Source organism: Malaclemys terrapin, chromosome 2 (genome assembly GCF_027887155.1).
Source record: "Malaclemys terrapin pileata isolate rMalTer1 chromosome 2, rMalTer1.hap1, whole genome shotgun sequence".
Classification (NCBI taxonomy): Eukaryota; Metazoa; Chordata; order Testudines; family Emydidae; genus Malaclemys; species Malaclemys terrapin.
Genome location: NC_071506.1, coordinates 267137373 through 267281551, shown reverse-complemented (window position 1 = coordinate 267281551; position 144179 = coordinate 267137373). Strand labels below are relative to the sequence as shown.

Sequence of the window (144179 nt, the reverse complement as noted above, 5' to 3'; positions counted from 1 at the left end):
GCTCTGCCATATCTATGCAAAGTTTATCTAAATGAATATCCAACTATATCTATATGTGCTATTCACTACACAACACGGAAGTCCTTCCGGGCATCAGAGCCCACTCGACAAGAGCTTTATCTACCTCCATAGCATTCCTCCACAATGTGCCCATTCTAGACATCTGCAGGGCAGCCACCTGCGCCTCCGAACACACATTCACGAACCACTACGCAATTACTCTCGGTTCAAGCTCAGACACAAGACTAGGCCTCACTGTACTAGCCTCAGCAACGAACTCAACTACAAAGTCCCTTCTGTCCTCATGAAAGCACTGTTCTACATTCACCTGAAGTGGAGCACCCACAGGAACAGCACTCAAAGAAGAAGAGATTACTCACCTTGTGCAGTAACTGAGGTTCTTCGAGATGTGTCCCCTTGTGGGTGCTCCACTACTCACCCTTCTCCCCTCTACTTCAGAGTACAAGCTAAACACTCCATGGTAGAGAAGGAACTGAAGGGGTTGGGGCGTGCGCGTGCTAGATGAGGCACCAGTAGTGCCACAAGACTGCTACTGCGCACCCCCAACCAGACACTGCTACCGAAAATCTCCAATCAACGGCGCCAGGACGCACTTCACACCACAAGGGGAAACCTCTCGAAGAACCTCATTAATCGCACAAGGTGAGTAACCTTCTCTTTTCAATATGATGAAAAATTATGGGCCTGTTTTTTTAGAGATGCGGAGCATCCACAACTCCCATTCACTTAGGTTGGAATTGTGGATGCTCAGCATCTCTGAAAAATCAGGCCCATAATTTTTCATCACTTCACAATTTTGATATAAGCCTGATGTAGAGAAATGTTGAGCACCCACAACTCCCATTCACTTAGGTTAGAGTTGTGGGTGCTCAACATCTCTCTAAATCAGGCCTATATCAAAATCGTTACTTTTGGCCAGCAGGAATTGGGATTTCCTTATTGTAATGTGATGTTGCAGAATGCACTAGTACCAGTGTTCTCTTTACCAAACAGTTAAGCTAGAACAGCACAGTCCAGCCAAACTGAGCCTTTTTAACTGCTTCCTGAGGGGAACTCTGAGATTCATACACTTGTGCAAGCTACTCCTGTTCCTAGGGATAAATATCCATGGTGAAAGCCTCGCCCCACTGAAGTCAATGGCAAAGCTCCCATGAACTTTAACAGGCTCAGGATTTTGCCACCAGTCTCTAGCTCAATGGTTCTCAAACCGTGGGTCGGGACCCCAAAGTGGGTCACGACCCCATTTTAATGGGATCACCAGGAGTGGCTTAGATTTGCTGGGGCCCAGGGACGAAGCTGAAGCCCGAGCCCCACCACCTGAGGCCAAAGCCTGAGGGTTTGAGCCCTGTGTATTGGGACTCAGGTTACAGGCCTCCCGCCTGGGGTTGAAGCACTTGGGCTTCAGCTTTGCCTCCTTCCCTTCCCCCCCCCCCCCTTGGGGTAGTGGGGCTCGGGCAGGCTCAGGCTTTGGTCTTGAGGGTCATGTAGTAATTTTTATTGTCAGAGGGGTGTCGCGGTGCAATGAAGTTTGAGAACCACTGCTCTAGCTGATTCATAATACTCTATTTAGTATTTTACACCTACATTCTTCTTAGAAGTGGAGTTTCTGACACCTCCCAGCCCCAATTACTTTATGGTAATTAGGCACAGGTGTGTATATATGTATGTATACCCAGTTTTACACAAGTACAACTGGAGGTCAGGGGCTGAAAAATCAGGTCCTGTGATACCTCATATCTTATACCACAATTTGTACTCCTATATATATATATATATATATGTAGTAATACAGCCTCATGATATTCTTTTCTCCAATTTCAATGATTTTATAATATGTTTGTTATTTTCAAGTATGTAAGTCATGTCCTTGAGTTTTCTGTGGCTCATTTTTGGAAGCATAAGTTTTCCATTTACGTGCAATATATAGAATTAGTGTTTACCAGGATTATGAACAAATACATATTTTTATGTTTACAGGTGGTTGAACTGAAGCCAGGTGGAAAGGATATTCCTGTCACCAGTGCAAACAGAATAGCCTACATCCATCTTGTAGCAGACTACAGACTAAACAAACAGATTAGACAACATTGCCTTGCATTTCGACAGGGTCTTGCCAATGTTGTTAACCTCGAATGTCTTAGGATGTTTGATCAGCAAGAAATACAGGTACTTCTATTTAGCTATGTTGGAGAAGTGTTTGCTTAATAATGATTTCAAAACTGAAAAAATTGTTCAATTTCTACTTCAAATCTAATCATCTAATTTTCACCACATGCAGGTTTTGATTTCTGGTGCCCAGGTTCCCATTAGTCTGGATGACCTTAAATCCTTCACAAACTATTCAGGCAAGTATATCACAACTACACAAATGAGCTATCATGGCTGATTCACAAATAAAGAATTAAAAAAAAAATTCTCTACGTTTTCATCCTAAAGCATCATCTTAGAAGAGGAGCTAGAGCCCAATCTTGCCCTTTTGATGTCAGTGGCAAGGCTCTCAAAATGAGAGGCCTTTGGATTCCTTGAATTTAAGAGGGTTGGAAAAAATAAGATCAGATTTAGCAAATGTGGGTAACTAGAGTTACACAGATAAACCCATGTTTAGGTACCTAGGTATAAATAAGTGAGCACTGCAGTTTTCATTGACTTCAATAGGAGTTGGGAGGCTCAACAGCTCTGACAATAAGGACCCAAGTGACTTTAGATTTCTGTTTCAACCAACGCGTTCAGATACTTACCGTTGAAGGAGTCAAGAAGGGATAATTCTTCCGCCCTTAATCTGCGAGCTACCCATTGAAAACACTAGTCCTCAGTGAAAGGCTTTGCTCAGGGTTGCAGAATTGGACAATACATAAATGTCAATGCACATTTTAAAAACTGATTTTGTCTGTATTATATTCACCCTTTCCTGGGTATATTGATTTATAGGAAATATACAGTCATACTCACCCACTCCCATTACTCTTTCTGTCCTACCTCTTTATAATAATTATTGCGTAATCAGTTGTGAAAATGACTCAACAAATTTGGTTCAAACCCATTTATCATGCTCATTTGTCTCATACCCATCTCAGAAAAGATGTCTTGAATTAATATTTTAAGTCCGCTAAAAGTATTTTATTTCTGAGTAATTCTTTGAATCTCCATTTTAATCATAAAGAAATGCTTTCCTCAGTATTCTGCACAGCGAAGTTTTCTTGCATATTATGATTTTACCCAAGTCCAGGAATGTATTTTGTGCAGTGAAATGTTCTTCCATTATAAAAAGACAAATTAAATCACACATTGCATGGCAATTCTGTGCATTGTCAATTCATTAGTACCAAAGTACAATCAATCTTTTTTCTTTCTACCAATGAATATTCAATTATAGCCATATAAAAGCATATTATGATTGTATAAATGGCTACCTTTGAATATCCTAGCTATTGCTGTCAGTAGGCTTTCAATATTATCATTTTTCATTTTTTTCAATTATTTTTACTTTCCTTTAAAAGAATTGTTACTAGTAGTGTTACTGCAAAGGGAGCCAGAATTTTTTTTAAAATGAGATTCATCCTGGAAAAGTGCAATTAATAGGACTGGAAGAAAATGATGCAAAACACAGATACTAAGGGAGGGAGAAGTTTGTGAAACTAATGTCCAAAGAGTCCTGCAGGTGATAGTGAACAGCAAATCAGATGAATTGGCATGATGCTTTTAATTTCTTTCAACCTGACTAGAACTGATAGGATAGTCTCTAAAATGATAAATTAAAAATAGTTTGTCTACTTGCGTATTGTATAAAACTGATTTTTCTTTTAAAATGTTTTACAATTGTATTATAGGTGGATACACTGCAGACCATCCTGTAATTAAAATATTTTGGAGAGTTGTGGAAAGCTTCACTGATGAAGAGAAACGCAAACTACTCAAGTTTGTAACAAGCTGTTCTCGACCTCCTCTGTTGGGTTTTAAGGTACACACCTTGCTGAATTTTGATTAAAATTAATTACATGGTTTTGATTAGAGTGCTTGTCCAGACTACTAGTAGTATCCAATTATCACAGAAACAAACTGGCTGGTTTAAAATATGGACATTTATATCTTTGGGAATTAAGAAAACGCAAGAAAAAAGTCTGTTTATAACCACAATTGCTACTTAAACATTTGCAAATGTGCAAAATGAGTATAGTTAATCATATAGCTTACAAATATTTTTGTGAAACATTATTTCAGATTCATGCATTCTGACTGGAGAGTTCCTTTAGGTGGGTAGTGGGACTTTAACATCATTAAAAATGTTTGTACTTTGCTGTGAAGGATGTTTGCTGCACTACTTTTACTGCATCTCATCTCGATTAATAGTGTACATAAAGCAGCATTGCCATCAGTTTCAGGGAACAGATTGATTTTAGCTTGAATGTGTTCAGAAATAGACAGAAGAGGATTTAGGATATATCAATATTCACTAAAACCCATCAGCATTTGAATCCAGGAACATATTTCTCATGTTTCCTTTTGAATATCATTTATCTGCTTATACTTGATTACCCATCATCCAAATATTGTGCTAACAAGTAGCTTTTCTTAGACTGCTATTTGCAATAGAGTCTGAATGTGGAGAAAATTTTTATCTGCCACTTGTAAATATTAGTGATGGGTCTGTGCAGATCTCAATCTTAAAATGTCTTCAGGGATGTTCAGACCAGTGGTTTTGGTTTGCTCTGTTGTAATAGAAGCAATTCTGACCTAAATCTGGCTTTGGATTCCAATTCCTCTAGAAGTTTGGGAATGTTCAGTGCTTGTCTTTAGTGAATATATTGTAAAGAATAGACGGTTGAATGTCAACGCAGTAGTACAGTAATAGTAAATATGTTGTCAAGCACTATAGTACTGTTCTGTCTAACAAATTATACAAATCTGTGCCTATCTGGAATGTATAGACAGTCATCAGTGCAGACAATCACTTTCAAATAACACTTTGATATATTGCTCTCTTTCGCTCTTATCTTAGATGTATTGCTGAATTAACTTACTCTTAGGCTATACAATTAATAACATTTCACATTATAAGGCAATTTGAGGTTATATTTAACTAGCAATGGAGTGGTAAGTCATTTTTCATGTTTACTGGATAAATATAGGCATATGTACTAACGGCAGATGAATGCAAGTTCTGTGTCAAGTATTGCAGTTCTTATCACTATTAGATTACAAAACATCTGTACTTATTTCTATTTAGGGTTGTGAGTGAGATAATTTTCTCGCTAAATAAATATTTCTAGAGCAGTTTTTAACATTATTTTAAATAAGAATATTATGCAGTTCAGATGAGTGCAACAGCATGGAGATGAGGAAAATATATTTGGAGTTCTGCACACTTTCACCATACATGATATATTAAAATTAGATCTAAAAAACCTATGGTAAAAGAACTGTATGGTTTCAAAGTCAAGCACTAAGAAGTTAGGAAGTGCCAGAATTGAGGTTGCCTGTGCAACTTTAATTCAGTCCTCTTGTGTGTATGCATTATGATACGGGCTTTTATTACATGATCACATACTATTTTTTCCCCAGGACTTCTGCCCCACTCAGTGAATGAGTAATTATTTAATATTTCTTTTGATCACCATTCAGTGTGTGGCTCCAGGCACTCCATACAAGCCCCATCTTAGAAATGTCCACAAGGAAGTGAATAATTCTAATGAATATAGAATTATTCATTTCCTCGTGGACATTTTTTCTGTGATGCTCTCACTGTAGTATCTGAGTGCTTCACAAATATTAATACATTTATTCTCCAAACACTTCTATGAGATTTGATGGTGCTGTTGGTTTCCCCATTTTGCAGCTGGGGAACTGAGACACTAAGAGAGAGAGGCCAAAATTTTCCATTAATTTTGAGAGTTTTGTCACAGAGTGATACTAGCCCTTTAAGAGGGAGCAGGGCCAGTGCACCTGTGACTGGCCACCTGACCCCAGCTGAGCTGTAAAAGAGGGCACCTAGGTATAGAGAGGGCGGGCCTGGGTGAGTCAAGCTGTGAGCCAGTCAGGAAAGGGGCAGAGAGAGTGGAAAAGGGGCCCTCACTGCCTGCTCTCTGGGACTAGGGAACCTGGAGCAGCAGGATTGCCAGAGTTCCCTGAAGGGGAAGCAGAAGGAACCTGAGAACTAAAAGGGTGAAAACCTCTGAGAGCTGTAGCCTGGGGTAAGTTGAGGAACTGTATGTTAGTTGATTTGACATTGTTTGGACAGTAAAACTGCATAAAAGGGACTGTGGTCATGGCAGTGAGTCCTTAAGCTGGGGAGAAGCCCTTGTTACAGTGCTCAACTTGGGACACCTAGCACTTGGTTTTTTCAAACGACTTCACATTTTTATAGCACTTTGTGTGTTCAAAGCACAGCTCCAGTCAATTTTTAGTTGCAGCTGTAAGTACTCAGCACTTCTGCAGATCTGGCACCAGGTGTTTCACATTGGAAACCTGAGGAACTCACAATTAGTGACCAACTGTGAAAAGTTTGTTTTAAGGGACTTGTCCAGGTAAGGAATCTACTTCTCTAGGGTAGCATTCAATTTCTTTAATCATGAAATCATGAGGATTTCCTTAATCCTGTAATCGGTTGCCTCATTCACTATACAACCCTGCGCACTGAATGAGGCCAGGATCCTGTGGAAAACTTATGTGATCATGTAATTAAAGAAAAACAACGAGGAGTCCTCGTTGTTTTTGCTGATACAGACAAACACAGCTACCACTCTGAAACCTGTAATTAAAGACCGTATCATGATGCACAAAGGGTTAAATTAAGGTTGAACAAGCAGCCTTAATTCTGGGATTTCCTAACTTTTGTGTGTTTGGCTTTGCAACCTAACATGGGTTTTTTTTTTTATGTTATTTCCTAATTTTAAAACATCTGGAAAAAACACATTCCATATGTAGAGTCATATTGACTCCTAACTTGGGTCATCAGCAGTGTTCAGATGCTTCGATCCACAGCATATACCTCTTACACTTGAAGTAATCAAGTTAACTGATAACAGTAGTAAGTTGTCATCTGCTATGTGGATCCAGTCACTAGAGGCGGAGGTGGGAGACACTTTGCCAATGGGTTTCACAGCTTTTTGCTGACAGCAGAATAATGTGAAAACTGAGGACCGCTGTTTTCGGTTCCATATTCTGCAGGGAAGTGTTCTCAAATGGCTATATAGACCCTTCTTCCGCTGTGCCCTTCATCTGTCCTTCACTGCTTCTATCAACCCATCCCCACTTCAGCTCCTCCACCTCTTTCCTTATCCAACATCTACTGGCTCTGCTTCCCCTGACCTCTCTGCATGGGTTTGTGACTGCGTTCTCCTCCTCACTTGCCTGAGTGCCAGTAGCAGGGGAGCATTGAGAGTGCAGGAGAGTCTCCCTGTTCCCAATTCCAGAGCCAGATGTGGCTAGAACAAGGGTGGGCAAACTGTTTGGCTTGAGGTCCACATTGGGGTTCCGAAACTGTATGGAGGGCCAGGTAGGGAAAGCTGTGCCTCCCCAAACAGCCTGGCCCCCGCCCCCTCCCACTTCCCACCCGCTGACTGCCCCCCCGAACCCTAACCCATCCAACCCCCCCCCTCCCCCCCTGGCTCCTTGTCCCGACCACTCCCTCCCGGGACCCCCAGTCCCTAACTGCCCCCCCCCCGGGACCCTAACCCCTATCCAACCCCCCCTACTCCCTGTCCCCTGACTGCCCCAACCCCTATCCACATCCCTGCCCCCTGACAGGCCCCCGGGACTCCCATGCCTATTCAACTGTCCCCTGACTGCCCCCCAGGACTCCCTGCCCCCTTACCATGCTGCTCAGAGCACCAGTACTGGCAGCTGCGCCACCCGGCCGGAGCCAGCCACGCCACTACGCAGTCTAGAGCACCGGAGCAAGCCGGCGGTTCTCGTAGCCACATTGCCCGGTAGGAGCTCGCAGCCCCGCCACCCAGAGCGCTGGCAACATGGCGAGCTGAGGCTGCGGGGGAGGAGGGACAGCAGGGGAGGGGCCAGGGGCTAGCCTCCCCGGCCGGGAGCTCAAGGACCAGGCAGGACGGTCCGGCCCGGGGGCCGTAGTTTGCCCACCTCTGGGCTAGAAGGAGCAATTGCAGGAAAAGTTTTGCTCAGTCCTGGGCTGTAGCATGCTCAGTGCAGACGGTATCTTGAAAGAATTGATCTGCCAAACTTAAGTCTCTACTGAACATGTGAAAACTGATTTTTCAGAGGCTTGTAACTGCCCAGATTCTGGCATATTTTCATGGAGAAAGCAAAAAGCACATCACTGATACCAGGGCAACTACTCTGCTAAATGTTAAGGGCTTTCTCTAAGGCATGGTGATACTAGAACACCTTAACAAAATGGTTGTAAGAATTTTTTAACAACATAATTTTCCCTGGCCTCGTTCTCAGCAATGGCTGAACCATTGTGGCTGAAACGCTCCAAAACGTTCAGCCTGAGATAGATACAGTCTGCCTGTGGAACTCGTTGCCAGAAGATGTTGTGAAGGCCAAGACTATAACAGGGTTCAAAAAAGAACTAGATACATTCATGGAAGATAGGTCCAACAATGGCTATTAGCCAGGATGGGCAGGGATGCTGTCCCTAGTCTGTTTGCCAGAAGCTGGGAATGGGCAACAGGGGATGGATCACTTGATGATTGCCTGCTCTGTTCATTCCCTCTGGGGCACCTGGCATTGGCCATTGTCGGAACACAGGATACTGGGCTAGATGGACCTTTGTTCTGACCCAGTATGGCCGTTCTTATGTTATACACAGCATGTAAAATTTCTGCCAAACTAACCATTTATGCTAAATTATAAGTAACTGAAGCAGGGTCGTATAGTGGGAAGTGTTGGGAAACTGTAAGGAGAAGCAGCATTACTAGCTGCACTTACAAAATGTTTATTTTACTTTATTTTTACCCATACATGTGGCATATACTACACAGTATGTGATAATGACAATGTGTGATCATTTGAAACTCATATCATGCGTGGTCTTGGGCTGTCCCCCTCATCTGTTGTATTCAGATCTGGGCTCAAGCACACCAGGATGATAGCAAGTTATCCAGTGAGACTCCTCATATATGGTCAGTTATTTGAAAAGCCCTCAAACACTGCTGTCAATATCCCCAATTGTATGCACCTATGGATGGGAAATTAGTTGCTACATTATTCTAGTCTCAAGACCACTCCAGATGGTGCCAGTGAAAGCAGAGATTAGACTCACAGGAGATGAGACCTATGGTGTAGAGGACAGGACACAATTAAAACTGGCCATACACCAAAGGAAGAAACATAATAAGAGAGAGAGAGAAATGCACCAAATTGCCACTTGCCTTTCTAACAAAGGGGAGGGAGGGAGACCAGTCAGCAAAAGCAGGAGGTACAGAATGGCCAAGCACTGAAGCAGCCTATGAGATGTAAGAAAAGATGTGAATCCAAAGAGGTCAGTGCTCAAGGAGAGGCTTTAGAACCCATGTGTAACTGGGTCACGTGTGAAAGGCAGGAGAGCAGCTCGGGGGCTGTGCTGTGCCAGAGGAGAATGGGCAGGCTAGAATAGCTATGTCAAGGGCATCATGATCAAACACATCAGCAAGGAGTTGGAGTTAATTATAGAACTGAACTACAAGCCACGCCCCACTCAGCTACTCTGGCAGTAGGAAGTACAGCAAAAAATATTGCTTTTTTTATGTGGCCAGCACTGAGCACCAGCCAGTTCCAGCACTTGAGGGGTGCATGGATTGGCTAGCAGTAGCCCCCTACCAAGTAGGGTATGCCATTGGCATCATGGGGCTCACCAGCCACCCAAGAGAAGTTGGGCTGCTCATAACTGTGCCCCAGCAATCTAGTGCTAGCTGCTAAGGCCCTTATAGGTGCCCTCAAGTTGTAAATGAATACCGGAAAAGGGAATAGGCAATGTCTATTGGCATGAGTGTTCATATAGTGGTAGCCTATGATTAATGTTTTTACAGTGCTCTCAAGATGAAAAGCACTATGTACTGTAAGTGCTAAGTGTTATTAGCAGTCAAATAAGTCAAATGAGTATGAGAGTTTGTTATAAAAAAAAAGCTTGCAATATGTTGAGGGTTGAAATTAATGCAAAATGTCCTCAGTAATTAATTGTTCTATAGTTGTATTAAAATAGATATTAAATTTTGCTATTAAGAACACAATCATTAGCGCTCAGACTCTAAAATCTTGTACGTACTGCTTTGTGGAACCTTCACCTTTGCTATAGTTCATATTTATTTAAGAGAAGGGATCGTTTCAGAGTTCATAGCTTATAAATAGCACAGTCTGGGTTTACAGCATTTAAAAATTATTAGAACTCTTAGTGCCAGATTATCGGACTCAGAGTAACATTTGCTAAAGCTAATTAAAGTTTAATAAGTTTAATAAATGTGATTGTTACAGACAAAAAAATCATTAAAGTGCGGTTGAAAATTGTTAAGTTCCAATCAGGTCACATAATAAATTGATGATACTTCTTACTTCCAAACTGTTGCAGCTTCCCGTTGTAGAGTATTTAATTATGCAACAAATGGTGCCCTTGGCGTGACATTTCAATATAGAACTTCATTTTTTACATTTTTAAAGCTTAAAGTAGGAAAATTCAATTAGCATTTTGAAAAGAACCCTAAAATTGCAGCATTTTAGCTGTGAAACACATTTTAAGGCCTCCATTTAAACAATAATTTAACTTAAAATCTCATTGACCTCCTGCTTTAGGGTGGCTTTTTTACAGTTTCTAAAACCAGATGATCTATTTTAGCTCAGCCAAGCATTTGTTGAAATTAATATTCCCTTGCCAATGAAAGCAGAGCATTAGGTGTAACAAATAAATGTCCTCTGCATCCCCATTTGTCTTGGTGAGATAAACTTGATTTCTTAAAGAAATTAGAAAACTATACATGAAATAAAACCTCAGATACTTGCTCAGTATATCAGAAGACCAACCCAAATTTGGCTAGTTTCTACCTTATTAGACTCCTTATTGGCTTTATTTGTAGGTACATTAGAACTACATGATTCTGTGGTATATTATTGGTACTCTGCATCTTAAAAAGCACAGAAGTGTATAGTCTTTAAAATAAAATATTATGCGTCTTGTCTGGAAAATATAATGTCTCATTAATAGACAATTTTAGGTCCCAGTCCTGCAGAAATGTACATATGTGCTTAATTTTACATATGCACATACTGCCATTGACCTTATTAGGACAACTCATGTTTATGTGCATTCAGTTAAGTACATGCAAAAAGATCAGGACCTTAGACTGCAAAGTCTTTGGGTCCAGGACTACCTTTAATGTGTGTCTTGGAGAGCATTAGACACACTGTCAGAATTTAGCAAAGAAAATAATATTTACATGCCCTGACTTGTAATGTGCAGTAGGAATATTAAGTTGTTTGGTAATGTGCTTGGTATGTGCTTTCTGGCCATATTTATTTTACCTATTCTAACTGTACTAAAAAATAACCTGAGGACCAAGGAGGAGGCGGTTGACCATTGTTTTTTGTATGAAATTCAGGTTGTAGTCCGAGACAGATGGTCACATGATAATATATCATTTAACCAATCTTTATTTGTGGCATGGCTACTCCTTAATCCAGCCTTGGCTTGATACGATGTGGGTAACATATTAATGTGAATGTAGAGAGAATTGAATTTGAAAGAAAAAGTTTATTTTAGATGTATATACAAATTCTAACTTGTAAGACTTGATTAACTAAACTCTATAGAAAATCCATTTGACTGGTAGCAAGGGAAGAAGGGACTTTTATTTTTGTTAGAGATCTTCATCTATATAAGGGTATCAAGGAAAAACATGAAGCAATAAGGAAAATAACAGAAAAGTGTAATTCAAAGAAGAAATCTTGTACTTCATGCAATGCAAAGTGGGCTGAACAGGCCCAAGGACCCAGCCCATTATACTTGCCCCCACTACTGCTGGTGGTCTTTAGCTTCCAATCAGAGCTGAGTAAATAATGGATTTTTTGGTTCAGGAAGTGGGCAAGGAGAGAGGCAGGCAAACTGAAAATACAAAAAGATTCCTGTTCAGTTTGGACCAAATCCTTTTCCCCAAAAAGTTTTTGTTGAAACAAAAACTTAAAACAGTTTCATTTTGAAATGATTTGAAACAGGGATTGGATTTCTTTTGAGTTTTCTTTTCGAATTGGTGGTTTCAGATGTTTTTCATCTTTTATTGGTGTGTGTGTTTTTTTTGTTTTGTTTTTTAAGTGGCCAAAGATCCATTTAAAATACCATTTCAAATTGAAAAGTTTAAACAAAACATTTCAAAATAGTCTAAATGAAACTTTTCAATTCTTTCAAAAACTTTTTGTTGTTGTTGTTGTTGAGGTCATCTGAAACCCTTTGCCGAAATCTATTTGAATAGATTTTAGGACCCAAGAAATGCTTTTATCTATGGAAAACTATTAGTAAAAAAAAAATATTTTAAAAAATCGCTCAGCTCTGCTCCCAATGCTTAACACTGGTGCATTTTCAGTAGGTATACGAGTGTCATGAAATTCCAGTGCCCAGCTCCAAGTCTACGAATTCTAGTGATGGGGAAATGACCGGAATTGTGCATGCTTGGAAGACTTTGTAAGGCGAGCCTATACTTAATTGTACCTAAGATTTCTGCAAATAATTTCTTAGTTGCAAATAAATCAAAGACCTCTTTCTGCATGCTACTATATTTTAAATTTTCCTGTTTCACTGTTTCTGTGGAACCAGATATTTGCAGAATACAGCACGTGAACGATAACCTAGCTAGCTGTTCACCTTAAGACCTTATGTTTTCTACAATATGGCCATGAATTTTTTTTTGCCATACCTATTTGGGCATGCTTTTAGGGCAACCAAGGGAACATAAAAACAGCCATACTGGGTCATATCAGTGGTCCCAGTAGCCTGTCTCTGATAGTGGCCAGTGTCATATGCATCTGAGGGAATGAACAGAACTGGGCAATTTCAAGGGATCTATCCTCTGTCGTCCCGTCTCAGCTTCTGGCAGCTGGAGTTTGAGAGACAGCTGGAGCATGGGGTTGCGTCTCTGACTGTCTTGGCTCGTAGCCATTAATGGACCTTTCCTCCATGAACGTATCTAATTCTTTTTTGAACCCAGTTCTACTTTTGGCCTTCACAACATTCCATGGCAACAATTTTCACAGGTTGACTATGTGTTGTATGAAGAAGTACTTCCTTTTGTTTGTTTTAAATCTGCCTATTAATTTCATTGGGTGACCCCTGATTCTTGTGTTATGTGAAGGGATAAATAACACTTCCTTATTCGCTTTCTCCATATCATTCATGTTTTACAGACCTCTGTCATATCCCTCACCTCCAGTCGTCTCTTTTTTTAAGCTGAATATTCCCGTCTTTTTAATCTCTCCTCATATTGAAGCTGTTCTATACCCCTTCTCTGCATCTTTTCCTGTTCTCATATATCTTTTTTGAGACGAGGTGACCAGAACTCCACGCAGTATTCCAGGTGTGGGTGTACCATGGATTTATAAAGTGGCATTATGATAGTTACTATCTGATTACCGATCCCTTTCTTAACATTCCTGACATTCTGTTATCTTTTCTGAGTGCCACTGCACATTTAGCAGATGTTTTTAGAGAATTGTCCACAGTGTCTCCAAGATTTCTTCCTTGAGTGGTTAAATTAACAGTTAATTTAGACCCCATCATTTTGTATGTATAGTTGGGATTATTTTTCCAGTGTGCATTACTTTGCTTTAATCAATATTGAATTTCATCTGCCATGTAGTCGCCCAGGTTAGTGAGATCAGTCAGCTTTGGACTTAACCGTCCTGAGTAAATTTGTACCATCTGCAAATTGTCACCTCACTGTTCATCCCCTTTTCTGGATCATTTATGAATAGGTTGAACAGCACAGATCCCAGTACAGATCCTGGGGGAACCCTGCTTTTTACCTCTCTTCATTGTGAAAACTGACCATTTGTTCCTACCCTTTCTTTCCTATCTTTTAACCACTTGTCCATGAGAAGACCTTTCTTTTTATCCCATGACTGCTTAGTTTGCTTAAGAGCCCTTGGTGAGAGACCTTCTCAAAGGGTTTCTGAAAGTCCAAGCATGCTATATCAACTGGATCACCCTTGTCCACATACTTCTTGACTCCTTCAGAGAATTATAATAGATTGGTGAGGCATGATTTCACTATACAAAAGCCATGTTGACTCTTCCCAACATATCATGTTTATCTATGTATCTGATAATTTTGTTTTTTACTATAGTTTCAACCAGTTTACCTGGTACTAAAGTTAGGTTTACCTGCCTGTAATTGCCAGGATCACCTCTGGAGTCTTTTTGAACAATAGACCTTGCATTAACTATCTGCCAGTCATCTGGTACAGAGGCTGATTTAAGTGATAAGTTACATACCACAGTTAGTAGTTCTGCAATTTCATATTGGAGTTCCTTCAGAACTCTTGGGTGAGTACCATCTGGTCCTGGTGACTTATTACTGTTTAATTTATCAGTTTATTCCAAAACCTCTGCTAGTGATACAGTAACTCCTCATTTAACGTCATCCCAGTTAACGTCGTTTCGTTGTTACGTCGCTGATCTATTAGAGAACATGCTCGTTTAAAGTTGTGCAATGCTCCCTTATAACTTTGTTTGGCAGCCACCTGCTTTGTCCTCTGCTTGCAGGAAGAGCAGACCGTTGGAGCTCGGTGGTGGGGGCTTGGAACCAGGGTGGGCCAGCAGTCCCCCATCAGCTCACTTAGTTTCCTGTGCGACAGCTGCCCAGCAGGCTAACAATTGCCGGGCAGTTCAGATGTCCTTCCCCTCACTGCCGTGTGCTGCTCCTGCCCTCTGCATTGGAGCTGCTCCCGGGAGCCTCCTGCTTGCTGTGCAGGGGTTGGGGGAGGAAGAGGAGTGCTGATGTCAGGGTGTCCCCCTCCCCCCACTCCTGTACCCCATCTCCACAGAGAAGAGGGGGACATGACAGGGCTCAGGACGGAGGGAGCTTGCTGGCAGCAGCTGCTGTCTCAACTTGCTTATCTACTTTAAAAAGCAGTGTAATTAGAGTGGGGTCAGCGTACTTAAAGGGCCAATGTGTGTGTGTCTCTCTGTCTCACACAAACGGTGTGTGTGGCGCTCGCGCGCGCTCTCTCTCTCTCTCTCTCTCTCACACACACACACACACACACACACACACACACACACACACACACACACACACACACATCATCACTGTTCAATTTCCGCAGGGAGTGTTTGCAGCCACTGTCATGTGTCTATTGTGTCTCCTCACTCCATTTGTGCTGTCTTGTAGAGCGTGAGGCTACATCAGTGGCTCTCAAACTTCTTTACTGGTGACCCCTGTCACATAGCAAGCCTCTGAGTGCGACCCATCCCCCCTTATAAATTAAAAACACTTTTTAATATATTTAACACCATTATAAATGCTGGAGCAAAGCGGGGTTTGGGGTGGAGGTTGACAGCTCGTGACCCACCCACCCCTCGTAAGAACCTCGTGACCCCCTGAGGGGTCCCAACCCCCAGTTTGAGAACCCCGGGCTACATTAACAACAATGTATTACCCTTGAGGTCTCAGCCGAGTGCTAGTTCATCATTTAACAACAAGGCATTCCCTGAGAAATATCCCACCGTCTTCCACCCTCTAACTTCACCACCTCAGCCAAGCTTCACAATCATCATTGCTGTGTACAGTATTAAATTGTTTGCTTAAAACTTATACTGTGTGTGTGTGTGTATATATATATATACAGTATAAAACTTATACTCTGTGTATGTATGTGTGTGTGTGTGTGTGTATATATATATATATATATATATATATATATATATATATATATATATATATATATATCAATCAATGTCTTTTGTCTGGCAAAAAAAAAATTCCCTAGAACCTAACTCCCCCCTATTTACATTAATTCTTATGGGGAAATTGGATTCGCTTAACATCATTACACTTAAAGTATAATTTTTCAGGAACATAACTACAAGGTTAAGCGAGGAGTTACTGTACCTCAATGTAGGCCAGTTCCTCAGATTTGTCACCTACAAAATATGGTTCTGGTGTGAGAATCTCCTCCATATCCTCTAGAGCAGGGGTGGCCAACCTGAGCCTGAGAAGGAGCCAGATTTTACCAATGTACATTGCCGAAGAGCCACAGTAATATGTCAGCAGTCCCCCATCAGCCCCCCAGCGCCTCCCACCCACCGGCAGCCCCTCCGATCAGCACCTCCCCTTCCCTCCCCGCACCTCCTGATCAGCTGTTTCGTGGCGTGCAGGAGGCTCTGGCAGGGAGGGGAAGGAGTGAGGGCACTGCAGGCTCAGGGGAGGGGGCGGGAAGGGGTGGAGTGGGAGCAGGGCCTGTGGCAGAGCCAGGGGCTGAGCAGTGAGCACCCCCTGACCCATTGGAAAGTTGGCACCTGTAGCTCCAGTCCCGAAGTTGGTGCCTATACAAGGAGCCGCAGATTAACTTCAGAAGAGCCGCATGTGGCTCCGGAGCCACAGGTTGGCCACTCTTGCTCTAGAGTGAAGACCAGTTCAAAGAATTCAGTTAGCTTCTTCGCAAGAGCCTTGTCTTCCTTGAGTGTTCCTTTAGCACCTCGATCATCTAGTGGCCCCACTGACTGTTTGGCAGGCTTCCTGCTTCTGATGTAATTTAAAAAAAAATAAAAAAAAGTTGCTGTTAGTTTTTGTGTCCTTAGCATTTGCTTTTCAAATTCTTTTTTGGCCTGTCTAATTATACTTTTACTCTTGCGAGAGTTTATTTCTGTTTTCCTCACTAGGATTTGACTTCCAGTTTTTAAAGGATGCGTTTTTGCCCCTAACCTCCTCTTTAACTCTGTTGTTTAGCCATGATGGCATTTTTAAGTATTATTTGGGGGTTACATTTAATGTAAACATCTGTTATGGTGTTTTAAACAAGTTTCCGTGTAGCTTACAGGTATTTCACTCTTGTGACTGTTCCTTTTAATTTCCATTTAACTAACTTCCTCATTTTTGTGTAGTTCCCCTTTTAGAAGTTAAATGCTACTATGGTGGGTTTCTTTGGCATTTTCCCCCCTACACGTGTGTTAAATTTAATTACATTATGGTCATTATTATGAGCGGTTCAGTGATATTCATCTCTTGGACCAGATCCTGTGCACCACTTAGGACTAAATCAAGAATTGCCTCCCCCCTTGTGGGTTCCAGGACTAGCTGCTCCAAGAAGTAGTCATTTAATGAGTCTGAAAATTTTATTTCTACATCCTTTCCTGACGTGACATTGTACCCCGTCAATATGAGGATAATTGAAATCCCCCATTATTATTGCGTTTTCTGCCTTTATAGCCTCTCTAATCTCCCTGAGCATTTCACAGTCACCAGTACTAGCCTGCTCAGGTGGTTGATAGAATATTCTTACTGCTATACTCTTATTGTTCAAATATGGAATTTCTATCCATACAGATTCCATGGTACAGTTTTATTTATTAAAGATTTTTACTTTATTTGACTCTACTTTTTCACCTACAGGGCTTCTCTCCCCACAAATGCAACCTATTCTGTCATCCCTATATATTTTATACCCTTACCATATCTCATTGACTATTCTCATTCCACCAAGTTTTTGTGATCCCTAGTATATCAATATCTTTATTTAATGCCAAACACTCTAGTTCACCCACCTTCGTATTTAGACTTCTAATATTTATATATAAGAACTTATACATGTTGTCAATATTTAGTTGCTTGCCTTCATGTTATATTTAAATAGGACTTTTTTTACATTTGACTGACCTCACAGCTCCTACCTGTACTTTATCAACTTCATTCCAACCCTCTTTATTAGGATATAGAGTTCCCCCTTTAATAAATTCATCCCTAATGGATGTCACTGCCTAAACCTTGTGCTCCTCCGTATCTGTTGGCTTTCCCCCAGCCCTTTGTTTAAAAAATCCTCTGACCTTTTTAAACCTTTGCAAATGCCATTGAAACAGACTTAAATTCTAATTGCTCCTTGCCTAGACGTTTATGTGGATTGTAATGGAATTATTTTTTAGCCTGTGTGTATCTATCTTAATTTTTTCCTATTTTTGTATTTTCAGGAGTTGTATCCTGCATTTTGCATTCACAATGGAGGATCTGACCTAGACAGGCTACCCACTGCCAGTACCTGCATGAACTTGCTGAAGCTTCCTGAGTTTTATGATGAAAACCTTATGCGGAGCAAACTTCTTTACGCCATTGAATGTGCTGCTGGATTTGAGCTGAGCTGAGCTGAACTGAGGTTTAAACAGAAGCTCTGCAGAGGAACTAACCAGTGCCTATTCCATAAGCAGCACCCATACACAAGCAGATGAAGGGAACTCAGTCTAGGTTTCTGCAGCTCTCATTTCTTATCAGATACCCTCAAATAGGTTTCATTTTTAAATACATGATTTGTTAGTTAAGTGTCATTAAACTTACATTGGCACTGCTTTATTCTGACTCAAAATAATGAATGCTGTGTGCAGTGTGGTTGGGGTTTGTGTTTATGCCAAGCAAGAGCACATTTAACGAACAGTGACATCTCAGTGAAATTAACCAAAGATGAAGCTTTGGCTTTGTGCTGTTCAAATATAAATAATTCTACAAGCTGGCAATAAAGTTGTGTGTAGTGCAGCATGTTGGGATAAGAGAGGTCTTAACATCCTGTTCTAAATCTTCAGAGGGAAGTAGATGTTTGCAGATATCCCAGAACTGAGAGATTGAAAACGCTTGTTACTGATAACCCCACATCTTTTCTCATGTGGTAGAATTGTTTACAAAACTTAGTTGTTGCAATTAAAACAGAATGGATTTGTTTTAAACTACCATCTCTTGAGATGGCAGGCACTGAGATATAACATTGATATTTTATTTGTGCTTTCTGAAATATCTTCAAGAAATTGGATTTGCATGATTATTTTTAAGTTCTACGTTTGGCCGTGTCATGATCAGCTGGACATTGTCGTAAACAGATATGACTATCCATGCTTTTCTCTGTTCTGTTTCTGTCTCTCCTTTGTGCCTGTAAAGATTTTTTTTTAATGTATCAAACTCCTATGGCATACACAGTACATACAGTAGTCATGACTTTGGAAAAAATATACTTGTAACAACTATTAAAAGTATTTCAACCAAAGCATCAGGCTTTATCTTTTATATCTGAAGCCTGCAGTGTTCACATTCCTTCTCCCTATCAGTTCTCTTCATCTTAAATACCATGTATGTGCTGTAGAAACTTATCTTAATTCATTATTTTTGTGACAAAGCAGCTTTTGCATCCATCTGGCTCTTAGCAGTTCTGCTCAGACAAGTAGGTGGGAACATGTTGCTTAACATAATTTGATTGCCAAGGGAAAAATTGGATTCATATGAAAGGAATCAGTTCTCTAATAATAGGTACATCACTGAGTCAAGATTTGTGTTCACATTTAATTTGCATTCAATTAAAAAAAATAATTACAAGTCAAACTATAAGATGCGTAAACGTGCATCCTTTCTGGTTTTTAATAACTAATAACAAATCAGAATTTACAGACATTATGCTATTACTATTTCGCTGTCACTGGAAGCTCTGTTGGGTTTCGTATTTAATAAGCAGTAACCAGCAATATACTTTTAAATGTGGAGAAACTGAGTGGTTTTAAGGTGTTTACTAGTATCAGTATAAAATGTATAATTTCCTAATTTGGGTAATAAATGAAGTGTTAAAATACTATTTGTAGTCTTGATGTACAGAAATAAAATAATTGTTTTCTTTTTGGTTTTGCTTTAGGCTGTTTTATTTGTTAAATGTTACAAACCCAACATATTCTTTACCTAAAAATTGGTTTCTTGTATATTTTTCTACATAAATTATGGAACAGAAGACTGAAAAGAGGTCAGTGATAGTATTACTGCCCCTCTTAAAAGCAAAACCTGAGCATTTCCTTTAGATAACATTATTTATTTTCCAACACATTACTTAAAATATTTTGAAAATATTTTTCAATTGAATTCATTTGCTACAATTTGATAGTGTCATGTTTGTATGTTGTAAAATGCAAATTAATTTTTTTTCTATTAAATATTCACATTTCCAAGATTGTGTTGGAGTCATGCCACATAACAATGGTTGGTAATATGTACATTTTGTTACTTTATAAAGAGACCTAACACACACCCATTCCTAGACATAGACACAAGTACTGGTGGAACAGAGACAGGGGTAGGCATGAGATTACAGGAAGAGGAACAGTATACTTTATAGACGTGACTATATGAATATAAATATAAAAATATTGTTGCAGGAGAATGTGATTACAAGCTTTGTAGACCATTAAAAATATTCCACATAATCAGTTTCTTCTGTAGATTTGGTATTTAATCCTCAATCATTTTGTTTTTTATACTTTTCTATGCATGAAGGGGGAAATCCTGAACCTGCTCCAAACTTTCCTTAGGGTTAAAATTTGCTTAAATGGGAGCAAAATTTGGTCCTTGCTCCCATTTATCTCAATGGGAATTTCACCATTGATTTCAGTTGGATCAAAATTTGACCAGCGTCTGTATGTAAAAAGGGAGAATACATCCACATTCCTGTTAGGGGTATCCCATGTAACTCTTCTGTCAGTTGGAGTCGGCAGCGACAAGGGCCAGGTTCAATATCTAGGGGTTCCTTTTCAACAATACAACACAGAACCAGCTCAAACCCCTACCCAGTAACCTGGGGAAATTACACATCACCCCCTAGATGCCTCTGAGATGCAATACTACCCCACTCGCAAGCAGAGTCCAAGGGTAGAAAAGAAACTTTGAATAAAAGGAGGGAAGTAACCTGGCATTAATTTGGGAAGATGTCACAAGCAGGATTCATAAACATAAAACCATAAGCAAACAACCCACCGCAGAATATGTTGAGCAGTGTCCTTTTGCCTCAGGTTCTTAAGTCCAGCAACCAAAGGCTCCTTTTTCATGCCCCTCCCTCCACCGCATCCCACTCACAGTTGTCCTTGGTCAGTGAAGACCCAGAGTTCAGAGGTGCATCTGCATGAGCTCTCAGGAGGGGACATCTTGGTTGCCCCGCTGTCTGGGCACTTGCTCTGGCATCAGCTGCCCTGCTGGCCACTCACCTCCACGCTCCACATTCTCAGGGATGTCGTAAGATCCCACCACTTAACAGCTCTCAGAGTAATTGTAGCACTGTGATTTCAGCTGTTAGTGGGGAAGCCTCACTGCTAGTGCAGACTGGGCAGTCTCTTGCATCACAGACACTGTCCCAAAGGAGGCCTAATGCTTAGACTGGGTTATCCATGATTTCAGCTCTATTGGTGTGCAACAAGACTCTCAACTGAGTCTTAATCAGCTCTGTTATTACACAAGGGAGAGAGGAAGAGTCAAATAAGGCAAACGCCACCAGGTACAAGTACTTGTCCCCACCCTCTCTCAACTCCCCTGGGCTTTGGCATCCATGTCCCCTGCCTACCAAGTGCAATTTAGTTGAGGGCGAGTCCCTCAATCAGGGTATGCCAAGCACAGTTCAGATGCCCTTGATTCACACAACAAAGATACCAACCCGTTAGTACCTTTGACCCAACACCAGCCAAAAGTGATCATTTGGGCAAAACAGCCCCATCACGCTGAGCACCTCGGCAGGGTGGGCGTGCCCATGCAAACAAGGTCAGCTCCTTCCTCAGCTCATCATTAGATGTCAGGGGAGAGCTCATTCAGACCCTGCTTACACCCATCATTAAAATAAAATTAGTTTACTGGTGCTGTTGGCAGTGGTCTGGACAATTTTTCAGCATCTCTTAAAGCAAATCTAATAACTTCCTAATCTGAACCACAAAAGGGTTTGGAATTCACAGTGAGCATTTGGGGAAGTACAATGAGCTAATGCTGAACTTCCATCTGTTTAAACCAAAAACTATTTGTAAAATGTTAGTGGGCAGCTGTGATCTTTTCCTACAGGGTGAAAAATGACACAACACTCAGACAAAACAGGAACATTGTTTTTCTTGGGTCATTTTTGGGAGAAGTGAAATAATGTTTGTTCTGTATTTATTTATAATTATACAAAATAAATGTAGGTGTATACCTAAATCTGTGTGAATAATAGCCCTGATGTAAAAGCTTGTGTTAATATTTTTCTGTTTTCTATGACAATTTGCCTCTAATTGAAGGAGAGGAAGAAATTAATATGATGTGTAGACAGAGCAGGATATCTATATTTTGATTTACCGTAGATTTTGAGAATAAAGTAATTTTGACTTTTCTTGAAAGTTTTCAGCAACATTCTCTTTTGTTTTTGGAGTAAATCTGGTCACTTTCAGAACACATGAAATTTTTCAAGCTAAGGTTATATGAGACTAAAACAGAGCTTCATAATGTGGAAGTTAGTTGTACCCTATAATGAGGTAGAGGCTGCTACATGATTCTCTGAGCCTGTGACAAAATTGCACACATCTAGCATAAAGCCTGTAACCTTATTCTCAAGTTCAAAACTTCCCAAGTACACCATCAGCCAAACTGTGCCTTGTAGGCTTCGTTTTGTGTGCTTATCTTTGAAAAAAACAGCCTAAACATCAATGATCCCCTTTTCAAACAGCTTATCCTACACCATTGGGAAGAACAAAACCCTCCTTCAGTGAATGGAAGCATGAGAGAGAGAGAACGCTCATTGTAGAGAATGTTACCCTTTGAAGAAGCAAGCACAGGAATGAATTCTCACAGAACTTCAAGAAGTTCCATTTTAGCTCTTAAGAAGATATGCCTTTGGAGTGTACGTTTTCCTGCCTGTTTCTTTTCCTTCATGCTCTTCTCTTAACTTAGAACCCACTGCTTCACAATATTAATAGGTTCCATGTGGTATGCTAGTTAGAGAATGGTTTTCAAGAGCTCGTCAAATTTGTTTTGGTTTTTTTATCCTGCAGAGGCCATCGCCTGCCAGCAAAAATGTAGCTAGCTGCAAGAGTTTTCAAGACTTGATCTTGAGCCGTTTCAGAACTTAGCTGAAATTAGTGTGTGTCAGGGACATAGAGCCATGAACCCACAAACTCTTATATGCATGCTTAACACTCCGCTAGCTGAGTAGCCCCATTAAAGCCAGTGAGACTACTCCCATGCGTAGTGATAAGTATGTGTGTATTCGCAGTATCTGTAATCTCATGACAGAGCCAGCATAAGCTTGAATTTTAAGGTTTCGGAGTAGCAGCCGTGTTAGTCTGTATCCACAAAAAGAACAGGAGTACTTGTGGCACCTTAGAGACTAACAAATTTATTAGAGCATAAGCTTTCGTGGGCTACAGCCCACTTCTTCGGATGCATATAGAGTAGAACATATATTGAGGAGATATATATACACACATACAGAGAGCATGAACAGGTGGGAGTTGTCTTACCAACTCTGAGAGGCCAATTAAGTAAGAGGAAAAAAAACTTTTGAAGTGATAATCAAGATAGCCCAGTACAGACAGTTTGATAAGAAGTGTGAGAATACTTACAAAGGGAGATAGATTCAATGTTTGTAATGGCTCAGCCATTTCCAGTCTCTATTTAAAACTAAATTGATTGTATCTATTTTGCATATCAATTCAAGCTCAGCAGTTTCTCATTGGAGTCTGTTTTTGAAGCTTTTTTGTTGCAAAATTGCCACCCGCAGGTCTGTCATTGAATGAGCAGATAGGTTGAAGTGTTCTACTGGTTTTTGAATGTTCTGATTCCTGATGTCAGATTTGTGTCCATTAATTCTTTTGCGTAGAGACTGTCTAGTTTGGCCAATGTACATGGCAGAGGGGCATTGCTGGCACATGATGGCATATATCACATTGGTAGATGTACAGGTGAACGAGCCCCTGATGGCATGGCTGATGTGATTAAGTCCTATGATGATGTCACTTGAATAGATATGTGGGCAGAGTTGGCATCGGGCTTTGTTGCAAGGGTAGGTTCCTGGGTCAGTGTTTTTGTTCAGTGATGTGTGGTTGCTGGTAAGTATTTGCTTCAGGTTGGGGGGATGTCTGTAAGCGAGGACAGGTCTGTCTCCCAAGATCTGTGAGAGTGAGGGGATCATCTTTCAGGATAGGTTGTAGATCTTTGATGATGCACTGGAGAGGTTTTAGTTGGGGGCTGAAGGTGACAGCTAGTGGTGTTCTTACTTAATTGGCCTCTCAGAATTGGTGAGACAACTCCCACCATTTCATGCTCTCTGTATGTGTATATATATCTCCTCAATATATGTTCCATTCTATGCATCCGAAGAAGTGGGCTGTAGCCCACGAAAGCTTATGCTCTAATAAATTTGTTACGCTTGAATTTTAAGCCAGGGCTTCCCTGTGGCTCTTCAATCACTGCTTCCTGGATTATTGTATGAACCACTGGGGCAGAGATGGGGAGTGTTGTATTTAAACTATCATGTGATGTTGGAAGTTTAGATTTCCTATTAAGTCAAATTCAATCCTGGTGTGAATTCTGTGACTCAACTGTCCCTTGTAGCTGGTGTCAGGACTGCCCGTTATAACATCTGGGGGTAAAAAAAAGAGAGCTGTTTTAGAGGAAATATTTAGGTGAGCCATTGAACAAATTGTAGCAACATTACAGGGTCATATGGGAACTTGATCACTGGCCACATTGTGGAAGTAGTAAGGGCAGTTGAAGACATTCAGAGGATTAGCTAAAAAAAATGTAAAGCAATTATTTTTTCAGTTTCAAAACTTCCTGCCCTATGCAGGGCCAACGAGGGTGGGGGGGTGGGGGAACCGGTACAAATTATCAGGGCCCAGCGATCCAGAAGGGGGCCCGGGGCCCGGCTTCCCTGGCTCTCCCCTCCCCTGCCATCAGCCCTGTTTAGCCGGTCCGCCCTTGCTGGGGGGCCCGAAAAAATTCTGGGCCCAGCTTCCCCCCCCCCCGTCTCATTGGCCCTGTTTAGCCAGTCCCCCCCTTGCTGGGGGGCCCAAAAATTTTTTTTCACCAGGGCCCGAACCCGCTCTCAGCAGCCCTGACCCTATGTTCGGTTGCTATAAAATGTGTTTATGATTTTTTCCTTATTTTTGCCATGATTCAATAGCTGTTTCCATTTTTATCAGATCTAATCGGTATCCCTTGGTGCCATTCCCCCAATTGCTTAAGACAAAATTATCTTACATTATCTCAGTGAAATGTCACCTGCAACACTAGTAACTTCCCTGTCAGAGTCACACATTACTTGTGGAAATCTCTTCAAACAATAAATCTGCTGTCTCTACGGCATAGAGGGAAAAAGTAGATAATTTGCATAAGAATACGAGGAGGCATTTCACTGGCTGGCATCCATTCCACCCATCTGAATGAGGCCTTCTGTTGGTTATTTATTTAGCAGGACATAAAGAATTCACTGAAACTTAAACTATTTGGGCCTTCACAGATGTTTTGCACAAATGCTTTAACTAAACTGAATGTGTATCATATTTGATCTTGGCTCCTATGCAGATTATACATGGAAACTTGAAAAAGCAGTATTCCTAGCATAGTAGGGCCCCAATATTTGATTGGGGATTTTTAGGACTATAATAAAAACAAACCATCCTCATGAATTATGGGGCTGTGATGGAAAACAAAATGGTGTAAATACCCTACACAGCACAGTTTCAGCTACTGGCGAGGCTCTAGCCTCAAATCATAGAATCATAGAATATCAGGGTTGGAAGGGGCCTCAGGAGGTCATCTAGTCCAACCCCCTGCTCAAAGCAGGACCAATTCCCACCTAAATCATCCCAGCCAGGACTTTGTCAAGCCGGGCCTTAAAAACCTCCAAGGAAGGAGATGCCACCACCTCCCTAGGTAATGCATTCCAGTGTAAATCCTTTTCCCTACATTTTATTATGGCAGACATCTGTGGAACAGGAAACCTGTTTATTTTGGGTCTCTTAATCCTTGTACCTTTAAGGATAACTACAGTGATCACCTTTTCTTGTTCATGCAAAACTGTATACTTAAAAAAAAAAAAAAAGAAATCTCTCCGAAATTTTCTAAAAACTTTTTAGAATTACCTGCATCTCTTTTAGTATCTCCTGTGTGATTGTGAATGGTGCTGGTATTTCACAGAGACGTGCCATTTTGTTGTTGTTTCCTAGGATAGTATATGGACAAATGACTGGAGGAGAATTGTGTGGGTTTCTAGGATGGGATTTTTTTGTAATATCCATACAGGGCAGAGATCCAGTACTTTTAGTACTTTCAGTTAAACTGCAGTGAAACACGAATATCCTGCCCATTTAAAGGAAAAGGGAAGAGCAGGACAGGAACCAATGGGAGCCCAGTCATGAATTGAGAGCACCGCTGTGCTACTGAAACTCCACTCTTAACTAGACCAGCTCCTTCCAATAGAGACTACTATTCTTTCCGACCTGTCACAGGTCAGGTAACCTAACCACCACTTCCATAACAAATAACTGAACATAAGAACAGCCATACTGGGTCTAATTTTTTTTCCCTAAATTAATGGAGAGATCCTGTCTCCTAGAACTGGAAGGGACCTTGAAAGGTCATCGAGTCCAGACCCCTGCCTTCACTAGCAGGACCAAGTACTGATTTTGCCCCAAATCCCTAAGTGGCCCCCTCAAGGATTGAATTCACAACCCTGGGTCAGACCAAAGGTCCATCTAGCCCAGTATCCTGTCTTCCAACAGTGGCCAATGCCAGGTGCCCCAGAGGGAGTGAACAGAACAGGTAATCATCTAGTGATCCATCCCCTGTTGCCCATTCCCAGCTTCTGGCAAACGGAGGCTAGGGACACCGTCCCTGCTCATCCTCGCTAATAGCCATTGATGGACCTATCCTCCATGAAATTATCTAGTTCCTTTTTGAATCGTGTTATAGTCTTGGCCTTCACAACATCCTCTGGCAAGGAGTTCCACAGGTTGACTGTGTGTTGTGTGAAAAAATGCTTCCATTTGTTTGTTTTAAACCTGCTGCTTACTAATTTAATTTGGTGACTCCTAGTTCTTGTGTTATGAGGAGTAAATAACACTTCCTTATTTACTTTCTCCACACCAGTCATGATTTTATAGACCTCTATCATATCCCCCCCACCCCCCAGTCGTCTCTTTTCCAATCTGAAAAGTCCCAGTCTTATTAATCACTCTTCATATGGAAGCCATTCCAAACCCCTAATAATTTTTTATTGCCCTTTTTTGAACCTTTTCCAATTCCAATATACCTTTTTTGAGATGGGGGTGACCACATCTGCACACAGTATTCAAGATGTGGGTGTACCATGGATTTATATAGAGGCAATATGATATTTTATGTCTTCTTATCTCTCCCTTTCTTAATGATTCCCAACATTCTGTTTGCTTTTTTGACTGCCACTGCACATTGAGTGGATGTTTTCAGAGAACTATCCACAATGACTCCAAGATCTTTCTTGAGTGGTAACAGCTAATTTAGACCCCATCATTTTATATGTATAGTTGGGATTATGTTTTCTAATGTGCATTACTTTGCATTCATCAACATTGAAGTTCATCTGCCATTTTGTTGCCCAGTCACCCAGTTTTATGAGATCCTTTTGTACCTCTTTGCAGTCTGCTTGGGATTTAACTATCTTGAGTAGTTTTGTATCATCTGCAAATTTCACCACCTCACTGTTTACCCCTTTTTCCAGATCATTTATGAATATGTTGAACAGGACTGTCCCAGAACAGACCCCTGGGGGACACCACTATTTACCGCTCTCCATTCTGAAAACTGACATTATTCCTACCATTTGTTTCCTATTTTTTAACCAATTAATCCATGAGAGGACCTTCCCCCTTATCCCATACCAGCTTACTTTGCTTAAGAGTCTTTGGTGAGGGATCTTGTCAAAGGCTTTCTGAAAATCTAAATACACTATATCCACTGGATCCCTCTTGTCCACATACTTGTTGACCCCCCTCAAAGAATTCTAGTAGATTGGTGAGGCATGATTTCCCTTTACAAAAACCGTGTTGACTCTTCCCCAACAAATTATGTCCATCTATGTGTCTGACAATTTTGTTCTTTACTGAAACCAAAAATGTTCTAAAAATACAGGGCTAGTTCCTCAGTTGCTCTAACTGGACATCATTGGTGGAGCTCTGTCCATTTACACAAGCTGAGGATCTGACCCTCTGAGTGAGAACAAATGTGAGACTAAGGGATAACCATGGTGATTTGACTAATCTCTTACCAGAGGAGAATCCTGGTCATTTTCAAGCCTTGCTAGGGCTCAGGATTGATGAAGGAGGCAAAGTGCTGCAGAGACAGTTTGTAAATACTTCATGTAATACTACCAATTGATCAAAAACTATACAGAATTAATTAATATCTGGTGTGGGCCTATGGATAAGAAAGCAAATCATAGATCAAGTTAATGAAAGTGGAATGTTCAGCATAATTGCTGATGAAGCTCTGCATGCAACTAATAGAGAACCGCTGCCAGATCTGTGGATTAATCCACAGCAGCTATTCTCAAACTGGTCCACAGATGAGGTATGATCAGTGAAGTCCCTGCTGGTACTCCATGGAAAACTCCCAGGGCACACGGAGTTGGCTGTTCTTGCTTGAGTTGCATCAACAAACATCCATTCAATCTAGGCTCTTAGGCCCAGACCCTCCAAGGTATTTAAATTCCTAACTTCCATTGATTTCACTATGCATTGTTGTAGCAATGGAAATTAGGAGCCCAAATACCTTTGAGGATCTGGGCCTGAATTACAAAGAGGAGTCTGGATGTACGTAAATGCAGCTGGATTCAAGAGACTTGGCTGGGCAGCACGTATTAATAGAATTCTGATGAAAAATTGTAGAGATGCTCAGGAGACTAGCATGAAAGCTGGTTATGTCTTTTCCTTTTTGTGCTTTAAATATTTCTGTTACGAGTCTGTTTGGATTCTGAAATGTTCAGTGTACCACCAATATTTCAGACCTAATTGTTTCTGATAAGCTATCAACAAGAAGTTAATGGTAGTGTTTAATTAAATGATACTTTCCAGAACTGCTTTGCTGGTTGTACTATATTTAACTTTAAGAACAGTCTTTGATGCATCTCCTAGCCTTTTGCTAATTCCAAAAATAACTGCTATCTGTAAATAGAAAAACTAGCTACATTAAGCAGCATGCAAGAAAGGCCATAATCATTACTATGTCAGGAGTACTATATTAATATGTCTCTAATGTAGCCTTTTCCCAACATTTCTTCAATTCTGTTGGGTTTATCCATATCTGACCTTCATATATCATAAAAATTAATCCAGAAAGCTGGGGACTATGTGAGTGGCTTATACCTCATGGAATGATGCCACATTATTTTCATGATATAGCAACACCCGTCATTTTAAGTGCTGACATCAGGTGAAAAAGTTAAAGACCCGAGTACCAAAATGTTTTATCCTACAGTAATAGGGATTTATTTCTTATGACTAAAGGCTATTTTCACCTGATGCATGAAGGAGTAACTTCTCTCAAAAGGATGCTCCTTTGTTGTGACTGTCATAGGTACCAGCTGAGTACCCCCACCCCAGCCCTCACTAGACTGTTGTTAAAGAACCCAGCCACTGGGTCCCCAAGTGTTTTAAGAGTCCACAGCTTTAATGGAGTCCAGCGACTGCCTCAGTCTTGGGGTCCTTAGGCGCACAGCCAGGATGCAGATCCTCTGTCTGGCACCCCCTCCTCAGAGTTGGAACTCACCCTTCCCTTTGGAGTCCTTGGGGACCATCTGTGTTCAGGGAAGGAAGCAGTGCTCCCCGGCCTCCCACCGTCTCAACTGCCAGTGGCACCTACCTGCTGGCTTGCTTCTCCCGTCTCTTGAGCTGAAGAAAAACGGCCCCTAAAAAGAGCAGCTCCTGCTCTTTTATAACTTTCAGTATCTTCTGTCAGCAGATTAGAGACCCCTGCCAGCTGATTTCGTGCCCCTGAAAGTTCTCCTGGTTGGGAGTCAGTTTACTGTTTAGAGCTATTCCCTTTTAGTGGGACATATGGTGACCAGACAGCAAATGTGAAAAATTGGGACAGGGGGTGGGGGATAATAGGAGCCTATATAAGAAAAAGACCCAAAAATCGGGACTGTCCCGATAAACTCAGGACATCTAGTCACCCTAATGGGACAGCACTTTGTCAACAACCATCTTTTGTTATTCTTTTGCCACCAGCCTTTGGAATTTCGGTCCAAAATGGAGGCAAATAGTTAGCCGAGAAGACAGAGGCATATTTGGCTGATAATATTCTTTGGGGGTGCTAAGCCCTGCCCCCACTCCTGAAGCAGTGGCTCCTGTCCCAGGGGGCTGGATCAGGTGCCCTATTCCGACCAGCTAACTCTCACCCATCTCAGATTTGAAGAAGCCAATGACAGTATCATTTATGCATGTCCACACACAGATGAGCCCCCCCCCCAGCCCCAACAATCCCTCTTCCTGTCCCCAGCACCGTTGGCGGTGGGGCTTTGCCTGGTGAGCTTGATGCATCAAGTACTTTCCTGTTCTATCCTACCAGGTTTACTAATCCCCAAAGTGAGCCATCCCAAAAGTCTACGGTTCTCCCATCTGCCAACAAGCCTGAGAGAGTCTCCCCATCTCAGACATCTGGACCAACAGCTGGACCCATGGAGCACTTCAATGCAACTGGCTGTGGTGACTTGGAAGACTCCAAAACGCACAGACACTAGTGACAAACAGAAGCCTAGAATGCCTACAGTGGGTTGGGCATCCATTTGAAGGGGAAAGTGCTAGGCAAGGAGAAACTGTGTGCTCCAGTTTCAAGAGCCTCTCTAGTTTCTGAATACCAATGGCTCCCTCTTCGCCACTGCATCAAACACAAACTTCATGATTTTTGCCTATAAATCTTTCCATAGCTTAGTCCTGCCTCACATATCACCTCTTATATGGTGTTAAACTGTTGATGCCAGCCTCTTCTCTGCCAAGTATGCCAGTCTTCCCGTTAGGGCAATTTTCCCTGCAGTGTTTTTGTGCTTTTTTTGCCCATGCTGCCCTCTGTGCTTGGGGGCAGCTACTTGTACAAATCTGTGAAGCCATACTTTGTACTCTTTCAGATGCTTCTCTGCTGTGATGCTTGCAATGGTTAGGCAGAAGGGTGTGCTGCTACTGCTTCTTATTAAGTTAACCAGGATTGTTTCACAGTTTCCCTCCCCCAACTCCTTCCCTGTTTAGTTGTTTTATCCACTTGGCATTGCATCATACCTAGAGAATTGAGGGTTTGGGGGCAGGGATTGTCTTGCTATTATGTGTGTGTACAGTGCCTAGCCCCAATCTCCTCTCAGGGTCTCTAGGTGCTATTGTTACACTGTGATGCTGGCAGACCAGGGGCCACTCAAGTCATGGTCCCCATGTCTCAGCTGGACACTGACAGATCCATAGCTGGAATCTATTTTGGTCCCTGGTGGGTTAATATTGATAAAATAGGTAATAGAAGTATAAGAAAGTGTTTGGACTCTATTGAATGATTGTGATTTGCTGCATTAATCTTGCTTGTAATATCTGTGTTCCGTATAGTAATGCAGGATTTGAGTGGATGTATTGTGAGCCTCTGTGACCGCATGAATCACCATACAGGAGCAGGATGTTAATTAGTGTGAAGAGTTGCTTTTCTACAGAAATTGTTATGCCTCTTCTAAAAGAGGAGACCCATTGATACCTGATGAGCTAGGTTTGGATCTTACAACTGGAAACTCCTTACATCTGGATTGAGACACCATCAACAAAAAGACTAAAGACTCTTATTGTAGTTCTGCTTTCATCCTCATGAAGATGACTCATGCAAGTGGACTCCACCCATCAGCTGAGTTTGCAGCTCAGAGCACATGGCAGGAGGGGGATTAAAAACCCCAAACAAAAGGAACTAGGCATTTCTATACTGCTTGGACTCAGGGTGGGAGGGGCAGGGGAAGTGATTCTAGGCATAAGCAAGAGATCCCCAGCTGCATAGTCTGGGTTTGCCCTAAAGGTCAAATAGCGCTTGCTGACTATAGAAGTCTATATTACCTTTTGAAACCTAAGACTGTAACTCATTCATGTGTCTACTTGCTTGCTTTAATCTTGTAAATAACTCTCTCTTTAATAAAGCTTCATATAATTTATTACAGGATTGGCTACGAGCATTGTCTTTAGTGTGAGTCTTTAAAAAGTACAATTGACATGGGGTAAGTGACTGATCCTTTGGGATCAGGAGTTACCTGAATATTGCTGAGATTCTTGGTGTAAGGGGCCATTGATTACAGAGATACACTTACGTGTGTAGTAGTAGGATTTTATGTTTATATTTTATATAATTTAGATTGAAGGATAAAGATTGTAGCATGTATTAAATGTATTGATGTATGATTTGACCATATCCTGCCAGCCACCCTTTTGGAATAGCAGAAAGGAATGGTCTAATGTGCCATTGGTAGAAATACAACAGCCAGAATCTGTGTCTGAGCTGATTTCAAGACAGTAACAGACCTTTCAAGGTCACCACTTTGTTGTAGGTTTTGCATTTTAAAATAAGTAAAAGAATGCAACGATTGCTTTTCTTTTGCATTGCAACTTGATGTTCCTGTTCAAAATGTTCTGTGTAAATTAGTTCTGTTCTGTGTGTGAATGAGGAATGTGTGTGTTAAGAGATAAGTGTGAAGGCCATCACCGAACCAGATGTTCTAGGGAGGAACCGAAGACAGACGCAAGGGCGCCAGGAGGCTGCAACACGCCCCTATTGAAATGTCAGAGAAGGGCAGATTGACAACTCAAAAGATGAGACAGGAAGCTATCAATGGGGACAAGATAGCTGTGATCAAAACCAGCATGGGATAATTCCCTGAGTGACTTGATGAAAGAACAAGATAAAGGATGAGAAGGACAATTTAAGAAAACGAGCACTCTTCAAGCAACAATTGATTACAGCATGATGGTGAAAAACTCATTGGTCCCAATGAAGGAAAAATCACTGTATAAACAGGGTGCCTTGCCATGAAACTTTGGGTTCGTCCTGCCAAGACTTCCCTGGAGCATCGTGTCGCGACCCACAGAACCCGGCTCCTACCTACCCAGGATCAACCTAGCTGGCCACTAGATTGATCTGGACTCTAGACTGCTAACTATAAGAGAGAGAGAGAGTGTGTGTGTGTGTGTTTGTGCACGCGCGCTAATTGTTGTATCTTCAATAAACGAGGCTTATTGCTTTTTCCCCTGAAAAAGATCCTGTGTGCTTCTTATAAGCATAACTCATGGGCGGCAAGAAAGATCAGAGTACCCAAGGAAACTGTCTGTGTCACCGGGTTAAGGCTGCTAAAGTGCCTGAGGAGTTTGCACTTGGTGCAGTTGGTTAGTGAAATCTAAGTTTAGAGTTCACAACCAATTAGAGTTTGTGCCCTGATTTTTAACAGTCTGCCCTGAGGTTGACATTCACACTCTTGCATCACTGTCGGGAGGATTACAAATATAAATAAACATTAATATTTAATTATAAAGAAAGGGGGACAAGGAGAGATCTTAGGGTTCATAACTCAGTTCAGACACCCTTAATTTACAGGGGGCTTTTCTCCAATTTTCAACATCAAGGAGTGTCATTCCTAAGAAAAAAATTGATTCAAACTAGGAAAAAGACTCTGCGTTGGAAAACTCTGTCTCAGCAAATTGAGAGATTGCTGATTCTGCATATGCCACACTGTAAATGCTAAATTACTTAAAGCTGGAGAAAAAACAGAGGAAAATTCTCTTTTCTATAGGTTTTTATACAACGCTTCTCACCATAAGCAACATGACTAACATTGGTCACATGGCATTTGTTCGCTCATCCTCTCCCCAAAAGGAGAAGTGTGTGCAGTGGTTTTATTATAGTACAGTTTGATTTTTATTGTTATTAAATAAATATACCTGTTCACGGTGACAATCAGAATTTTCCTAAAGAGGGAGCCTAGTGAGAGGACCCATTTTCAGTAGGGCGCCTGTCCCAGAGTGAAGATGGTGGAGCACAGCTTGGCTTGCTGTACGATTTGCAGAGGGCAGAGCCAGCCACAGGCAGGTCTGCAGGCACAGAAGGAAGTGCTGGGATATGCTGAGCCTGAGTCCCCCATGCCAGGGCAGGTTGTAGTGTGGAAAGCACAAGGGAAGGTATCGTGTAGCCCCATGGGCCCTCAAGCACCCCCACTCTTCATGGAAAGCCCTGGTATCTGGGCTGTAGCCCCATACCTGCTGCTACTCACCCCAGGGCAGGGAGCTCAGGGAGCTGGGGACTCCCCTCCCAGCCTACAGCACTGGGAGTGTGGCAGAGGGTCCCCACTGGGCAGGGATGTGAGTGCCCCAGCCTGTTATCTCCTGTGCAGGCAGTGGAATCTGGCCACAGGGCTGCCCTGTGTTGCTGTCTCAGGCATGACCAGGAGGGGAGGTGCTGACTGCTGGGTCTCTGCACAGAGCCAGACTAGAGCAATGTAATATACCCAGGGCATGAAACCTTAAGTATTTAGGGAAACTCCAACCAGTACATAACCTGATGCTCCCCTGTGCTGTTGCTACATGTTAGAGAAGGCAAATCAAAGAAATGCACTTTGTGCTTGAAGCAGAAAGTGGTGAGGTTTGTGATGGCCCTTAGTTCTTGGGGGAGCTCATGCCAAGTCTCAGACCAACCCCAGAGAAAGTTCTGTCTCCTGCACAGACATGCTTTACTCTTATTGTTGAGAGTTCGATTGTGCCAGAGGAACAAACTTGTCAACCATGTTCTTTGTTCTGGAGCATCAGGTATCCTAGACCCAGGCCATGGAGCCCTTTGAAGATAAGGACTGAGACCCTGAGCTTGATCTAAAATTCTATAAAAAGCCATTGGAGAGAATGGAGGACAAGAGTGATGTGCTCATGGTAGCCTGTGTTGCTGAGAAGAGGCACTGTACTAGTTGGGTTTCCGAAGTGCTTAAGATTTCATGCCCTGGTATATTACACTGCTGTAGTCCAGTTGATGATGGCATGAATAACGAAAGCCATGTCTTCATCTGCCAGGATGGGAGAGCATTTCCTAGACAGGGATGGTAAAAAGCATTATGTGCAGCCACTGTAATGTGAGAGCTCAGCATCAGCAAGGAATCCAAGAGTACTCCTAGACTATGGATTGAACTGATCAATTGTGGATGTGAACCATCAATCAAAGGAGACTGTATCATAGCTGCAAACACCTCAAAATATTCTCCTCTGCCCATCAGTTTCATCTCCTTTTGCTCGGGTTAAGCTTCAGCGCGCTGTTCTGCATCCATGAGCTGATCTCATCCAAGCACTGGCCAGCTTGGTGGTAATGGTGTGGTTGTATGTAGTGAAGGATCGTTACAGCTGTGTACCATCTGCGTATTGCTGGCTCTTGAGTCCATGTCATCTGACCAGTTCACCTAGTGGTTGCTTGTGATGTTGAAAAGGACTGGAGAGAGAATTAATTCTTGTGGGGGCCTCTTTCTGGTTGTCTCTACACAAATAATGAAGTTACCACAGGAACACTGATTGCATGAAATTACTGGTTGCCTTGACAGTCCTGGTGGCAGTTCAGGCCACCCACATAGAAAAGCTTATGCTGAAGGAGCCATATTTACACTGTCATGCAACCCATCTTCCAAATATACCAGCACATAATGAGACTGTTGACTAACCTCACTCATAGTGCTCAGCACTTCTTGCTTGGAGTGAAAAATCTGGCGGCCTCCAAAATGTCAGGCATACTTCCTGCTAAAGCTTTAAATATCATGTCCCCATTTTATAAAGGAGAAAAAACACCCATCAGGGTATGTATTGGCTGTGGCCCAGCATGGGTCATGCGGGAGTCATTTTCCTTACTTGCTGTATGCCTGATGTGTGATGATCTCATAACCATGTACCCTGTTGTGTGGTAATACTACACATAGAGCCAATGTATATTTCAACAGTTTCAATATTGAAGCAAAAAGTACATAACTCAGAAGAATCTATATTTCATTTTACTTTCATTGGGCAAATCTTGCCTAAGGAGACAAATAGGTTAGAAACGCCATGAGTCCATTGACTAAGAAATGGACAGCAGGCAATAGTGACCATGGGACCAATTCCATGAAGGTGGGATTGTGGGTGAGCTGGCGTGGGGTATTTACATAGCCCTACTATCCCCAAACACCACAAGTTGGGGACTGTGGGTCAGGTGTCTTACTCCTATCTCACACACTGGAGTAAACACTGTAGCCCAGGTATGTGCTAGCTGCTACAGAATGGAACTGAGGATTTCAATTCTTCAGCCTTGTGCCTTTTGAAGGCCTTTGTAAGAACGGAGAGCTCACTTCCTCAGGCTGGACGTGCTTTGACATGGCACTTACCAGCACACAGCATCACCTTTTTCCTGCTTTTCATAAAAAATATGGTGTTTCTGTATCGACTTCTGTCAAGGTTGAATCCCCACTCTGTCACTGTGAGTGCAGGAAGTAGGGCCCTGCAAGGATTTTAAAAATTAATACTTGCCCCTTCAGGCTTGTATTAAACTCCCAAGGTTACAGCTTCTCTCTGACCTTGGCTTGGTAAACGCTGCCACCACCCAAATGCAAAAAAACCCCACCCTTTGAACCCAGGAAGGAACACTTGGAAATTCTCCCTGTGGGGATAAAACGGAGAATATCTTATTGCCCTTATATAAATCCATGGTACACTCACATCTTGAATACTGCGTACAGATGTGGTCTCCTCATCTCAAAAAAGATATACTGGCATTAGAAAAGGCATTAGAGACGGGCAACTAAAATGATTAGGGGTTTGGAACGGGTCCCATATGAGGAGAGATTAAAGAGGCTAGGACTTTTCAGCTTGGAAAAGAGGAGACTAAGGGGGATATGATAGAGGTATATAAAATCATGAGTGGTGTGGAGAAAGGGAATAAGGAAAAGTTATTTACTTGTTCCATAATATAAGAACTAGGGGCCACCATATGAAATTAATGGGCAGCAGGTTTAAAACAAATAAAAAGTTGTTCTTCACACAGTGCATAGTCAACCTGTGGAACTCCTTGCCTCAGGAGGTTGTGAAGGCTAGGACTATAACAGGGTTTAAAAGAGAACTAGATAAATTCATGGAGGTTAAGTCTATTAATGGCTATTGCCGAGGATCAGTAAGGAATGGTGTCCCTAGCCTCTGTTTGTCAGAGGGTGGAGATGGATGGCAGGAGAGAGATCACTTGATCATTACCGGTTAGGTTCACTCCCTCTGGGGCACCTGGCATTGGCCACTGTCAGTAGACAGGATACTGGGCTGGATGGACCTTTGGTCTGATCCAGTATGGCCATTCTTATGTTCTTATGGGTACCCTCAAGCCCTTTCACCCCCATCCCTTCTTCAGGGAAGAGCTGAGAAAGAAAACAAAGGAAATTAGCTGTGGCTATCAGCTAATCAACCAACATGCACAAACCTCTTAGAACACCAAAAATCCAATCCTGTTCTTAAAAAAGGTAAATTTTATTAAAAACAAAAAGGAAAAAATACATCTGGAACTTAGGCTTTTTGCTAGATCTTAAAAGAAACAATTACAAAAATTAAGCACCCAAAACAGCTTTCTTGGGAGTTCAACTTAAAGGTTACAAGCAAAAAAAGCATCTGCGGTTAGCACAGAGGAGATCCACAAGCCAAAATAAGAAATAAACCTGATTGCATCTAGTTGAACATTCTGATCTACTTACACATTTGAAGTTCAGATAAGTAGTTCTAGGCATGATCTGATGATTTATGATCAGACCTGGCTTAAGCTTTACACAGCATTCCTGCTGCCCTCTGTTCCTCTCTTTCACTGAGAGCAACAGACAAAGGGAAAGTTTCTTTCCCCATTTTAAAAAGTTCTATCTAGCCTTCCCATTGGCTCTTTTGGTCAGGTGCCCACTTTTTTCCCCTTTACCTGGGGAACTTTTTAACCCTTTACAGGTAAAGAAAGTAGAGAATAGCTCCAAGAGGGACTTTATAGCTAACTGGCTGGCTGGGTGACCATAAAAGGAAGCCCCCACACTGCTTCATTTATCACAACTTCTTTCTAAAAGCATGAGCTACCCCTAATCCACTACCTATGGCTGTGATGGGATGGGCAGGCCCTACATTGGCAAGGAGGAGGTTAATGAGGCAATCACATTTTCCCTTTTCCCCCCTTATGTTTCTCTCACTCTTGTTACTGCATGAAAAAGATGCACAAACAGTGAAACTGACAGGGATACTGTATACAAACTGCTGTCAAATGCACAAAGTAAATAAACTGGAAAAAATAGAGAAAAATAATTTATTTTCTCTAATATCTTTCAATCATTGTAATCTCAGGTACCATGTGTAACAGTAATAGGTAAAAAAATCACTTCAGAGAGAAGTGAGATTTTAAATTGATGGTGACCTTTTAATCAAGAATCTTAAGAAAATTACTATGTTAGCATGATATGACAAACCTTAACTGGATAAACTACACTTTAGAAATTTACTATTTAATTAGTTTGTTTCTATACTTTTGCCCATTTGTTTGAATTTTCTATTTGTGGCCTAGGGGAAAAAGCAGTACACTGGGATTTAGGAAAGCTGGATTCTGTCACTGGCTCTGCCACTAGCCTGCTGGGTGACCTTGGGAAAGCCACTATAACCTCTCTTTGCCTCAGTTTCCCCACATGTAAATGGGAAATAATGATATTTAGTAATTTTGTAACGTGCTTAGTAATCTACAGATGAAAAGTGCTATATAGGAGCTAGGGAATATTAAATTATTACAAAAACACTGGAATTCCTGTGGACAAATGTAAGAATCATTATCACACTTGTATGCAGTAGTGTTGTATCCATGTCAGTCCAAAGATATTAGAGAGCCAAGGTGGGTGAGGTAATATCTTTTATTGGTGCAACTTCTGTTTGTGAGACAAGCTTTTGATCTTACAAAGAGCTCTTCTTCAGGGCCGGGAAATGGTACTCAAGAGTATCACCTAAATAAAAGGTGGAACAGCTGCATTTCCCTTTCTCCCCACCCTAGAGGGGTGTTAATGGGACACTTCACTTTGAATGGTCCCTTGAAATATGGGTTAACTACTTACTCCTGGGGGAATTCTGCACCACTGTACATGCGCAGAATTCATGATGCCCGCAGAATTTTTTCCCTGCAGAAAATACATTTTGTACCAGAAGTGCTGCAGTTCCACCATTTGCCCACCAGAGGCCACTGTGGTGCCAGAACAGCCAACATGAATGCCGCAGGCTGTTCTGGTGCCATGGCGGCCTCTGCTGCATTCATGGGTCAGAATGTATTTGCTGTGGGGAAAAAATTTCTGTGTGCGCACAGTAACACAGAATCCCCCCACACAGCACCCTGCCTGCAGAGCCAGATTAGGACAGAGAGGGGCACACAGGGCTGCTGGGGGGTCACAGACTGGGGTTCAGAATGGTTAGTGGGGGGACTGACTGGGACATGGGCTCAGGAACTAGTGGGGTGACAGCATTGAGCCAGGGGCTGAATGGGAATGGGGGTGCATGGTCACATAGGGAGGAGGCTGCAGGGACCCATCAGGATCGGGGGGGACAGGGGTAGGTGTGCCTGACTGAATGGGAGAGGCTTGGGATCAGCAGGGTCTCCCTAATAATCCAGCCCGTCCCCCCACCAAAAAAACCTGTTCCATACTGCTCCTCTCCCACCCACACCCAACAACCCTCCAGGTTGACTCCAGGCTCCTTCCCTCTCTCTCACTTCCTCTGTTACCCCTGACACTCCCAAACCTTTGCACTGCTTCTGACAGGTGCAGGAAATACAGTTCTGTATTTTAATGTAAGTGAATTACTCAACGTTCTGTAATAATATGCCTAGTAAGGAATCTATTTGTAAAAAAACAATCTTTTTTTTGTCTGTATTGTTACAGCTATATCTGCTGACAGATATTTTGAAATAAATTACGAAAATAATTGAAACTGGCATGATTATATTGTGTTATTTTGACAAATAAAATATGCAGAATTTTAAAATATTGTGCACAGAATTTTTAATTTTTTGGTGCAGAGTTTTTACGTTTTTGGTGCAGAATTCCCCTAGGAGTAACTACTTATGCTAAATAATCTGTTCCACCAATGACATTCTGAGGTCAGGTCTACAGTACAGACCTATATCACCATAATTACATTGCTCAGGGGTGTGAAAAATCCACATGCCTGAGCAATATAGTTATATTAACCGCTCGGGTAGCTGGATTAACTACGCTGATAGAAGAAGCTCTCCTATTTGAATAGGAGGGTCTTCACTTAAGGGCTACAGTGGCACAGATGCAGCACTGTAAGTGTAGAGCTGCTTTCAGGAAGTTTCCCAGAGCTGAAGAAGAGCTCTGTGTAAACTCAAAAGCTCATCTCTCTCACCAACAGAAGCTGATCCAATAAAAGATATTATCTCACCCACCTTGTCTCTCTATCACAGTTGGTATCGTTGGCAGCTTCAATAGAAACACCAAGGACCGAATGGACCTAGAAAGAGCTGTGCTGTTGACTGCACTAGTTCCCTCTTGGATAGTACCGAGGTGAATTTTTTTCTGCTGCCTGTGCTGTTCTTATTTGGTGAATAAACAGGGGACTTTATGTTCCAGAGCTGTCAAAGCATTGGACTCCTATAAAATCTGGCATAACAATTAAAATAAATTAATGTACTTTCTCTACTGAGGTTGGGATTTTCTAAAAGATTAAGGGAGTTAAGTGCCCAGTCTCCAGAGAAATTCATTGCGCACTGGGCACCTAACTCTGTTTGGCCCTTTTGAAACCCCCACCTGACTCCATAAAAACTTCTGGAGAGGGTAATAACTGATCTTGTTCTCAGATCAGACCATGCTGGGCTGGGATTTGCCTAGAGAATTTACAATGAGCAGAATCCTCTGAAACCAGCAAGCACAATAGCTAGGAAGAATTAGCCTGTTGTGAACAAGAAACTATGCTCAGCATGAAACTGTCACTGCTTTGATAACGCACGTTACACACTCAGATATGATGGTGATAAGGACCATATAAGAATTGGGATAGACAGTAGTTCAAAAACCATAAGTCATGCCTCCAAAAAATTGACTGGTTTAAAAATTAAGAGATTTAAAAAAAAATTGGGGTTCTTTTCATTTGACTTCCAGTTTCTGAGACTTCAGGTTTACCTTTTTAAGCTTTTCCTCACAACTATCAGAGCTAGAACCTTACTTTTATTTTTAAACAAAAGCTGAGATTCTGATGTGATCGGGGATCACATCAGAAGAAAGAAAAAGAAAAACACCAACAAGTGTGAAACTTGCAATAAAATTATGTGACATATCAACCATGAGTTAGATAGATAGATACCAGGCTCTTACAGTTTAAATCAGAGATTTCATAGATCCCAAGGCCAGAAGCAACCACTGTGATCATCTAGTCTGCTCTTCTGTATTACACAGATACTAGAACTCCTCCAAAATAATTCCTGGAGCATATCTTTTAGAAAAACATTCAATCGCAACCTAAATATTGTACGAGTTGGAGAATCCACCACAACTCTTAGCAAATTGTTCCAATGGTTAATTACCCTCCCTGTTAAAAATGTACATCTTATTTCCAGTCTGAAGTTGTCCAGCTTCAACTTCCAGCTATTGGATCATGTTATACCTTTCTCTACTTGACTGAAGAGCCAATTAGCAAATATTTGTTCCCCATGCAGGTACTTACAGACTGTGATCAAGTCTGGTCTTAACCTTCTCTTTGAAAAGCTAAATAGATTGGGGTCTATCACTCTAAGGCACATTTTCTAATCCTTTAATCATTCTTGGGGCTCTTTTCCTATCCATGATTATGCATCCCAGGATGGCATTTGTTCTATTGGCCACAGCCTCGCACTGGGAGGTCACGTCCAGCTGATTATATACTACAACACCCAGGTTTTTATTAGTCGTTGAGATCTGGGCAGCCTAGAGTGACCAGATGTTCCGATTTTATAGGGACAGTCCCAATATCTAGGGCTTTGTTTTACATAGGCTCCTATTGCCCCCTACCCCCTCCCAATTTTTCACATTTGCTATCTGGTCACCCTAGGGCACCCTGGGGATCTAACTGTGGCCTGTGGCTGCTGAGGTGAGCAAGGTGCAATGCATCTTGGCCCTGCAGCCCTGGGGGCTGCCCCATGGGACTCAACACAGGGCACCCAGACCTAGTGCAGCTCAGATGCCTTCCAGGTCTCCACCCCATGACCGGGCCACCCTGGCACTGGGCTAGTGCCATCTCTTGGGGGGCCGCCCTGTGGCTGGGTGCCCCGAGGGGGCGTGTGACTCCCTTTCCCCCCTGCCGCGAGGGTCATCTCGGTCCACGGCCTCCTTCCCTCCCCCAAGGTCATTTCGGTCCATGGCTCATGGCCTCGGGGCGGGGCCATGAGAGGCTGGCGACTCGGGGGCGGGGGCCTGGCGCGCTGCGACGTGCCGTGACGTCCCTGCACATGCCTCCCCCGTCGCCCGCCGTACCACAGCCGCTCAGCGCGCCGCCTACGGCCAGCAGGTGGCGCCGCAGCTCGCTCTCCCTGTCCCCCCCCTCTACTTCCGCCTCGAGGGAAGAGGGCGAGGTCGTTCCAGAAACTTCCGGACATAGGGGGCGTTAGCGGAAGTGACGTTCCGGAGCGCGACGCAATTTCTGTTGGTGCGTGCCCGGCCCCAGCTGCTGCAATCGCTGCTGCTCGGAGAGACGGGAGCGCGTCCGCCGTGCAGGCCTGGGCAGGGTGAGCCAGGGGCTCGCGGGGGAGGGTTGTACCGCGATGGCCGGGGCTCCGTCGGGTGGGATGCGAGGCGGGCTCTCGCCCTCAGCAACAGTGTTGTTGGTGATGGAGCCCCCCCCCTTCCGCTGGCCGCAGCGCGCAGCGCGGGGGGGGGGGGTGAGCGGGGGCTACCGCTGTGGGGGCGCCGGGCCGCCTGGAATGGCGCTTAGCTCGCTGGGGGCGACCGGGCGCTGGGCCCCGGTTCCGGCCGGGCCTACGGTGAGCCTTGACCCGGGCTCTGGGGTGAGGCGGGACGGGCGCGGAGCGCGACCCAGGCGTCGGTCGCCGTGGGAAGGGAGAGGGCGCGGGGAGGGCCCCGGCCGCTCGGTTACTCTGACCGGCCGCTGGGTGCCCTGGAGAGACGCCGCGGCTGAGCAAGGCAAAGGCCCGTGTTGATTCCACGCAGCGAGGCAAACTCAGGCCGCCGAGGCATCTAACGCTGCGCGCGGGCGGGGTGGCGAGAGAGCTTAGAGCACCCCAGGGCGCTCGCAGGTAACGAAGGGGTGACTCACAAGAGCCGCTGTGTAGCCGCCTCTTCACTGGGATTCCGCCTCAAGTTTTCGGGGGTGGCTCCGTGTGTTTGGTTTTTTCTTAAAAAGCTAGCGAGGAAAGCAGCCACTGAACCACATGCTACCACTGGAGTTCTTGTACATTACTTGTTTACAGTAAAACTTTCATGCACCTGGGAGTTTCCTGCGTCAGTCGGTAAGGGCAATGGTAGCAGCCCAGTGCGGTGTTCGTAAAGGCGAGGGGCGGTTGGATGTTTTGTGTTTGATGTTGCTAAGTTTCCCACGCCCAGTGTCCCTGTGAAGGTGAGGCAGATGGTTCATGTCATCACTACTTGCAGGATTTCTGGGATGGCAGTGAGTGGGCAGTGGAGTCTCTGGTCTTCCTGCTGGTAATAAAACTTTAACCTCGTTTCAGTGTGGTCACAACTAATATGGTTTGAAGTTGACTTGTCTGCAAAACTGGCTTCCTCTTTGAGGCAAAAAAAAATGGAACAAATTATTCAAGACATTAAGATCATTGAAGCCCTTTTTCATTGTTTTAACTAGTAACTTTATAACAATAGATAGAAATTGGTGTGTTTAGCCTAGAGCATTGTTCTAACTGGGCCAAGGTGGCATTATAGAAGCTGATTTTTTTATAACAAGGTTTTAAATGTACATGGTCAAACTTTTGACATGGCATAGCAATTTAGTTGTCAGTATTGTGCGGGGTGGATAAAAATTAATGACTTAAAAACAAAAAACAAAGATAATTGGATTTATTTAAATTGGATTTTTTTTTGTGATTAAATGCTTTCTGAGGAAAAAACCTCTCTAAAGGTTGTTTTAAGATACATTATAGCTCAAAGATACCTCATCATGGAATAAGGATTATACATTCTAATTCTGTAGTATGAGACTATATATTCGTGTAATGTTTAAGAAAAGTTTTGTAAATGGGAAGGGAGGGACAGACAGAGTAGAAACAAAAGTGAAACTGTTTGAGCACCATACCCAAGATGTCTTGAGGTCTTTTTGAGTGTGATTTGAGCCTTCATTGACTTGTGATTCTACCATTCTCTCACTAGAAGGGGAAAACCTATAATGCCAGCAGGCTGTAAAAGAGACCCAGTTTGGGAATAAGAGCCATTCAAGAAATATGTTTGCTGCTGACGTTTTAAAGAAAGTCACACCAGTGAACTGGCAGAAATCACTTAAGCACTTGGGTTCAGAGACTGTTGAAGTGATAATCTCACTTTTAACAGCAGTAGCTTCTTCTGCTGGTGTCGAAATAATATTTTCTTCCTTTGGACTAATTCATTCCAAATTGAGAAATCATTTGGGACCTGAAAAAGCAGAAGAGCTTGGTTTTCTTTTCCAGATTATGAACAAACAGGAAAATGAAGGTGAAGACGACTGAGTTAACTGCAGAAGCCAGTATTTTAAGTTTCTCATGTTGACCTGGCTGACATACTTGATTTAACTTTTTTTAAAGTTCCTTTAACTATTTTAAACAATTTTAACAAAAACAAATCTGATTTTTAAAAAAAAAATTGAATGTTGAACTAAATTAAAAAATTCATATGTTTTGTTAAAATATTATGTTTGCTGTTGAAGAAAAAAATCCAGAATACTTGTTGTTTAGTTAAATAAATCAATTTAAATGTCTGTCTGGTGATCTCCTCCTAATACAGCATGGCAAGAAAGTTCTCCAAATAGTAATGATTAACCTACTGAATTGTAGGTAGTTCACCTCCCAATAACTTCATAAATACCTGCTTCAGTTATCTTTGGTAAATGAAATAACCAAACAATCATTCATTTTCTCATATAGCTGTAAAACTAATCTGAAAAGTTTTCAAAATAAATGACTTTTAAAATGTATAGTGTGTACCTTCTAAAAATGAAACCTACATCTCTCTGAGTTGTGAAGAATATGTATTAAGCTTATAACAACCAAAAAGAATGCAGTTTTACATAGAAATCCGTGATTAAATCAAGTCTTCCTGACTAGTGACTTAAATCATGATTTAAAGCAATTTGACTTGCACAAAACCAGGGTTGATTTGATTTGTAGAATATCAGAAAAAAAACATGGTTTTGGCCTAGTTTGAGTGGTGGGAATGGCCTTGGGCTCTGTTAGTTCCATGCTCTGATTATATGGTCCTATTGCAGTACTTCTGAAGGGTGAAGAATCCAGACCCATATGATTATTCAGTTTTTGGGGTATGAGGTATTGTTTAACTCCAGTTAGAAAAGATGTTTGTCTCCAGATGGGGAGGTGTAAGAACTTGACAGTTAAGTTAAACGGTAGTTATGTTACCTTACTGGGCTGACTAAATAGTCAGCTGAAGTCTGTGTAAGCCAATGGGCAAATCTGCTTGCCAGGACACTTATGATTTTTTTTTTAATTGTGAAGAACAGGGAATGAACAAATTACGTAAAGGTTGGTTTTATAAGCTCATTCATTTGAGCCCTATAGATAGTCCTTGTGTTAGCTCTGGCTATGACCACAGAGCCGTTCTTATCAGATGTTTACATAATTTGTTTAAATCCTCTTTCCAGTTTCTTAGACTGAATTCAGTTTGTTAGTGGACCATGGAATTGTTTATTTTTTGTCACAAGAAAATTATCACTAATGTCCAGTGAAAACATGAAAATAACTTTCCTTTGAAATTTAGAAGTGAGAACAGCAGGATTTTTTGACTTCCTGTAGCTGAACAACTAGTCACAGCAAAATCAAAACTTCAGATATAAATTAGCATAATTTCAGAGCACTATAAGAAGTTTAAAAATAAACCTGTCAACTTTCTCAAACTTTTTTCACCTCCCAAAAATTTTTTTTTTTTGTGATTGTTGGATGAAATCATTTGAGGAAAATTTTTCTAAATCTTTGGAAAAAATCTTAACTTTTTGAAATGTTTTATTTTCTCATAGTGGGGAAATTCCCCCTTGCAGTGGGGGAAGAAGGAAGGGAAGTAAAATATGAAGTGCAGAGGAGAGAAGGAAAATCCTAAAATTCAAAACCATTTTCTTCAAACAAGCAATTTCAGATATTTTCATCAAAAATCAATTTCAGCCAGCTTTACACAAAAGTAATTGCTTTTATTCAGCATAATCTGTTTTTCTGCCTCAGTTACTTTCGGTTTCAACAAGTTAATCATTTTCCAATGCTGTCTTCCGTTATGGATAACACTTCAGGATTTTTTAAATTTTAATACAGGGTTTTTAAAAAATCTTTCAAATTAAATTGGAAATTGTCAGTCTATGTTAAGTCCGCAAACTGAACATATTGAAATCATTTAAACTAAATTAAAAAAAAAAAAAAAAAAAAAAATGAAGGTCAAACCACAAATTGTGGAAGTCATTGTTTAAGCACTTGGAACCAGAGTCTGTTGAAGGCCTAAAACCAGCTTTTTACAGCAGTTGCTTTTTTTACTAGTGCATAGAGAATATTTTCTTTTCAGTTTATTCAACTAGTTCAGTTCAATGCTGGTGCAAAGTTAAGAAACCAGTTGGGAAAAGCAGGAAAGCTTGTTTTCCTTTTCTAATTTAGGAATAATAAAAACTAGGTGTAAGAGGATGAGCTCTACTAGTTTTTAAATTTTTGATGGACATGGTGTCCACAAAAGTATTTAGTCTATTAACTTTTGCTGAATTCAGTGGAAGTCAAGAGCCTAAATACCTTTGTTTCCAATCACCGTGGCCCAAATATACAATCAGCTCAGTTCACTAGCTACAGATAATACTACCATTGTTTAATAAATCAGTTAATTTTAAATGCAAAACATGCTAAACTTTTTCTTGTATATCTAGTATACCCGCGGACACACTAAAGTTTACATCCCCAGAAGGTCTTCCTTACTCTTGAGGCAAAGACAATAGAATTAGGAAAATATAAAGGGAGTAAAGAGACATTTTAGTTAACTATTGGTTGGGGAATAAAGCACTCTCTGATTCTGTGAGTATGGGATCCCCATATCTGGTGGGCTGGTAACCTGATGTAAGTAATACTCCTGGTGGAATTCTGCACCAAAAAAAAAAAATTCTGTGCACAATATTTTAAAATTCTGCATATTTTATTGGTCAAAATAAAAGTACAATCCCACCAGTTACAATTATTTTGGTAATTTATTTCAAAATGCCTATCAGCAAGTACATCTATAACAATACAGACGACAACAAAAGATTCAGGAAATGTTTTTTACAAATTCCTTACTAGGTATATTAATACAGAACTCTAAGTAATTCAATACAGAACTGTATTTCCCGCACCCCTCAGAAGCAGGGCAAATGCTTGGGGGAGTCCAGGGGTGCAGTGGAGCAGAGCTGAAGGAGAGGGAAGTAAATTGCTGGGAAGGAACCTGGGTCTGAACTTGGAGGGTTGTTGGGTATGGGTGGGAAAAGTATGTAACAGGTGTTTTTTGGGGGAGGAGGGAGGGATTGTTAGGGAGCTTCCGCCATGCAGACCTGGCTAAGATTGTAACTTGCAATTAAAACTTAAATTTTAGCTAGAGAACTTGTCTTGTTTGTAACCATATGTCTTTTCCTCTTGCTTAGAATCACTTTTAAATCTGTTTTTTGTTAATACATTTATTCTTGATTATTACAAAACAATCTCTGAAGGGTGAGTCTTCAGCTAACCTAACAGATGTGTGCTCTGCCTTTTTAGAGGCAGAGAACCTAATTTCTGAGTATCCAGTGAGACGGACTGGATGCTGCAGGGAGATGTCTTAGGTGAACTTGGGAACTGGGATTCACTGATGTGTTTGTTACCTGTTAGGCAAAGTTTAGACTGACAGAGTCTTGAAGAGTTTGCTGGCAAGGCAGATAGGCTGTTGTGTCAGAGAGCTGACACGGAGTTTAGCAGCAGCAAAGCTCTCACTCTTGCTAAGTCAGAGTGATAAAACAGTGGCTCACAGTTCTGCGAGTTCTAAGCATGACATTACAGTTCACCAGATGTAGAAACTAAGCAGCAGAACATACAGTTAACTTTGGCTGTAACTGTACCTTTCTCACTTTCTCCACCCACCATGCTCTAGCAGCAGCAGGGATGTGGATGGAACATGCACGGAGAGGAGACATCAAGTTCAAATCTCCCTGTGATGGGTTCCTCCGGGGTGCCACCTGGAACTGGGGTACCACTGAGTTCCCCTGACCCACCAGCCTGGGCTCCCTTTTACACTGTACTGCCATGACAAGCTGCCAAGCTCTCTCCAGGCTCCATCCTGCACATATACCAGCACACACAGGTACGGACACACATTGCTGCAGTACATGCAGGCAGGCTTTTTAACCAGCCCCTGCATGGTAAAGCTTCAGCTAGGGTACCTGCCAGTTCCTAAGGCACGCACACCCTGTGGAGTATAAACCCAAACCTATACCGTCTTGCGCTGCATAGGGAACTGTTCAGTATAAGCTCATGAAATTTGCCCCCTCCCTCAGTGTGGAGAGGAATATACAACAGCTTTCTGCCCCAAGTTATGACTCCCACAAACTGGTTTTAGATAAAGCAGAAACAAAAGAGATTTTAAGTGATTATAAGGGATATCAAACATATCAAAGCAGATTACCTAGTAAATAAACAAACTGCAAACTAAGCTTAATATCACAGATCAGATATGAATAGCAAATTCTCACCCTAAATGATGATACAAGCGGACTGCAGATTCTTCAGGGGCAAGCTGCACTTGCTTACAGCTTGGAATCCCCAGGTGTTCCATTCACAAGCTAAAAATCCCTTTAGCCTGGGTCTAGCACTTCCCCTAGTTTAGTCTTTGTTCCTCAGGTGTTTCCAGGAGCCTTCTTGGGTGCGGAGTCATTGAAGGACCCAGATGATGTCACTCCACTGCCTTATATAGCTTTTGCACATGGTGGGAACACTGTTTCAAAGCTTGTTCCCACACCATCTTGGGAGGTCTATTTTCCCCACTGACTGAAGTCCAGCACCTGGTGACCTGGTCACATGTCCCTGTAGTGTCACAGCAACTATTACTTGGATGCTATCTGTAGCATCCTCAGGAAGGCTACCCAGGTGGGAGATAAGTTTCCCCGAAGATCTATTGTTCTCTCTAATGGCTCATTAACTTGATGGCTGGCTGGGAAGGACCCATTCTAGACTGAGAGCCTTTGCCTAGTGGGCGTTCATAATTTCAGATACAAAAATGATCCATTCATACAAATAGGATAATCATTCAGCAAATCATAAAATTCCCAATGACCTATGCAAGTCATGTGATAAAATACATCCTAACTATGTCATAATCATATCATTGTGAAGAATATGGGATGGAAGTGTGACACTGCACCCCAATTCCAAGAAGTCCCAGTTCCTAACAGTAGTGGGGCAATGCAGGGAGAAGGGAAGTGAGGATTGTAATAACATTAACTTGGTATTTCCATGGTGCTTATGAGCACTAGTTAGGGACCACCACCCAATTGTGCAAGGCATTGTACAAACCCAGCAAAAAGATGGTCCCCCTACCCGAAGGAGCTTAAGTCCAGGGTGTTTGACAAGCAGCAGTAGCTGTCCCAGTACAGGAGCTCCTTCTGCCTACTGGTCGTCTTACAATTTGCCAGAGAAACTGCTCCCTGGATCATATGGGTTGTGGTTGGCCTGGATGTTTGGCTTACCTGTGTGTGGTTTTTTTTTGGTCATGTGACAGCCCTACTAAGTACACAAATGTTGGGGGGGGAGGGAACTATATTGATGTGAACTAGAGAATTCCCCCCCCCCCCCCCAAACAAAACTTAACTTATTATTAACGTTATGCAGCTTCTTTTTTAACCAATGCAATATTTTATCTATTGTCTATCCCTGGAAAAAAAATCGCACTTTTAAACAAGAATAGAATACCATTTATTTAAATGTTTCTGGATGTTTTCAACATTTTCAAATAGATTTCAGTTACAGTACAGAATATAAAGTATACAGTGCTCACTCTATATTTCTGATTACAAATATTTGCACTGTAAAGAACAAAAGAGATAGTATCTTTCAAGTACTGCAGTGCAATCTCTTTATTATGAAAGTTGAACTTACAAATGTAGAATTATGTACAAAAAATCCTGCATTCAAAAACAAAACAATGTAAAACTTTAGCGCCTACAAGTCCACTCAGTCCTATTTTTTGTTTAGCCAATCTCATACAAACAAGTTTGGTTACGTTTGCAGGAGATAATGCTGCCCGCTTCTTGTTCACAATGTTACCTGAAAGTGAGAACAGGTGTTCACATTGGACTTCTGTAGCTGGCATTGCAAGGTATTTACATATATGCTAAACATTCGGATGCACCTTCATGCTTCGGCCACCAATCCAGAGGCCATACTTCCATGCCGATGACACGCTCTCTTAAGGGGGGGAGGGTGAAGCTAATTAAATTTGTGACTGAACTCCTGGGGGGAGGGGGGAAAGAATTGTATTTCTCCGGCTCAGTTTTACCCACATTCTGCCATATAGTTCGTTATAGAATTCTCGGATGGTGACTCAGCACATTTGTTTTAAGAACATTTTCACAGCAGATTTGACAAAATGCAAAGAAGGTACCAATGTGACATTTCTAAAGATAGCTTCGGCACTCAACCCAAAGTTTAAGAATATGAAGTGCCTTCCAAAATTTGAAGGATGAAGAGTGTGAAGCATGCTTTTGGAAGTCTTAAAAGAGCAACGCTCTGATGCAGGAACTACAGATGCGGACCCACCAAAAAAGAAAATCAACTTTCTGATGATGGCATCTGACTCAGAGGATGAAAATGAACGTGCATCAGTGCACACCGCTTTGGATCCTCTGGAATGGTGGCTGAAGCATGAAGGGACATTTAGAGCCTCTGGCATGTAAATATCTTGTGACGGTGGCGACAACGGTGCCATGCGAACAGCTGTTCTCACTTTCAGGTGACATTGTGAACAAGAAGCAGGCAGCATTATCTCCTGCAAATGTAACCAAACTTGTTTGTCTGAGCCATTGGCAAAACAAAAAATAGGACTGAGTGGACTTGTAACAATCTACATTTGTAAATTGCACTTTCATGGTAGAGATTGCACTGAAGTACTTGTATTAGGTGAATTGAAAAATACTATTCCTTTTGTTTATAATGTTTACTGTGCAAATATTTGTAATAAAAAGTGAGCACTGTACACTTTGTATTCTGTATTTCTGTAATCAAAATCAATATATTTGGAAACGTAGAAAAAATCCAAAAATATTTAATAAACAATAGGATACCAATTGGAATTTAACAGTGGGATTAAAACTGTGATTAATCGGGATTAAATTTTTTGAGTTAATCGCATGAGTTAAATGTGATTAATCGACAACCCTAGTATTTAAGTTTATGGTGTCCGCTTCATATAAACTAAACCTGAACTTTATAAAGCTGGCCATAGAGGCTGCATGCTCTAAATTTGTTATGTACTTAAACTGTGTGCAATTTTTTATTAAAACAACTTTGAGAAAGCTAATTTCAGGAATGTGGAACTTGAATCATTTAAACCATTTACTTACAAGGGTATGTTAGTGTGACTGGTTCAGTCGCACACACCCTTGGGACTTGTCACCAGATGTGCTGAGATTACCTCTGAGCCCATTTTCCCTGCCAGCTTGGGACTCCAGAACCCCATCTTGTTGAGCCAGACATGCTAGCCTTCTGCAACACAGACCCAGGTCTGGTCATGCCCCCAAAGCTGCAGACTTTAATCAAAAACTGCTGAGCAGGTCACTTATCTCCAGCACCGAGATATCCAGTTCCCAATGGGATCCAAACCCCAAATAAATCCATTATACTCTGTATAAAGCTTATACAGAGTAAACTCATAAATTGTCCATCCTCTATAACACGGATAGAAACACGCACAGCTATTTGCTCTCCCTTACTCTGGGTTTATCAATAAACAAAAGTGAGTTTATTAAATTTAAATCCTACTTTTTATGTGGTTTCAAGTAATTATAGACAGAACGAAGTAAGTTACCAAACAAAATAAAACAAAACACGCATGTCTAAGCCTAATACATTCAGAAACCGATTACAAGTAAACTTCAACCTCAGAGATGTTCCAATAAGCTTCTTTAACAGCCCAGACTCCTTCCTAGTGTGGGCCCAATCCTTTCCCCGGTATAGTCCTTGTTCGTTCTAATAGGCATCTTAGGTGAAAAGCAGGGGCTTTCTCATGGCTGGGACCACCCTTGTCCTGCTCCACCTCCTTTTTATAGTTTTGGCACAAGGCGGGAATCCTTCATCTCTCTGGATCCCAACCCCTCCTTCTAAATGGAAAAGCCCCAGGTTTAAGACTGATTCCAGTATCAGGTGACATGGTCACATGTCACTATAAGACCTCATTTTTCATTACCCACGGGCTGGCGTACACATATACAGGAAGGCTTGCAGGTAAATAAACTATTTACAGCCAATTGTCATAGTCAATGGGAACCATCAAGATTCTAAACCAGCATTAATGGCCCACACTTTGCATAATTACAATAGGACCTCAGAGTTATACTTTATATTCCTAGTTTCAGATACATTCATACAAATAGGATGACTATATTCAGTAGGTTATAACTTTTGTAATACTTTACGAGAGACCTTTTGCATAAAGCATATTCCAGTTACATCATAATCGCACATAAACATATTTCCATAAAACATATGAAGTGCAACGTCACAGTTAGCTTCATAGTTTTAACCAAATAAAAGTTGTTGTTCTACTGCAATTAAGTCACTGTTTAGAAAAACTTGGGCCATGTCTACACTTACCCGGGATCGATGCTGCTCTGGTTGATGCAGTAGGGGTCGATTTAGCTTATCTAGTAAAGACCTACTAAATCTGATAGACTCTTACCTTACTCCTCTCGTTCCAAGGGAGTAAGTCAGCAGGAGAGCATCTCCGATCAACACAGCGGGATATAGACACCACAGTAAGTCGACCTAAGCTACGTCAACTCCAGCTACGTTACTTAGGTCAATTTACCCTTGTATAGACAAGGCCTCAGTCTTAAACTTTCCTCAGTTGGTTTTAGGTTGCTACAAACCATAGCCTTTGCTGCCTTAATTGATTCTGGATTAATCCCTCTTAACTAGTAATCCCTACATTTGTGACTCAACGCTCAGGCTTTGTTTATGTTTGCGGTGGTTTGAAGGGTATGTGTAGCTACACACTGCAGTGTGAGGCTCTGGCATGAAGGCACCGGGATACTACTCAGCAGTGTAGACATGGGAGGCACTCCGTGGATGTGCAGAGCCATGTATATAGCCTAAGATTCTGGTGTGCCTGTGCTCTTTTCATTTAAGCAGTGCCTCACTGGCTACACTGCCTTTTGCACTCTTAGTGTGTGCAGTGTCCGTACTCTACATGCTGCCGTAAGTAGACCTACCTTTAGTGAGATGATTCTGGCTTCTAGTTTTTCTTCCATTTGATCATTAACTTTGTTTAGGGACTTCTTGCTGACTGATAGCTCGTGATAAGAAACGGCTTTACATTGTCAGCACTAATTTCACAAATGTCTAAAGTAGCAGATCATGATACAGTCAGAAACATAGTTTTGGTTTCTTTCTAAGCCTGACTCAGATGTCTATGCACTTACCTCTACTCTCTCTGTGCGGCTTGTTTCAGGTACTTTTTTAATTCTTATAAAGCTGCTTTCTGTCTTGAAAATTACATTAAGTTCTGAGATAAAGCAACTTTTTAAGAAAGTTTGTCAACAGACGATGTAAGTGAGCTATGGGACTAGAAACAATTATCTAACTATGGCTGAGACAATCTTATCTCAGATTGCTTGTTTTAAATGCATCAGGCTTATATCCCATGCTGACTTCAAAATGTAAACCCCGTTTCCACATTTTTGATGTCTGTTTAGTTCAATTTAACATTTAAAAAAAACCTTCTGTTCAGCTTGTTAGGGACACTAGAGTATCTATGCTGAATCAGGTCCGAGATCCATATGAAGTCCAGTATCCTGTCCCCAATACCACATGCATCAGAGGAAGATGCAAAAACCATACAGTAGGTAAATATGGGATAATTGGCCTTCCACATTGGGGCTTATCCTGATAGTCAAAATATAAGGTTTAGCGCTAAAAAAAATTCTGGAAGAGATACTATGTTCATTCTGGATATTGATATCTCTCTAGATATCCAGTCCTTTTTGGAATCTTGTTAAATTCCAGTGCAGTGAAGTCTGAGTCCCCCTGTTAATGGATTGACAGAGCCTGTTCCTCAGTTTTGAACAGATGTAGCCAAAGTTTGGCAAGATTTGTTTTATGTTTGCTGGACACGGATGCAATTATTTTTCCCAGTGTAAACCTCTGGTCTTGCCTGCAGCCCCAGCTCTGACCTTGGCACAGCTCCATTGCTGGCTGTAGCCCTGCCCCTGGGGCGTGCGGACAAATTCCATTACAGGTGGTGAAGGGGAGCATGACATAAAAAGTTTGGGGATGCTGCTCTGTGCTGATGGGAGATGCTCTCCTGCTGACATAGCACTGTGCACACAAGCACTTATGTCTGTGTAACTTATGTCACTCGCAGGTGGAATATTCACACCTCTGAATGACACAAGTCATGTAGACATGGCTTGGTTTAGTTTGTGTCTAGGCATTCAGTTGTCTTTGACATTCATGTTTAATATCCTCACTTTAAAGTTGATGACTTTTTTCCCATGTGAATCTGCTGCTGAGTTTCACAGATGTATATGTGTTAGCCTGTGTTAGGGGTAGTATCTCCAAGCTCAGTGGTCAGATAGCATTGAAACTATTTGTATTTTGAAATACCCAAGTCTGTTTTAATCTGCGTATGTGATCAATGGTCACAAAGAGTTAAAAACACAATTTATTTCTGAAGATGATAGCAACATTTAAGCAACATGTCACTAGTTGAATAAATCTTTTTTCTGCTGTATTCCTGTGCCTTGGCATCAGTGCAGGAGCAGCTTTCATTAGTTTATTTGGCAAATGTATTGTAAACCAGCGGTTCTCAAACTGGGGGTTGGGACCCCTCAGGGTCGTAAGGTTATTACATGGGGGGATCGTGAGCTGTCAGCCTCCATCCCAAACCCTGCTTTGCAGCCAGCATTTATAATGGTGTTAAATGTATTAAGCCTTTTTAATTTATAAGGGGGGCACTCAGAGGCTTGCTATGTGAAAGGGTTCACCAATACAAAAGTTTGAGAACCACTGCTGTAAACTTTCACTTGTACTATATGTTTGGAAGGTTAGGAGTCCACCTAGATATCTAGGTATCCAAAGGTGAATCCTCAACATTTATTTCTAGGGTGGGAGGTCTGTTGGTTCAGTTACACTTTACCCACAAGTGCTGTTGAAAAGCTATTAGGAGGAATTATGTATTGATTTCAAGGTGTTTTCTCTTCCTAATTATGTGAACAACACCTACTATATTGCAGATACTACTGCAATAAAAACATCTGAATTCATGCTAGCCGAAAATGCATTCAAATGGATTTTGTCTGAGTTGTGGGTCTCTTCTGCACCTGAAAATTGAACTATACAGCAGTTCCTCTGCTTTTTCTTGACCTAGCATGGAGGGCATTTTTCACACCCAGGCTCCTTCTGTAAAGGGCAGTCAACTCATTCAGACATTTTTTTTTTTAGTGAAGCAACAAGATTTGGATGCCATGGCTAGTAAACAAACCTAACAGCTGTATATGGAAGGTTAATTGGAAAGGGTCAATGGACCAGCAGTCCGCTTGCCCCTTGATGCATTGATTGGACTCTGGTCTCTCACTCTCTCCATTCCAGTTGACTCAGACTCACAGGGCCGCATATTAAGAACTGTGCAGCCCACAAAAAGAGAACTAACAGTCTTTAAATAGCTAACTTGGAGGCTTTATTCCCTGCTCCTTTCAGTACTGGGCTGAGTAAATTTGCTGAATTGGGGGGTAATAAAAAGCTTAAATTGCAGTCTTTACAAAACAGATGTATGAAGTTAAAATAGTGGATATAGGACCTTATGCACACTTCTATGAGTAGGTCTTGGTTCCAAAGATGCAGAGCTACTGCCTAAGAATTTCCCCCTTAAGCCATGTCCACATTTAAAAACAAACAAAAAAAACGAAAATAATCCCTCCCCGGTACTCTGTATTTACAAGCATTCTAATTAAAGCTGCTTTACTGTGTTAAATGCCAGAAGCCTTGGGAGCTTAGCCTACACTTCCAACTGACAAAATATTTTTTATAAACTTTCACTCTTATAAACCAGACCCCGGACATCTGCTCCCCTTCAGCATCAAGACAATTTGTATGTGTTACAAAACAAGCAGGTTAAGTTAAAGACTAAGCCTCACAGGTCTTTTCTTGCCACCTAGGATTTACAGCAATGTACAGAGTACAGCATTACTCATGTAGCTATACACTGCAGTGAAAGGCAGGTAGTGTCCATATTTGTTGCTGGTGTGTAGCTACATGCAGCAAGGGAAGGCAGTGGGATACCAAAATAGCCAAAAATAGTAGTGTCCATGTCTGAGGCACTGTATAGGATGTACACTCTAGGGGGGTTCAGGCACTGTAGGGCACTCTACTTGCCTAATCCATAATTCTGTCTCCACTGCTATTTATACCTGTGCTAGCTGGGTGTGCAGTTTCTGTACTTTACATGCTGCCATAAGTGTAGACATACATTAAATGTTATAATAAAAGGACAGGCTTCCCAGTTCTCAGGGAGATTGTAGACCCAGCTGTGCTTAACACAGGGTCTCTGTCTTGATGGAAATGTACCACAAGGAAAATACCAATTATATGAAGTTTTGTAGGCTTTTCCCCACCCAACACTAAATATGTTAAAATAAAAACACCCCCTACTGTCCCTGAGATACTAAATCTCCTAAAGATTCATTTGAAACAAACATAGCCCCAAACAAAGAACCTAAACCTAAAATGCAGCTAAACATCTGGAGCAGTACTAAGCATGGTATTGATACTGTTGTTCCCCCCAATTTCAGGCTGTTCATGGCCTTTCAGTAACCCTCTGTCATAGGACCTTTCTTGACCAGCAGAAAGATGGTGGATTTCAGTTGTTAGCTCACTTGAGTTACCTTAACCTGACTGGCCGCATTTTAGCCTCGAGTGGAGCCAGGTAACTCAACTTCAAATTTGTTAGCTGGCATCTTAAACAGGATTTTTTTCAGTCATGTTACGTCAGTCAATTGAGCTAACATGACTGAAGACAGTACAAAACAAATGAAGGTGGAGAAATTTTTCTCTGCTCTAGCTGACTTCTAGAACTTGTTCAATTTACTGATGAACCATAGTTGCTCCTTGAGGGCACATTCAATAGTCGTTACCACCCAATGACAAATCAAACTTAAGTTAAATCTGGGTTTTTAAAAATGAGGACTAGTTCCTATTTTTAGAAAAGGTCAGCTGTTCTCTGAAAGGTACGATTCCCACAGGTACGATAAGTTAGTCATAGAAGCATTTGACCTAACTTGTCACACAATCAACCTGATTTTCTTGTTTTCCCTATAGCTGCTTATTTCCAGGTTGTATAGCCTTAGAATGGGGTTATGACTACTGTAGGACACAGCAGTCAGTCATTAGGATTGTTTTTGTTACTTATATCTCCTTTCTGTAAGAAGATGTTTACAAGGACTTTAGAACTCTAGATGTACTGGTATATCTAGTAAAGCATGTGAACCATTTATGAGAAATACTCAAATGTACTTTCAATTTTAGTTTCTAAATGTTAGATAACATAACCCATTGTCAGGGTGGATAAAAATCTAAAAAAAACTCTTTAAAATTGGATTTTGATATAAATCTTAAACATGTTCTAAATATTGGGAATTATGGCTACCTGTATTAGGGCTAAATTTCACCACTGAACTAGTGGAAGTCACTGGCCAGTCACCTGGAACTAGTCTGAAATGCTAAACCAGCTTTTTGCAGCATCGTCTTTTCTGCAGGTGTAAAGAGAACTTTCTTTTTATTTTATTCAGCTAGTTCAGTTCAGTGACTAATCGCTCATTCAAAGTTGAGAAACTGATAGGGAGTTGAAAAAGCAGGAAAGCTTGCTTTCCCTTTCAATTTGTCAATAACATTTAGATGTAAAAGGATTAGATCTTCTAGTTCTAAAATCTCAAAGGATATGATGACTGGGAACAATCAGCTTGATTAAATACAGATAATACTTTTTAATCAGTTTTAAATGCAAACCATGTTAAACTTTTTGTGGCCAGCACAATTAAGGTAACATTAAATATTAGTTAAAGACACCATTTTACAATTTGGGCCATTTTCTAGTGTAATAAAAATGTAAAAAATTAATCTGAAAGTGTGTATAAAAAGCTATTTAATTGCTTAAATAAATGTGTATAGAGTGCATCCTTCTGGTTAGAAAAAAATACCAGATTATGCCAGCCAACGAGAATCAACTTTTCTCTAGGAAAATGAGTAAATTGTAAAACAAGATTAAAAGTGGTGGTTTAAAATCGCTTCACCCTGCCCATTTTTACATTAATGATGCTCCATAGTGTTCAATGTCATTTTTAATATAATGCTATTTCATTCACCTGTCCCCACGAACATAAGGCTTTTTTTGGGTCACATCAGCTTGGAACTTTGTACTTAGGCTGAAAGTTTGCTGTTTTTTCTTTTGACAGTTGTGACGACTGAGAAGTTGAAGTAAAATCTGTTCCGTACTTGCTAAACATGTGAACAATAGGGGACTTCATTCTGAAAATGCAATTTCACTAGCACTTCAAATCTTTCATAAATTTTCTGCGATTCTGATAACTTTTTTCAGACTATAAATAAGGACTAACTACTGAACAGAATGTAGTTCAGTTTCTTTAATTCGTTTTGTCACATGCTCCCCTATACGATTTCATAACTTGGCTATTTTAAATAGCATTGCTCTAATCAAATTTGAACAATATTGTAACTTGGACATTTTAACTTTATACGGTGCTGTACAAACTAGCAAATCCTTTTAAAACCTAATCAGTTTGGCTTTCCTAGAAGTTAATTACATATGCCATACAAAAACACAAAGATAATGTTAGTTGTACAGCTAAACACGCTAAAGAGAAGTTTCAGAGTTGTATCTGTGTTAGTCTGTATCAGCAAAAACGAGGAGTACTTGTGGCACCCTAGAGACTAACATATGTATTTGGGCATAAGCTTTCATGGGCTAAAACGCACTTCATCAGATGCATGGAGTGGAAAATACAGTAGGAAGATATATATATATCCCATCTTTTCATATTTGCAGTGCAACTACACTGTAATCACGTGTATTTTCTATAGCCCTAGATATACATATCTCGTAACTGTGTTCTCTTTACTAATTTCACAAAGAATCAGTTTAATTTATACTTGGTTCTCTAAGGTGTGTATTTAATGGAGAGTAAATGAATACTAGACATTTTCTTTTCTTCAGTCAGTACTTGGGTGCAGTTCAAGTGACGATTCAATTAACAGTGAAATTAACTGTAGGTGGCCCATATATGCTGGCAGACTTTCACTAGAAGGCTGTATGTATCTGACTGTTATGGGCTATGTCAGACATAAGTATGTCTACACTACAAATGCTGCAGCAGCTATGCCACTGTAGTGTAGATGTTTGAATTGACGGAAGGTAGTTAATCCACCTCTGAAGCCTGGTCTACACTAGAAAATTAGGTTGGTTTAATTGCACTGGTCAGGGGTGTGGGGAAAAATCCACACCCCTGAGCGGCATTATTAAGCTGAGCTATATCCCTGTGTAGACAGCACTGGGTCACTAGAAGAATTCTTCTATTGACCAACTACTGCCTGTGGGGAGGTGGATTGTCTACACTGACTGGCCCCTGAAGCGTTATGGTGGTGCAGCTGTACTGCTTTAGCATTTTAAGTGTAGACAAGCCCTCAGAGGTGGTAGCTAGGTTGACAGATGAATCCTTGGGTTGACTTAGCTATGTTTACACTGGGAGTTAGGTTGACCTAGCTGTTTTTCAGGATGAGACATTTTTCACAGCCCCGAGGAACATAGCTAGGTTGATCTGATTTAAGTGTAGTCCAAGTCACAGTAATAAACTCACAACTTTTAGGCATATAGCTTCTTGGAGAAATAGAATGTCATAATGCAAGTAAAGACTGAAAGCTCTTCAGGGCAGGGACTGTCTTTTGTACTCAGTACAGCACCTAATAAAAAGATGCCATGATCTTGATCAGAGCATCTGGGTGCTATTGTAACAAATAAATGTCAAAACCTAGGCCAGGTCTACACTAACCCCCTAATTCGAACTAAGGTACACAACTTCAGCTACGTGAATAACGTAGCTGAAGTTCGAAGTACCTTAGTTCGAACTTACCTCGGTCCACACGCGGCAGGCAGGCTCCCCCGTCGACTCCGCGGCACTCTTCTCGTCTAGCTGGAGTACCGCAGTCGACGGCGAGCACTTCCGGTTCGACTTATCGCGTCCAGACAAGACGCGATAAGTCGAACCCAGAAGTTTGATCGCTCGCCGCCAAACTACTGGGTAAGTGTAGACCTACCTCTAGCAATACATATTTTGACTGAGTGCTTAATCCTGCAGTTTATAATGTGCTCAACATAATGGGGGTGCAGAACATCCCTAATCCACAAACTACTTGTTTGGAGGAAATAGTGACTTAGCAACAGGTCTATTTTGAATATTAGTATTTACCTTGGGAAAATGAACCCATGACTGGGTGCAGCTAAACTGATTGTGGCCCATGATTAAACTGCAAACCTAGCCAAGGACAAATTCTGTACAGTGCCATCTCAAACAAAAGGTAACTTGATCTGTGACAACTTTTTTTAATTAATTTGAAAGTTCAAACATTAAATGATGCCAGGCATTCAGAACAATTACTTAAGCATCCTTGCAAATTCTACTTTATCATGGGCAAGTAACCTTTTTGTTTGAAAGAAAAAATAAAATATCAGTAGGTCTACATCATGCTAGAATGCAAAGGTTGACTTTTTGCCTTGGCTGGTAAGTTTTCATGACCATTTTGCAAGCCTACATCAAAAGGGATGTGGAGATGTCAAATTTTTCTCAACTGGTGGATTATTTTTTTTTCTTGTTAAAAACTGGCTATTTCAGTAACACATGCCTTTTAGCTCCAAGGGTGGATTTCACAACAGATCTTCCTTATGCAGGCTGTCTCATTATTGATGGGTTAGCTTTCACCTCATTTAACTTTTGTTACAGTGAAAATCACTTGTGCTCACAGAAAAGTTTCCTGCCTTGAATATTGCTGTATTTTTCAATTCTTGATGTATATACTCCTGGCATTGTCATGGTCGTGGAACAGTATGCTTTTAGTGCTGTGTACTAGAGCAGTATTTTTCAGCAACTGGTCCATGGATCAGCACTGGTCCCACAGATCTCACTGATACAGTTTAGGAAGGCATGAAGCTGTTTCCTGGTATCAAAAAGGTTGAGAAACCTTGTACTAGAGAATTATGCCGGGACACTTTTTCTATGTTAGTTCTATTTGAATCAAATTGTGTAACATACTGGTGATTTTATGAGCAACAAGGACGTCCCAATAATTTCACATCTTGTTAGACATAGTCATATCTTGACTCCTATTACAAGCAAGTAACCTTTGGCTACTGTTCATAATAAAGGAGGCTGAAAGTCCTGGGGGAATTCTGCAACAAAAAAATTAAAATTCTGCACAATATTTTAAAACTCTGCATGTTTTATTTTTCAAAATAACATAATATAATCACACCAGTTTCAATTATTTTTGGTTATTTCAGAATACCTGTCAGCAAGTATATCTAACAATACAGACAACAAAAAAGATTTAGGAAATGTTTTTTGACTAATAGATTCCTTACTAAGCATATTAATACAGAACTCCTGAATAATAATTCATTTAAACTACAATACATATCTGTATTTCCTGTGCCCCTCAGAAGCAGTGCAAAGCTTGGGGGAGTCAGGGATAACAGAGGAGCTGAGGGAGCGGGAAGTAATTGCTGGGAAGGAGCTTGGGTGTGAACTTGTTCCATACTTTTCCCATCCATACCCAACAAGAAGTTTTTTTGCAGGTGCGGGGAGGGATTGTTAAGGAGCTTCCCCCATGCAGATGTTGGCTGACCCCATTCCCATGTGTCCTTCTACCCCATCCACATGTCCCTCCAACCCCACTCAGACACCCACTCCCCCATCTCCATGTGGGCCTGCACCTCCTACCCCTCTCCCCATGTGTCTCTGTGCCGCTACTCAGTCAGCCCCTGTCCCTATGTGGCCCTGCACCCCCTTCCCCATCTGTCTCTGTGCCCCCACTCAGCCATCCCTCCCTCCCTCCCTCCCCAGGTCTTTTGTATTTGGCAAGAAACTGAAAAAGATCAGTTTTGGTTACCAAAATATTGGTTGGGTGTTTAGCTTTGCTGTACTAAATGAATTTAGGATTCAAACCTTAGGCTTCTGTGTCTAAAGTTATTGGCATGTGTATGAAAATTCATAAAACTTAATGTAGTCAAAGTCTAACCTAACCCCTTAACACTGAAGGGACTTTATTGTGGAGTGGCACATTCTGTGCCACTAAAATTTTCATAAATAAAATTTGTATCTGCTAGTGCTAGAAATACATAAGCACATATTTAATGGTAAGCACGAGTAATTCAAAGTCAGTACTTCAGTGTGACTAATCATGTGGGTAAATTTACACACTTACATGTGTGTCAAACATCTTGCTCTGTATAGGCAGCAATGGGAAAAATGGATTGTGCCACCAACCTCAAGTTCTAGGTCTAAACCCCTCTATGGTCTGAGTCCTCTTCCAGGTCCCAGCTCAGAGTAGAGGGCAAGGGGGATCTTGCTTCCCTAGGGATGTCTTGAGCCCTTTCCCCTTTGCCAGGATTTTGGTGACCCCTACCCATTTATGGCCGTCTGACTGCCTCCATTCCCCCTCATGCGAGTCAGATTTGGGGGTTGGGTATCTTGCCTTTCTTGCGGTATGTGAGATCCACTCCCTGTTTGTGTACCAGGATCATCTATCAGTTCTGATAACATATCTGACACCAGTTGTTGGGGGTGGTTGAATTAAGCTGGGAGGAGAGCTCTCTCCTGCTGGCTAAGAGGAGCTACATAGGAGAATTTACCGTGGCACAGATGTGGTGACACAGCTGAACCATTACAAGGTATGTAGTGTAGACGTAACTTGAGGAATTGCCTAGCACTGTGTGGCTTAGTGGAAAGACCACTGGACTGAGACTAGTCCTAGCTCTGCCTCTGGGCTGCTGGGTGACCTTGCCTGAGTTTCACATCTGTAAAATGGGTATAGAAGTGAAAATGTGAGGCATGATGTAAAGTTCTGAGATCTTCTGATGAAAAGTACTATATAAAAGCTAGGTCTCTTTATTATTACCACAAAAGTATATCAGCTGCAAATCTAAATGAGAACTACAACTAGCTGAATGACCACTAACTCCTACCACCAAATATTTTTCTTCCTGTTTTTTAAAAAATTAGGAAATTAAATGGCAAAAAAAACTTCATTAACACAGTTAATGTTGCCTGATGATACCTCATGACCTTTCAGAACCTAAAGTTGAGCGAAACTAAAACATCTGAAAACCAGGAAATAGAGGTAAGGTAAGCACCCATACAGCCTTCACTTTGTCCTCTTTGAGCAATGCCCCAATATGCTCAACACACACATACTTTCTCCCCTTTACTATAATAGACAGGCAGTGCCTGCACTTGCCCTATACAAACATTGAGCCTGCTCTCATGACAGAATTCTGCACATTTTAACAACCACTTCATATCCTCTTACAACCCATTCATACTTCAGCACAGGGTAACACTTAGTTATACTTTCTCCACCCATCATTAAATCCACAGACTGCTGTTGTATCCCACCTCACTACTGACAATACCCATGGCATGAAGACCAAAGTGCCCTGCTGCTGACACAACCTGCACAATTCTGTATTGAAATGATGTAGACTGGAACCTCAAGGTACATACCCACTCTTTTCCTTTGGTAACACACACAGGTTGGTTGCGGGGCAACTCAAAACCGGATCTCATGTCGCTGTCAGAGTTGCCCCCAAACTACTTCAGCTCACTCCACCACCATTCAGTACAGTTGCATATAACACAGTGCATGTAGATGGAATGCATGCAGATAATACCCAGTGGCTATTGCCAGTCCCAGAGGGCAGAGTTACGGTTTTATGGATGTTTACCTTAACTCTGGTTTTTAGAAATTTTAGTTTTGCTGAACTCTGCATTCTGGAGGGGCATGAGATACCACTGAGCAACCTTTACGCTGCGTTAATGAAGTTTGCCATTTAACTTGAGTGACTTTGTATTTCATGATTTCTTAAATGTTGGCTTGATGTTCCATTGAATTTGTCACTCAGGATTTAAAACTTAAAAAAAAAAAAATAAATAAAAAATACCAGAACTAGAACAATTAGGTTCAGAGATGACTGGAAATCTTAAAGTGGAGGAATATGGGGATCGATATGAAAATCCAGAGGTGGATAAAGAACTGGTTAAAGGGGAGACTGCAGCGGGTCATACTAAAAGGTGAACTGTCAGGTTGGAGGGCGGTTACCAGTGGAGTTCCTCAAGGTTCAGTTTTGGGTCCGATTTTATTTAATCTAGTCATTACTGACCTCGGAACTAAATGTAGGAGTGGGCTGATAAAGTTTGCGGATGACACAAAGTTGGGAGGTATTGCCAATTTGGAGAAGGATCTGCAGGGAGATTTGGATGACCTTGTAAACTGGAGTAATAGTAATAGGATGAAATTTAATAGTGAGAAGTGTAAGGTTATGCATTTAGGGATAACTAACAAGAATTTTAGTTATAAGATGGGGATGCATCGGTTGGAAGTAACAGAAGAGGAGAAGGACCTCGGAGTCCTGGTTGATCACAGGATGACTGAGTCGGCAATGTGATGTGGCCGTGAAAAAAGCTAATGCGGTCTTGGGATGCATTAGGCGAGGTATTTCTAGTAGGGATAATGAGGTGCTGGTTCCGTTATACAAGGCACTGGTGAGACCTCATTTGGAGTACTGTGTGCAGTTCTGGTCTCCCATGTTTAAAAAGGATGAAATCAAACGAACGGGTACAGAGAAGGGCCACTAGGATGATCCGAGGAATGGAAAATCTGTTGTGTGAAAGGAGACTCGAGGAGCTCAGTTTGTTTACCTGAACCAAAAAAAGGCTGAGGGGGATATGATTGCTCTCTTTAAATATCAGAGGGATAAATACCAGGGAGGGAGAGGAATTATTTCAGCTCAGTACTAATGTGGACATGAGAACGAACGGATATAAACTGGCCGTCGGGAAGTTTAGGCTTGAAATTAGACGAAGGTTTCTAACCATCAGGGGGTGAAGTTTTGGAACAGCCTTCTGAGGGAAACAGTGGGGGCGAAAGACCTCTCTGGCTTTAAGATTAATCTTGATAAGTTTATGGAGGAGATGGTTTGATGTGATAAAGTGATTTTAGTCAATAGGTCAATAACGTGCCATTGCTGGTAATTAGCAACAATGGTCAATGATGGGATGTTAAAAGTTACTACAGAGAACTTTTTCCAGAGGGTCTGGCTAGAGAATCTTGCCCGCATGCTCGGGGTTCAGCTGATCACCATATTTGGGGTCGGGAAGGAATTTTCCTCTAGGGTAGATTGGCAGAGGCCCTGGAGGTTTTTCGCCTTCCTCCGCAGCATGGGGCAGGGGTCGCTTGCTGGAGGATTCTGAGCGATTTGAAGTGTTTAAATCATGATTTGGGGACTTCAACAGCTGAGTTAAGGGAGAGAATTCTTTCAGGAGTGGGTGGGTCAGCTTTTGTGGCCCGCATCATGCGGGAGGTCAGACTAGATGATCATAATGGTCCCTACTGACCTTAGAGTCTATGAGAATAAGCAGGGATAGTTTAATGCTGAAAGGAGGGGAAATTATTTACAGAATAAAGCAAGGAGGTGAAAGCTAGCTGAGGTCTCTGGTAGAATTCCAGAAAAGCTGAATAGTCTCTGGAGTACATGAGTCTAAGTGGGGACTTTAGATGAGCTGCCTCTAATACTATATTTCTGTCTCTTAATGGCCTTTTTTTAAACTGGACAAGACTGTTGCTCTAAGCCAAATAAGTCAAAATTTGTTCACTAAAATTACATACCATAAGATGCCTAACTATTTGGCTGTTAAACATCTAATATTAATCTTAAAATAAACTCCATTTGGGTATTTTACTCTTAATAAATAACCTTAATCTTGTTTTCAAGGTGACTGATTCAAATCTAGAAGATGAAATCAGACTAGTGGGGCCTTTTCACTTGGCTATAATTTTCATAATAAAAGAGATGAATGACTAGCAAACTTGAATTTAATAATGCTTTATAGACAAATAACGTCTGTAGTAACTTTATGGCTGGGTTTGGATATATACATTCTTAAGAAAATTAACTTTCTGAATTGGTTCTCAAGTGACTTATGACTGGTTTATTTATAATATATATACTTTATTTTAAAGAATACCATTCTGAAGCTTCCTTGGGATCTTATGAATAGCTACGAGAAATTAAACCTGTCTAGTTCCTTTAATTGAGCGCTCTCCGGTACTCCACCAGAAAGAGAGGAGTAATGCAAGTCAATGGGAGAGCATCTCCCGTTGATGCAGCACAGTGTAGACTCTGCATTAAGTCAACCTAAGCTACGTCTACTCCAGCTAAGTTATTCACATAGCTGGAGTGGCATAATTTAGTTTGACTTACCCTAGTAGTGTAGACAAGGCCTTACAATAGCAGCAGTACTCTGGTGTGAAGAAGGTGCTATGGAAATATAGGGTAGCCGGACTTCATAATGGCCTGTGACTATAGATGTACGGCGTAAAAAGTGACCACAATAGCAATAGATCTTGACAAATTTTAGTATGCAAGAAAATATTAGTGTCCACGTACATAGTGTCAGTACTTCATATCCACTAATGAGAAATGACTTGAATTCCTGTCTAGTCCAATGTAGATATCTGCCTTAATAACAGAATTGGAGAACATAAAACCAAATTGCATCAGTATAACTTTTATTTTCTATCAACATAGGCTTGGACTAGTACTCCTTGTACTAACGTTTGTAGGAAGTGTTTGGATTTAAAAAAAAAAAATCAATTCTATTAAATCATGTTACTCAGTTCTAGTACTGTACCCCTTTAGTAAAAGGTTCTTGTAATTGCAGGACTTGCTGTTAAGACAACTGTTAAAACATGGTGGATTATTATGAGGTTCTAGGAGTGCATAGGCATGCCTCACCAGAAGACATTAAAAAGGCGTAAGTACCATTTTCTTCAAGTAAGATCTTGCACACCTTCTCATAAATAAACTTGATATCTAGATATCAAATTTCATATCAAAAGTATTGGTAATTGATACTAGTAATTCAGAAAACTATTAGTGAGTGCGCCAGAAAATCTGTCTTTCATTTTATGTACACACATCAGGAGAAATGTTTCTAAGGTACTTTTGTATCCTAATAGAGCACATTAACCATTCTAAAAATTGATCCCAAGCTCTTTTTAAAAAAAGAGAAACTATCTATACTTTTTGTCAGTCACTTTCAAATAGAGGTTTTATGAAATGCACTGGATTAGATCATAATCAGATGTTCATTCTAGTGTACTTATGCCAATTTTGTGTCTCATTTAGACTAGATTAGAAACTACAGAGTTAAGTAATTCTCTTATTGTAGATCATTTCCGGTTAGAACCTTTCTTAGCTCCCTCATGCTTCCTTGGCTTCAGCCTCTCATCAGTTTTCTTTTCTCTCCCTTGGTGTAGACTGCATGTTTACCAGTACTAAATCTCCTCTTGCTTCCTGGAAACACCCACTGCCTCAAGTCCTTTTGCATTCTGATGCTGCACTCCTGTGTATGCACTATCCATCCACTATCTGGTGCCACTTTGCAAACTTGATCAGATTAAGAACAAACACAATAAAAGACCTGAAGCAGCCATTCATGCGTGTGGAGAGGAGCTTGTTTTGTAGATTGGGCAAAAAGCTTCTAGAAACCCTTAAGGTTCTAGACTTTTCAGAATTCTCAGGAATAGTCATTGTTTCCAGACTGAGCACTTCCTGGAAGTATACCCTGGTCCACCATTTGAGAACTGGCTTACCGTGCTATATGCAACTTCCTTTATACTAGGTTTTTAACTGGCTTCAGATTATCATTGTAGATCAGTTTGTAGATACCTCTTCAAAATGTGGAGTAATGATTTCAAATACTATTAAAGATTTCCACAGAGCACTGAATGGGGCAAGAATAACATTGAGCTGTTAGAGTACTTTACAGCTTCAGCCTAACCGTATGGTACCTAGAAGTGCTCCCTCCTAATCAATACTGACACTGCCCTGCAAGCTTGCCTCAGATTTTGAGGCAGCAGTGGTAGTGGCAACATCTGCTGTGTGGATCAGCTAAAGTTATCAGTCTGACTCCATTTCCTTCCCATTTCCAAATGTTCAGAATGCCCCAAACCAAGATGAAGTCTCCTCCATTTAAAAAAAAAAAAAAAAAAAGGTATATGAAGCAACTTCTTTGGAAATTAGCTCTCCAGCTTTATCAGATGAGATCTGTTTTCCATGCTTTGACTTAATGGATTGAACATCTGCTATAAAAAGGTGAACACATTTAAATTAGGAAAGTTTTTAGAGAAATCAGATACAGCTTTTAATTTAGATTTTTGTGCATTACTTGCAACTATAAAATAGCTGTCTGTCAGCAACGCTAAAGTGAATGAGTGACACATCTTAGTTTCCAATCACTTTTTTCAGAAACAACTTGGTGGAAGCTTTCCTTGTGGAACATCTTCCTTTCATGGGCTGTCAAATATTATGCAACATTTCTAGTTTCCAGTAACCTGTACATGCTGTATCAGTTTCCTGCCACAGCCTAGTATAGAAGGCTTATGCTGATCAAACCCTGGTAGCGAATGAGAGCTTTAATTTCGTAGGCATACCTTTATGGATAACTATTTAACTCAAACATTCAAGCCTATGCTCCTGTTTGATCATAAAACTATCCCAAATATAATCTGTACACTTAAATACTGAGAGGGACAAGACTGTAAAATTGTTTTACACTAAATTATTATTCTTGGGGGTACTCTCCTCAGGCTAGGGATTGTGCATACGGTGTAGTCTCCAAATCTTTCAGCGTAGTTCCTCCAGCTGTTGTCTGTCCACCAAAAACACACTATCTGATTACAAACACTGAACGAGTTGCTACTACGGTATAGCATTAAATCCTACTTGGATGTTTGTTAGAACTCTGTGGAGAGCACGCAGCAGAAAGTGTCTGTGGTGTCCAGATCTACAGGCTTGGGCAAAGAGGTTTCTTTGTACCCTCTACCTCCACCTTCCTACATGCCAACCCAGTTCTTCATTCAGTCGTTGGCAGAGGAGGAGGTAGGGCTAACTTTTCTTGCAAGAATTGCCTCTGAAAACCAGATTGTCAACAGCCAACCTTCTCAGATGTAGCAAGGTTATTGAGAGAACAGAGGGAATCACGGAAGCAGCTAAAGGAATTTAGCTGCAAACAGGGCCTCCATCAGTCAGCAGCACCCAGGAGTAATTGATTCCCAGTAAAATATTTCTTTAGCAAAACTGGAGGGTAGCCTGACAGCTTAAGTTACTTATCTGTGTATCAGCAAAATTTCTTGGAATAGGTCTACAAATAAGATTTGAGCGACTAAATGTCCTAATTAGGGTGACCAGACAGCAAGTGTGAAAAATCGGGACGGGTTGGGGGGGTAATAGGCTTCTATATAAGACAAAGCCCCAAATATCGGGACTGTCCCTATAAAATCAGGACATCTGGTCACCCTATTCCTAATTCATGATTTCCTATTTTGACACCTGTATTTCTTATGTATATCTGTCTGAGTGCAGTTTACTGAAATAGAGCATGATTTATCTTCCCTTTTCATTTCAGGTACCGCAAACTAGCGCTGAAGTGGCACCCCGATAAAAATCCAGATAATAAAGAAGAAGCTGAGAGGCGATTCAAACAAGTAGCTGAAGCATATGAGGTTTTGTCTGATGGTAAGTATCTTAAAAGGGATCTTGGTAACTGGTCATCTTTGGTTATGGATTGCTGTAGTAGAAATGCTGAAGAACATAGTGCTTTAAAGGGGTTTTCTTAAATTGATGCACAAATGGCACTTTTTTTTTGGTGGTGAGCAATTAGTTTGGTGCTCTTGGAAAGAAGTGGGAAGTAGTTGTACAGTCTGGTGCCGAGAGGGTGGGAAGTGAGAAATTCTGAGACACAAGAAATATTTTTGAATGAGTTAATATAACAGTTTAATCCTACATGTTAAATCCTGAGTCTACAGAGACCTGTGATTAAGAATGAATCTTAGAATGAAACTCTACAGAAGTTCATAAAGATTTGAAAGCATGGAATTTTGAGTAATATAACCTTGGAATCCATTAGCTGAAGCCACGGTGGTCATACTTCCTCCTAAACCCCTAAAAGTCGCTTCTCATCACTTGGTTCTCCATTTTTTTTTTTTTTTTTTCTAATTCATGTCCTATTAATTGGGATAACAAGTCCAATTTTTTTTTCCTTTTTTTTATCAACTAACCAGCTGTATGCAGGAACTGATCATGTTAGATGTGTGTGTGTATATAGATCTGAATACCAAAAGCCTCCCTTCCTCTCCTTTCAGTAGCCAAAACAAGCAATAGGGTAACACTGAATATAACATTTAATTTCTAATACACTGTCAGAAGGGCAGTACCTTTTTAAGAATTTTGTGGCTTTCAAAATTCTGTGGGAGAGGTGATATGTCATGAGGGAATCTCCTAAACAGATTATGCAGCCTTCCCACGTAGCATGGTGGGTAATGTATGTGGAAGAATCCATGGAGTGGCTCACTGGCAAGTGGTTTGTGTCGCAATAAGAAACGTGAAAGAATGTATGGGTGTTTATAAAGTTAACTTTATAAATTTAGTGTAGAAGTTGTCTTGCTTTGTTTTGGGCTCCATAATAAGAGCGCTGACAAGGCTTACAGAATGTTTAGAATTGCCTGAAACTACTTGTTATGTGGGTTGGGAGCCTTAAATTCTAATCAGTTGTAATATTTTATAAGGATTAACCTCTTGTAGGAAACATTTACTTAGAATTGGTCAGAATCAAAATTGTATAGAATGTGCTACTATAAGCAAGAGATCACTTTGGTTTCCCTTCAGTGTAACTCCTTGACTCATAAGGAAGCATCTCTTTTGTCAGAGCATTGTCAGCAGCTAATCTGAACCATAAATCAAAGGGTTTGTGCATCTTTTATATTCTATATCCTCAGATAACTTACTGGAGCTGTTAACCTTTTTTTTAGTGTTTAAAAAATACTAATAAAGATCTTCCTTGGTATAACATCCAGAAATACATGTTGTTTATACCAAACACCAGAAATAACATGTATTTCTGGATGTTATACCAAGGAAGATCTTTATCAGCCATCTTTTTATTTTTTGTCTGTGTTTAAAAGCACCGAACATTTCCCCACTAATCTAGTTCATCCTTTGACGTTTTTTCACTCTTCTCCCTTCTCTGCTTCCCGAAAAAGTAAACTGGTACAATCGGGCATTTTTCCTCTTCACCTATTCCATATGCATTAATCCTGCCAGAAACATTCATTGCTCATGGGCTGGTCATAGGAAGTTAATTCCTGCTGGTAGCCTTAACGTGACTATTTAAGACCTACAATAAAGAAACTTCTCCCATTTTTCTATATGCTTGTCTAATTTACATAAGAATGTTCATACTGGGTCAGATCAAAGGTCCATCTAGCCCAGTATCCTGTCTTCCAACAGTGGCAAATGCCAGGTGCTTCAGGGGGAATGAACAGAAGAGGTAATCAAGTGATCCATCCCCTGTTGCCCATTCCCAGCTTCTGGCAAACAGAGGCTAGGGACACCATCCCTGCTCATCCTGGCTAATAGCCATTGGTGGACCTATCCTCCTTCTCCAATGTTCAGGTTAATAGAAGAGTAACACCACTTCCTCCCCAGAAATGTCCTTGTGAACTTCACTTGCAACAAGTGACTATGGGAAAAGTTCTGCTAGAGCAGCACCATCCTTTGTCTAGTCTGCCTCTCAAAATAGCCTGGTTTGGCAGGCTACAGACTTGTTCACCCTGCCTCATGTTTTGGTTTCTGGTGCCTAATTTATAAGGCTAGGCAGAAACTTCCTCTGTGGGCAACTTATTCCAGAACTGTCATCCTCTAGGTTTCTTGCACCTTCCTGTGAAACATTTGCCTCTGATTGTTAAGGACAGGATATTGGACTCCGTGGCAAAGTCTCTTACCAGTTTTGCCACCGTGCCTTTAGTTATCTTGCTGAATATACAAACATGAAGACCATGTTTCTTCCTTCCAAGGAAGAGCTACCTTTCAGCATACTAAATCATCTCTCAGTGGAAATAGTAATACAGTATGGGGAACTTGACGCCTTATTCGTAGCTACTAGAACTAAATTGACACGAACAGTTTTGTCTTCACCCACAGTGCTTTGATGATCCTTAGCAAAACATTTGTACTCTGCATTTGCTGTAACAAACCTGGCTTAAATAAACTTGCTGTGATAAAATTTCAACTGAGTACATTAATGATACATACTGCATTTCTACTGATGTAATTAACTTTTTTGTAGCTAAAAAACGTGACATCTATGACAAATATGGAAAAGAAGGCTTAAATGGAGGAGGTGGAGGTATGTAGACTTGGCATGTTTTTTCTTCCATATCATCTGAATGATTTTAACAAACTGTTCCACTCTGCAGACTCACTTTAGTTACATATTATTTCATGCTCTGAAAAGCATTTGTAGCCATAAGAGCTGAACTCTTTTTAAATGCAATTAAATTATGTAGAAACAGAGCCACTGGTGATGTTGTGTTATCACATACCATAGAGTAGCAACTTGACATGACTCTGATAGGCAAATTTACTAGCTGGAACTAGTCCTATCTAGTCCAAAACAATATTTTAAACATATAACAGGAATTAGTCTGTATAGTCAAAGTAAGAGAGGAAAATCAAGTTAGACTCTAACTTGGCCCAACATTTACATTTTGAAATTTTTTTACAATGCATAAGACCAAAAGAAGAGACTACATTTTTTTTTTCTAAAATGTGTTCCAGTTATCAGGTGCTTTTTAAACAAATTGACATTAACCTGCAAAGCAGAATCTGAAAGTTTCATTTTTACTCAGTCATGTTCGTTTAAAAAAAAAAAAAATTTAGTTTTGTTTTTGAAAGAGACTATCAGGTAGTCCAATAATAAATCAGAGGAGAAACTCTTCCCAAATTCTGCTAGGAGAGTCTACAATCATAAGCATAGTATTAACAACTGAAGTGTCTAATTTTAGCTTGTATTTGCCAAGTGCAAGTCAGATTCTTCATGTAATATAAATTAGTGATTTTTTTTTTTTTTTTTTTTTTTTTTTTGACCTGTGGTTCCCAGACTCCTGGGGGTCTACAGACTAAGATTTCCAAAGGGCTCTGCATCTCCATTCAAAATTTTTTTGAACAGTTTGCACATGAAAAAAGGTTGAAAACCACTGATCTAGATCAAAAGCTGGCAAGTGATACTATCAAATAAACCATCACAAGATTATACTGATTCAGGCAGTAAATATGTACCAGACTTCAACACCAACAAAGAGCTCTGAGTTTAAAAAAAAAAAAAACTTAATTTTTAGTCAAATGTGTACCTTTAAGTATAATGAGAAATATTGATATCTAGAAACCTGCAGAAGAACATAAATGATAAAAAATAACTTTAACTTTAGGGATATCTGGAAAGGGGATGGGCAGAGAAATTGAAACTTTAGTAATAAACTACAGATAACTGCTTTGTTTCCATATTTTACTAATTGGACAGTCATTTTCTGCTGTTGAAAAACTGATTACAGTAATTACAGATACAGTAGAGCTTTTTAGCAGAATGTGAGGAAGTCTCGCTTAATTGTATTAAATGTATTTTGAAGAATATATTAAGAAAATCCATCCAATGAGCCAGGAATGAACTATTGTGGAAAAACTAGAATTCTGTATTTTAGAAAATATAGAAACACATACAGCTTATATGTACAACTCAAATATTTTATGCTTTTGTAGTGTGAAGAGTTGTAAAATGTGATTACTTTTTCTGCAGGTGGAAGTCATTTTGACAGCCCATTTGAATATGGATTTACATTCCGTAACCCAGATGATGTCTTTAGGGAGTTTTTTGGTGGAAGGGACCCCTTTTCATTTGACTTCTTTGGTAAGTCAGCGGCTTTTGGGGAGTGGTGGTGGAGCATCAAAGTAGTGGCTAAAATTCATATCTACATAACAGATGTGTATAATTTGACTTTCACTGGAAATAGTCCTATTACTGATCTCTTAGACGTTTTAAAATGTCTTTTTCTTTCTTCTCTCCTATCTCCCTCCTTGCTTTTTGCTGTTGTACGTAGGGTTTTGCGATCAGTTTTTGCTCTCTCAAGGTCTGATTTGTTTAAAAATAATATATCAAGTTTGCTATGGTCTTTCTAAAAGAAGAAACTAATAAATCACACAGAAGAATTTTGCTTTAGTAAATGTGGATTGCTCGGTCTGTATGGCATACAAACACTTTTTTCCCGAGTCTGGTGCCACATGATAGTCAGAAAAAACTACCCTCTCCCCCACCAAAAAAAAAGCAAAAGCAATAGGTGCAGTGAAACCAGCTTCTGAAGCTTCTAGCTACCATGGAGTTAAGGAAAATAATAAAGAATTAGGTTGTCAACAAAGCAGTTTAAAAAATACTTTATGCTTGCCAGCATCATGCCAATGAATTGTTTGCTTGTGAAGGCACCCACGGCCATACAAAAGATCTCAGCAAAAGTATTAGGGATCTTATTCAATCTCTGCCAGTGCAGCTGCTTTCCTCTTTTGATCCATAAAAGTAGAACACCTCCTGTGTTCAGCCTTTCACTCCTGGAACTGCCTAGAGGAACCAGAAGGAGTAACATCTGGAAGATTGCAAGAAGAATTCTCTGCCTGTTTACAGACAAGACATGAGAAACAAGAGAGGCCTCCTGGCTATTCCATAGAGCTGAAGAGGAATTAATGCACCACTAATGCAAACTGTAGATGACTTTTATGATTAACTCCAGAATGGGAAAGGAACAAAAATCATTCTTTTATTATAGGAATTTGGAAAAAATGCATTAGTGGATCAGAGGAAGCTTGTCTACTAAATGTTCTCTGTACACATGTACAGTTAAGGTTGAGTGTGCAGTGGGAGAGATTTGTACCATGAATTTGTTTTGAGAGCAGTGTAGCTTCCCATAAAGTAACACATACGCACCAACATCTTTTCATAATCTTAATCAGAATGCATTTTTCCTTCCTCTCCCCTTGCCCTTCTATTTACATATATGCCAACACTATGTAAGCATATGAAAGATCAAGCTAGGTTGGCAGAAGAGGCCAGTTTATTTCCCAGAGATTTTGCCGAGTCTACCAAAACATGCAAAACAAAAAGGGGAAGATGAAGAAATCTTAGGAAAAGGGGGGAGCTTATTTTATAATGCTTTAAAGAGGCCGGAAGTGGGTTTTTTTTTTTATGGTCTTGTATTTCTTTTGCCTTCGTTTTTAAGGAGGAGGAGAGGCTTGGATTCTCCCCGTATTGTTAATGAAAAAACAAATTTCGGTTCTTTTGGAGATGAGCCCCATTGACCTGCAGGAAGAAAAAAGGGCTTATGAGGGAGAGGGAGAAAGTAGGAGGAAAGGAGTCAGAAGATTTTGTTTCCTATTCAGAAGCTAGCTCCATCTTCTTTTAATTGCTCTTTAGATTTCCCCCACCTCACCCCCTTTGGGCAGGAAGTGTGTTCTGCTTCCTAGTGGGAATGAAGCTGAGGGTTACGGCGTTAGTACTGGCAACATTTAAAAATGATCCAGGAACAAAGGTGGTTACTTCCTAGTGGAGTACTGATGAGTGGTGTGGTTATTTCTCAAGTACTTAAACATAACTGAGTGCAAGGAATCCTATGACAAACTGAAGCATCCCTACATGCTGAGACAGTTTCATTTCAGTATCAGATATAGTAAAATAACGAAGTAAAAATGCCTACACACGAGATCTTCATAGGCTCTGTACAAAAGGAAACCAGTCTCTAAGCTTGCAATTCTAAGAAAACAATTAAGATTGAGGAGGAGAAAGCAATACTATGTGCAACATGATCATAGGCATGTCAAGTTCCATTTTTATAAATATGCTTGTTCTGTGTTTTAGAATGTAATGTCTTTTGGGGGGCACTTAATTTTAAGTGAGAGTAGGGCACTGAAGTGTACATGGTGTAATCTATGGGGTAGAAAGTGGAGGACTAAGCATTAAAGATGGGGAATGAGGTCTGGGCAGCTTCAGGGTTGCAGCAATAGAAGTGGGCATGGGGGGGAGGCATCTGGAGTCTAGACTCCATAGGATAGCTGTAGATTTATGTTGGCATAGCCCCCTAGTATAAGTGCAGCCTATACTGGCAGAAGATCTTTCTTCTTTTGGTAGTGGAACACCATCTTTCTGGACAGTGTTAGTTACATCTGTTGAAGCATTGTTCTGTCAACATAGCTGTGTCTACACTTGGGGTTTATTGGTGTAGCTCTGTCAGCTGAGTGTCTCTCCCCCCCCACCCCCACCCCACACACAGAGCTTTGCTGATATAATTTAAGTGTAGGGTAAGCCCATGTATCATGAGTGGTGATGGCAACAGCCTGGAGACTTCTATAGTCCATCCCCTTCACGCTCCCCCTAGCTTGTGTTGCTATTGTGATAGGGGTAAGGGGGATGTGGGTCTGGCACAGGTCACCTGTAAGTGGCCAGTGATGCAGTGAATTATAAAAATATATAGTATAGCTTTGACATGAGTGGTTTTTGTTTTTATTTTAATGCCAGGTAACTGAAGATAAACTGGACTATAAATAGAAAGCATAATAGTGGACAGTAATATAATATAGATCACTTGTATGCATGAGTGAATGACCTTCATAACTCACTAGTGAGTCATTCTCTAACTAGCATGAATAAATTGGACTATAGCACTGTTAACTGCAATGGCTTTATTTGCTGGCTAATACGCTGGAGTGAGAGACTCTTATATGCTAGTCTTTGAAATTGCTACTCCAGGTATATAATGACTTGGAAATATTAAATTCCAATAATATTTTTGTGCCAAGAGTTTGTACTCAGATTTGCCAATGCACATATAGTATTAAAGGTACCTACAAAGGATTTAAAAAAAAAAATTGAGCTTGTTAGAAACCTTTGGGGTTTTTGATGGAAGAGGGGCATTTTGGGGGAGAAAAGCAATGCCTGTATCTTACCTCACAAATTTAAAGTTTGGTCTGTATTCCCTGGTTTTGCTGGAGGACCAGTGAGAGGTATAAGAGCTGTTTGCAAGTTCTTAACATCATATTTGATGGGGCTAAGAGTATTGGAGCTCTCCAACAAAGGCTTCCTTTATTCAGACTTTGTTAATTTGTCATTCATGTTGAGTAGGTGTAAGCAAACTAAGCAGAGGTTTAAACTGTGACTAAAAATCCCATTTCCCTTTCAGTTCATCTTTTTTTGCTTGTAATGTAATCATTTCACTAACTCTCAGTAATCTGTCTTCCAGCCTAGGTTGGAACTGGATTTTAATTGGGGGGGGTGGGAGGGAAGAGGGAGGGAACCTGCTTTTGGTCTCTGATCTTCACTTAAAATCAACTTGGAATTCTAATTGGTACAGTGGTTATTATGAATTGGCCCAGATTCAGCAAGGACATGCTTTACTTTAGATATTGCCTTCAATGGGACTTAAGTATATGCTTAACTCTTATCCTGCATAGGAATATCTTCCATTCTCTGAAACATCACACTGAGATTTGGTTTAGAATTGGAAAGTTTTATAGTTGAAGAAAATATAAATGCTATTACAGACCTCATATGTTGGAAAATAACTTCTTACATTTCACTTTTAAACTATTTTTTTGCAATGTTACATTTTTCAACAACACTTCATCACTGGTCAGGCTAACATGCCTAAAACGGTTGTTCTGTAGATAACCCATATTTGTAAAATATTTTGTAAATGTTACCAGTGTCCTGTGCTGTGTAATATAGGGTCTTGTAAAGTTCCGCTGCAGTGGGAACTGAAATCCAAAATAGCTTATGTTCAGAACTAAAGATCTACAACTTAATGGTACACTGTGTTGTGTAAATTGTGGTCCTACAAAATGCTGATGTTATGCTAGTATGGTGTAAAACTCAAACTTCAGTTTTCTTATACTTGTTACACCAGTTGTTAAAAGTGTGTGGGGTTTTAAAAAAAAAAAAAAAAAAAATTGCTTGAGCCCTAGCACCTCTTTCATTACAAATTAAGCACTGCCTTCAGCCCTTATTTTTTTTCTTCCCATAAAGCTCTTATCGTCTGAATTTCCTCTTAAGCATCTAACCCTCCAACTAGTTAATTTTAACTAAACTAAAACATTTGCAGATCACTTAAAGTTGTATTATGACTATTTTAATTCCCTGTCTCCAATACCCTTTACATTTCAGTCTTAATGGAACACTAATATAGTTGAGCCTGTCTTAAGCAGAGTCCTGGTGGTGGTGGTCCTCAGATAAATCTTGTGTGAAGTTATACAAGTAGTGTTGGATATTTAGGGATTGAATCAAATTTCATCACATCAGCAATATTAAGTTTAAGCCCCCAAAACTCAGCTTGACAGACAAGGTATTCTACAGAGAGAAGGGCTTCTCCTGCAGTAACTTCAGATATTTGACATTCTCATGTAGAACAGAAAGCAGATTGTTGCCTCTCGGAACAAAAAAAGTCATCAATTCTTTAATTGTGCTATCAAGAAAAGTGGTTTTTTATAGTTAATGGCCATGTGAGGAGGAGACAAATTCCTAATTACCCAGATGTTAACTGACCTGAACTATCTAACCTACATGAATTTGATATAAAACATAGATTTGTGTGTGTGTGACTATATGAATATACATACTTATTGTATAAGTGATAAGGTTTGCTTATGTAGCCTAATTCACATGGAACACAGTTTTCTGCTGAAAACTGAATTTCTGCATGTTCCCCCTGATGTTTACTAGTCACTTGCAAACTGGCACAGCACTAAGGAAGCAGGACTTTGTTTGCGGCATGCCATTACTTTAATAATAGTATCTAAAGTTCTGGAGACCAAGAAGAGTTGGGTGTGTGTGAGAGATAATATTGGTCTCTTACAGGTCTCAAAGGAACACAGAATTGCTATACTGAATCAGATCTGTGCTCAGATATTCTGTCTGACAGTGGCCAGTACCAGATGCTTCAGAGGAACGTGCAAGAAACTTCCTTCTCTACTAGAAGTCCTCATACTTATTAAATATAGCAACTACTGAATAAAACTGATCACAGCCTCCTGCATTAAAATCTGTTTTTTTTTGTTTTGTAGAAGATCCTTTTGATGACTTATTTGGAAACCGACGAGGTCAACGAGGGAACAGAAACAGAGGTGGTGGGCCATTTTTCTCTGCATTTAGTGGATTTCCTGCGTTTGGGAGTGGTTTTTCTTCATTTGATACAGGTAAATATTTTAAAGCAAACTTCAAGCCAAATTTAATATTGCTAGAGAAGGAGTTTCTCTGGAACAGTAAATTGGTACAACACGGTTAAAAAAAATTATATATAACATGAGGCCTGTTACATCTCCCTGTAGAGTCCCCTAGTTTTAAATAGAGCCACGGTGTTGTAGAGTATTTGTTATAGCTAAAATCTCATGAAAAGGGAGTAAGCCCTGTTAGAAGGAAATTGGATCTATTCTGCTTCTTGATCTTTTACTGACACCATTAGACTGGACAAGTCTTAACTTCTCAGTATGTCAGTTTCTATATCAAAATGTTGCTTGCCTTACCAGGGGGTGTGTTCAATGTTTTTGAGGTCTCCAAAAAGGGGGCTACAATAGTGTGTGCCTTTAAGCGAGATTATGGACTCCAAGTGCTCTCAATTATTGGAGCCTAGTTGAATGCTAAAGGCCTAGTTTTCGCCACTTCACTTGAAGTCAGTGGGAGTAACAGTTACCCAACAACTCTGAAATTGAGCAACTTGGTATTTGAAATTGGGGAGCTAGAATTAATAGACCAAACTTTGGTTGAGCAGACCTTCCTAAAGTAAGAGTTGTTAAAGGGTTTCTGACGAAATTGTTTACTGTGCTTTAATCAAATACTTACCACGTCTTCCCCCCCAGGTTTTACTTCGTTTGGTTCATTGGGGCACGGGGGCCTTACTTCATTCTCCTCTACGTCATTCGGTGGCAGTGGGATGGGTAGCTTCAAATCGGTATCAACTTCTACTAAAATAGTTAATGGCAGAAAAATTACTACGAAGAGGTAAGTGATGTAAAAAAGATAAATTTTGTTGTAATAAAAACGAGGAGTCCGGTGGCACCTTAAAGACTAACAGACTTATTTGGTCATAAGCTGTTGGGGGTAAAAAAACACTACTTCATTCCTCATTTTTGTGGATACAGACTAACAGGGCTACCCCTCTGATACTTGGTACCATGCAAGTTGTTGTAATAGAATTAATCAGTATTTTTCTAATAACTTTCTTTATGCTTACAGTTTTGTTTTCCCGTAACTTAGATATCCAATTCTGTGTGAATTGTAATGATAGACCTATTCGATTCTCTTTTCTTTCCCTACCATTACAGGATGGTTCTCTGCTGCAGTATGTGTAAGCATGCAGGGGTTGGGCAAAAAGTACCTAATGCCCTGTAGCCAAGAGTTTATTTAAAAGTGGGGAAAACCCTTAACAACAGTACCCTGTGTAGCCTAATTGACGGATTGGTGCATTGAATAACTTTTCTTTCACAGTAGTTGATAAGGGTTCAGTTTCTTGAACAGCTACAGCATCAGGAAGACTACCGATGTTAGTATTAGAGACCCAAGGAGTACAGGACAAACAATTGAAGTTTATCACAAGTCCCTTTTATTAGCAAATCTATTAAACAGATAATCCCACAAACACTGAAATACAACAGTAGATAGTGTAATGTGTTTAGCTCTGTGACTGGCATCACTAACATCTTCTGCAGGGGATCCCCACAGTGTCGGTCAATATACTCATCTTCATTGTCACCATCACCAGCGAGTGTTATCCTGGCATCTCCCAAGGACTTAGATTGGGATACAGCTTCTATAATGTGTTATGCTGATGCCCACGGGTTCATGCAGATTTATGAAGGTTTTCACCCCTTTTCCTTATTTGAACTTCCACCTCCCACTACCTTTTGGAATAGCCTATAAAAAAAAATGAACTTGTTAATTTTCCATATTATTCCATTAATATTTACATTACTCAGTCACCATAACTTGTGGCTGGCTGCAAAATCCAAAAAAGATTATAACCAGCTTTCACCAATACATTTCAATATATATTTCCTAAGTAGAATGTTCCATTGCTGCTAAACTGCTATCTTATGATACCTTGTCATGTAGGGTCATTGCTATCTTGGGACAAATTTTGATCTAGTTCACCTACTGGTTAGTTGCTTTATGTCAAGTCTGTCTTTAGTCCTGAGGCCTTGTTTGGCTAAGCTAAATATCTTACAGGCCTGATGGCTGTAAGCCATGTTATAACGTTAATTCTTTTATTTCCCCTTCAAAAAAAAAAAAAAAATATATATATATATATATATATATATATATATATATATATATATATATATATATATATTCAGGATTTAATCTTTTTATTCTTGGGTACACCTTCTGAGAAGCTCAGCCACCTGTCAGCTGTTGGGCAGGGAGTGGATACTGGGATTACCAAAATGCTGCTATCATTGGAACTTGCTCAGGGATGATGCATCTTTTAGTACTGGCTTCTAGCTAGTAAGTGTCTGAAAACTGAAGCCCTTCTCACTAGGCCGCTGGAAGAGAAAAGGAGTATGCTCTTGCTTTCCCTTCACGCATGGAGCTATTGATTGGGGATTGAGGCCACTGTTCTGCTCCAACCCCAGCCTTCTGGTTGTAAGTAGCATGAGAAGCATAGCAGGTGGTCTACACTATGCTCCAACTTTCCTCAGCCTCTATTTTGAGAGTTGACCCTCCACCCAGTAGGCTTTCCCAAGCAACATTAGCAAAAGTGATCTGTTCAGTGTCCCTACTGACCGTATGGATTTGAAGTGCAAATAGTCTTGTCAGGTAAGCTAATAGCAAGAGTTAAGGTTCTCTACCAGGAAAAACTTATTGCTCACTACTGGTGAGTGAGCGTTCAAGCACTATACCCATCAGAACCTCTCCTCACTATTTTACACCAGTCTTTGGGAAATCCTCTGCAAATATTGTTTAGTGACAAAATAACATGCAATAAATTAAAGAGATGCATTACAAATGTAATTGACAGTTGTCAAAGTGAAGTGTTCTTAGCCCCATGAGCTCTACTAATAAGTACTGAGACCTCCATACCACGTACTAAATCTTTAAGAAGTGGAGCGAGACCTCTCGGTTTGTTTGATTTATACCATCTGTAAACTAGCAAAAAATACAAGGTTCTACTGTGTAAGTGAACTGGAGAGGTGTCCCTTAGAACAAACCTCTTGACACATGTTTGTAATTAAAGTGAATTAGTGACAGTGCCAAAAAACCCCAATGTTTTGGTATTTATCCAGTGTCAACTGGACAAATACCATGACACAGAAACTGCAGTTGGCATTCAAAACGATGCTTAGACAAGGCCTGGGTAACTGGATAGGCCTTGCATCATGCCTTGCAAGTTAGCAAAATCAAGCCCTGGCAAACCCAATGTTGAAGAATTTAAATAGAGCAGTGGTTCTCAACCAGGGGTCCTGGGCCCTTGGCGGGCAATGACCAGGTTTCAGGGGGTGTCCGCCAAGCATGGCCAGTGTTAAACTCGCTAGGGCCTAGGGCAGAAAGCCAAAGTCCTGCTGCATGGGACTGCAGCCCAGAGCACCCAGCCCCACTACCCAGGGCTGAAGCCAAAGCCTGAGCAACTTAGTTTCACAGTTCCCCCTGGTGCGGGACCCCCAGGCAATTGCCCTGCTTGCTACTCCTAACTCTGGCCCTGGCTTTTATATGCAGACAGACAATTGTTGTGGCACAGCTGGACTGTGAAGTTTTTATAGCCTGGGGGGTGACTCAGAAAGAAAAAGGTTGAGAACCCCTGGAATAGAGGACCTTCTATCAGCCTGGAGGAACTGACATATCTGGATTATTAAGTAGAAAGTCTCTGCTGTTGACAGGGAGGCTGTCTCCATGCCTGTAATCCATTACATCTTTACCCATCTTTTGTAACCAGTTAAGAGGCACAGTCATCTCAACCAGTTAAAAGTAACACAGTACAGTTTGTGTCCACACAGCAGGTTTTCTGTCATCACAGTTACTTCATATGGTCACACCATTGTATCAGTGGGTTCTGGGAAAATCTGGACAGCTGTTTCGTAGCATGTCATGAGGGAATCAGTAGCTCAGAAGACATTCAGACTACAGAAAGTAGGGCAGTGCATCATGTGATGTCCTGTTGCATAGACTTGGGAAGAACAGGTCAAATTAATTACTTTATGCAGACATAATTAGGAGATTCCATCCACAGAGCAAACAAGTGTGGTTAACTGCTTATAGGAAGACAGTTGTTTCAGTCTAGGAGCAAAATGCTGTTAGCTGACATGGTGGTTAACCAAGTGGTACTCTCCATATGTAACAAAGCATGCTTAGAACTACCCAGGCCACAAACTTGTTACAAATGTTAAGGTGTAAGATAGACAGGAGCTCTTTATCTTTAAGTCTAGTTAAAAATAACAATGAATTGCTCCCCAAAGCTGATAAGAAGCCATTGCAACATACGGAACACAGATGTACTGTGCTCAACATAACTAGCACTCTGAGAAAAGGGGTGATGTTTGCATGATGACCATAATGTTATCCTTTTGAAAGAAGACTACCATCTTGTGACCTGTGACCAAGCAAGGAAGAATTCCTGGCCGCTACTACTACTTCCTCTCTAAAATTTGGGTGTAGTTATATAATTAAAAAAAAAAAAAAAAAAAAGCCAAGCAACCCTTGATAAGTCCACATTGAGACAGCAGGCAGTCTTCTTTGGAGAGAACATACAGCATTTGCCTGTTCATCAAACTTTCTCCTAACCACAATTGTTGTCTCGGATTCTTTACTGAGTAGATTCTGTCTCTGTCTGATCATCAAAATAGAATTCTATTGATTTATGAAGTGAAAAGCTTCTACATGTTTCTGTACTCTAAACACAGGTTACTTATGGATAGTATTTAATACAAACCAGCCCTAAATATGGCCTACATTTGTGCTTTGAACATACAATTATAATTCAGTGACCAAGAGAATAAAATGAACTGCTTTGCAAACCCAAAATTATACATTAAACATTTAACAAGGGGGGTAAACCCTACGTGCAGCATCAAGATTGCCTGGTGAAAACCAATCAAGAGGTGCAAAAGTTAATCCTGCTTGTGAACCTTAACTTGGCCATGTGTAACACTATTTTGGTGCTATTGCACATGTTCTGTGTATTGTTTCATCCTGCTTACCTACCCTGTTTCCCCGAAAATAAGACATCCTCCGAAAATAAGGCCTACTTACAGTTTTGCCTCTCGTTGTAATATAAGGCATCCCCCCGATAATAAGACCTCCCCGATAATAAGGCATCCACCGATAAGGCATTTTTCATTTCTGAAAAATAAGACATCCCCTGAAAATAAGACCTAGCGCATCTTTGGGAGCAAAAATTAATATAAGACACTGTCTTATTTTCGGGGAAACAGGGTAGTTAAACATATCAGTGTAATATTGTGGGGAAAATATATACCATAAAATACAATATGCTGAACACAGCTGTCAGAACCTGAACTGTCATGGTTCCTAACTACTACTTTTAACTGAAACTCAAAACTAAATTGCATATGATGCTTTTTGAATGGGAGGGTGGGGAGAAAAGGGGAGAGATGGAAAAAACTTTGACCTAAGAGGAGAACTGTGATTATGGAGAATGTAGTGCCAGCTGCAGTGACTGTTACAATGCTGTCTACAACACTTCAGTGCAATACACTGGAGGACTGGGAGTTAGTCGCTTCCAGAGAGGCTTTTCAGTGGGCTGGGAGAAGATGCTAATTGTTGTGGCTTCCCCACTGTTAAATGTGATCACTTACTTACTGTAGTTGCATCAGCCAAGCTTTGGATCTAGACTTGGCACTGTATTTCATTACCTAAATATCTGCGTGTAGTGTACTTTAATCATATTGAACATGCTTTAAAACTATGATTAAATGGATTTTTGTCCAACAGAATTGTTGAGAATGGACAAGAGAGAGTGGAAGTTGAAGAAGATGGCCAGTTAAAGTCATTAACAGTAAATGGTAAGGAGCAGCTGCTACGCTTGGATAACAAGTAATTCAACGCACTTGTTAACAGAAATTTTAAGCTATAACAAGCACCATTTGAGGAGTAAAAGGAACATTTTTTTTTTTTTGAAGATTTCAAACGAACTCTTTCAGTATCTGTACTTAATCTAAAGTATTTATAAACAGCTCATCGGAGCTCATGGTATTTTGTCATAGACTTTTGAGTTAATTGTTGGGACCACATCAGTAGGACCATTTTTTGTCCTAAAATTGTTGTAAATTTCTGTATGCACTTTGCTTTTTATTAAACATCATCCAAGGTGAGCCGTGATCCTTCAGTAGTGCTAGGGCAAAATGTACACTAACCACTAGCATGAATCTTGCTTTTCCCACTTTGTTTGAAATGTGAGCCAACTAGTAGTTTGTCTGCTGTGAAGTTAACATTTCAAGGATGAACTTTTCAATAATTTCAACTTTTTTTAATATTTAGTAGTGAAAGATGTTAATAAGTTACTGGTAATGCATTTCTGGTTTAAATAAATTAAGGATGTTTTCTAGTTGTGCATGAATGCCGACAACTTAGTTAGTTCTGATAATGTTTAAATATGTAATGTTTAAGCTTAGGAAAACAACAAAAAGTAAAGCTGGTGAGCTGGGTCTTTTGTCAATTGCTAAAAAATTCAAAATGAATAAATGCTGATGTTTGTGGTGCATTCTTTCATGGATGGCATTTGTAGCCTTCTTGTGTCTGTGTGTGATTTGGGCAAGTGGGGAACCATATTTTGCTTTTCAACACCTGCTTCCTTCAAGCTTCAGGCTGAGGGGCTTTTCTTTGCAGATGTTTTCTTCAATGTGACTGAAAACATGGCTTGTAGTTTCCTTTCCAAACCTATATGTGAAGTATCTATTTATAGGGTGTTTCCCCAGGACTGGCTGGATAACTCACTTCCCCCCACAATGTATACATTTCAGCTTGTAATAGTCTGCATTATTGTCTTGTAACTAAGATGTTTAACATGAGTATACAATATCTCTGAAAACACTGCATTAAAAGTCCTTTCCTTCATATATGGGGCAACATGCCCATCTGTCGATAGACTTCCACAAAATTATCAATGTCTGTCAGTAAATGAAAAGCAAACCCAAAATATCTAAATTAGCAGTATTTTCTAATGTTCTGGCATAGATGTAAAAGGAAGAGTAATTGTGATTCATAAATGTCAGCATCTTCAAACCTGAGTTAAGAAAGTAACTGTAAAACTCTATTAATGTGGTGTCTTCAGCTGCATAGACTTGAGTACCATTGGTTTACACACTTACTAACCAACATTAAAATGGAGAAAAGTGCCTACTTACATCAATGGAATGGGGAGTGAGGCAAAGTACTAATTTGTAGATAATATAACATGGTCAGATTTTCAAAGCTAGGCAAAAGCAATTGTTTGCAAGACTCCTTATATGCCTGCTTTATACAGTAGATACTTATGCTCATTCATCAGGTATTTTGTGCACTGGGTATTTATGTATAAGTGATGCATGTGCAGTTTTATGCATGCAGCTAGCTCTGAACATCTGGCCTACAGTGAATTATTTAGGCTAGTTTAACATCCACAAACTTTATGTAAGACCTCAAAGTGTATGGTTTGAAGTGATCAGTTAATCCTTTCTAGAGAATACGGTCTGTGATGTTGCACTAATGAATGTCTATGAATTAAAATTCAGGAGGTGGATGGAAAAAATTGGCAAACTATTCTTCAGGATAACTGATTCAATTTAAACCAAGAACAAATAACCTAACAAATTGTGTTAATTGTTGGTGACTGCAGTGAGGTTAAACACTGTGAGGTTATAACATTTTAAATTTTTCTCCCACTCAACTTTATAGTCAAACAATTTAAAGATGGTAGGAGAAGGAATAAAATACAAATTATACTTTAAGGTTGGGAGATGAGAAGGTAGGCACATTTTTAAAGTATGTGCCAAGGTCCTTGTAATAGCTCAAAACTTAATCTAGCAACTCTACATTTTTCCTCATCAGTTTTTCTCTCTCGTGCACATCACTTGTTGCCCAGAAGATGACTAAACAGAGAAACAAGAAGTTACTTAAAATGGTTTGAAATACATTTGTCATTAGGTCTGAAAATGTTAGCCACAATGCACTCCCCCTTCTACTGGCATGTCTTCAGTCTGTTACAACTCCTGCCTATGAAATACATGTGGCTTTTCAACCTCTTCATTTAGCTGTTTGGCATAAGCTGAGTTGTAAATTGCATAATGAGAGCTTAACATGGTGACTTCACTGAAGATCCAGTCTGGATGGTGCTTTCTCTGCCTTCAGATTTGCATGGTTGATATTTTCAGTGGTAGGCCCCATGCAGTTATGAAATTGCACTCTTCAAGTAAAAAGAGAGAAAACAGGCCAAAAAAGCTGGCCAGTTGGTCCACTCACTCTATTCAACCAGTAAAAGATCTGCACAGTATTTAAAAAAAAAAATAAAATCTACACACTGGCATCTGAGGGAGTTGACCCTGGAATCAAATAACTATTTTGATTTGGTCCCAACTCTATTACTTGACTGGCAGTCCCACTTTCACATACAGTGGTGTAAAGACTTTAAGGCTCCACATAGTTTCAACATGCAGAGTGCTGTTATTTCAGAATAAATACATACTTGCTGCTCACTCTCAATTGTCACTTGCTGTTCATTCTGGATATAAAAATCAAATCCTGACCTCCAACCCTTCTTCCCCCATATAGATCCATTGTGCACTTGCAACACAAGGGTGTGAGTTAGGCTTCTGTGCCTGAGACCCTATGACTCCATGTCTCTGGTAGCCTTACTGTGTTAGAATTCTCACTATTGTAATACAGAAATGCATGACTTTTGCTCTGTTGTAAACTCACTTTTATTAGGTTGCATTTAAGAACTTTGCATCACTTTTCTTACTAATACATTCTTTGCATGCAAGGCCTGCTCCTTAGGAGTAAAGAGTTACTTTGGGCACCAAATTTAAAGCCTCATTAGCTTTCCCTTCTGCATGGCCACTAGAAAAATATATAGTAACTGGTAAACTTTTTCACTTCCAGCAAATATCTGTACAATGCTTTATCAGGTATGTAGAGTAAAATGGGACTAAATGTAAACTTGTCCTCTTAAAGCTATTTGCCTAAAAGTAAGAGAAATTTTGTGCAGATGCCCAATAAAATGCTAAATATTGGGCATTTGAAAAAGCAGGGCGGGACATATGCCAAGGTCAGGGCCGGCTCCAGGCACCAGCTTAACAAGCAGATACTTGGGGCACCCAAGGGAGAGCGACGGCAGGTCCCTCACTCCCTGTAGGAGCGAAGGACCTGCCGCTGCCAATTGCGGCTTTTTTTTTTTTTTTTTTTGCTTGAGGCAGCAAAAATGCTGGAGCTGGCCCTGGCCAAGATAAAACTTCCTTCTGATTTAGAAAAATTAGAGGTGGTTTCTAAGAACTACTGTCCTTTCTGTGATCTGGACTTAGTTTTCAGTCTATTGGTAGCATGCAGTATTCTACTAATGCTTTCACTTGGTGAATCATCTCAGCCCCTTCTGTGCAAAACCTGGATAATTCTTTACAGAGCAGCAATTTAAGTACTGCATGTTGTACTATATAGTATGTGGGGGTTGGATTATCCAGTTTTCAATGCTTTCAGTAGGACAGTCACAAAATGCTGTATAAACTAATGGTTTGGACTGAATGTATTTAGGTGGCAACATACTATTTGTTAATCTTGTTCATGTTTGAAATGTTTACTGCAGCATTCAGTCTTAATTTGTAATCCATAAGGAAGCTAAACCACACTGAGCTATATGGTATTAAATGACAAAGCTCTGCACATATGTTGTATAGCTTGGTGTGTGGGCTACAGTTATAACCATGGGATTGATGTTTCAGGAAAAACTTGTCCCTGCTGCAGTTTGTAGTGTCCTGCAGCAACAGTAAATTGTTTGCAAAGCTACTGATATGAAACTTTTAACTTCTTAAAATTCCATCAAAAAGGAGGTCAGTATTAGTTATCACCTTCCTGTCTGTGTTCATGCTCGTATTCGACTTTCCTGTTGTCTGAGTTTGCTTGGCTAAGCACAGTGGGTTTTATGTGAAAGTGATGCTTCTTATTGTTGTGTTTGTGTATAGTTGTGCTTCTGTGTGTGGTCTGGTCTGTGGGAAGCAGCTTTGGTCAAGGAGGTTTGGAGACTTGAGTATCTAAATCTGCCTGTTGTCATAGTGAGTGGACTCATTTTTCTGCCTCAGTTTCTTCATCATTAACATGGGCATAATGCCAACTCTCAAGACTGTAATCAAAGTAAAATGGTTATACCAGGATCATATTACGCTTGTAGTTAAAGTTTACTTTAAGAAAATATAGGATGGGATTTTCAAAAGCACTCAGCACTGGCCTAGCTATGCTTCCATTGAAGTTTAGTGGTAAAACTTCCACTTAAATGGAAGAATAATTATCCAAATTGAGTACTTGGGAAGACCCACTTCTAGCATCAATGCTTAGCACTGTTTCTTTATTAATAATAATAATAATTAATAATAAAAAAACTACAAAGGATTTTCCACAATATGGATGCACAATAGGTATTATCCTGCCAGCAAGCTGCAACCCTGACTTTAAGGTTTATTTTATTTTATTTTTTTAAGGGAAAAAACTGTTGAATCTGCCCATTCTGTCCAAGACTTGTTTACTTTGGAACTGAATTGTGACCAAAAACTCACTTCCCATGCTACCAACTAGATACAGATGGCTTCCTTTTTATCCCTGGATTTGAAGTGACTACAAGTAAAAAGTTTTCACCCCCTCATTCAGTTTCTTTGAAATAGATATTAAGACTTAAAAAATGGGTTTCTTTTAAAGATTACTTGCAAATAAGGATTTGTATTGCTTTACTGCTAAAACCCAGAAAGATCTTAGACTTTCGGCTCTTAAGGCCTGTACAATGTGCATGTATTACGTGAGGGTGTCCACATAGGGTAAATTTTATATCTTCAGGCTTCTAATTACTGTGGGATTTACTATTTGTTCTGAACTTGGATTTAGTAAAACTCTCCTTTTAATAGTAAAATGGAATGACAGGTCAAATTGCCTCAAAACACTTCTGTTGAGTTTGGCACCTTTTTACAGTGATGCTTTGCTCCGTTATCTGTCTCCACTATACAAAGGGAATATTCCTGTATTTTCTGCCGTGCTATTTTTATTATATTTAGAGCTTGTCTACACTACACTACCAGCTGGATCGATGGGCAGCAATCAATCCAGCGGGAGTCGATTTATCGTCTATAGTATAGACTCAATAAATCAACCACTGATCGCTTTAGCATAGACTCCAGTACTCCCTCAATGAGAAGCGCAGGGGGAATCGACGGGAGAACGCCGCTATGAAGACACCACAGAAAGTAGATTTAAGTACGTCGACTTCAGCTTTTGTTGTTCACGTAGCTGAAGTTGCGTAGCTTAGATTGATTTTCCCCCTGCCCCCATCCCCCCATAGTGTAGACCAGCCCTTAGAGTGCAGTAGTGCTCAAAATGTGCTACTGTTTTCTCACTTGAGAAGAAGAGACTGTTCCTTTCCTGAGGCAGTACCAGTCTAAAAAGGCAAGGTCTGGTGGGTGGGAGTGGGGAGAGACAGCTCATGCAAAGGATGGACAAAATGGATGAAGGTAAATAGAAGATTTAGGCTTGGTCTACACCAGCAACTTATGTCAGTATAACTGTCACTCAGGGATGTGGAAAATCCACACCCCTGAGAGGTCAGTATAACTGCGTCGAACTTCCAGTGTAGACAGCACTGACAAGAGGGCTTGTCCCTTTGCCCTATTACCACCTCTCAGGGAGGTGGATTACCAACGTCAATGTGAGAAGCCCTCCTGTCAGTGTAGCTAGCCTCTTCACTGAGGCAATGTCTTGACTACAAAGTTATGACTACCTAAGTTATGTCAGCATACAGTCATTGCTTGTGCATGTGCACACTTTGCTCCTTGTTGGTAGTGCATGTCCTCACCAGGAGTCCTGGTATCGATGTGCAGTGCACTGTGGGTAGGTATCGGACTGCAAATCACTACTGACCAATGCAGGGTGTTTTGGGAAGATTTTGCAATGCCTGATGTGGCCAACATGAGTCATGTAGGGGTGACTGGGAGCATGGGGTTGACAGTGTTCTCCATCCTATAATTTTATCTGTATCCCACAGTATATTTCACCTTTACAAAATCTGTACAAACCTGCGTGTCCCTTCTTGCTGTCTGCTATATCTGACAGAAGCGTAGAGCTGTGTAGGCTCCATACTATTGTCATGAGCATTGCAAGCACAGGGCACACAATTTTGCAGTATTTGCAGAGCTGCAAGAGGAGCCGTGGGGAACATGATTCACTGCAGGTTAGATTGCTATGGTACATAGAAACAATTCAAGGTTGTTGGTGGCATTCATGGAGCAGCTAGAGATGGTAGAGCACTGCTTCTGGGCACGAGAAACAAGCACAGACTGGTGGGATCACATTGTCATGCAGGTTTGGGATGACTAGCAGTGGCTGCAGAACTTTCGGATGCACAAGGCCACATTTCTGGATCTGTGCTGAACTTGCTCCAGCTCAAGGACAACAAAATGAGCTGTGCTGACAGTTGAGAAGCAAGTGGCAATTTCACCGTGGAAGCTGAATACTGGCAGAGTTTTCCACAGGCAGTGATGATTTTAGCTGATCTCTCACTCCTGAGGGTAACACAGGCTGCTGTTGGCATCCCAATGACACCTGTGCCCATATGCTGCTAGCCTGTGTACTGCAGTAGTGCCTGCTGAAGTAGTCAGAGTGGTGTGGGAAAGTGTCCTGCCGTGGCAGAAGGAGGAAGGCAACTCTCCACAGGAACCTTCAGCAGTGGATTGCAGAGTACCTCCGTGAAAGTTTCATTGAGATGTCTATGGAACATCCCGGTGGACGTAAAGTGCTCCATGTGGCTCCCTCTGCCTAACTCTAGAGGGGAATGAAATGTAGATAGGAACTCTACCTCTCTTAGTGGTTCCACTACTGCTTCTAGCACAAGTGAAAAAGAGTAAATCAACAGATGAGCTGCCACTTTGGGAGTTCCATCCCTATAATTTCAAAGCAAACTACATACTTACCAGAGGCTCTTTCTCCTACGTCGGGCTCAGTCGTGATCTGCTGTTGGGACTGGCAGGACTGCAATGGAGTCAAAAACACAACCTGACTCACTGCATAGCTGGTTCCCCCTAGCAACTCTCCACCAGATCAATTGTTGGCCTCACTGGCCTTCTGGTACACCTGCTGTAGTTCCATGGCTTTCACGTGACACTACTGCTGATTCCTCTTGTAGCCCTTCTGCGTACCCCGCACAGTCTGCCATAGATGTCCACTTTTCTATGGCTGGATTGGCACTGTGTCTGTACAGCCTCTTCTCCCCTCAGGCCCAGGAGATCAAATATCTCCCCTGTCCTCCAGGCTGGAGCACATCTGCAGCATGTAGCCAGTCTGGTCAGCTAGGCGGTTACACTCAACAATGGAGAGCTGCTGTGTGTGCTTGCCAACCTGGAAAAGAAATTTCAAAAATTCATGGTGCTTTAAAGGGGGAAGGGTAGATTCCTGTCTACCTGACCCCTGGACAGCAGAGTGCACAACAGTGACCAGAGCAGTCAGTGTGGGACATTAGGACAGCACATGGAGGCCACTAACAATTGATGTCAGTAATGCAGTGTCTACGCTCTCAGTGTGTTGACCTCACTGCGTCAGCTTTGACTCCATGCCACTCAGGAAGGTTGTGCTATTAAGTCGGTGTAGCGGGGCACTTGTTGGCAGGAGTCAAATCTGAGGGCTTTTCTTTACTACAGACTAAATCAGCACTGCTGCAATCAATGCAGCAAGCATCGATTGTTAGCGGGTCTGGTGAAGACGTGATAAGTCGATTGCCGAGTGTCTCCTGCCGAGATAGTGTGGTCTAGACACTGCTGGAAGTCTATCTAAACAACCTCGACTTAAGTTATGTAACTTCCGTAATTTAAATAGCGTAACTTAGATTGACTTACTTCCTTAGTGTAGACCAGGCCTAAGTCGTGACACAGCTGCAGGTAGGGCGTTGACCTAATGATGCAGTGTAGACCAGCCCTGAATTGCAGCAGCTGCATCGCTGCAGCCTTTTAAGTGTGGACATCCCTTTAGTTACGGATGTTATGAAGGGGAAAGTGGGTTTCATATGGGATTTAAATGAAAATAGTGGCTTTGCAGCAGGGTGGATTGATTTTTTTAAATGAAAGTGATTTAGATCTTGATTTAAAACTGATTTAAATCACCTAGCAGGAAACCTTAATTTAAAGAACTGGTTTTAGTCTTGTTTTGCATTAGTACTTTGTTTTCCTAAAGAGGTTAATTCTCACGGGCTGATATAATCCATTAAAACATGGTGTTTTGCCACCATTTATTGTCTTTACGCTAAATTTAGTGTAATCCTTCTGGTTCACAGGCAGTACAATCAATATACATTTAATTATATAGCTTACACGTCTTGAGATTCTTAATTTTTGTTTTTTATTGTGAAAATAGTGAATATTTATTTACTAGATTTTTTTTTTTTTTTTTTTAAGATCAGGATTTGGGTTTGAAGTGTATTTTGGGTGGAAACTGGGATTAAAATACAAGAACAACATTTTAATATTGTTAAATAAAACTACTTTAAATGTTTGGGAGAAAAGTCTACTCTGCCAGTCTCAGGAGGAACATTGCCAGCTTTCAGGTGCTTCTGGCAAAATGACTATCTCCTCTGGGACACGTTGTTCATTTATGGAATGACTCATGCAGGAGCATGGAAGAATTAAAATCCATCCTGCTGGAAGGGCATCTTATAGCTGGGGATTCCTTGCTGGATGCTTTGGATACATTTGATACAGCCTCCTGCACCATGCCTACATCAGTGGAGATGTGAAGATCCTCCTGGCTCGTCATGGGGAATATAAGGGAAATACAAACCACGATGAAGGACCTTCCATTTGACGACTTGTGATCAGTTCAAATACAGGTGAGGCCCTCCACTCATGAGAGGTCTTGAGAGCCACTTTTCATTTTCTGGTCTTTATATGCACCAGTCCAAAGGAGAAAGCACATCAGACTACAAACCTCCTTCAGTCAGCATCCCTTTTTTTATACTTTTACAACTCTGAGGGAATTGGAGCCACTGAGGGAGAAGCAAAGGTCCAGTGCAGATAACCCCCCACCTTTCTTAGGTATGACTGACTTGATAGGCTTCTTGCCACAATTCAGAGCCTGGCATAACATTTGGAGTATCTCTACCCTATTTAGCTATGGCCTTTTCGGGGGAGAACCTGGGCTAGAATCGCTGTGGACAAGTGGGGCCAAGAGATTGTCAGCAACAGGTACTGCATACAGTTCCTGTCTCTCTTCAGGGACCCCGCATGAGATACTGTTGAAGCAAGAAGCTAATTCTCTGAATCTTGGAGCATTTGAAGAGGTGCCCTTAGGTCAGGTGCTGACAGTCAACACCGCAGCTATGCATTATGTCTGTAGACCAGGAGGAGCTAGATCATCTCTACTGTCAGGAGGCCATGTGGCTCTGGACTAGCTGTATCTGTCACTGGATCACAGTGCTGGCCCCACCTCTTACAGGTGTTCAGAACTCATTAGCAGATCACTTCACACAGTTCTCAGGCAACCCCCCGGTGCTGACTGAGGACCCAGTGTTGTAGAGCATCTTTCGCAAGTGGAGATGGCCGCAGACCAGAACAAGAAATGTTATGTTCTACTGCAAAGTGGGTTCCAATCCGGGCTGTCCCTCATGCTTTTCTCATCTCTGGATACTGGGACTAATGTATGCCTTCCCTACCCCCAGTTCTCATGACATTAAGGGTCCTGAGGAAACTGAGGCAAGCTGCTGGATCAATGATAATGGTAGCCCTGGCATAGGCCAGGCAGTTTAGGTGTTTGGATCTGGTGGCTCAACACAGTCCTGATTACTTTGCCTGACAGTGTCTGAGAATGATAGCCAGATCCTACACCCGGGTGCAGCTTTGTTACATTTGGATGCTGGTTTGCTGATAGCCATAGAGAGAAGCAGTTCAGGTGAAGTTCAGAATATTTTTCTCCAAAGCAAAAAGTCTAGTTGAGGCTGACCTAGAGAAACACTTTTATTTAGCTTTACAGCTTGGCGTCTCAGCACCTGCTTTCTCCCTTTACAGCATTCAATTCAGTGATACTGGCTATTTACTAGACTTGAAACAATTGGCACTTTCTATTCATAAGGGTCCATTTAGCATCAATATCTGCACATCACTTTCCTATCAAGTACCCAGTATTTTTTGACCCACTAGCTAGATTCTGTGAGTGCCTTATCTGTTTTCCCCTAGCTTGGGACCCCCTTCTTGGGACTTCAATAGATCTTCCCTTTGAGCCCTTAGCAACTTGTTTCTTATACTATCTCTCAGTGAAGGATGCCTTTTTTTAGTCATTACATTAGCTTAAAGGGTAAGGAAGAGTGAGGCGCTCAGGGATAGGTCCCCTTTATACAGTGTTTTATTAGATGAAGATTACACTACAGCCTCATCTAAATTTTCTTCCCGAAGTTGTTTGTGTTCCATAGGAACCAACTTATTTCCCAGTTTTCTTCCCCATGCCTCATTCAACCCCAGGGGAATTTAAACTTCAAATACTTAAAATTGTTTGGCAGTTCCCTTACTATCTTTTAACAGGTCCAAATCAGGAACTCACCTAACCTGTTCATTGCCTTAGCCCTATCAGCAAAGGGTCAAGCAATATTACAAATTATCAGAATGTGTTTCTAAATGTGTAAAAACATGTTATGAGTTAACCAAGTTAGATCCACCTAGCTAGTCATTCCATTTTCAGATAGGCAGCAGAGGCTAAAATCCCTAATTCTAAAATTTGTAAGGCAGTTCCATGGAGCTCGGTCCACACACTTGACACTCTTCTTTGGTAGAGGCTTCCAGATCAGATGCCTGTTCTGGCAGGGCCATCCTGAAGTCACTGTTTTAAGTATAATTCCTAGAACCCAAGCAAACGTAACTGTTTGTTAGTCACCAAGAGGAATCCATGTGGACAATTTCTCAAAGAACAGAATTGCTACTTACTTTTACAGTAACTGATTTTGTTTCAGCTGTGTTGTCCACATGCATTCCATGGCCTCCCCTGCTTTTTTGCTACTATGCAGTAAGTGTAAGTGAGAAGAAACTGAGGGATGATTAGGACTGGTCCTCCCTCTCTGCCCTAAACGGTGGGGGGAGGGGCGAGGGAACCTCTAGAATACAAATTCAACCTCAACGGAAAGATCTGATCTTGCGTGCATGAGGCACATGTGCACCACAAGTGAAATCTGTGGACAACACATCTTGAACCACGCTTATTGTAAGGTAAGCAACCATTTCTTGTCAGTGGACAAACAAAATATTGAGGTTATTGGTATTGCTGAAGTGGAAAAAACTTTAAGTGATAAAAAGGGACCAAAGGTATACCTAGGACCTTGAAGGCAGTTTTTCAAGGAGTTTGCATAGAACCTGGTGCCTGCCATGCCCTTGTATTGTATCTCGGCCCTTCAATGGAGCACCCTGAAGCTACAGAGGGTGAAGCGGTCACATTACTACTCCTGAGATGAAGAGATCTCTTGCCAAGTGGCGCTTTTGTGGTAGAAAAAGGATCATGACGGCAAGTTGCACTATATATTTTTTTTAAATTTGGATACTGCCTTAGTGTGTGTACATCTTAAAGCTTGCTCTAGTAAAGCTATGAAAGCTTAGCTTAAAATTTGTGCTGTTACAATTAAACAAATAGTCTGTCCCAAATTGTTTTAATTATCTTTGGTAGGATTTCATGTCTAAGATTACAGAAATATAACTTCCTTTTTCTGATGTATCTCTCTCCCAGGATTTGTCTACATGAGACTCATCTGTATAGACACTTAACTTTGGCTTTTATCTTAAAATCATAGGACTGGAAGGGACCTCGAGAGGTCATCTTGTCCTGTCCCCTGCACTCATGGCAAGATTACGTATTACCTAGACCATCCCTGACAGGTTTTTGGCTAACCTGCTTTTAAAAGTCTCCAATGATGGAGATTCAACAACCTCCCTAGGCAATTTATTCCAGTGCTTAACCATCCTGACAGGAAATTTTTCCTGATGTTCAACCTAAACCTCCCTTGCTGCAATTTAAGCCCATTGCTTCTTGTCCTATCCTTAGTGGTTAAGAACAATTTTTCTCCCTCCTGCTTGTAACAACATTTTATGTACTTGAATACTGTTATAATGACCCCTTTTGTTTAGTCTTCTCTTTTCCAGACTAAACAAACCCAATTTTGTCAATCTTCCCTCATAGGTCCTTTTCTAGACCTTTAATCATTTTTGTTGCTCTTCTCTGGACTTTTTCCAATTTGTCCACATCCTTCCTGAAATGTGGCACCCAGAACTGGACACAATATTCCAGTTGAGGCCTAATCAGAGTGGAAGAATTACTTCTAGTGTCCTGCTTATAACACTCCTGCTAATACATCCCAGAATGATCACTTTTTTTTGCAACAGTTACACATATTTAGCTTGTGGACCACTATGACCCCCAGATCTCTTTCCGCAGTTCTCCTTCCTAGGCAGTCATTTCCCATTTTGTATGTGAGCAACCAATTGTTCCTTCCTACTCCAAAGTGGAGTACTTTGCGTTTGTCCTTATTGAATTTCATCCTATTTACTTCAGACCATTTCTCCAGTTTGTCCAGATCATTTTGAATTTTAATCCTATCCTCCAAAGCACTTGCAACCCCTCCCAGCTTGGTATTGTCCACAAACTTTATAAGTGTACTCTCTATGCCATTATCTAAATCATTGATGAAGATATTGAACAGAACCAAACCAAGAACTATCCCTGCGGGACCCCACTTATTATGCCCTTCCAGCATGACTCTGAACCACTGATAACTACTCTCAGGGAATGGTTTTCCAACCAGTTATGCACCCACATTACAGTAGCTCCAGCTAGGTTGCATTTCCCTAGTTTGTTTATGAGAAGGTCATGCGAGACAGTATCAAGGTTTACTAAAGTCAAGATAGGTCTATCTACTGCTTCCCCCACTTATCTGCAAAGCTTGTTACCTTGTCAAAGAAAGCTATCAGGTTGGTTTGACAAGTTTTGTTCTTGACAGATCCATGCTGACTGTTACTTAGCTAGATGTTTTCAAATTGATTGCTTAATTATTTGCTCAATTAACTTTCCGGATACAGCAGTTAAGCTGACTGGTCTGTAATTCCTGGGGTTGTCCTGAGTTCCTTTTTTATAGACTGGCACTATATTTGCTCTTTTCCAGTCTTCTGAAATCTCTCCCATCTTCCATGACTTTTCAAAAATGATTGCTAATGGCTCAGTCAGCTCCTTGAGTGTTCTAGGATGTATTTCATCAGGCCCTGGTGACTTGAAGACATCCAACTTGTCTAAGAATTTTTTTAACTTGTTCTTTCCCTATTTTAGCCTCTGATCCTATCTGTCTTACCACAGGGTTTTGTGCTACTTTATAGGGTTGTTTTTAAAAACCGATTGATTTAGTTAAATCAGTACAAGCTTGTGAGTAGACAAGGCCTTAGAACTATCACTCAACCAGAGTCATGTAAATATTTACTTAAACACTTTCTGGAAGAAAAAAATTAACCTTAAACCTTTGAAACCACAGGGATTTTGCAATACAATCTGAAGAAATAATTTCTGTGCAGGTTCCTCAACTTTTTTGGAACAAATACTACCTTTAAAGCCATGGGAACACTAGACCCCTAATGCAACCTTTCTACATTGGCGTTTACTATAAATTTCCTAAGACGTAGTATATTATCCATACTACTTTAATCAGATCTTTTAAATTTGTTCATAAGGCCTTGTCTAAACACAAGTTGTACTGCTTAACTATACTGTTATAGTTAAAATAGTGTAACTCCTGTGTATGGAAGCAGTTATGCCAGTATAAAAGTGTGTCTACTTTGCAGGAAAGAGAATACACTATACAAATTGCATTACTTAACTGTGTTAACAGTTTTTAGACATTTCAATAATTTTTATCAGTACAAAATGTGCATACACTGCCCAATGATTCAGACCTGCTGATCCAGCTTTTTAAGGACAGTTGGTCATTTTTATTTAATGTAGGTTTATTGAAATGTATGTTAGAGATGGTCAGTACAACCTCAACAGAAAAAAGTCAGAAAATGCCGTTATTTCCAAATTGAAACACTTTGGGAAATCTTACCTCTTTCACAGAAATTTTGTCGTGGGGAAAAAACGGAACAAGTTGTGAACGTTGAAATGTCCCTTTTTTGCATTTTTGGAATGAAACAATTTGACTTAATTTTGAAACTCTTTTCTTTGATATTTTAAAAAATGTTTTATATAATATGTTGAATATAGACTTTGACCAAAATATTTCATTTCAACAATCTGATTTTTTTTTTATTTTTTTCATGATGATCTTAGAAATGTTCAGGTTTCATTTCAAATTGGAATGAAAACAAATCTTGAAATCCCCAAATTCTTGGCAAAAATTTTCATCCTCAGCACAGTTGTAGTGGACAGTGACAGATTTATATTCTGGTTTCAGAGTAGCAGCCGTGTTAGTCTGTATCCGCAAAAAGAACAGGAGTACTTGTGGTACAAGTACTCCTGTTCTTTTTGCAGATTTATATTCTGTCAATCTTTGATTGCATAAGAAGCAACACTTCATCTAGAAAATGATAGGTAGTGGGGCTTGAACTAGATTTAGAACTGGAGAGCTAAAGATAGCTAAGCCTCTAGTAAGGTGTTAGACTCACTCCGTGGTTTTTGAAATGTTACTTAAATGCTGTCTGTGTTCAGTGCTGTACATGACTATTTAAGATCACATTTCCAAAGCACTGCATATTTAGAGTAGCACGTTTTGAGTTTCTTATTGACTTTGAGCCATCTTGAAAGTATTAATCAAAAGGATAAAATGAAGTACAGTCAACCTTTTAATAAGGCTTAAAAGTTCTTAGGTGCTGTTTGTCCCTGAATTACCTTAACATAATTTGTGGTCTTTACCATCACATTTTCTTGTCTAAATTTCTTTCCTTTTGCAAGTATGGCTCTTTTTACACAGCAGTGAAAGAAAATGAGACTAAGCAAAGTGTTGTGAAGTGCATTAATTAAATTTAATGTTTTCTAGATTACAGTAATCTTAGATGTTTACAATAAATTAAAAAAAACAGATGGAAGTGATTATATTTAAATGTGAGGATGTTTGTTTAAGCCTTCCCATTTAAAAAAAAAGTTGATTGCACTCTGCTTGCTACTTGAAGAGTTATTCTGTCTCCACATATATAGACTTTCCAGGGACAAAGCACATAAGATTACATCTATGGTGGTAATATTTTATTACACTAAATCACTGTGACTGGGTGCTCAAATGTTCAGTGTATTGTGTTTTTTTTCCCCCCTTCTGGACAAAAATTTCCTACTATAAAAGGCCATTTTAGAAGAATTGTTTTGCCTTGCGTCTCCCAGCTATGTAAGTAAATAGCAGACTTTAACTGTTAAGTGATTAGCATCTGACTCCAGATCTAAGTTCATTGCTAGTTTTTCTAGGCATGGTAAGAAAATTCCCTAAATTGCTACTGTCTTAAGTGTCAAGTAGGGGCCTGTTAATGGCAAACAGCCAATTATAAGGGATTTGAAATACAATTTATATGTAGGATATATAATACCACACAATGTGGGGCATAGCCTCTTCAGTTTTACATTAATTATCTTGATGTTTCTGGCTAGTCTCCTAACTTCAAAGGGACTAAAATAAACTCTTAAATTTTTTAGATTGGGATAGAAGTTTCAGTTATTAACACTACTTTGTTCTAGGACTGTAGTCTTGAATTTACCCAGTGCATAAGTGTGTATGCATAGAGAATTTCATTCAATGTATTTTTTTGGGTCTGCAATGATTATACAGTATTTAATATTTCTGGATAGAAGATAAGCCCAGGGAGATATTCATTAATGATGACTTTGGTATGGTAGAATTGGGGTAGGTGTATACATAAAATTACAGCTTTATGTGCTGTAAGAATCTGCATCTGCTCTGGTTGTGATATGTTAACACAAGATTGTTTTAAACATTTAGATTATGGTTAGCAGCAATTATATAACCAAACATTCTTTACAATGTTTGTTTTGATCAAGGCTTTCTTTTGGGAATGTCACCCGATGTTAGTACCCAGATTCTGACCTAATTCTCTGTAAACTTAAATAGGGGAAAAACTACTAAATGTTCTCAGTTTAGTTTTCTTCTTTTGGAGCACAGAATCTAGGCTGTGGCAAAGAATAACAGGCATAGGCAAGACACCAGTATTGTCAGTTTTCTCTATTCTTATTGTTTTGAATCTGCTTTAAGGTCAGAACATTGACTACATGAATCTAGTACACGTTTTTCTGTAACTTGTGCTAAAATGCACTAGAGGACAACTTTTAGTTATGGATCATGTAAATTAGATGCATTTTGCATTTGTAAGTATACTTAAACCCTTGGCATGTTTCTGCAATTAAAAGGGATTCTAAAGTAGCATTTTTAGATCTTTATGATATAATATGGAGATATACCTATCTCATAGAACTGGAAGGGACCCCGAAAGTTCGAGTCCAGCCCCCTGCCTTCGCTAGCAGGACCACCTGGGGGGGGGAGGGAGGGATAGCTCAGTGGTTTGAGCACTGGCCTGCTAAACCCAGTGTTGTGAGTTCAATCCTTGAGGGGGCCACTTAATGATCAGGGCAGAATCAGTACTTGGTCCTGCTAGTGAAGGCAGGAGGCTGGACTAGACCTTTCGGGGTCCCTTCCAGTTCTGAGATGGGTATATCTTCATATATTATCTTTCTAGAGGTCTATCAATACTTTAATCCTCAGAGCCCAGTTTCCAGACAATGACAATGTGACCTTTTTCGTATGTGAATGAAGTTGCATCCAGAAATAGGACCTATCAAGAGAAATTGTGCAAAACTTATTTCAAGCGCAGATTCCAATTGCATATTAATTCTGACTGATATTTGTTTGAATAAGAGGGTTTAGGAAGTCCACTATAATTTATTGGCGCACAACCTGTTGTATGATGTGTCCTAAACAAAATTGGTCAGTTGTGGTTCTCTGTGTGTGTGTTAAGTAACACTTGCACATTTCAATGCCTAGATTGACACAGGAATTCAATAGGAGCTGCGGGTGCTCAGCACCTTTAAAAATCAGGCCACTTCTTCAGATGCCTAAAAATAGAAATCCATTCTTGAAAATCCTGTCTGCATAATTTATGCTCTTCTAGCTCCATGTTTATTTTAATATAATTTCATCACGTGGATGCCACTGTCACTTTCACCTGTCATTCAGGCATATGGTGACCAATTCAAATGAAGAAATTGTTCCCAGTTTCTTACTGCTTCTCCAACCTGCCAGCTCTCTAGTTTGTTTTCTCTTGACAAAGCAGCCACATCTCTTAGATTTAGTCACCTTTTTGTTTGGTGTCTGGCCTAGACCAAAGAATGGTATGGCACAAGAGGGGAAACCTCAGGAAAATGTAAGGCAAGAGTGCCAACCTCTTGCCATCCTTTTATAGCAGGCCCAGACTACTTCCACATAAGGCTGCTGCAGCCAGTTGACTGCAGAAGCAGGATCAAAGTAGGCATGTGCTTCATGCTTCAGGGCTCCCAGTGGAGGACCGGGCTCCCACAAACCTGCAGAGAGAGAATCCTGAAGGGGAGGATGTTACCCCACGTTCGCTTTCTTCTCTCTGCACGAGAACCTTATTCCAGGAGCCATCCATGGAATTAATAAACTAAATAACCTATTTCTTCTCCCTCCCCCCCCTCCGTTGAGAGATCCTCTTCCCCACCAAAGAAGTTTGAGTATGTGCACAATCCTCTTGCTCCTTCTTTAGTCCTGTCTAGGGACTTTTCTTCTCCCTCCATTCCCCCAGTTTCTCTGTCACTCTGTTCATAGTTTTTAAAGCTAGAAGGACCACTGTGGTGATCTAGTGTGACCTGCATAACAAAGGCCATAAGACTTCCTGGATTCCTGTTTGAACTAGGGTATCTTGGGGGGGGAGGGGGAATCTCAACTTGATTTAAAAAATTGCCAGTGATGGCGAATCTACAGTCCTTGGTAAAATGTTCACTCTTTCCTTCTCAACCCCTTCTTCTTCATTTCAGTCTAAACACTAGCAATATTTATATTTTAGTAGTCCCCAGCCTCTGATCATGATCAGGTATCCCCACCCTTTCCCTACCAACGGCTTGGGTTGTAAAGCACCTTTATCCACAGGGCTCAGGGAAAAACCTGGTCAGTTCAAGTACCCACCCTTTCCCACGGGGCTCAACGCTCTACAGGTCTCTGGGATCTTTTCCCAGTGAAAGAGCCTTACACAGCTGTGCTCTAAACATCTGTTCATTAGCAGCATGCACAGAATACAAATGCCAAGCAAATCTGTTATGCTCACTACTCCCAATATACAAACTTCACCTGATGGCCAGTAAGGAGCCACTCGTCTGGGCTGTAGTGTCTCTGCATGACCGTGACGTGCAGAGGGGACAGAATTCCAGCAGCTTGATGTTGAACTGCAGTCTGGAGATGGTTCCCAAAGAACTTTGTTTTTCATTTACATTATATAGATAAAACTAACTACCCTCCTTCAAATTTACTAAACCTGACACATTATTCAATACCCCTAGGTAACAAAATTTAACCAATCACGTACTGGCATCTGTTTCCTCCTCCCTGCTCAAATCTTTTTTGTTTTATCTCTCGTGCCCAAATTACTTATTTATGACTTTCTTTGTTTGTGCAGATGGTCAGCATAAATTCGCAAATCAGAGCTTTATCTATTTTATTGTTTGTTGGCTCTTTTTGTATCCTCCTTAAACTTCCCAGCACATAGGTGTCTACTTTACAGCCCTTGGTGTTATAACTCCTGTTAAGGGCATTCCTGAGGTGGGGGTGCCCTAAGAGCAGCAGAGCATTTTTCTTAATTTTAGTGGTGAGATCCCTGAGTTTCAACACAAGGCTAGTCAAAGCTAGTTTAGTGTGGGGATCAGTTAAGTTCCAGGCTTACAGCAGTCCTTACCCCACAGTTTACGATCTGATAAGACATGATGCAAGTGTGGATGGTGGAGTAAGGGTGGGTGGAAAGGAATTGTGCAGTCCCTTGAATGCTAATCAAACACAGAATCTGTACTAGTGCAGCCATTCCATAGAAAAATACATTCGTTCTTACCTGCTTTTCTGTGGCCTGGCAACACATTCTCCACCAGTTGTGCATATCCTGGATAGGTGTGTAATCTAGGATAGACGGTATAACCTAACACATTGCAGCATTATCAGTTATCACCCTGGGAGGAGTCTGGGTAATATATGCCTCATCTTGACCGGGCATTTGCTGCCAGAGTGCAAGTATCAGTTCTGCTGTAGTCACGCCAGAGAAAATGATGAGTAAAAACTGTTTTGCATTTATCATAATAGTTGAAAGAATTAAATATCTTTTCACAAAAGAAGGAAACTGAGGGAATTAACAATGCTCTGGTTCCTAAACCCCAGTTGTTCCTGTTATGACTCATGCTCAAGGCATACACACAAAGAAAACTGCCTTCCTGGTATGTATATTCTGATAATTTATCTGTTTACAGCACTCAAATGTGAAAAATCATAGCCCTTCTTTGTATCTCTAGATTGAACTTTTGACTAGCGTATTGGCACACGCAGAACAGTTCAGTGGTGCAAAAATAGTGATAAATGCCATGGGCAACCAAAATGGATGAGAATCTTTTTTTCGGCTTAAGTTGGAGATGGCTGAGAAATGAGAGAAGCAGAAAGGATTTGCAATGCTCAGTTGCAAAGGCTTTCTTTGAGGAGTTTCTGTAAATTATGACTGACTAAAGCCCATTCAATCTGAGCTAAAATATCTTAGGCCTATGGAATGGCACTGTGGCAATCTGAAAGTTCATCTGCAAGTTCACTAGCAGCTCTTTCCTTGGTGTCTCAGTATTCTCAAACAAAATGCTCAAGAATTGCTTAGCTTTATTGCAGGTGCCCTTTTTGACACTTTAGCTGAGATGCTGGACAGTAAGACTGGTTCTCATGCCAAAGTTTTTTGTATCAATTTTTAACTGTAAGCCACAATAAACATATAAAAACTATGACCACAGGATTGTAGAGCTGAAAGATTTCCCACAAATGAAACACTTGCTGTTTCCAAGATATTTCCAAATTCCCTTTTTAGGAGATGTATTCTCTACTTTCCATTTTGCTCTGTCTTAACCAAAAACTGCCAAAGATTCTCCAAAGTACTTGGTTAGAACTTACTTGGTGCATTTCAAGTGTCTTTGACTATCAAGTGTCACCATGAATGCTGGACAAATCTAGTGATAGCTATCTGTTCGTTCCTTTCCACCCAATGATCAGATCAAGCTTTTGAGGCTATCCTCATGAAAGAAACTTGGATGGAGTTAATGGAGAATCTTGGCCTTCTTTAATTTGCAGTTCCATAAATCGGGGGGATACATAGGCATTGCTTGGCTCTGCCTGTTAGGCCTGAATATCTATCTAGCTTCATCCAATTCAGTTCACGTGCATCAAATTTGGATCATATCTTTCAAAAAACAACCTTATTAAAAAACAAATAAACCTTGCTTGGAACTGGTTCTGAGTTAATTGCCTGCATAGGTTTTTGCCATTAGAGAGATGCCCAGGTGTGAATCTCTATAGGCGATACTCCAGAATCTTGTTAAAATGAGTGTTTCCATAAGTAATTAATCCTGAGGGGCAACTGCTTGCTTTATTTAGCGCTTTGCAAATATACAAATGACCATCATAATGGAGTATAACATTATGGACACAATTATGCATAAAAACAATCTGTACACTAAACACACCTGCTTAAAGAAAATCACTAATCTTTGATGTGCTTCACTAACATTAGTGTTAGACTTAAGAATTCAACTAAAATGCTGCTACAGAAGTGGAAGTATAAGAAAAATGTTCTGAAAAGATCTTAGGACAAATATTTTCATGGATTGCTGGCTTTGCAGTAAACCCCTTTTGCTAGTCACCCTCTTCTGTGGCAAATAAATGGATACATTAAAGAAATTTCAGTTTTTCTGTGTTAGACAACATTTCTAGACCATTTCTTTGTTTAGTCAGTTTCTCCTTGTGTGTGAGGGTAAGGGAGGAGTCTTGCAGAGCAACAGGGAAGAGACACATTCATAATTAAAGAAAATATAATCAGAAAACCTCCAAAATTGAAAGAGGATCCTGAGGCACTTTTATCTACAACTATTTTACCTACGGGCTTGTCTGCACTTAGAATTTTTATACCAATATACCTACTCTGGCAAAAACACCCAGTGTATGTGCAGTACCAGTCTGACTTTACAGTGGTTTGAAATGAGTGAATGACACATGCAAACATTGAGATGTCAGATCAATGTCCTCTTGATTTTCTGATCCTTTACCTCTCCATCACTGAAGACAGAGGACAAGCAGAATCAATGGAGACATGGTTATGACACGTGGCTTCTAAAGTTAATCTTGCTTTAACTGCCCCAGAGCATTTTATTTCTATTCACCTTTATTTTTATATTGACTTCAGAATGAATTCCTGCTACATGCTTCTCTTCCTGGCTACTAGGTGCACTTTTTGTTTTGTGTGATGATTCAAGTTTTGCTACACAGGTTATTCCCATCTAGCAACAAGTCTGTCAAGTTTAGATTTTTAAGTCTAGCTTTGACCTTATAGCACCCTTCACTCTGCAGATCTTAGCAGCTTTGATCTGCAATGGCCCCTGAAGACTTCAAAGTATTTTTCTCTTAAGTGAGATGAAAATGTTTCTTCCTAGTAGTTGCCTATGACAAGCTATGGAATTAGTTTTCTTTAAGAAAGGAAATAATGTGTTCTGCCCTACAAGATGTTTGAGTTACAGGATTGGATTAGAGGAAGAGTCCTAGCAAGGAAACTATCCACCAGAATTTGAATACTGTACTTACGGGTCAGAAGTTCTTTACAGTTGGCTGGTGGAAGACTTTTTGTATATCAAAGTTGTACATCATACAGGTATAATCTTGTTCATGTGCCGTGTTGGTGGCAGTAGTCTTGCCTAAATATAAAATCACTTGCCTGAAAGGATGGTCGTATATGGTATTTTTTTGTGGGTTTGGTGACTCTTTCAGGAGCACATCTTCTGGGTTAGAAGGGAAATAACATCAGATCTGATCAATCATGGGTGAAAATTGGGCTTTATTTTGTTTTAAATGTGTAAAATTGTTAGTGCAGCATCATGATTAAAATTCAACATACAGATGAGGAAAGCTGAAATGACAATAGTTATTGGACTTGGAAGACTGTTATTGTAAACTAAGCAGGGTCAATACAGTACAGAATTTGAAAACATGCAACTATAATTCTTTGCTTCTCCAAGCTTTCCATATGGTGTCAGCTGATCTAAGAGCCAATTTACTGAAATAAAAAATTAAGGCATTTGCCAACTTATTGTGCTAGGGTTGACAAAAGAGATGACTCTAAAACCAGTATTCATCACGCTTTTGTGAAGCTAATCATAAAGCCCTTATATAAGTTAAAGCTATCATTGAATGCTTTTTGTTTTTAATCAAAGTTTATTTCACTACCTCTTAAGAATCTGAAAATAATTCTGCTCTAAAATAATCTCTTGTAAGACTGAAATTTCCATTGTTGCTATCAGTTCAAAAGTAAATCTGTAGATCACAGGCTGTCACTTGATTTATGTTGATGGCTTTACCTAGTGCAATTGTCACTTTCCTGTCTCCAAGACAGTTTTAAGTAAGACACTTTCTCTACATTTTAACTTTAAAAACGGTCAGGTTGGTATAAATATATGCACTGATAGAAGTAGAACACCAGTTTTATCTCCTGAGTGAAAGGGATTTTATAACTAATTTGAAGTCAACAGGCTTTAATCTAGATCTGAAAACGCTTGATCTAGCCCTCTCTTGGGGGGTGATGCAGGGAGGGGTGAAGCAAGGAGCTCTCATCTAGGACAGCTAAGGAATATTTTGTGTTTATGTATAGCCTCTTTATCTGCCTCTCCTGAAATTCTTTATTCCAATCTTGCAATGTATCTGTGCAAGCACTCTTTTGAAAGTTCAAATAAACAAAAGGAACGTGACCAAGAGTGAATCTCTATGAGAATGAAATGTACAGTAGTTGGCTCATGAAATTAGGAGACTATCATTTGTCTTGGAGCTATTGAGTCAGTAACAGGATGTTGGTTGACCCTTACAATGCAAAGTATGCTGTAACTAGCAACGTGTGAGTAGTGTGCATTATGGAGAATTGTGTGAGAAGGTATAGTTTTGAAAAGTTTGTGGAGGATGTGTAGAGAGGATAGTATCTAGCAAGATTTAATGGTTTTGAATTCTTATAGATCCATTAGTTCTTCTCCACTGAGAGCAGGGGTGGAATTGGTGAGACGGTACTTTCCCGCGGGGGGGCCCTTCTGCTCCCAAACCTAAGATTTCACTTTTAGAAAATTCTTCAGACTTCATGATTGTAGAGGTGTATGCTTGAGTCTGCAGGCCAGCAGGCTGCCTGAAATAGCTGAGAGGTGTGAGCTGCCTCTGTGGATATCAACAGGGTGTCGATTCTGAAGCCTAATAACTATTTAAAAGTTAGTGTCAGCTATTTCACTGCTGGGGGGGAGAGCCTGCAAGAACAGCTCATTAATATATAAATCTGCACCTCTCCTGAGTGGCGTGGCATTTTAGTGTCACGTGGATGGAGCATGATTTGTAGACAGAGCCTGGGAAAGTACCACCATTTCCAGTCTGACCCCTAACTAGCATAGGAGTGGTGAATCAAAGCCTGCTATGAAGAAAGTGGGAACAAAGATGAGGCACTGTACTGAGTTAGAGGACCTCTGTTCTACTCATGTTAACTCAAAGTTTGTTTGTCCAACACATCAGTGAAATGCTGAGTGATCTAGAAACCAGTATTAGCTGCAAATTGGACACAAGGGAGCTGATCAACAGCCACATGAATTACTCGAACAGTAGATCTTATCCACTGAGTTGTAAGAGACAGAAAATAGAGACTCAGAACTGTGACCTGAAATACACTTGCCATTAAATCATAAAGCAAAATGGAGGGAGGGCCTCCCGTGTTCGGTGTTTGCTGGTAGGCTGGTTCACTCTGTTAGACAGTCGTAGAGGAGCAGAAAAACTCTCTACTAAAAATGTCCTAAAGGATTTTTTTAAACCATTCTAAATGCTTTTTTGTAGAGCTTGCAGTGTTGTAGCTGCATTGGTCCCAGGATATGAGACGCAAGGTAGATGAGATCTTTGAACCAACTTCTGCTGGTGGAAGGGTTTCAGGCTTCTCAGAGTTGTTTTTCAAGTCTGGAGTAGGTAATTAGGGTGTCCAAGCTAAATACAAGGTGGGACAGGTTAAGAATGACAATTACGGGTGTGTGGTCCATGGTGTATTTTTTCTGTATTGAAGCAGGGGCTCTCAAGATATTTGGGTGGCCCATTCCATAATGCAATTGCTTCTCCAGTAGAGTGGCCTTGTTTAGTAAAGGCAGTTTTAAGTGTGTATAGGCATGTATTCCAGACTTTCTCTGAGATACATTGATAATATTTTCATTCTCTACACTGTCAACCTAAACTCCATCAAATTCCTGCTTGATCGCTCCCACACCAGCATCAACTTCCTGGACACCACAATCATCCTCAGCAGTGGAACCTTGCAAACACCTATATCCAAGGTTTCAGAGTAGCAGCCGTGTTAGTCTGTATCCAGAAAAAGAGCAGGAGTACTTGTGGCACCTTAGAAACCCATGGATCACTACAATTGTCTCCACAGAAATCACCCCAGACACACCAAGAAATGGTATCTGCAGCCAGGCACTCGGATACCACCAAATTTGCTGCAAAGTGAAAGTCCAGGATATGCATCTAAACGCACTTTTTTTTTAAAACCAAGTGTGTGTGTGTGTGTGGGGGGGAAATCAGTCAGCTTCTTTCCAAAAGGAACAGTGTCTAATGAAAAATTTTGCTTCCGTTTCATATACTTAAACTTAAGCAGTGGCCTGTCAATAGAATGGTCTCTGTTCTCGCTTACTGGAGACATGAGGATTGATATTCTGTCTCCCTCTCAATGCTCCATCTCAGAGGCCTTCCTTCTGTAAAGGACAGCGGAAATCGCCTCTTTGGGGCCTATTATGTCTGCTTCTACAGGAGTGACAATTGCATGTGGTTCTCCAAGGCCTAGCAAAATCATGTCACTACATTTCATAATGGAAGTTTTAGTTCCTTTTTGTGTTCACAGTAAACTTAAGAGCCGCTTGAGGGCGTCAGACCCAAATACTTTTCCTGTGTGAAAGCTTCAGCATAAATGCTGCCTCTGATAGTAAACTTTGGCAATGGAAGGGTAAATTCAGAATTATTTGCCACTCATTGGCTGGCATTTCTATGCCGTAGGCTGCACTATTTCAGTGTTATCAGATGCTGTCAGATGGAAAAACCATGAGCAGTAGCATAACGCACACTGGAGGGAAACCAAATAGGCAGCCTCTATCTTATCCTGCTAATACCTGCTCACTGTAAGAACATTACAGGAGCAGAGTCTTAATGACTTTTACCGTATTTATAGTACTGTACCATGCTAAGTTAGTGCTGATTTTTTTGTTTGCACAGCTCATATCCAGCATACTGCTTAACTTTCATAATATAAAGCAATAGGAACTTTGTTTTAATGTGTTCTTCAGTATCTGTTCTCTTTTTTTCTAAATAGTTTCTCATTCTGAAAGTGGCATGCATGTTAACACATGTTATGTTAAACTACAGTGCACATTCTAGTCTTTAAGGAGCATTTGTTTGGCTGGCTGGAAAATGCTGTCTGTGTTAAGGTGAACACACTATCTCAGTGCTTTTGAATCTATGGTATTATCTATCTTAGATCTGTCTATGGTGTCAAATAAGGTGAAGAAAGGGGTAGGTTTATGGCAAAGTTAACCAGAGTAAGTTGCTCAGTTAGGGGAGAGGGGCAGCAAAGGGGAAAGAAGGGGAATTCCCCTGCATTTCCATCCCATTAACGAAACTCAAGACTGTAGGAACAGCATGAGCTGGCATGGGAGTAGCTGGATATGAAGTCAGAGATAAAAGGACTGAGTCCATTGCCAGCTCTCAGAGCCAGAAGGGAAGAGGATTGCCTTGTTTCTGGTAAGCAAGAAACAGTGAGCCCTGCCCTTTCCCAGCGATTGAAGCATGCTGAAGCAATGGCCTTTCCATGACAGAAATAGAACAGTAGTGCTTGCTTCATCTCTCCCCTCCTTTTTGTTGTCCCAGATTGCTGCTGTTCTCCTCTTTACTTACTGTTTTCTTCACACAACCACCCATATCTCCATTTCCTGTCCTGTTATAAGTAACATTCCTACTTTTTTCTCTAGCCACTTCCCTCACCGCCTTTGGCTCATAAGTGGTTGTCAAAGTCCTGTCCCAATCTATAGTGTGGGTACATTGCTGTTGGAATTCCCATGCTACCTAAGGTTCCATTATTATGTCTCTAATGGGGAATCCCCAACCTACACCATCAGTTGCACATGCAGCAAGATTGGTGGAGGTGGGAGTTTTTCTGAGCAGCATTCCTACCTCATAGGTCAGGATTTAATGTGGTGTGACTCCTTGCCTGGGGTCCCCCTGTCAGAACCTCAGAAGGTGGTAACCTTGGGAGAGCAACTTTAACCACTCTAAATCCAGTTCGGACTTCATAAAGTGGCTTTGATAGGAATAGGTTCCTATGGCAGTGTTGTGTGGGTTGAAAGCAGGGTGGTAATTCCAAAAGGGATGGAGAGAGACAGGGTGGGTGACGTAATACCTTTTATTGGAGGAAGGGATGGACTGAGACAAGGTAGGGCAAGCTTCTGGATAGAACATTGATCAAGAAACTGTAAGGCCTTATGATATCTCTACCCAGACCAATAACAGTTGAGCATCAGAGAAATGCCTGGAAATGGATTAAATTGTGCACTTGTAGAGATTTGTGTGTGAAGGATTTTCCACTGAGCAAAGGGGGTGAACGCTAGCTCCATGGAGATGGGAAGGCTTATTACATTGCTCTTGGAGGCAAACCATTTGTGGGTTCTCTGTGTTCTTGAATGCATGCACTAAAGTCGAGTTACCTATGCCCAAAGGAAAATCCATATTAGTGAATATTGGTCAAAGTGACCAGTTTATCAGAGACCAGTCCAAGTTAATACTTTTGTTGTAGTTTATCAGATAAACTGCTATGTTGAAGCTACGCCCTTTATAGTTTGTGGAAATGCTGCCATGAGAACTAATGGTGCACACTTAGCAGCTGCTCTAACATTCCATGGATAGCTTCTGAATGATTTCAGGCCCTTTTGGCTAAGAGGCTATAACTGCATTTTTATCAGTAGATTTTAAAATGGCTGTTTATTTCATATGAACATATCAAATATCAAGCATCTTTTTTAAGACATGTTCATTGCTCGCCTAACAGAGCTACATTTTTCTAAAAAGATTTAATGAAAACTTAGCTTCTGTCGAGCATTGTAAAAATCTGCAGAGCACGTACTGAAGTGGATTTTATAACTCTCATCTTGTTGAGCTTTGCTGCAGTATTAGCGTTTCCTGGAATTTAAAAAACAAACATAGCAATTAGTAATCAAAAGAATGTACACAATATAGTCTGCAGTAGCATACCCTGAGCACAGACTTTCCCGTTTTGCTATTTGAAATGTTATGCTCAAAACTTAGAAAGTGGCCTCTGAATTTTGGGGGGTTTTCACTTCGTGAGTTCCAAATTTTAGAAAAAGCTTGGGTCTGTTCTTTTTTCAAAATTTTGAGGATCTGTAACTCCAGTTGAAGTTTGATGGAATCTGTGGGTGTGCAGCAACTCCGAAAATTTGGTCTAAATTCAGCACCCAAAGTCAGAAATTTTAAAAGTTGGCCTTGGTACTGTTTTGTGTCTCTTTAGGTTTCAGGATATCTCTACTCTTCACATGGTTTGCTTTCTGTTTGTGCCGTCATGTGCTAAATAAACATAAGTGTGGGGGTGTGTGTACGTATGTACGTACGTACATACATACATATAAAAAGTGGCTTTCAACAGCAGAACGAGAACCAGTTTATCCACTTGGGTTTTTCTCAAAGAACAGGAGTACTTGTGGCACCTTAGAGACTAACAAATTTCTAAGGTGCCACAAGTACTCCTGTTCTTCTTTTTGCGGATACAGACTAACACGGCTGCTACTCTGAAACCTTGGGTTTTTCTGTATATAATAATCTAGGACTACTCTGATAACTTTTTAATTGAACAAGTTATCTGCTCTAATGGGCTGTTCTAATCAGATTTATTTGAAATAGTTTAACGTTTTTACATGTGCTGATTTCAGATTGAGTGGGAAGAGTTTGAGCAAATAAATCTTAGCACATCCAAGGGTGGTATACTGCTAAAGCTCTGTCCTGTCTAAGAGAAGAAGCTGCACTTGTGTCCATTGTGTGCCTCCTCATTCCTGAAAATACAGTTTTTATCCTTAGGAAGAGGTGAATGAAAACTAAAACTTCTAGAACAACACTAAGCCCCATAATGTTTCATTGAGCTTATTGATTCCTAGAACAGCTCTCTTTGGGTGGCATCTTGGATGGTTTTACAAAAGGTAGATGGTGCCAAACCAACCTGATCTCCTTCTTTGAGAAGGTAACCAATTTTTTTTTTTAGACAAAGGAAATGCAGTGGATCTAATTTACCTCTATTTCAGTAAGGCATTTGATATGGTTCCAAATGAGGAATTATTAGCTAAATTGGAAAAGATGGGAATCAATATGAAAATTGAAAGGTGGATAAGGAACTGGTTAAAGGGGAGACGACAACGGGTCGTACTGAAAGGTGAACTGTCAGGCTTGAGGGAGGTTACTAGCGGAGTTCCTCAGGGATCGGTTTGAGGAACAATCTTATTTAATCTTTTTATTACTGACCTTGGCACAAAAAGTGGGAATGTGCTAATAAAGTTAGCAGATGAGACAAAGCTGGGAGGTATTGCCAATACAGAGAAGGACTGGGATGTCATACAGGAAGATCTTGATGACCTTGTAAATTGGAGTAATAGGATGAAATTTAATAGTGAAAAGTGCAAGGTCATGCATTTAGGGATTAATAACAAGAATTTTTGTTTATAAGCTGGGGATACATCAGTTGGAAGTAACAGAGGAGGAGAAGGATCTTGGAGTATTGGTTGATCACAGGATGACTGAGCTGCTAGTGTGATATGGCGTGAAAAAAGCTAATGCGGTCTTGGGATGCATCAGGCGAGGTATTTCCAGTAGAGATAAGGAAGTGTTAGTACTGTTATACAAGGCACTGGTGAGACCTCATTTGGAATACTGAGTGCGGTTCTGGTCTCCCATGTTTAAGAAGGATGAATTCAAACTGGAACAAGTATAGTGAAGGGCTATTAGGATGATCCGAGGAATGGAAAAGGAGACTCAAAAGAGCTTGGCTTGTTTAGCCTAACCAAAAGAAGGCTGAGGGGAGATACGATTGCTCTCTATAAACATATCTGAGGAATAAATACCAGGGAGGGAGAAGAATTATTTAAGCTCAGTACCAATGTGGACACAAATGGATATAAACTGGCCATCAGGAAGTTTAGACTTGAAATTAGACAAAGGTTTCTAACCATCAGAGGAGTGAAGTTCTGGAACAGCCTTCCAAGGGGACCAGTGGGGGCAAAAGACATATCTGGCTTCAAGACTAAGCTTGATAAGTTTATGGAGGGGATGGTATGATGGGATAGCCTAATTTGGGCAATTAATTGATGTTTGCCTATTAGCGGTAAATATGCCCTATGGCCTGTGATGGGGTGTTAGATGGGGTGGGGTCTGAGTTACTACAGAGAATTCTTTCCTGGGTGAGTCTGGCCCACATGCTCAGGGTTTAGCTGATGCCATATTTGGGGTCGGGAAGGAATTATCTTCCAGAGCAGATTGGCAGAGGCCCTGGGCGGTTTTCGCCTTCCTCTGCAGGGTCGGGCATGAGTCACTTGCTGACGGATTCTCTGCACCTTGAAGTCTTTAAACCACGATTTGAGGACTTCAGTGGCTCAGACATAGGTTAGGGGTTTGTTGCGGGAGTGGGTGGGTGAGATTCTGTGGCCTGCATTGTGCCCCAGGTCAGACTAGACTATCATAATGGTCCCTTCTGACCTTAAAGTCTATGATTCTATGATCTTGTGCTTAGTGACTTGAGTCAATCAGGGCTCCACCACATTACATCTTGTGTACTCCTAATTATTTTTGATCAGTTGACTTAAGTGCCAACAGAATGGCAGAATCTCATATTAACCAAGGCAAGTTTTTAAGCTATTTAATGAAGATGTTAATTGCTGCAAAAAATCCCACCGTTAACTGACTATAAAGATCTGCAGACAGCACCTTGGAAAGCTTTATATTCAGATTGTTTTAAATTTTGTTTGCAAAATAAACTCCTTAAGGAATAAAGCTTATCTGCTCTTTCATTTGTAGCCCTAATCTTCACAGCAGCCACTGTGTTGTCATGGCCTCTTGATCTCCTCATCAGGAGCAGGGGTGGGGTATGTCTACACTGCAGCTGTGCCTCTGTAGTGCTGTTAAGAAACAAGGACATAACTAGATGAGCAAAACTGGGTGCTCTTCTTTTACAAAGTCTTATTGGTCATTCATCCCCAGTGGTAAAAGTGAAGCCTCCAGGGGGCAATGCTTGAATATATAGTTCCAGTTTTGACCCCATCTCTACAAACAAATAGAAGCAGAATTGTTTCCACACTGAGGTGGTTCCCCCCCCCCCCATGTGTCATGTTGTATCAGCAGCTCTTGAGGAACATTAATATATGTTAAAGGTGCTTAGATATTCTGGGCACCCCTAGAGGAACCTAGGTAAGGTGGAGGGTGAAAATTAATAGTTTATTTTAAAGTGCTTTTATGAAATTTTGTAACTTCTGAGGCTCAGCATAGCTTTAGTTGTGAATTAATGCGTTATGTCTCCACGTGTCATCATGTGCACCTATTCCTGACAGTGTTCTCAATAAGGGTATGTACTTTCACATACTTAAAAAAATTCTTCCATTGGGCTGTGCATAGGCCAGTTTGTACTATTGTTGCTCAAGACAGAACATTATATTACTGGTAATGTAAGAAAATAAAAAGCATGTTCTAACCCTGCCCTACTGGAACAAACTCCTCTTTCAACTTAGATAATTTTACTGTCATTATTTCCTACTGAAAAGGAAATAAATGATGCAATGTCTTCAAGGTTTTCCTGCCAGTGCAGGTGTTGCATATTTACATCACTGTACCAGTAAAGTTGTGCTGCTTCATAACAGGGATTTCAAGTCCAGTCATGCTTAGCCCATACTAATATTGCCTTCTTAAAATGTAGCTATGTAGAGGAGAATTTAACCTTCCCTTTAAAAGGTTTATAATTTATGTTGTATGAACATTCAGATGCTCATTGGAGCTGGAGAGATCTCTGTTAGGAAATGAGAATAATATAATCCCATATAATTTATGTGTGGTCGTAATATATAGTTGTTCTCTGTTTAGATATGACTACTAAATGAGGGCTACTTCTAAACTGCAATCCACAGGGCAAAGAGAATTTAAATAATTGCCACTTCCATATCCCCTTCTGTCCAAGGACTTCAATGTGCATTGTGAAGATTAACTTACTTGCTTACCTCATGTGCATATTATGAAATTATCACTACCCCCTTTTACAAATGGGAAACTGAGGCACAGATTAAGCACTTTGTCCAGAATGATGTGGGGAAATCTGTAGCAGAGCCAAGACCAGGTTTCCTGCCTCCCAGTCCTGTGCCTTAACCAAAATTATTCTACCTTGGCTTCTAAATGAAGGTATGTTTTAAAATAATTGTTTGCAAACCTCTTAATGCAGAAGAGACTAAATTGCAATAATCACTCACTTTTTAGTGAAGTACTCAAGAAAACTTTTATTCTTGCTGTCCAAAAACCATTTTTCTAGCTCTTATGAATCTGGTTTTTTAAATAAACTATGTGAAGGGATGGAATTGCTAATGAACTGTGCCCCACCTATATAAAATATTACCTACCATATACAACTGCCGGTTACCAAGTACTTTTTTTCTTTCACTTAAAGAAAGTTACAAGGGAAGAGGGTTTTTTCCAGGAGCAAATGAAGCTTGTACCTGGATGGCATCCCCATTGAAAGTGCTTGTTTAGGGAAATAATCTGTTTTGTTTTAGGTGTGTAATACCTACAGGATGCAAATACTTTTTATTAAATGAAAGGCTTGACAGCTATCTTTTATTTTGACCGATGTGTTTTTCTTTTGATATGCAATATTGCCCTCTGCTGGTTAATGATGGCTTAAATGAATTTAAGACTTTTCCCTTTAGATCAAAAGACCTTGATCTAACAAATTATAAGACCATATTCGGCCCAACGAGCTGCTTTAACTGGCTGTAACAGAAGGCAGAATTTGGCCCTAATTAGATTAATTGTAAATACATTCTATAGTGGTTCTGATTTTTCAGATATGCAGAGCACCAGGAGCCTTGTTCTAGTTGTAGAAGTTCTGTGCTTCTAAATATAAATCCCAGCCTGTATAGCCTTACGCTATGAACGTATTTTCACTAGGGGTAGCAAATAATGAATAATTGATTCTAAGGGTCTAAATATTTCACATTTAATGGTAAACATACCCCCCCCCCAAAATCTGTTTTCACAGGCAAAAATAAACATATGTTTAATCTTGTGTAGTATTGAGTAGACTAAGGAACTAAGATATAATCTTCAGATGCTTTCAGTTTTCAGAAGATTACCCTTCCCTACAAAAACACAGATACTGTGCCTCTCATTCAGTACAAACATTGCAGCTGACAAATAACTTCTAAATGTTTGTGTAAACACACTTGTGTGTGTATATATACAAATATATAGATTTTTTTTTTAATGTCCTGCAATGGCTGTTTTTTATAGTAGTTTTATTACTTGTATTGTATTCACCAATTGTCTGAATTTTTACAAACAAAATAAAGATGCACAACTGCGAAATCGAAGTAGGTAAAGAATACAGCATTCACATGCAAAGTAAGTTTTAATCTGTTTTAGTATAATATAGAAAACAAGTATGAAAACTTAAGTAGTCAACTGGAGTACAGACACGGTCATCAATACAATATCTGGTGCACTGTACACTTGGTATTATTGCATATAGCTAATTGTGAGGAACATTCAAATGCTTCCCGATGTCATAAATCTAGGAAGGGGAAAATGTTTTTTTCCTCAATGTATAGTGAAGTGAAACTTGCTGTGCATTTGATTCAGAGGAAGATGAGCTAAATCCTTGTATACTGGAAATAGGGGACACAAGTTAATGGAGATCGTTTGTATGGTGGGGGGGAATGGGAGAGGGGTTGTGTTTATAGCTTAATGAGAGACAGCTAACTGTATATTTTACTTTTTTAATTAGGGTAAATATTCACATCAATAGTATTTGCAAAAAGAAGAACAGGAGTACTTGTGGCACCTTAGAGACTAACAAATTTATTAGAGCATAAGCTTTCGTGGACTACAGCCCAATAGTATTTGTTGTTCTTTAGCAGTTTTAACACTATATATATGTGATGTCTGTGGTGTACAGTTAATGTTGTGTCCCTAGGCGGCGTTACATGAGGCAGTATATAAAGAAATGCAATTTCTTGCAATAAAGCGCTTACTAAACTAGGTTTAAGATTACAATTTCTAGAGGGGTGTAGTTCCTTCGTTGGAGAGAATACATGAGAGACTAATCAAAATTCCTTGAGCAAACCTTTAATTCCAGGATAATACGCAGGACTTATAAATAAGTTAAAAGTATTTATTTCCATAACAGGTGCTGTATTGCTGCGTTCCATATCACAGAGCTGTACTCTGTTTTAGTGTGGATTGCCATCCCCTTCTAGGCAAGAGATAGGCTTGAGCTAGTTTGGAAACATCCCTTGCTGGCTTTGCTCTTTGCTGACAATGCCTAAATATTTCATATTGTTTTTCCACAGCACGCTAAGCCTTTTTGTGCTTCAGGTGCCGCTGCATCGCTCAGATAAGCCCCAGACAGGGTGAAACCTGTCTTGTGTTGGTGACTTGATTTTGGCAGACCAGGTGTTAAGAAACTTTCTGTGTGCAACTTTTGGTACACAGCAACTAGCATGGCTGACAAGTCAGCTGGCTTCAGTGGGCCTGTAGCAGTTTGCAGTAGCATACTCATGTGCCCTTGACATGGCTATATAGTTTCCCTAGCCCAAATAAGTACCAGAGAAATCTCCTAATGTTTTGTATCACAGCATAGCACCAGAAGTACTAACCAAAGACCTTGAAGGGCTAGGCAGTGTACTCTTTGAAGATGGTCCTTCCCAAATTGCTTACTCCTAAATGAGAAGGATAAAGAGAATGTTATAGATAGGGAATGGTGGCACAAAGTAAGTGTCTTGCCCAAGGTCACAGTCTGGCACAGCCAGGGTTTAAACCCAGATTTTTGTATCCCTGTCTACAGTTTTAACTAAAGACCATCCTTCAGCACTTAATACAACTGAGGTCTAATAGGAAGAGCATCTGCCATGAAATTCAATAGAAGCCAGACAGTTGGAGCCTATCTCTTACCGAGAATGTAGTTGAATTCAATGGGAGTTGATGGCATTTGGCATCTTTCAGAGTACTTTAGTCCACTTAAAATAAAGTTTTAATGTGTAAAATGTCATTTTAGAAGCCTGGAACCAAGAGGACTTGTTGGACTTTTCTGCTGCTTTGCTAGGCTTTTTTTAGTTCTGTTGCTAGTTAATGGAGTGAGCTGCAGTATCTGCATGACACACCCAGTCACAGAAAGAAGGGAGGGTAACTGCCGGATAGGGGATTAGGGTGTAAGAGGCTGAGCACAAAATCATGCTGAGGAGTGTGTTGCTGGAGTAGTGAGATTACAGTACTCTGAATTCTGGGTCTTTCAAACTCTTCCTTCATATTAGCTGAATAAAAGTCAAAACTGTTTCAGCCGTGTTAGTCTGTATCAGCAAAAACAACGAGGAGTCCTTGTGGCACCTTAGAGACTAACACGTTTATTTGGGCATAAGCTTTCGTGGGCACCCGATGAAGTAGGATCTAGCCCACAAAAGCTTATGCCCAAATAAATGCGTTTGTCTCTACAGTGCCACAAGGCCTCCTCGTTTTTTTAGTCAAACCTATGGAATTCTGGGAGTGACGGATCTAGCTGGAACAGTTCAGTGTGTCCATGTTTGTGTAGCATATAGGTAGGTAATTTAGCACCTACCCCAGTATTTACAATAGTGCCCATTTTCATTTCAGCTGGTATAAAGCAGCCTTTCCTGAAAGGGGTACAAATATAAAACTCCTACAACTAATGGCTAATGCACATTTCTACTGTGTATCTGCTTTCAGATATAAACTATAAATGTGCACCAGAGAACTTTGATGTACATCAAAGGGAGAGCTGTGCGGCCTGTGTTCCTGCAGGAGGGGAGCAATCTCTTACCGAGCTTGCAAAGTAATTTGTTAGGAAATCAACTCCCTTGATCTGCCATGATAGCTTAATTGGTACATCGGACTTTTCCACTGAGTCTGATTTCTATTCTTACCATTTTTTAAAAGGATTCCTCTTAACAGACCTGGTGTAATGAGATTGATACATGTGTAAGAAGTACCTGTGCCAAGTGCTGCATAGACAGCATCTCAAACGATAGCGTGGACGTGAAACCCTTCACAAGGACTCTGGTTTCTCCTGCAGGAAGCTAAAGATTTGAATTAATGTTTGTTCATTGGCTTTGATCGTGCACAGTGCAGAGCGCGCTCAGCTGCTTTCCATAGCAATGACAGCTGAAGGTGCTCTGCTCCACATGGGATCGAGGCCATTGCATTTGTCAGGTGAAGCCATACTGCCAGGGACCTCCTATTAACAGCACAGTAAAACTTTAGGGAACAGCTTGCCAATTGTGTTCTCTTAAAGTCAATATAACAAACACAGCCAGGTTGCTCCTCCATGTGGAAATATCTGGCTTTTTTTACAGAACTTCTCTTCTGTCTTGCTAGTGCCTTTCAAATAGGGGGAGGTTTGACTGTTAAATCTATGAAGGAGGCCAAGGCCTAACCAAAACATCGTACAGCATAGACAGTCAGTTCTGCCACCTCTATAATGCACCAGGTTATAGTCAGGAGTATGTTCAAAACTGCTGTTAAGCTAAATTCATTCAAATACAAGTATGATAAACACATCTGCCACTTGTGTAGGATTTTAATTGCTCCATGTGGCTGAGAGCTGAATTGTCCTGTGAAACAAGTAAAAAATTATACCCCATCTCCTTTTCCTGATCCTTAAAATATAATACTCCATATACAGCAATGACTTTAAAAAGAAAACAATCCCTCCATGTGTAAGTATCTCAGCACTGTTTTAAAGCACACAAGAGTTGCTTAGGTAACTGGATAACAACTGACCCTGGATTACTGTTATTGCTTAATGCATACATAGTGTTTTACCATCTTCAAAGCATTTCCCAGACATTAACTAATGCAACACACCCATCCCTATGCAGCTGATGCATGAAATAGTGTGGAAAAAACTTATAGAATGTGACATGCCAGTTTTGAGGCATATAAAATGATGCCACATTTCCTCAAATACTAAGTGATAAAATAATTGGATTAATAAAAAAACAAAAAACTCCTTTGTCTCCTATTCACTTCCCTCTTTTCCTTCAGTATTTTTCCTAATGTATAACTAACTGTTGTTCAGGTCTTCAGCTTTCTTTCCCATTATAGATTTTAGCTTCTCTGTGCCTTTTTCCTCCTGTCCCTGTTTGAGGTTTTTTCCTCCCTCAGTACTGTGTTCCTTTCAGTGTCTTTACTCCTAATGTGGTTTTGATATGGTAGCTCCATCAGAAGGGGCTGAATTCTCTGGTTTATTGTATTGATGTTGTCACAGCTAGTGCAGCAAGGCAAATTCACTTGAACTCCCCCAGTGGTACGACTTTTTCTTATATTTTACGGAACTCTTAATCTTATTTCCATCATGTTTCTTTTCTTCTCGTGTGTGCGCATGTGCGCTCGTTCTCTCCCCCTTTCTTTCTCTTCAACCCTATTTCCTCCCTCCTACTTTTCTTTCTTCAATTTCAGAATCTCAATTCTCTTCCTTCCCTCCCGAGAGCCAAATTAACCCTCTCCCCTCATTCCTGGAGTCAGCCTAACTGGACTCTTTCCCTCTTGGCAGTAGACCGTGCTTCTCTCTGCTGCAGTGCTTACCCCTTCTGTGGAGGCCTCAGTTAGAGCTGTAGTGGGATGGCTTTTTCAGCTGCAGCAGGGGAAACAAGGAAAAAGCCCTTGATCAGTACGGTGGGGCTCAGCTTGTGTGCTTTGCTGCTTGGGCACGAGTAGCTTGATTTTCCAACAGAATCTGGCAGGATAACTTCTGGCAGGGTGGATCCACTGTGGTAAGATTCTGGGGGGAAAGGGGGACATTCCCAGACTTTGTGCAGTAGCTCAGAGGACAGTAACATGGGCTGGTGGTAGAGAGTAATGTTATCCTTGTCTTTACCATGGAGAAACTGAGGCATGAAGAGTTTAAATGGCTTGCTCAAGGCTACAGCCTGAGTCTATCAGTACCAGGGTGTAACTTAGTGTTCCTGACTTCCAACCTGATTTTCAGTTGTTTCAGGTTAAGCTAAAGCCTTGATGTGCTTCCAGCTCATTTCTCTTGACTTGTCTGCTTTTCAGGTGTGGCAGATGAGGAAGCTCTTGCTGAAGAGTGCAGCCGTAGAGGACAACAGGCCCTACCTTTCCAGTCTACCAATATTCGCCTCCCGAAGTCCCACAAGCCTGCCACTTTCCCCAAACATGCCTATCATAACGATGAGGTGGAAGAACAAGATAGAGCTCGGGTTACAAGCAGCTTGGAGACCCCTTTATATACATCAGGTGTGCACATAAAGGTTAATGAGAAATGTACAGAAAATGACTCAGTTAGTCAAAAGAGAGAATCAAAAACCCAAGAAAGAAAGCATTGCTGTATACTGACTTAATGCTAGCTCCCCAGCAGATAACGAATGCCGGCTTGTCGGCTTTCATTCTGTGCTCTGCAGTTCAGTCTAGATTCACAAATGCCCTGGTTGTATATGGCACATCCTCCAAAGGGGGGGGGGGGGGGGCAGGGGGTGAGTGTGACCCTGTAAGCATGAGCAAAAAGTAATGCTCTCAAAAATAATATCCATACTTTTTGCCTTTAAAGACAGGGAGGTCCTTAACTAATCAGTGTGCTTTCATATTTATTTAAATAAACTGCTTGGTTTTCCTTCCCAAACGAGAATAAATCCAGACTTCAGCAACTGAATATTGTTTCTGGAAGTGGGAATTCCTTGAGGCCTAAGTCTACAGTGCAGCCCAGGTAGACAGACTTGCACTGGCATGCTAAAAGTAGCAGTGTGACCATTGTGGCTCGGGCTCTCCTGCTCCTAGGTCTGAGCTTGAGTGGCTAGCCTGAGTCTCCACCAGCACTGCAACATCCACACTATTTGTAGTATGCTATCATGAACTGGCTTGCTCCCAGTTTTAGCATGGATATACCAACGGTGCTTTGCACGGATTGTGCATCTTGATCTCTAGTACTGAGAGCTGAGCAGCCTCCAAAGGTAAATAAGGAAGCCCAACAATTGCCATGGTTACTTTGCTGCCATAATTTTGACCAGGTGATCCTGTCATCCATCAAATTCTAGATCTGATTAGATTTCCCCTCCCGTCCCCCCGTATTCTTGCCTCCTGTAATACTTATGGCTACAATACATTTGGCAGCTAGGACAACAAAATCCATTTGACTACTTCAGTTTGTCTGAATAGCAAGTCCTTGGCCACGCATAGAACCTGATCCTGCGGTCCTCAACACAATATATGGCCAAACCCGTATTAAAGTTAGCTGGAGATTTGCATATCCAAGGTCAGCAGATTTTAGTGGCCGAAATGAAGGATCTTTTTCAGCAGTGGTGAAGCAGGCCCACTGCCATAGCTTTCAACAGGAGTTTTGCCTTTAGGAGCAAATGAACTTGAATAGGGCCTAGCAGAGGAGGTGATGACTCTCTAAAAATACCAAAAACATTGGTGGGAATATTTCTATTTATCGATCCTATTTCCTTGCTCATCGACGCTGAAGGACAAAAACCACCTATCTTAAGTTCCTCAGCTCCTGCTGTTTCTCCACCTGTGATCTTCTGCTTGTGACATTGTCTTGCACCGCAGCTCAAGAGATGTCAAACACAGAATTACTTTAGATTGGGAAATCAGCAGAAATGAGTGAATGTTTGAGAAACCTCCTTTTCCTGATCGTGGCATCCTGGAGTTCCTGGGAGTTTTGCCTGCATAAGGACTGCAGAATCGGGCCTTTAATGTGTATATATGATATAGCAAAAACTCTTCTAGGGATTAGTCTGAACCAAATCCTGAAGCTGAAGATCTGAAACGAGTCTGGATTTGAATGTGTGGCTGTCCCTGTGTCTGTGACCCCCCAAACCCTAGATCTGACCTTTGAGGGAATTCAGATTCCGTTTCCTCTAACTGGAATGGGAATTGAACACTTTCTAAGCAGTATCCAAGTTTCTGACAAAACATTTGAATTTCCTTGTTGCAACCTTAACACCACTTACATAAAGTTTTTAGTTGCAAATCTTCTTACACCCCTGTGTCACTTTAATTACAGCCTAATGAAGTCCCAAGTAAATGTGCACACAGACCTAAACGTGACTAATGTAACTATAGGTCACAGTCTGCTATACAGAATCTTCTCATCCCTCATATAATCCCTTGCTACTTTTTTGTGTTCATTCAACAGATGGAAGGACTTGGGGTGGGGGGGAATCCTGACCAATTGAAGTAAGTTTTGCCAGTGACTTCAGTGGGTCAGGACTTCACTGTCATTCTGTAAGTATTTTACAGCTACTGGTTGTTCCCCTGGCAGACCATGGTTGCCGACGAAGCTTTTTGTAAGTTTACATGATAGGATTCAAAGTTCAAAAAAACCTCCCACCTTTCTCCATTAAGACTTTTTTGTAATTGAAGTTTAAGCCAAGAATGCATTTCTTACTGCTAGGTTATAAACCTCTGCATAATGAGCCTTTATGATAGGAAGTGGACTTTATGTGCACCTGCTGCCTTGATTATGCAGATGACCTCCAATCTGGCTGGGATCCCAAACATCACTGTGGCAGCTGCATCAATTGCTCTCATGGAAGAATGTTAAGAAACTATCTAATGTAGTACTGGCATCTTTTGGAGTCTGATCCAAAGCCCATTGAAGTCAGTGAGTTTTACCATTGACATCAATCAGCTTTGAAATGAGGAGGAGAAGGTAGCACAATGTTACCACCAACAAATGTCCATAGGTCACCAGTGGGGGACAGACCACAGTTTAAGAACCACTGCTGCAACACAACACCTGAGATAAGATTAAGGTAAAATTGAGTTAACTATTTTTGTTGAAGAAGCCAAATAATTTCCAAGCATCTTCAAAAGTGGGATTAAATTTGTGGCCGTCGTGCAAAATTGTTGCAAAATAAAAAAAAGAAAAAAGTCCCTGATAAGTGTGGTTGGGAGAAATTAAATGCGAGTTTCCCATTCAGTGGGACAATTTGTCACAAACAGAACATAATTTGGGTTAAAGGTGTTGGGATAGAACAAATCTGTACTCACATTTTTATTAGCTTCTTGTTGCCTTCCTATAGAAATGTGTTAAATCACACATTACTAATGATTTTTAGTGGATAGATGGCTTAACTGCCTTTTAATACAGAAATCTATGTTGAAACCACATTTACCTCAAACAATTCTATAATTAGAACAAGTTCATTTGCTATTTGTGAAGTCCAGATACTCTCCAGGTATATCTGAGTTTGAACTTTAATAAAAAGCTTAGTTGCATAGTGAAGTGGTTTAAATGTTATATTGTTAAAAATAGTGTGTAAATAATACATATAAATTAAAAGTTCTTAAATTGTAAATTAATATGGCAAGGTTTGTGTTTTCCCTTTTGAATGATAGGTTCCTGTATTAACCTAGATCTTAAACCCTAATCCATTCATTACTTGACACCCATTTTCATCTGCTGGCATTATTGAAAAGGAAACCATTTTAAAAAACCTAGCTTAACTAATCTTGAACTAATTCTGGCATGGATTCCTCAACTGAGAAGTCAAGCTACTAGAATTTACTGTATCCACAATGCAGTCTTTCTTTGCACATTATATGAATTATGTTACTAAATAGTAAAATCACCAAATGTTGGTTATCCCCAATTTATTACTCTCTAATTGACCAAGGTATTATGATTCATCTGTAGAATGGATGGAAAAATGTTTGGCAAGCTGCATGAGCAGAGTTGCTGGGTGTTTTGGGAGGGTGGGGAAGAAGGTGGGAATGGAGACCTAACCCAAGGAATCTTTGGGAGGCAGAGATAGAGATGAATAAATACTCCCTAGCCGCTGCTAGACTGCATGTGACTCCTCTGTGGTCAGAGGGTGGGAAAATTGGCCACTGGCTTGCTGCCTCCTGGCCTGGGCTCAGAGAGCTGCTTTCAGACACTGCTTTCATGAGGGTGGCATCCCCCTGCACAACTGTCCCCCGTGGAGAGAGCTATGTTGGTGAGTCACTTTTGGTGTAGGGCTTCCTAAGCTGCATAGCCTTGCAAGCTTCTGCTTGCCCAGGGTGAGTTTAAAAAAAAAAAAAATCAGGGTTTCTTCATTAGCAGTATCATCTTTGCAAAAGGCAGGCAAGTAGACTTTGTTTAGGTCATTATATTTTCATGCAATTCTGCTAGGCTAACTAAACAAGTAGGTAACACGGAGCTTGGCGAACAATATAAAGGGAAGGCCTAAACAGGTGGTTAAAGTGTGTTGTTCTCCACCCCACACCCCCTTCTTAAAAGCCTGTTTAACTTAAGTGAAACTAAATTACTTCAAATGGCTGGAGGATGAAGCTACATAAACTCAGGTTACAAATAAGGTGCAGCATTTGAGCAGTGAGGGTAGTGAACAATTGAAACAACTTACCAAGGCATGAAGTATATTCACTATCCGTTGAAGTCTTTGAATAAAGATTGTTGTCTTCCTAAATGATGCACTATAGCTCAACAAAGTTATGGACTTGGTGCAAGAATTAGTGGGTGAAATTCTATGGCCTGTGCAATGCAGGGTGTTAAACACCCTTCTGGTGTTACAATGTCTCTCTGAATCAAGTCCTATCTAAATAGTTATTTGTGGTATAACTTATTAGGTGTGAGGGCTTCGTATTGGCTCATAGGAAGGTATGAACAATATAAAGTAATTAACAATATCAAACTATCACACCTTGTTAGCATTTGTTGTGTTTGGACTTAAAGTAATCCAAATATATTTTAAAGCAGAATAATAGAAAATATTTTCTTTCTACGTATAGACCAATCCCCTCTGCCTCTCCCATAGTCATATGTCACCATATGTCACCCTGTGTACAGAACTGAGCCACTGCTGTTTCACTTCATGGGGAGTTTTTGTGCAGGGGGATTCCACCCTCATGAGAGTCTGAGAGCAGTACTTAAATGTATTCCTCTCTCTGGGACTAGAGGCAGTGAGCCAGTGACTGAATCCATTGGCCAACCTTCCCACTCTCTGCCCACACAGGAGAGCAGCTGCTACCATACTTCAAGCAGGCTGGAGCAGCAGCCAGGGAGTAATGCTGCCAACCTGGAGCTGAGGAAGGATTGATTCACATCCATCCCCTGCCTCCCTGAGATACTGTGGTAAAGCCAATGTAAAAAGATCAGATGTGTTCTTTGCTGCTGATCGCAATGGGTTGGGGGGCAGGAAGAGGTAGAGAAACTGCTCTAGGGTATGCACTTTGTGCTAGTTACAGGCAATGAAACCAGCCTGCTGAGTGCATTGTTTCTCATTGCTGCCTGCCAATCTACTTGGCTTATTCTCCTCTCTGTGGGTCAAGGGGAGGGGGAATGGTGCTGCTCTCACCGTCCCACCGTTCTGCTGTCCTAGCAGAGCAAAGGATTCAGCATCTCCCACTTTTGCCTCTCCCCTGACCTAATTCTCTCAGGATGAAGAGGACCACAGAGGAGCTGGGTGGTAGTGCTCTCTGCAGGGCACCAGTATATTTAGGTATACGCTCTGTCTATACGTCCCTCTTTGTTGCTTCTCAAGGGTGTGATGTGCTTTGAAGTCCTAGACTAAATACATCTGTCTCATGCCTTCTGGAGATTCAGAAACCTTGTGTGCTCTGAAGCCCACTTAAATGGAGGACCCAGAGCATTGGAAAAACTGAAGTAAGGGGCAGCCTTGGACCCAGTGAAGAGGCTGCCAGATTTATTGATCCCTGATGGGGAGGGTTGGGGGGGGGGGGGGGGGGAGTTTGAAGTCATATAGCTTCAGTTTTACTTCAGTGGGCTTTTTAAGGATAAAACTGCGTTCAGTCTTTTGAAGTCTTCCATTAGGTGGAAGCTTTGTGGAGAAGGGGGGTTCAGGTGGGGCATGAAGTAGAAAGGGCAGGTAAGGAAGTAGTGGCCTGTAACCAAGGTTTCAGGTTCTAGAATTGGGTCACAATTCCAGATGGTTACATTGGCTGGACTGCTTCACCTGGCTCTGTTTGTGACAAGAGTTGACAAAAACAAGAAAGTGCCAAGTTAGTGGCTGCCATCTGTCTTTAAATAGGCCTATTTTCTGCATATTGAGGCTTTGTGAAGATCTGACAAACCTTTACAGCCTCCCTATCCATGTGTGATCTCTGTGTTGCAATACCTAACCTTTAGAAAAGTACTATGGTCATTTCTGGATGTGAGAATTCTCTCTCCTCTCCTCCCCCTTGACCCCCTCTTCTCTTTCCACCTCCCCCCCCCCCCCCCAAAAAAAAAAAAAAAAACCTATTTGACTGAAGAGACTGTAAAAACCCTGAACCAGTTTCAACAAATCTTGATTGTGACTTCTCATCTTGTTGGCCACTGACTGTCTCTCCGACTCTCCAGAGACAAGTATTTCAAATTAATCAAATATTAACATTAATGAAGCAGCAGTGTCATTATCTCACCACAATTTGTAATCTGCCTGCTGTTTGATCATTCAAATAACTGTTTTCCATTGACTTTGGGGGCAATCTTGCATCCTATTGAAGATTACTAAATACACTTCAGTTGGGAAGGTCAGTGGGACAATTCATATAAGAGTTAAAGGGTTGAGCACCTTGTCTCGTAAGGAGTTACTCAACCTGTTTGGGTCAGATTCTCTGCCGGTGTAAATCACCTTAGCACCACTATGTGTGGAGCTACGCTGATTTATCCCTGCAGAGATTCTGGCCCATTTTGAGAGGGGAGAGGGATTTCTTCATCACAAAAAAGAACAGGAGTACTTGTGGCACCTTAGAGACTAACAAATTTATTAGAGCATAAGCTTTCGTGGACTACAGCCCACTTCTTTGGATGCATATAGAATGGAACATATATTGAGATATATATACACACATACAGAGAGCATAAACAGGTGGGAGTTGTCTTCATCACAGAAGCTTAGAAATGGAGAGGACCCATTAGTCCTGTCTTTCCAGGAATGGTCCTTATTGGAGTGTTTTGGCGGTCTAGTTTTAAATGTCACTGTTTCCTGTGAGAGATCATTCAAGAGACTAGTCAGAGATCTTGCTGTCAGTCTCCCAGTTCCTTAGTTTCTATTCTAACATTTAGTGCTAGTTTTGGTCAATTATTTACGTAATGAAGCACATTGTGTCCATATACAAGAAGTTAACTTATATTAGATTGTCTGCATCCTGGTTAACTGATATAGGGTTCCTTTCTATGTTTTTGAATGTATGGTTTTTTTTAAAAGCCATGTAGTGAAATATCAACTTCAGAAGCAGTGTCACCTGTCTGTAAAAGCCTCTTCAGAGTTACTGACAGTCTTTTGTGAAGAGAAAATGAGAATAAGGGTGTAAATCATTAGGCTGTAATGGTTCCATTCTGAATATCATTGCTAACATAATCATTAAACTGGCTAGTTTGGAGTGGCTGATTATGCTACTGATTTTGCTTTTCTCACTAAAAGGAAAAATCCTGTGAATTCAGCCCATTGCTAACTGATTCTTTTTTATAGGAGATTCTTCACCTGACCACCTTATTCTGCATTGTCTTCTCTTCCCTATTCCAAGGGGGCTGCTAGTGCCCTTCTGAGATAAGATCCCTCTGGTCTGTTGCATTCAGATATAAGGCAACTCAAGGAGTTTTTCCAATTGTAGGTCAAGTGCAGTTTGTGAAGGGGCTTGACTTTCAGAGTGAATTACTTTAATACATGAAGCAAAGTGTTGATGGTGCTTCATTCTTAGTGGTAAGCACATGTTCAGTAACCTCTGTCTGATGGCAGCATCTGTGGACACCAAGGTGGTATAATGCGTTTGAATAGGAAAAACTTTGTCAGCATCTCCACAAGTTACACTCTGAACACTGCTGTTTTTTCTCATCCTTAAACAGCCAAACTGGTTTTCTCTTTAACATGCCCAGGCTAATAGCCCATGGCTGAACTATTAAATAAAGAGCACAGTTTCTTAAAACTTATGATTACTAAGTATAAATTATGAAGTAATGCTGCTGTTCAGTGTAGGAGCTGAAATAATAGCCAAGGACGAAATTCACCATTGGCATAAATAGGTTCAACTCCAGTGAATTCAAAAGCTGTTTGATTGCTTGTTCCTGAAGTGAATTTGGCCCAAAAGAATAACATATGGTTCTGCTGACCTAGAGCTGGAAACTTTCCCTCAAGTGCTGCAGTTGTGAGGTGGGCAAAACTCCCATCGATTTTAAATAGGTATTCTGCTTATGAGAGGACTTAAGGGTAAAGCCCACAGAGATTGTAAAGCACGATGGTTAATACATAGCTCTTTCCTAGGTTTTTTAATCAGTTGATCTCGAAGTACTTACATAGGTAGGGAAGTATCATTATCCACCCTTGACAGATGAGGGAAATGGATTTAGAAGTGAAGTGATGTGCTCATGATTACATAGCAGGTAACTGGCAAAATCAGGATCATAATAGACCACCACATTCCCAGTCTGATGCTTTATCCTACTTATCCCACTCTCCCTCTATATCTGATATGTAGTGGTGAGACTTAATCTGTTTTGTGTCTGCCCCATCCACTGGATCATGCTGCTGCTCAGTGACACAGTGTCGCTGAATTAGAAGCATGTTCTTTTTCTTAAAGCTTTGCGTAGCAGATCTTTAAGGGAATTGTAAACTGATATCGTCAGTTTAAATCTATTGGCTTTATTTCAGATTAGAATTAATAGAAGTCATTAGACTTGAATGGAGATGGTTCTGTTTTCCATGGTGAGTTGTACACAACAAAAGCCTGGGTGGACAGTTCCATTTTACCCAAAGTTTGAGAGGAAGCAGGTGGGTTCTGATGCATCACTCTGGTTTTCAGGTCTCTTAAATGCATGGGATAGTGTGCCAGTGCCAGTTTTAGGGGTAGGCAAGCAGGGCAGTCATCCCAGGCACTAACTTCTAGAGGGTGCCGTACTGCTTGGCCTCTTTGCTCCACTCTGATTGGCTGCCCTTTTTTTGTCTGGCTGGTGGAAGTGGAGCCAAAGAATTTTCCACCCTGGCTGATATAATGGCCAGGGCCGTTTTTGCAGTGTGATCACATGACCTGATGGAGAACCAAGGAAAAAACATTTTTCCTTGGTGCTGCAAAAACAAAGACTTCGTTTGCATATGCTCCCCTGAAGTGGAGCTAGATAGTTACTTGACTTTATAAGTAGCTTAGTCCTTATATTTAATCCTTGTTCTCTTCCACAAGGCTTACAGTATAAATCCACTTAGTTTAACTAGCTGATGGCGCATGCGCAGGCTGATGTTCGGCATAAACAGTGGGCTCCACTAAATGTTAAGGTTTTGCATATTGTTTTTACTCAAGATCATTTTCTATCCTTAGAATGAGGAAGACAGTGCAAGTACTATGGTAACTTCAAATGCTGGGAACAGGCAGTCGCACTGTCTGCATATGCTCTAGGCTTATTTATTTGTGTGTCCATTTTGTAAGTTATCTTTATTTTTGAGGCTCTTCCTGAATGGCTTTGAAGTTCTTTGGTGCGTGTTTTTACATCTTTCCAAACTTCAAAGATACCGAAGCTTTTTCTTTCTTAGCTTTGTATTAGATTTAGTGGTCACTAAAGAAACAAACCAAATTAGGCCCAGTCTTCTTGAAAGAATATCTAAACCATTCAGAAAACATGTGTGCATTTATAAAGGAAAAGTCAATTGAATATTATGAACTGTGTTTTACAAGCCATATCTCCTCAGGACACAAAGAAGGCAGCAAGAGGAGGAAGCAGAAGCAGAGAGAGGAACAGAAGAAGAAGAAGCCAACCAAAGGAAATCACTAAAACGGACTCCTCCGATACTCAGTACCTTTACAATGACACCATATGTTATCGTTACATTTGAGCACACTTTTTTGTGTATATTTTTTTTGGATTGTATACACTGTTAGTAAGGAAGATGATTCGTATTTAAAACTACACTAAAATTGCACTATATTACCCTTTAGCAGCACAGAGTGGCTTTTTTGCCAGTCAGATTGAGGACTTCAAAGTAGGCTGATCTTGGTTAGAGGTGCATTGTATTTGAAATTTTGGAAAATCTTGCAGAATCACTTACTACTTCCTTCCCGGCAACTAGATCTACTGTAGTCTAGTGTTTTTCCTCTAGGATATAAGGGGTTGTAACAATGTCTCTTTATGTCTACTCCTCCTGGTATCCTCAGGCCTGTTAAAATATCTGAGTTAAACCTTAATCCTATTCCTATTGATTTCTATAGGCGCTTTCCCATTGACTTCAGTGGGAGTAGGACTAAGCCTTTAGAAACTAGCTTTAAGAAACAATCTAGTAATAATGCAAACTTCATAATTGCATTTTACATTAACTTTTTTCTATCTTAGGCAGAACAATTACTTTTGTTATGATTAAATATGCTGTCACATTTATGTTGCATTGTGAAGTTACATCTGGTGATTTAAGAAAGCCAGTGTGATTTCTGGTCTCCTGTAAATATTCATACTGATTCATTACGCATGGTAGACTCCCGGTGAGTCACTGAGTGAAATCATTCCTTGTGTTTTTCATCATTTTCAATTTCTACCAAGTCTCTCTAGACAAATTATCTAATGCTACTTTAAATTTACACTTGATTTCTGCTGAGTGGATTTCAGATCCTGAACATGTTTTCAGGTTCCATATGATTCTACCAAGTAATTCTTTGCAGAAATAAATATCTAGAATGTCAGTCACACATGAGGAAAGTATATTTACATCAGTTATATTGCAGTACTAAACTTTTTAGTTTGGAAACATTTTCTTCACTTTTAAAAGAAATATTTTGAGTCTGGCAAGTTTACTTCCTTGCTTCCCATAATTGTTTCATGTGCATGACACTGCTTCTCCTAATCTTTTAATTGAGCACTAAGTAGAATCTTTCTATTGTCTTAACTACTTCCCTGCATGTTCCTTGCCAATAGGTTGCCTTTTCTATTTAACCTATGAATAGTGATTCAGTCATGTTTATTTTGTTCTTTTGTCTCTGCTCTTTTTGCTAGTATGTTGGTGATGTAACTGACTTAAAACTGGCACTGTTGGAAACCCAAATTTCCTGGAGAAATTCACTCATCCTTGGTATTTACAAAATGTAGCAATGCACACAATGATGTAAGGAAGATGCTAAACAGAAAAGTAAAATCTGCTGTTCTAGAATGACTGTTAAAATATAAGAAATCTTGGTAATCTACAATATTTGGATGGTTTAGCATATAATGCTTGCATTAGGAATATGTAACCGTATGCAGATTGTTAGGGTACTTAAATTAGGTTTATCTGAAATTTAAGATTGAGAACAGTTTTTGTTTGTCACTTATAAGTACCACTTAATTGTTTTGTGCAGTGTTACTAATATTTAAAAATAAAGACAATTCTCTTTATTTGTCATTTTTAACTATAAAAAATAGTCTTGCTCTGACATCAGTTGGCTATGCCTAAATTAAGCTTCAGGGTATTAAAGAAAATGGAGGCTATACATTCACAAGACAGTCAAGTACCCATGAGGAATGGTTTCTTTAGCAAAGATTAACAATTTACTGTATATTTGTACATATGGTAGACATGCTACAGTGGGAACACAGTTAATTCTAGTTTTAGAGGGTATAATTTCCAAAGAGATTCCCTACACTTAAAATAGTTAATACTGCTAAAACTAGAAATATCATAGGGTTCATTCTGATGGAAATGCACCTGCTGTAAGCATGGCATTCATATTAACACCACAGGGTTATTTTGAATTCAGCTACTCTGTGGGATTTTGAAAATTGTTCCATTTGGGGATTTTTTTGTTTTTGGAAAAATCTCCCCATTACACACTTCGAGATTCTTTCAAATGGTGAGTACTAATGGCTTACATGTGTATGTTACAGTAACAGAAGGGTGACAAGAAGAGGTAACAATAGTTACTGCATCATTGTTTAAGAAAAGTTTTCATGAGTATTTCAAATGCTGGCTGCAGGTGGGGTGTGTGTGTGTGAGACAGAGAGAGAATACACATATTCGTTCTTAAGAAGTTGCATGGCACGCATGATGTTCTCCTCTGGTGTTATCTAGACAGATGATCTGCTAGGCCTCCCCAATCCTTGACTCCGGGAGCCAGCCTTACCCTGCTCTGCTGTGAGAACCCCACTCCTGGGCTCTTCATGCACAGCCTCTGGCATGTAAGCTGCTCCCAGCTACTTGCAACCGAATGACACTAGCTAATATCTCCGGTCCCAAACAAAACCCTAGGAACCTCACTCTGGCAGTGTCCAGTTATGCCCGCTGGACACTGGAAGCTTATACGAGTTCATCAAGAAATTGATATGTACCAGGCTTGTTATCCCAAGGGGAGCCTGTGACATGCTTCAAACCAAACGCACTGCTTCAGGTAGAATAAACAAACAGATTTATTAACTATAAAGATAGATTTTAAGTGATTATAAGTCGAAGCATAACAAGTCAGAGTGGTTACCAAAAGGAAATATAAGCACGCAGTCTAAACTCTCAACCCTATTAGACTGGGCAGCAACTAGATTATGCAGTTTCTCACCCCACTGGATATTGCAGTCCTGTATACTAAGGACTTAAACCTGGGCCAATCTCCTGGGTTGGAGTCTTGTCTTCTTCTCAGGGTCTTGGTTGCTTGTAGCATAGGTGGGGGCAGGAAAAGGGCCCAGTATATGTCCACTCTGTCTGTTTTATACCGAGTCCATGTGCTTGTAGAACACAAGTCCAGGCATGACTGGGGGGCATTACTGATTCTCTCCAAGCAAGGTTGAGCAATTCCCCTGGTGTGGCCTCATGCAGGTGAGCCATTGCATTGTAGTTCCCTTGCTGGACAGTGGCTGTTGATGGTTGTTTAACACCCTGCCCAGGCATTGGTTACTTTCCTTGATCTTGCCTCTGGGGGGGCTAATATCTGGCTGATTCCCCCCCAACTTAGTGACAACCTTACAACACAATTTTCATAACTTCATATGCATTAATGATATACATATATGGAGAGACTTTCAGCAGATTATAACCTTTCACTCGACACCTTACAAGGCATGCTTTATATGTAAGATCACGCTGTGTAAATGAGGAATATGGGGATTACAATATGCTCCCTCAGGTACAGAGCGTCACAGTGCACTCTTGGTGGTCAGCTGTAATACTGAAAGGACTAAGCTCTTGCCTGTGCTTCAGCAGAACGGTAGGCTCAAGTGCAGTAAAGTGGAGTGCATTTAAGTGCACAGTAGAAAAGACTTACTGCACCCCACAGCCCTTCCTAAACCTCGGGAGTGGTTTTCTTGCCCCCTACAGGGCCACTGGGATCCCATGACTCCAGCCAACAATACACCCTCTGCTTCAAGGGCTGCTTGATGTTCGATCAGTTGGGAGATCAGGCAGCACTTGATCTTAGCAGAACAGTGTCAGCAAGTGTTTCTGCTACAGGGCAGGGGCATATTTCCCAAGTTAACTTCCAGTGTTGTGTGATCAGTGTTGCTGCCTTCAGCTGTACATTCACCTGTTTGAATTGGCTGAGTGTTGCGAAGACTCCTTATACTAACTCAAATAAGTCAGTTTTATTTTGTCACCATAGAAACCACTACAGAGGCAACCCCTACAGAGGCTTCCCCTCCTTGCTTCCCTTTTGCAGGAAGAGTCTGTGACCTTTCTGTGGATTCAGAATGTACTGTGTGTTTCTAGAGATGCCACTTCCACATTTTTCTTATGAAAAAGACTATTTTTGGAGAAGTCAGATACCTAAAGACATGCAACATATATCCCCTACCTGTGACCAAAAATGAAGATTGCTCTACATTGCCTTTTTCCAAACTTTCTTAAATTCATAACTGCTGTGACTCACCTGCTCTCCAACACTGATTTCAGAATAACTACCACCAAATTAGAGCATGCATTTGGTCGGAGTCTGAGACTTGGTTTATTATTACATTTAACACCCAGTGTTTTTCTCCCTGACCTGTTCCTTCATTTCTGATTGCACTTTATTTCTCGAGTCTGATCTTGTTGCATCTAAGAAATAGATAATCTAAATGGGTATGATAAGAACCAAGATCTGAAATGCAGCTATCATTTGATACACAATCCTCTGCAGACAGTTTCAATCTTTTATCATATAGCTTTGTGCCATATTCAGTTTTACTTCTCATGTTTTCCTCTATATTGACTCTTTTCCCTTCTTTGACTCTTGCATTGGGGCAAAAAACAGAACAAACTAATAATGGTACTTCACAGTTTCCAAACAGGGTGTTGTGGGGATTAGGTACATTGAATTATCCCCCTTTTCTGACAGATAAGCAGAAACAGTTTTAAGTGACTTCTCAAGGCCATCCACTAGTCAATGTAGGAGCTCCATTCATGGCTCTTACTGCAATTCTCAGGCCCCTAATCATGCTGCTTCTCAGTCTAGTTTTAGGAGTCACTGGGTAAGGAAAGGAAGCTGCCTTCCATTTCTAGATTTGGCTGCTTAAATTGGGCACCTCAGTCCCCAATAGAGGCACAAGAGAAGGTACCTAGGTCTAAGGGTATGTCTACACTACGGGATTAATCCGAATTTATATAATTCGAATTTGGAAAACAGGTTGTATAAAGTCAAAATGTATGCGGCCACACTAAGCACATTAAGTCGGCAGTGTGCGTCCAAGTACCGGGCTAGCGTCGATTTCTGCAGCGTTGCACTGTGGGTAGCTATCCCATAGTTCCCGCAGTCTCCCGCGCCCATTGGAATTCTGGGTTGAGATCCCAGTGCCTGATGGGACAAAAAACATCGTCGCAGGTGGTTCTGGGTACAGCCTCACCTCCTCCCTCCCTCCCTGCATGAAAGCAACGGACGGCAGACAACCATTTCGCGCCTTTTTTCCTGGGTGGGTGAACACTGCAGACTCCATACCATGGCAAGCATGGAGCCCGCTCAGCTCAAAACAGCAGTCATGAACATTGTAAACACCTCGCGCGTTCTCGTGGAGTTTATGCTGAGCCAGGACCAGAAAAACGAGGCGAGGAGGCAGCGGCAGCGGCGGCAGCGCAGCGACAAGCATGATGAGGACATGGACACGGATACAGAATTCTGTGAAACCGCGGGCCCCGGTGCTTTGGAGATCATGTTGTTAATGGGGCAGGTTCTATCCATGGAACGCCGATTCTGGGCAAGGGAAACAAGCACAGACTGGTGGGACCGCATAGTGTTGCAGGTGTGGGATGATTCCCAGTGGCTGCGGAATTTCGCATGCGTAAGGGCACTTTCATGGAACTTTGTGACTTGCTGTCCCCTGCCCTGAAACACCAGAATACCAAGATGAGAGCAGCCCTCACAGTTGAGAAGCGAGTGGCGATAGCCCTATGGAAGCTTGCAACGCCAGACAGCTACCGGTCAGTCGGGAATCAATTTGGAGTGGGCAAATCTACTGTGGGGGCTGCTGTGATGCAAGTAGCCAAAGCAATCACTCAGGTGCTGCTACGAAAGTTAGTGACTCTGGGAAATGTGCAGGTCATAGTGGATGGTTTTGCTGCAATGGGATTCCCTAACTGTGGTGGGGCGATAGATGGAACCCATATCCCTATCTTGGCACCGGAGCACCAAGCCACCGAGTACATAAACCGCAAGGGGTACTTTTCAATGGTGCTGCAAGCACTTGTGGATCACAAGGGACATTTCACCAACATCAACGCGGGCTGGGCGGGAAGGGTTCATGACGCTCGCGTCTTCAGGAACACTACTCTGTTTAAAGGGCTGCAGCAAGGGACTTACTTCCCGGACCAGAAAATAACCGTTGGGGATGTTGAAATGCCAATAGTTATTCTTGGGGACCCAGCCTACCCCTTAATGCCATGGCTCATGAAGCCATACACAGGCAGCCTGGACAGGAGTCAGGAGCTGTTTAACTACAGGCTAAGCAAGTGCAAAATGGTGGTAGAATGTGCATTTGGCCATTTAAAAGGTCGCTGGCGATCATTATTGAATCGCTCTGACCTCAGCCAAAGAAATCTCCCCATTGTTATTTCTGCTTGCTGCATGCTCCACAATCTCTGTGAAAGTAAGGGGGAGACCTTTATGGTGGGGTGGGAGGCTGAGGCAAATTGCCTGGCTGCTGATTACAAGCAGCCAGACACCAGGGCGATTAGAAGAGCACACCAGGAAGCGCTGTGCATCAGAGAAGCTTTGAAAACCAGTTTCATGACTGGCCAGGCTACAGTGTGAAATATCTGTTTGTTTCTCCTTCATGAAAACCCGCCCCCTTTATTGACTCATTTTCTGTAAGGAACCCACCCTCCCCCTTCCCCCAGCTTTCTTTCAAACCAAATAAAGTCACTATCATTTAAAAATCATTTATTCTTTATTAATAGATTAGAAAAAGAGGGAGGGAACCTGGGTGGGATTTGGGAGGAGGATCGGTGGGAAGGAAAAGGCCACTAAAAAAAGGTTAAAAAAATGACAGCCTTTTGCTTGGGCTGTCTACTGGGGTAGAATGGGAAGGTGTACAGAGCCTCTCCCCCCCGCGTTCTTACACATCTGGGTGAGGAGGATATGGAACATGGGGAGGGTGGAACAGGGGCTGTAGCGGCAGTCTGTTTTCCTGCAGCCGTTCCTGAAGCTCCACCAGACGCCGAAGCATGTCTGTTTGCTCACGCAGCAGCCCCAGCGTTGCATCCTGCCTCCTCTGATCTTCCTGCCGCCACCTCTCATCTCGAGCATCCCTCCTCTCCTCACGTTGGTCCCTCCTCTCCTCACGTTGGTCCCTCATGTCCTCACGTTCACTGGCTTCTTTCCTATACTTTGCAACCGTTTCCTTCCACTCATTCAGATGAGCTCTGTCACTGCGGCTGGATTCCATAATTTCTGAAAACATCTCGTCTCGCGTTTTCTTTTTACGACGCCTTATCTGTGATAGCCTTCGGGATGGATGAGGGAGGCTTGAGGAATTTGCAGCTGCTGTAGGGAGGGGAAAAAAAGAGAGAATTGATTAAAAAGATACATTTTGCAGAACAATGCTTATCCTCTTTCACGGTGACCAACACTATTCACATTACATAGCACGTGATTTCTGTGCAAGGTCGCATTTTGCCTCTTAATGCTGAGTGCCTGTGGCTTTGCTGCTAGAGATCACAGGTCCGGGCAACAGAATTCGGCTTGCATGCGGCCATGGTAAGCCATTGTCTTACAGCTTCTGCGCCCTCCTTTCCCACATACCAAGCATAGCCTGTAGAGTGCTGCGGTTTTTCTGTTAACATTCAGCAGCAACAGAAAACAAATTAACCACCCCACCTCACCCTCCCGCAATGAATTCTCTGGGATGATCGCTGTACCCCTCTCCCCACTGCGTGGCTGGTATCAGGGAAGATCCCTGCAGGAACCAAACTAACCACCCCCCCCGCCGCCGCCCCCCTCTCGCCATAAATTCTCTGAGATGATCACGGTACCCCTCTCCCCACCGCGTGGCTGGTAACAGGGAAGATCCCTGCTAGCCAAATGTGAAAAGCTCAGGGCCAATTTCCCATCTGCGCTTGGCTAACTGCAGGGAAGGATTTATTTTCCGCCACAGGCAAACAGCCCAGTAGGAACGGCCACCTCTGTCCCCTCAATTAAGTTCCTGTATTTCAACCAGGTTACCAGGAGTGATATCACTCTCCTGAGGATTACACAACAAGATAAAGAACGGATGTTGCTTGAATGCCAGCAAACACCGGGACCATACGCTGCCAGGCTTTGTCAGGCAATGATACCAGATTACTTGCTGCAAGCATGGCGTGGTCAAGTGTCCTACCATGGAGGACGGAATAAGGATGCACTGCCCAGAAACCTTGTGGCAAGGCTTTTGGAGTACCTCCAGGAGAGCTTCATGGAGATGTCCCTGGAAGATTTCCGCTCCATCCCCAGACACATTAACAGACTTTACCAGTAGCTGAACTGACCGCGAATGCATCCCAAGTCCTCAGGGCAAAGTAATCATTAAAAACCGTTTGCTTTTAAAACAAGTTTTATATTTTAAAAGGTAAACTCACCTGAGGTCCCTTCCATGGGGTCAGGGTCTTGGATACTGGCTTGGGAGGGTTGGGAGGGTACTTCAGTCAGGGTGAGAAAAAGATCCTGGCTGTTGGGGAGAACGGAGTGCTGTGTGCTCTCTGCAAGCTCATCCTCCTCCTCCTCCTCTCCCCCATCGGCAGAATCCTCAGGTGTAGCTGATGAGACTATCCCCGACCCGGAATCCACGATCACAGGTGGGGTAGTGGTGGCAGCCCCCCCTAGAATTGCATGCAGCTCGGCGTAGAAGCGGCATGTCCGCGGCTCTGACCTGGAGTGACCGTTTGCCTCCTTTGTTTTTTGATAGTCTTGTCTGAGCTCCTTGACTTTCACGCGGCACTGATCTGAGTCCCTATTGTGGCCTCTCTCCATCATGCCCTTGGAGATTTTTTTCAAAATTTTGGCATTTCGTCTTTTAGAACGAAGTTCTGCAAGCACTGAATCCTCTCCCCATATAGCGATCAGATCCAGTACCTCCCGTACGGTCCATGCTGGTGCTCTTTTTCGATTATCGGCCTGCATGGTTACCTGTGCTGATGAGCTATCTGTGGTCACCTGTGCTCTCCACTCTGGGCAAACAGGAAATGAAATTCAAATGTTCGCGGGGCTTTTCCTGTCTACCTGGCCAGTGCATCAGAGTTTAGATCGCTGTCCAGAGCGGTCACAATGATGCACTGTGGGATAGCTGCCGGAGGCCAATACCATCGAATTGCGGCCACACTATCCCTAATTCGAAATGTTAAAATCGATTTTGGCGCTACTCCGCTCGTTGGGGTGGAGTACAGAAATCGATTTAAAGGGCCCTTTATATCGAAATAAATAGCGTCGTTGTGTGGACGGTTGCAGGGTAAATTCGAATTAAAGCTGATAAATCGGAATTAAAGTCGTAGTGTAGACCAGGCCTTAGACTGCAGCAAATTCAATTGGCCTGTGTGAGCTTAGTTCAGCTTCTCATTCTTATTCTAACCCCATTTTCTACTAGAAATCTTTTAACTTTTTCTTTTAAATGTCAGATTTGTAAGGGATCCCGTTGGTCGTCAGTGAGTTTAGCACCCTCTCCTTGTTTAATATTTATTACATCCGGAAACAATACTGAGATGAGCCAACTGCCCCCATTCCTCTCAGTGGAGCTGTGTTCACTCTGAAACCTAATTGCAAACATGTCCCTGTCCACATTATTTAACTGCTAATCGTTTAAGAAGAAACTTCTTCCAGCTGTGCTTATCCTGAACTCTCCCCTACCTCTACCTCAGCTTCAGTTGTCCCCATCCAGCTGCCGAAACTTCTTGCTTCCTCTGTGCCAATTTCTACACTAGGACTGTATAAATATGAAAATCTTTGCCATGTGCAAAGCTGAAAATGTTTTTTAATGTACTCCAAAATGACATGGACTATTGTATTGCATATATTCATCTTCCTATTTAATTCAGAAAACTGCAATTGTTTAACTTTAGATGATGATGCAGAATTTCTAGCCAGCCACAGTGGAGCACAAGGGAGGAGGAGGAGGGGAGGCTCTTGCTGCATAGTTTAGGTCCCACGAAGTACATGGGACTTTGCTTGTGACATTTGATGGGAACAACCTGCCCTCTGTCTTGTACTTTCAAAGAAGACACGGATCCTGGCTTTAGCAGCCCCTGATGAGTCACAAGTTTTTCAGCTGTTTTTGTGGGGTTTAGTACATATTTGATATGTACTGTACACTAACCTGAAGCATAGCTCTGACTAGATAAAATTTCTTTGATCCTTTGTTTCCTTTAGTAGAAACTTATATGTATTTTGCCAAAGAACCACGCCACAGAGTTCCTTTCCCAGATCTGAAGAGCTCTGCGTAAACTCAAAAGCTTGTCTTTCTCCCAGCAGAAGCTGGTCTAATAAAAGATATTACCTCACCTTGTCTCTAGTAAAGAACATGCTCTTTATCCTTTAGTATAGAGTACAGCTGTGTTCAAAGTTGTATTTAACAAGAAGCAGAAACGGGCTGCTTGTGGCTGTTGGTCACACACACTGATTTGAGTAACCTACAGTAAAGGTGGGTTGGTTGGAACCTTTTGCATTATCAGGGTGTTTGCTGCCCGTGTCTCCAGTGACAAGCAGGGAAAGTTAGAGGCACTGAAACATTCTCCACTGTTGTAAACCATTGCCCCCATGTAGGCTATTTATGTAGTGTTTCCAACTCTGCAGTTGGAATTTGAGGTTATCTAAATAATCACAGCAACTATTAACGGCACTGCCCAATTTAACAAATGCTCCACACCAATTTGGGATGGGAAGTGAAGAACAGAGTATCTAACTGAAACTACAGGGGCTGCAGGGAACATTGGCTAATACCTCAACTCTTCCAAATACACCGTTGGCCTCTGTCATAACCACAAATGATCAGGAGCTTTGATTTTTCACATCTTATACAAAAGATGATATCCTCATAGCATGGCACCATTCATGCCCCTCCTCCCCCTTTCCCTCCCCATTCCTCAAAAACACCATGTTGGGCATTCCTTCACTACTGATTCAGAGCACCACCTGCTGACTTATGAATATCACTGCTGTGGCACCCCTAAAGGCTCCTTAAATGTCTCACATGAGGTATTGGCCCAGTATCTCCTTGCTTAGCTTGTGAGTGCTGTCAGTCACAGCACAATGCATACAAAATAAATATTCTTTAATGCACAAAATAGGTAATGTTAAAAATGCCAGCCTGTCTGATTCTAGGAAATAAAGGATTCTGACTATGAGGACTACGCAGGAGTCAGGTGTCAATAAACCTTGGAAAGGTAACTTGTTCCCCCTTTTGCAATGTCCATCAATGCAGCTGTCTTATCAGAGAGGCAGTACCTGGAATGTTAACTAGCAAGCATTGCTATTGCTTCCTGAATT

General features: G+C 40.9%; 2 protein-coding genes across 4 annotated transcripts in view; both read left to right on the top strand.

Annotated features, from left to right (window-relative positions):
- The window catches only part of UBE3C (ubiquitin protein ligase E3C), a 178164-nt gene extending 158355 nt beyond the window's left edge, over positions 1-19809 (top strand). Inside the window, exons 20-23 of the mRNA XM_054021103.1 lie at positions 1999-2187; positions 2300-2366; positions 3849-3979; positions 18128-19809. Of these exons, the coding sequence (XP_053877078.1) occupies positions 1999-2187; positions 2300-2366; positions 3849-3979; positions 18128-18298 (558 nt within the window). The 3' untranslated portion in view covers positions 18299-19809. The remainder of the gene's footprint in view (positions 1-1998; positions 2188-2299; positions 2367-3848; positions 3980-18127) is intronic.
- Positions 19810-42595: 22786 nt separating this feature from the next.
- DNAJB6 (DnaJ heat shock protein family (Hsp40) member B6) lies at positions 42596-134676 on the top strand. 3 transcript variants are annotated; one of them, XM_054021100.1, is made up of 10 exons: positions 42596-42704; positions 67388-67480; positions 70136-70245; positions 72854-72913; positions 74360-74470; positions 79657-79788; positions 80449-80590; positions 85535-85605; positions 123420-123620; positions 133007-134676. In XM_054021100.1, exons 2-10 carry the CDS (start codon positions 67416-67418, stop codon positions 133087-133089), a joined length of 975 nt encoding a protein of 324 aa, XP_053877075.1. In that variant the 5' UTR covers positions 42596-42704; positions 67388-67415; the 3' UTR covers positions 133090-134676. The 3 variants fall into 3 exon arrangements, with proteins under 3 accessions (XP_053877075.1, XP_053877077.1, XP_053877076.1); XM_054021101.1 differs by lacking the exon at positions 42596-42704 and adding an exon at positions 42886-42959; XM_054021102.1 differs by lacking the exon at positions 123420-123620.
- The last annotated feature ends 9503 nt before the right edge of the window (positions 134677-144179 follow it).

Coding starts and splice junctions, on each gene's coding strand:
- DNAJB6 (XM_054021100.1), top strand. CDS start 67,416: ATGGTGGATTATTATGAGGTTCTAGGAGTGCATAGGCATGCCTCACCA. Junction 80,591..85,534: donor AGAAAAATTACTACGAAGAG/GTAAGTGATGTA, acceptor TTTGTCCAACAG/AATTGTTGAGAATGGACAAG. Junction 123,621..133,006: donor GACCCCTTTATATACATCAG/GTGTGCACATAA, acceptor ATATCTCCTCAG/GACACAAAGAAGGCAGCAAG.